Source organism: Astatotilapia calliptera, chromosome 10, assembly GCF_964374335.1.
Source record: "Astatotilapia calliptera chromosome 10, fAstCal68.1, whole genome shotgun sequence".
NCBI classification, from domain to species: domain Eukaryota; kingdom Metazoa; phylum Chordata; class Actinopteri; order Cichliformes; family Cichlidae; genus Astatotilapia; species Astatotilapia calliptera.
In genome coordinates, this window is record NC_137431.1 from 16259647 (window position 1) to 16400230 (window position 140584).

The 140584-nt window shown below is 41.0% G+C and overlaps 10 protein-coding genes and 2 pseudogenes across 25 annotated transcripts in view; 1 reads left to right on the top strand and 11 right to left on the bottom strand.

Annotated features, from left to right (window-relative positions):
- heatr6 (HEAT repeat containing 6) overlaps positions 1-2775 on the bottom strand; it is a 7836-nt gene extending 5061 nt beyond the window's left edge. Inside the window, exons 1-8 of one of the 2 annotated variants that reach the window (XM_026182611.2) lie at positions 2456-2775; positions 2105-2212; positions 1228-1368; positions 1040-1155; positions 727-841; positions 542-643; positions 287-451; positions 1-197 (exon numbers count right to left, since the gene is read on the bottom strand). The exon at positions 1-197 is cut by the window's left edge and continues 21 nt beyond it. In XM_026182611.2, the coding sequence (XP_026038396.1) occupies positions 1-197; positions 287-451; positions 542-643; positions 727-841; positions 1040-1155; positions 1228-1368; positions 2105-2212; positions 2456-2749 (1238 nt within the window). In that variant the 5' untranslated portion in view covers positions 2750-2775. The remainder of the gene's footprint in view (positions 198-286; positions 452-541; positions 644-726; positions 842-1039; positions 1156-1227; positions 1369-2104; positions 2213-2455) is intronic. The other variant, XM_080307548.1, reaches the window with a different exon arrangement.
- Positions 2776-3545: 770 nt separating this feature from the next.
- dynll2b (dynein, light chain, LC8-type 2b) lies at positions 3546-5214 on the bottom strand. 2 transcript variants are annotated; one of them, XM_026181677.2, is made up of 3 exons: positions 5059-5214; positions 4361-4505; positions 3546-4267 (listed from the first exon to the last, which is right to left on the bottom strand). In XM_026181677.2, the coding sequence occupies exons 2-3, from the start codon at positions 4490-4492 to the stop codon at positions 4130-4132; spliced, it is 270 nt and encodes an 89-aa protein (XP_026037462.1). In that variant the 5' UTR covers positions 4493-4505; positions 5059-5214; the 3' UTR covers positions 3546-4129. The 2 variants fall into 2 exon arrangements, with proteins under 2 accessions (XP_026037462.1, XP_026037463.1); XM_026181678.2 differs by having other exon boundaries at positions 4361-4501; positions 5059-5198.
- Positions 5215-8023: 2809 nt separating this feature from the next.
- On the bottom strand, positions 8024-14696 carry LOC113030936 (serine/arginine-rich splicing factor 1-like; annotated as a pseudogene). The gene is made up of 5 exons (XR_013911938.1): positions 14646-14696; positions 12745-12839; positions 9002-9177; positions 8739-8911; positions 8024-8454 (listed from the first exon to the last, which is right to left on the bottom strand). The product of XR_013911938.1 is annotated as a serine/arginine-rich splicing factor 1-like (transcript).
- Positions 14396-18767, bottom strand: srsf1b (serine and arginine rich splicing factor 1b). 4 transcript variants are annotated; one of them, XR_013911915.1, is made up of 6 exons: positions 18340-18767; positions 17668-17873; positions 17392-17564; positions 15756-16071; positions 15354-15442; positions 14396-15011 (listed from the first exon to the last, which is right to left on the bottom strand). XR_013911915.1 is itself a non-coding variant. In XM_080307550.1 (4 exons), the coding sequence occupies exons 1-4, from the start codon at positions 18528-18530 to the stop codon at positions 15859-15861; spliced, it is 783 nt and encodes a 260-aa protein (XP_080163676.1). In that variant the 5' UTR covers positions 18531-18767; the 3' UTR covers positions 14396-15858. The 4 variants fall into 4 exon arrangements, 1 of the variants encoding a protein (XP_080163676.1); XR_013911914.1 differs by having other exon boundaries at positions 15354-16071; XR_013911916.1 differs by lacking the exon at positions 14396-15011 and having other exon boundaries at positions 15289-15442.
- Positions 18768-19089: 322 nt separating this feature from the next.
- On the bottom strand, positions 19090-25027 carry pigs (phosphatidylinositol glycan anchor biosynthesis, class S). The gene is made up of 12 exons (XM_026181674.2): positions 24871-25027; positions 23514-23653; positions 23306-23417; positions 23132-23221; positions 22932-23023; positions 22481-22721; positions 22261-22403; positions 22062-22176; positions 21813-21958; positions 21620-21720; positions 21330-21540; positions 19090-19608 (listed from the first exon to the last, which is right to left on the bottom strand). The coding sequence occupies exons 1-12, from the start codon at positions 24887-24889 to the stop codon at positions 19330-19332; spliced, it is 1689 nt and encodes a 562-aa protein (XP_026037459.1). The 5' UTR covers positions 24890-25027; the 3' UTR covers positions 19090-19329.
- Positions 25028-27753: 2726 nt separating this feature from the next.
- Positions 27754-37677, bottom strand: aldocb (aldolase C, fructose-bisphosphate, b). 3 transcript variants are annotated; one of them, XM_026182425.2, is made up of 9 exons: positions 37524-37677; positions 31404-31520; positions 30883-31094; positions 30375-30429; positions 30116-30276; positions 29908-29991; positions 29638-29812; positions 29033-29232; positions 27754-28922 (listed from the first exon to the last, which is right to left on the bottom strand). In XM_026182425.2, the coding sequence occupies exons 2-9, from the start codon at positions 31513-31515 to the stop codon at positions 28830-28832; spliced, it is 1092 nt and encodes a 363-aa protein (XP_026038210.1). In that variant the 5' UTR covers positions 31516-31520; positions 37524-37677; the 3' UTR covers positions 27754-28829. The 3 variants fall into 3 exon arrangements, with proteins under 3 accessions (XP_026038210.1, XP_080163677.1, XP_026038212.1); XM_080307551.1 differs by lacking the exon at positions 37524-37677 and adding an exon at positions 36118-36230; XM_026182427.2 differs by lacking the exon at positions 37524-37677 and adding an exon at positions 35761-36102.
- Positions 37678-38686: 1009 nt separating this feature from the next.
- rskrb (ribosomal protein S6 kinase related b) lies at positions 38687-47036 on the bottom strand. Of its 2 annotated transcripts, XM_026182981.2 has the most exons (14): positions 46740-47036; positions 44752-45042; positions 44527-44610; positions 44296-44364; positions 43864-43933; positions 42900-43007; positions 42586-42626; positions 41401-41451; positions 41299-41326; positions 40984-41073; positions 40738-40826; positions 40467-40577; positions 40275-40388; positions 38687-40182 (listed from the first exon to the last, which is right to left on the bottom strand). In XM_026182981.2, the coding sequence occupies exons 1-14, from the start codon at positions 46767-46769 to the stop codon at positions 39946-39948; spliced, it is 1413 nt and encodes a 470-aa protein (XP_026038766.1). In that variant the 5' UTR covers positions 46770-47036; the 3' UTR covers positions 38687-39945. The 2 variants fall into 2 exon arrangements, with proteins under 2 accessions (XP_026038766.1, XP_026038767.1); XM_026182982.2 differs by lacking the exon at positions 41401-41451 and having other exon boundaries at positions 46740-47033.
- A 1006-nt stretch (positions 47037-48042) lies between these two features.
- cct8 (chaperonin containing TCP1, subunit 8 (theta)) lies at positions 48043-54464 on the bottom strand. Of its 2 annotated transcripts, XM_026182585.2 has the most exons (16): positions 54286-54460; positions 53691-53781; positions 53524-53603; positions 53280-53429; positions 53000-53180; positions 52841-52902; positions 52626-52763; positions 52359-52537; positions 51935-52001; positions 51763-51850; positions 51567-51682; positions 51112-51183; positions 50838-51002; positions 49671-49790; positions 49108-49248; positions 48043-48324 (listed from the first exon to the last, which is right to left on the bottom strand). In XM_026182585.2, the coding sequence occupies exons 1-15, from the start codon at positions 54343-54345 to the stop codon at positions 49141-49143; spliced, it is 1677 nt and encodes a 558-aa protein (XP_026038370.1). In that variant the 5' UTR covers positions 54346-54460; the 3' UTR covers positions 48043-48324; positions 49108-49140. The 2 variants fall into 2 exon arrangements, with proteins under 2 accessions (XP_026038370.1, XP_026038372.1); XM_026182587.2 differs by lacking the exon at positions 49108-49248 and having other exon boundaries at positions 54286-54464.
- Positions 54465-55871: 1407 nt separating this feature from the next.
- On the bottom strand, positions 55872-60027 carry pimreg (PICALM interacting mitotic regulator). 4 transcript variants are annotated; one of them, XM_026181996.2, is made up of 6 exons: positions 59891-60027; positions 58879-59196; positions 58440-58741; positions 58110-58205; positions 57401-57439; positions 55872-56950 (listed from the first exon to the last, which is right to left on the bottom strand). In XM_026181996.2, the coding sequence occupies exons 2-5, from the start codon at positions 59170-59172 to the stop codon at positions 57409-57411; spliced, it is 723 nt and encodes a 240-aa protein (XP_026037781.1). In that variant the 5' UTR covers positions 59173-59196; positions 59891-60027; the 3' UTR covers positions 55872-56950; positions 57401-57408. The 4 variants fall into 4 exon arrangements, with proteins under 4 accessions (XP_026037781.1, XP_026037780.1, XP_080163679.1 ...); XM_026181995.2 differs by lacking the exon at positions 57401-57439; XM_080307553.1 differs by lacking the exon at positions 57401-57439 and having other exon boundaries at positions 58879-59213; positions 59891-59965.
- A 3977-nt stretch (positions 60028-64004) lies between these two features.
- tmigd1 (transmembrane and immunoglobulin domain containing 1) lies at positions 64005-82629 on the bottom strand. 2 transcript variants are annotated; one of them, XM_080307554.1, is made up of 7 exons: positions 82485-82629; positions 81482-81616; positions 71760-71844; positions 71352-71630; positions 64602-64889; positions 64366-64469; positions 64005-64281 (listed from the first exon to the last, which is right to left on the bottom strand). In XM_080307554.1, the coding sequence occupies exons 3-7, from the start codon at positions 71821-71823 to the stop codon at positions 64270-64272; spliced, it is 747 nt and encodes a 248-aa protein (XP_080163680.1). In that variant the 5' UTR covers positions 71824-71844; positions 81482-81616; positions 82485-82629; the 3' UTR covers positions 64005-64269. The 2 variants fall into 2 exon arrangements, with proteins under 2 accessions (XP_080163680.1, XP_026037541.1); XM_026181756.2 differs by lacking the exons at positions 81482-81616; positions 82485-82629 and having other exon boundaries at positions 71760-71940.
- Positions 71723-96101, top strand: slc47a1 (solute carrier family 47 member 1). The gene is made up of 18 exons (XM_026181750.2): positions 71723-71880; positions 75217-75420; positions 75776-75877; positions 85385-85453; positions 85571-85719; positions 86078-86120; positions 86370-86414; positions 88366-88463; positions 89025-89122; positions 89212-89325; positions 90309-90376; positions 90477-90585; positions 90680-90755; positions 90840-90909; positions 91039-91171; positions 93502-93596; positions 94931-95035; positions 95129-96101. Exons 1-18 carry the CDS (start codon positions 71791-71793, stop codon positions 95492-95494), a joined length of 2034 nt encoding a protein of 677 aa, XP_026037535.2. The 5' UTR covers positions 71723-71790; the 3' UTR covers positions 95495-96101.
- A 4476-nt stretch (positions 96102-100577) lies between these two features.
- LOC113030357 (multidrug and toxin extrusion protein 1-like) lies at positions 100578-115856 on the bottom strand (annotated as a pseudogene). Its single transcript, XR_013911918.1, has 15 exons — positions 114025-115856; positions 109232-109333; positions 108990-109058; positions 108712-108860; positions 108549-108591; positions 108395-108439; positions 108119-108216; positions 107854-107951; positions 106557-106738; positions 105934-106042; positions 105669-105744; positions 104490-104559; positions 104257-104389; positions 104066-104160; positions 100578-102904 (listed from the first exon to the last, which is right to left on the bottom strand). The product of XR_013911918.1 is annotated as a multidrug and toxin extrusion protein 1-like (transcript).
- Positions 115857-140584: the final 24728 nt, after the last annotated feature.

Below are 140584 nucleotides of genomic sequence, written 5' to 3' on the forward strand. Positions count from 1 at the left end.
CCCTCTAGGTCGGAAAATTCAGAATCAGAACTGTTTAGTTTCCAGGACGGGTAGAGAAATGAGGCAGGCTGTTTTTCCTCCGCCCTGCCTTTCAGAAGTGCAGGCACAGTCTCTGCATCTCCTTCCTCTCGTTCATCCCCTCTGCTCTCCTCAGTTTTCGTCTTCTTTCCCTTACCTTTAGATTTCCTCTTTTTACTCTTTGGAGAGAGAAATACATTCAATTAAAAATCAGAGTTTCCTCAGTGTTTTTAAATATGGCCATTGCTGGTATCAACACTCTTCTTACCCCTGAAGCTTTTCCTGGCACAGCGACATCCTTTGGTGGCTCTAATGATTTTGGTGATTCTGCAGTTTTTGCTGCGGAGAGACTCTCGTACTGCGGTAAAGGTGCTGGATAAAGTACAGCCGGCCACTCCACAATCACACCTGGAGCCCCCTGGAACATGAGTCGCTGCAGAATACATGAGCAGGACTCCATATTAATACTCAACAAAAATTAATCAATTAATAATAACTGTGCACATGTGGTGAGATTTTACACCTTAAGTGCAGCCAGTACAGACCCGAGCTCCTCCCCTCCACCAAATTTCCACTTCCCACCTGAGAGACAACACTGAAGTCCCTTTAGAGCTGCTTGGATCACCTGCGCAGATTACACAATTTTATATAAGCAGGATTGAATTAATCTGTTTCTCGTTTAAATGTTTGTTGTTGAGTATCCAGTACCATGCAGTAGAAGAGCTCATCAGTGTCGGGAGGTTTGGTTGACTGCAGCGTTTTCAGGAAGGCTTGGAAGCACACACTTCTGTACTGATCATCCAAAGGCGGCTGACCAGGTATCCTGCAGGGACAGATGCAGACGATTAGAGCGACAAATACAAGCTTAAAGATGGAGAAACTGGCACTGCGTCTCATTCGAGTTCCAGATTCGAAGCAGCTCTTCAGAAATCAGATTATAGACACTACATCCAGGCTTTCATATAGCCTGCAGTTTACACAGATAAAAATGGCTACTGGCTCAAGCATGTTGTAGCAGTACCTGAGACAGATGTTGGCCATGCAGGTAAGAGCAACGCGGCGCAACTCCATGTTTGACTGAGATGGAGAACTATACTGCAGGAGGAATCCCTCTTCACCCAGTAAGTCGCTGAGGTGCTACAAATATATATACAAAAAAAATAGTCAACAGTTAGGGCACACTTTTCGGAAAGTGCACTAAATATCTACCTGGTGGCACTGAGGTCCATTCCCATAGACTACAGTGGAGAGTGCCAGGAGGACGTCTGTGTGGGTCCACGTACTGCATACTTTCAGTGCACCTGCAGTATAGTTCACCAGTACATCCAGCGTGTGCTCATACATTATTACCTTAAAAATAAAAGACAAATGTGGCTGTAAGTGCAGTATATCCCAACAACTACACAAGCTTTTATGACATCCCATTCTGTTAGTATGGAGTTGGTTGTCGTGATATAAGAGTTTCCACTAAGAGAATCCTCTACAGGCTTGTAAATTTCGTCCTCTCATCCAGAAGAGCATTTATGAAGCCTGATGCTGATGCTGGAATCTCTGTTCTAGTTCATCCCAAAAGGTGTTTGACGGTTGGATCAGTTTGGCATATTCTTCCGCATCAAACTAATCCTAGCACATCTTTAAGGAGCTTGCTTTGTGCACTGGGGCAGACCCAAGTTGGCACAGTTTCCCTAAAGCATTAAGATATGCCTTTACTGGAACCATCAACCCAGACCAAACAAACTTTATAGATGGCCCACTGCTGTCCGATATTTGGTGATGCAAAGCTGCTTGGCCATAGAAACCATGCCACGAAGCTCTCTATATATGGTTTTAATGCCTATTGAGGTCTGGATGTCTGTGGTTATTGATTTATTGCTTCCACTTCGCAATAATACCACTTAGTTGGCATCGGTCATCCTGTTATAGTACCACACTCGACTTCACCGATTTTGTTCATCTGTGGCAACGAGACTGAACGAAACACCTCAGTTCAGTGACAACTCAGTACTTTTGTCCATATAGTGTAAATGCGACAAAAGCAGTCCTAACAATACATAAGTGTACATGTGGCACAAGCATGACCTGTTACCTTCAGCTGGTTGAGCAGATGATGGACAACCTGGCAGAGTTTGATGACTAGATGCTCCTGAGTCAGGGGCACAAGACAGCTGGCATGTTTCAGCAGAGAACACACGTCCTGAAATGGAAATAATACACCAATACAGAAAAGAAACAAAATGCTGATGTCACAGTTGTTGGTTTAGTTTAGAGCTAGTCTCTTATTGGTTATATGGTTATCCTCGGGGCTCTGAAGTGCGTGGGTTTATGGCTATTTCAGTGTTTATTCATCCCAGCTCTGCTTCTAAATACAGAGGCGGCAGACTTTTATAGAGTTTGTGTCGCTGAAAACAGACTACAGGTCCAAAGCGAGTGTCCGTACCTCTGGACGAATGTTGACAGCGGGCTCGAAGGTCCTGTTGTAGTTTTCGGACAAGAGTTGGTCAAAGAGCAGGTTGAGCTCCTCTTTGAGTTGGACCGAGTCTGCTCGCAGGGCTCTCAGCTTTATGGCGCAGTTGGAAAACAGTTTCTCGGCCTCCGACTGTGAGCCGGGCCCCCAACCGGACGGCTCCATGGGAGTGAACGGAGCGGCCTCAGCAGACAGAGGCACCGGGGGGAAAACAGACACACCACCGCGGACAAGAGCCGGGTGTGACAACCCGCTCTGAGCCGCCATTACTTCTACTATCTCCTCGGTGGTTATTGGGCTTTCTTTAAAGCATCATATCCAAGAGTTCAGCTCATTACCGCCCCCCTGCGGTGAAAACCAGAAAAACAAAACTATCCATTTTACAGCGTTTACCGCTGTTGTGCCAAAAAGTGATTGTCTGCCAAAAACTGTTTTCCAATGTTTCTGTGTGTTTTTTATGTGTAATATCTTTACGTATGTATGGAGGCTTGTTTCTTCCACTGAAAAAATACAATAAAATAATTAATTTTTTATTTTTTCTGCTATCCAAAAGCAGAAAATTTCACATTAGGCAACTCAAAATTTTGAATTAGTTAAAGTAAACTTTTGCCTGCATGCGTAGTCAACTTTATTTCACTGGCAGACATTAGCTTCCACGTAGTTTGATTTGCCATTTATTTTTTCTAAAACTGTGCTTAACTTTACTGTAATTTTTTTTCACAGGAAAGCAAACGGTGAGAAAAGGCTGCAGTACACCACATTACACAAGAACTTAAGTGTTGAATAAAGGTGTTCATACCAAATACTAGCGTTTAAGATCATTTGAAACTGTACAAATTCGGTTTTTGCCTTACACACCGCATTGTAAATGCACAAAAAAAATTTCTGCATTTCCAAACAAGAGGTACTCTATATCTGCCTATTTGCAGTTATGTCAGAGCACCTAAAGTTTAGATGCATCACAATGCTTCAGAATACACGGGAGATAAAGTGCTCGACAGCCCAACAGGGTGCCAAGCCATTAATAGCTCATGGAAGTGAAATGAATTTAAAGCACACAAAGCATTTTGAACCAATTTACTGTCGTCAAAGTTTTTTCTGGTCAATATGATGAAAATATCACAATGACTACTCACTGAATTACATTCCCAAAGATCTACAACAACACTACAAGTGTCAACAGGAATGTTTAGGCATGTACAAAACCCTTAAAATCTCAGTATTTTGCATCCTTTATTTCATGTAAGCAACAGTCTCAGCATGGTTTGTCAGTGAAAATCAAAAGGATAACAAAAAAGGCTGTTGCTCATTTTAATTCAATGAAAATAAATTATACAGTCATGTGAACTAACATACAAAGTCTGTGCCACCACAACACAGCAAATTACTGGGAAGTCATGAGCCACAATGAGTCTGTTAGAAGTGCAGAGGCTGACTGAGTGCTGTCACCATAAGTCATTTTATATTGGCATTTTCTATGAATGACACATCACCAAGTCCAGGCATTACACAAGCTCAAAGCACCAGCTACTGTTGGTAGTGTTTCAGGAGACAAAAATAATAACAGGCTGAAGACGGCAAGAAATTAGGAGGTAGTCATGTAGCAAATGGGAGAAGAAATGCTGAAATAGTTTAGGAGCCCACGTCTCAGCCAGACTTGAACAGCAGAATAGCCACTTGACCCAGGTAGAAGTAGATGAAATGTTTCGTCTCATGTGTCACATAGCTGCCAAAGTTCCTCCCAACAATGCAGTGCCATGTGGGGTTGTACTTCTTGTCAAACTCCTGCAGGGGAAGACACAAGTTAGCATCTTCTTGGCAAAAATGCATGCAACAAGTTTACGCTACTCATTTTACTTTGAAGCAACAGCAAAATACCTTTTTGACATAGGCGGCGATATCCTTCTCAATGTTATACTTCTCCATGGCCTGCATGGCACAGTCCACTGCATCCTGCTGCATTTCATCAGACATGTCTGCGTTCTTGATCACAGCCTTCTTGTCACCCATGTTGGCTTTCTGACTGCAGGAGACAAAGCAATCTTTACCGTGTCCGCTCAGCTCTTACCTTCTCATGACATCACTGCTATCACACAATGTGCCTAAGGAAGCGGTCACTGGCTGCAGGGGTGCCTTTTATTTACTTTCATTTTGAATAGATGATTTACATGATTTGCAAGTGAGAGCTAAATGAAACCAGGACACTATCCAAAACAGCTGATGGAGATAGGCGTCCCTTTTATTGAGGTCCCTCGTGTAATTTAAGACATTAACATAAAGGGCCCTTTATGTTAGGATCACAAGAAATAGAAGCCATGCGTCGCTGGCATCATTATTTGGTAAATGTTGCTCGAATAGCCCAGTTTAACCATTGCAACACGCAGTATCGCTAATTTAACCCAACAACGGTGTAAGTGCTCCGATTACCAGGTTTGCAAATAATGTGCAGCAAGTAAGGTAAGAGCCTGAGAGCGTGGATGAGCACGCGGGGTACAGAAACCTCACCCCTCGCGCTGACCTGCTCACTGTGACAATTCGCAGCAAAGGTTAGAACCAAACGTGCATTTTACTCTTACCGTCTTTCAAGAAAGTCTTAACGTGCAACGGAGTGCGATGAAGGGACCGCGCAGGTTTTTCCTTTATTTATGCAAGGAAGTGTGCCCCCGTGCGTTCCGCCCTCCACTTCACATTCACCACGTGATTGGCTCGAGCGAAGCCTCCACCCTGCCAATGGCGTGGTTTTACTTGCGGACAGCACCCCGCATCTTATTTCCACCCAGAATGCAACGTTTCACCCGTTCCCTCCCCCAACTTGCCCCATTGATCCAGGTGATTGATGTGCAACCCCCCTCGGGCCCAAAATATGCACATTCATAACTAATAAAATAGTTATGAACAAGATTTTAGTTTTTTTCAAATCATATAACAAACACAGGTTCAAATTGTCCTGGTTTGCTTTTTCTCTTTTTTCTCCCTTTTCCACAGTCCTCAGTACCTCACAGTAACATTAAATTATACCCGTTATGATCATTTTCAACTTCATATGTTTTATTCTTGGGCTCCCATTGCATGACTCATAATCATCCTTATTTATTCATGCTGGTATGACTGTAATTTTATTTGGTGTCCATTTCTACCCTCTTTCAGAAAGGTAGTGTAGATAACCAAGACCCTAAACTGAGGCATTGCAAATGTGCCCAGAAGTTTACTTTCACTTATCACAAGCATAAACATCACAGTCCTTTTGTGTGTTAATGATTTCTTTGAACTGTTCTTTTTCCACAGTGTAGTGATTTTACAGCATACATCTTTAATGATTTTAAAGAAACAAGTTGGAATTATTTTGGATTCTCTATAATCCACAGAGAGTCAATTTTGTGCACACACTCACTTAAATCATTTAAGTTGTGCTGAAAGTTCTACAGTGTTTTTTTAACTTGATAAGACCTATTAACTTCTCATTGATTGTCACAATTGACTATAAATGGTAGTTTCTTTGCCAACACATAAAGTATTTATTTGACAGCAGTTGGTGGATTGACCAATGGGGAAGTCCAATGGGAAAGTCCAAGGAACTCTTCGGTGAAGATCTAAGGAAGAGGATTGTAGATCTACACAAGTTGAGAAGGTCTCTTGGAGTGATTTCTAAACAACTGCAGGCTCCAAGATCATGAGTTCAAAGTACATAAGTACAAGTCATTCAGATGTGTCACCACTTTCCCAGTGTCTGGAAGAAGACCCAAACTGTCACTGAAATTGGTTAGTACGTTCAAGGGAACCTCCAAGGCTCAAGCAGGCCATTAACTGGAACTGCTGGAACACCATGGTGACCCTGCAGGGTCACTGTCCACTGTCACCATTAACTGAGATGTCAAGCTTGACTGAAATTTCCAGCCATGAACAAACCAAATGCCTGGAGATCCTTCATACCCCGTGAACATACCCCACGGTATGACACGGTATGGCCAACCATAGTGATGGTAGCATCATGTTCTGGGGTTGTTTAGCTGCCACTGGTACTGGTACACTGCACAAAGTGGATGGAATCATAACGAAAGAGGGCTACCTCCAGATTCTTTAACTTCACCTCAAATTAAGAGCTAGATGTTTGGAACTTGGACCCAACTGGATGCTTCAACAAAAAAATGAACGCAAATACACGTGAAAACAGGCTAACATTAATTTTCTGGAATAGCCTTCCAAAGTCATGACCTCAACCTCAGTGAAAATTTGTGGGATATGCTTAAAAGCTGAGTCCATGCCAGAAACCAACCAACAGAAGAGCAGTCAAATATCAGGCCAGAAATATGTCAGAAACTTGTAGACGTACTGTGTAATCTGATAAATCTGCAGAAATTGTACAAAAAAGAAAAACAGGAAAACAGGAAACTGTAAACTGATTTTTTATTGAAGCTTTTCAATGTACTGGAGATTATATTTATCCTAATGAATATGCATCTTCTGCAGAAAAGCGCTGACCTAAGAGAAATGTGACATACATAAAGTCACATTCTCCTGTAACCTCCCAGTCTCCCCACCCTCCGTAAGTGTGTTCATGTTTAGCTTTACCACTCTCCTTATGTGCGTGGATCCATCCTGCACCTCCCAGCCCTCCTCCTGGATTACACCAAGCTTTGATCATGTTAATTTAAAAAAGAAAAATAATTCTCATCAGGAAGCCTTCCCGTGTGGAAAGAAATTTTCTTTCTGCTGTTTGAAGGCCAATTTAAAGTTTGAATATTTCTACAAAATGTTTCCACTTTGATGGGGTTATGTGGACAGGGTCAGGGGTGGGGATCCTCTCCCGGTAAATTGCTCCCATGCTCCTGCTCCATGTATCCATCCTGAAGCCTAATCCTAATCCGGCTCCGGAATGGGGAGACAATGAGCCCAGTCCAGACCTTCAGAATACCAGCAGAACCAAAGAGAAGGAGGCAAGTTAGAATCACACCTTCAGGAAAATGCTTAAAGAAATGTCAACAAATACAGCTACCAGGGACAGAACCATCACAGGACTTTATAATGTTTTAGAAAAATCTGCAGGGACTACTGAGAAGAATCACTGGACTTTAGGGGCTTGTCTAACCTTGCCGGTATGAACTTTAGAATGTGAGCATGCAACAAACAAAACCTTTACTACAACCACAAACATCTCATTACAGTAATCAGCTATGTTCAAGCATATATTTATGGCTAAAATGGACTAAAGCCTTATCTTATGCAGATTTCAGATATAGAGACCACAGCCATTGGTGCCATATCTGACTCCTCCTCCTCCTGCTTATCCTAATATGAACAGTCTCCTCTGTTCCCATCCTATCCTGCTCCTCTGAACTCTGAACAGAGAAACACGGGAAAGGGTCAAAATACAATTTTATAAGCAATGCTGGTAACAAATATATGTATATTAATATATATACATCCATAACAACCCCAGTATAAAAACCAAAACACAAAGCATACAATCCACACACAGGTTGGAACTGGAAGAGGAGGAGTACACACATAGGAAGGGACAAGTTTGCAGGAAAAAGGTTTAGATCATTGTGCGTGAAAAGGGTGAGAAAAGGATATAAGTAAAGGGGACATACATAAACCAGGAAAATTCAGCTGGTCTAAAGCAAAATAAATCCCGCAACAGAAATCTGGGGGAAAAGAAACACACAAGAGATGCAGGAAACAGTTAACACAGCAAATGGTCCATGGAGATCTGTTCTGTGAAGTCTGTCGTCTCCACTCTGAGACGAGCTGGTGGGATGAGCTGGTGGTTTATGTCATAGGAGGGGCGTCTAGGTGCGAGAGCGAGAGCGGGAGCGTCGGGGAGAGTAGTGAGGAGATCCTCTGCTGCGATGTGGGGAGTAGCTGCGTGACCCGCTGTTGCTCCGGCTTCGACTATGGCTACGAGAACGTGAGCAACCGTAGCTGGGGCTGCGAGGGCCGTCCATCTTTATGCGAATGTAGGGCGTCTCACCCTGAACATACAAACAGAAGAGCGGGAATGGCAAAAGAGCTGCTTGATTACATTAATTGTGGTTAAAAACATTTGGAAAAGATTGCTGCCCTCTTACAAAGAATCTCCACGAAAGAAATTAAAAATGGTCTTAACATTGTACACCATCTGATTAGTGTCATTAATGTAGAATTTCACCATTTTCCTCACTCTCCCTGCTCGAAATTTTGTATCAGGACTTACCTTGGAAAATTTAAATCCTAAAATTTACTCCCAGAGCTATTCATTGCAGCGACCCTAACCTACCTCATGGGAGCAAAACTTGGTGTTATCCAATTTACGGATGGCGTAGGTCATGTCTTCCTTGCGTACAAACTCCACCACGTCAGTGCCATCACGGTACACGTCAGCATAACATACATCACCTGCCTCCCGCATGTGATCCTTCAGGTCCTGCCAACTCCCGCTGGGGGGAAGGCCTGACGTGAAGAATAGGGATGTTATAGGAAATGTAACACATTAAGGTGGGGAGGTAATAAGATGCGAGGTGACAAGATGCACGCGCCTACCTGAGACTATAACCCTGTACTCGGAGCACCGTGACAGGGGACCATACCGTCCCCTTGGGGCTCCTAAAGCTCTGCCACCACCTCCCCTTCCACCTCCACTTCAAGGGAATTCAACACGCAGACGGTAGCCATCATAGTCGTAACCATCACGTCCATAAACAGCATCCTCTGCATCCCTGAAGAGTGATACTGACACTCACGCACTCCTCGGAACATGACAGAGGGTACCGACTTTTGACTTTTGGACTACTGAAGACTCAACATATCACTTTAATGTGTTAACGTAAAACTGAGCCAATCTAACAACAAGCATACAACTTTTTCTTAAGATTCAGAGAGGCAATTTGATGGTCTGTTTTCATTATCTCATTTGTAGTGCAGACGAATTAGAGTAGTCTTGTTGTCCAGTTTACCCTCAATGATAAAAAAAATGGTAAGGACAAAACAGTATGCAACCACAGACAGTATAAAATGTGTTGCCACCTACTGGCTTCTGAAGTCTGGGTTAAAAAGCTTGGAGGTGGGGATTTTTGCGCAGTCAAGCTGGTGCTTTGAAATAGGATGTGAGGAAAGAAGCTTCTCTTTGTGAAACCACATGCTTAAGTGGTTAGCCAATGAGCATTACCTTTGTGAAACTTAGTATGAGAAAGATTTAAAACCGTGACTCAATTTTTTAAATTCGGTATTACCCCAAATGAGTGACTGAACCCATAAACTCAGCAAAAAATTGCTTAGAAAGGTTAAGTAAGAAAGCCAGTTTCCCGTAGATTTACATAGGAACCCAAGTATTTTGAAACTGCAGTTATTGCCCCCTAGTTGGCAATCAAATAGAATGCAGATTTAATTGCTTTCACTTTTCAGACTTGCAAAGCACATCTGTGTTTTATATTAAACCCATAAATAACCGAAGGCATTAAAAATATTGCTTCACCCAAAATAAAATTGCAACATTGGTCTTAATTTACTTTTACAACATTATCTAAAATTGGCATAATTTTCTGAGGACACTTCTTACATGGAGAGACCAATACAGCTGTGTAAATAAATCACAGTGCACATTAATTAGACATGGGAAGTGTTTTTAGAGAAACGTCATTTCTTTATTAAAACACTCAGACCCCATCAGTCCCAGTGTCACTCTCCATGGTGCTGAAACAGCAAACTATGTTCTGTCTGTTCAATCATTTTTTAATTGAAACACACACTTTTACAGAAAAGCTGGAAATAGAGCTGACCGCCTACTTCCAGTGGTATGAAGGATTTCATTAAATACAAATGGGAAATATCAGGGGGACTTACAGGGACGTTTTCAATGAGGTTTCAAGATATCTTGCTCATCTTACTTCATAATTGCTTTATTTTACTTTTAATATAGTGTTTACTTAATTAAAAAAAATTATTTAACTGTTTTAGCTAAATTCTAGTTACAGATGTTTATTTTTCTACTGATAAGTTCAAAGAACAACTCTCCTGTAAATCATTTTGAAGATAAATAGTTTAATTTGGTCAAACTTTGTGAAGCAAGTGCCAGGGATACTACTTTAAAAGGCTTTGCAAGGTTTACTGTTCAAATTAATCTGTTTATTATAATCTATATAATAGGGTCTTTGTGCAGACCTTTGAAAACATCTCTGGATAATACAGGTGGGAGTAGACCTGTGTACCTGAGATGACCATATTACAAATATCTGGTCACTATGGCATAATACAGAGCCAATAAAATGAAAACATTTGAAACCCAGCAGTCTGTATCTGGAACCTGTGAAACTAGTTGGTTAAAATCTATGGAAACTCATTTCTGCCACTTTCTAACTCATATTTTGGAGAAATAATACCAGAAACTGAAAAAGAATAAGGACATTTTGAGGTATTAAGTTGGAGTTTTGACTTATGAATGGCATATGTCAAAACTCTTTGTTTCTTCCTCCTTAGTGGTAGAAATAAGATTTCATAAAAAACTGAGCTTATAATTTAAAACCAATATTATCTTATTAACACCAGGGGCAAATCTACAGGAGGGGGGGAGGGTTCAAATGTCCCCCTGGTGTAGAGCATTGCCCCTCAGCTTTTATATCCTTAAAATACTTGTAAAAACTAATTGCTTATTTATTTATTTATTGGGAGGGGGTTTTGTTGTCTCATTTATATCTAAAACTGTCTGTTTTCTTAGAAGAGATAATGATACAATATATAGTTTTAAAGTGTTTTTTGTGGATATTTTGTTGACTCCATACACATACATTGCCCCAAAAGTAATAAATACAAATAAAAAACAAAACATTTTTAAGCACAATTACCTACAATTGTCACCCAAATTAACAATGACAACCATTTCAATATACATGCTTATTCTGAAGTACAATTCTAAAGTGTGGGCATTAACATGAATCTCTTTGGCTTTAACCCTCTGATGCATGAATTATGAAAGCCTTGGTCAAGATTTTTTTCTTAAGTGCTTTTATTCTTCTCAGGACATGAAAAAAAATGTTCAACTCTTTTTTCCCCAAAAATATGTTTTTTTATAAAGTTATAAACTTGTCCACTCCAGTGGACTACATGCGCCTGAGCACTTAGCATGAAATACTGTGAATTTACTATAAAAATTAATTACCTTGTGTTCTATTGTAAATATACAAACACTTGTTTGCTTGTATCCTTTGAAAAACATCTCAGCAATTTTTTTGGAACTTTCAACTCATAAGGCCCCAATGTTTAGACGTAAATAACAAAACCAATCAACAGTCCTAGCTGTGAATCCTACACCTGAATATGGCAAACTATCTCCAACAAGAGCAACATTTTTGAGTCTACACAGTTCTATAACGATGCAGGACAGTATTACCAAGCCCTTAGTAGCATGCTGGAAGAAAACACAAACTGACATCTTAGTCTCTGCATCTCCAAACACTTCTGTGTTCATCACACCTAGGCTGTCCGTAGTTCCTATGTCTCTGTTCTGCTCTGGCAGCCACTCTCATCATCACTGGACTTATCACTGAACTCATCATCACTGCACTCATCAATGAAATCATCATCACTGGAGCTGGATGGAATTTCCTGGACTATTCTGTACGCTGCCTTATTCTTTGCTGCATTTGAAGTCTACAAAATATGATAAAATAATTATTATAGTAACTCAAACTACAGCTGATCTGCACAGAAATATACATTTTAAATGAGTAGCTTATAAATGTAACAATTATATGCTTACTTATAACCAAAACAGTCCCAAAAAACAGTGAGACAATTTATGACTTATGTTAAAAAAATATAGTGGGTAATGCATGATGTCCACTACAGTGGACACATGGTTAATCGTAGTTTTCTACATATTAGACATAACAATTTCTTATTCCAAACAGATAATATCCTTCCCTAGATGTTACTGCATATCATCATATTTTTTTTACCTGTTGGGCTCTTTTAGCATAGAAGGATTGACAGGATATGCCAGCAGTGGTCGGCAGGGGTGACAGTTTGCCTGCCATCTTTGATTCAGAGGAAATTTACTTGCAGTTGCACTAACTGAACACTGAATTGACCTCAATGGAGCATGGCAGCAGAGAGCACTCTAGAGGCTAATATGCAGTTCCACCATAGAAACCAATGCATTAAAGAGATATGTACGTTTTAGTAGCTGTCCACTCCAGTGACCACTATGCATCAGAGGGTTAAAATCACCTTTAAAGTCTGTCCTAATATTTCGGTGTAAACATGAGTTAAAATGTGGCACTGCAGCCCACCTCGGGTCCTCAAATTCTACGAAGGCAAACGGCGGACCTCCTCTCCGGTTTTTCAGGTCAATATCGCGAATGATTCCGTATTTATAAAACACGTCCTAGCGTGCTAGCGCTAGCAGCGAGCTAGGGTGACAGTTAAACGTCTGCGGCCCGAACAAGCAGTTAGGGGGGAAATAGATAAAGACACAGCTTTTATCTGTAAAAACAAAATATGTGCTCACAGTTTGACTGGACTGGTGACATGAGTGCCAATACTGAGGAAGACCATCATGACACTACTGAATGGAGACCAGGGACAGCGTACGTCACACGCACACGTAATAAAGCGGCAGACCGCTTCTACAAGTGCGAGACAAAACGTGATCTTAGATAAGAGAGCGAGAGACAAAATAGTTCTAGTATTTATACAAGTCGTGTTTCAGCACCCACTAGATTTTCAGCCATCACAGTTTAAACGTGCTGGCACAGACACAATCAAATACTTGCATTTTTTTTCTTTTAAAGAAATGCCTTTATTTAAATAGGTATGTGATGATGAGACAAGAAAGCAGGAAAGACTGAAGCTGAATACGAACCCAGTTGCTATAAATGACCCTGAGGCTCAACTACTTAAGTAAACCAACACCTGAGGAAGTTATTGAATAATAATGAATATCGTTAACCCCACTCTCAGACCTGGACAAACGGGAAGAGTTCTGTCAGGAAAGCCATTTGGCATAAAATCTGTCCAAGACCAGATTGCCAACAACTGCCTCCAGAGCTGTTGCACAATAATGTGCCTGAAGATGACAGAAGAGTGGGGGAAGATGTTAATCTTTTCTTCTCTCACTGCTTCCTAACACTAACAAGAGACAGCACAAGCAAAGAAGACAGAAGGCAAAGATGGAGGTGGCAAAGTTGAAGTTAAGAATGTCATTGAAAATTACCAGAATGGACAAAATTAGAAAGTAGTAGATCAGAGGGACAGCTTAATTTGAAGACAAAGTTAGGGAGACAAGGCAGAGATGGTTTGGACATGTGCAGAGGATGCATAGTGGGACGATTGTAGTTCAGGGGGTTGAGAAGCTTATCTGTAACCGGAAGGTTGCCAGTTCGATCCCCAGCTCTCTGTCCTGGTTGTTGTATCCTTGGGCAAGACACTTTACCCTACCACCTACTGGTATTGGCCAGAGGGGCCGAGGGCACGATATGGCAACCTCGCCATTCAGTGACTGAATTGTGAAGCGCTTTGGGTGCCTAGAAAAGCGCTATATAAATGCAATCCATTATTATACTAGACAAATGAAGATGGAGTTGCCAGGCAGGAGTAAAAGAAGACCTCAGAGAAGATTCATGGATGTAGTGTAGGATATACAGAGGACTGATGTCATAGAGGACAGGGTGAGATGGAGGCAGATGATCCATTGTGGAGACGTCAAAGTGGACCAGGCAAGAGGAAGAAGAATGAGGCAAATCTGGCTTCATCATAAGAGACAAAGAAGTGTAGAGTGCGGGACTGAAAGATCTGAAAGAGGTAGCACCTTGGCAAACAGTGCTCCTGCTAAGCTATGAGATTTTTAAGACAATGAAATTAACAGCAGCCACCTAGAGGAATATGTTCAAATATTCTGTACACACCATTTTTAATGCAGTGAAAGAAAAAAGTCAGTTCATCTAATGTTGTAGAACGTTTTATTAAAAGAGAATAAAGCTTTGAGATAATCGAGATCATGTGTAAGAAAACCAGAAGTCAGCCACCGCTAGAAAAAAAAAAAAAACTGGACCAAAAAGAAAAACAAAAGAAAAGAAAAAAAAGATACAAACCACATTAAAGTTACGATCCCTTGTCTCCTCCCAGACTTCCCTCTTCACCCCTCCCTCCCTCCTCCACTGGTAACGGTTTTCCACTATTTACCACTCCTTACGCGTGTGGATCCATCCTGCACCTCCCAGCCCTCCTCCTGGATTTGATCCATGCTTTTCTCTTCTTTTTAATTATTTAAAAAATAAAAATAAACGGTGCGGCACTGTGTAGCCAGTAAGTCTGTCTGTGAGGTCCCACACAAAAAGGGAAATTTTGGAAAATTCGAAAGCCAATTTTCTCTGAATATCGCACTACAATGGTTCCGGTTTGATGGGTTTATGTGGACAGGGCCAGGGGGTCGGGATCTTCTCCCGGTAAAAACGCTCCTATGATCCTGCTCCATGTATCCATCCTGAAGCCTAATCCTAAACTGATCCTGAATCCTGATCCAGCTCCGGAATGGTGAGACAATGAGCCCAGTCCAAACCTTCAGAATACCAGCAGAACCAAAGAGAAGGAGGCGAGTTAGAATCACACCTTCAGGAAAATGCTTGAAGTAATGTAAATAAATGCAGCTACCAGGGAGTTTACTTTGAGAAAAAGGAGAAAACCATCTATAATCAAGCCCAAAATACAAAGATTTACTTTGTATGATAAAGGATGATAAAAAGCACCAAACCCCCCCCCCAAAAAAAAACCAACAAAAAAAAAAAAAACTTAACTACTGAAAACATTCAAACTGGGCCCTATTGTCAGATTTATGCTTTTTGAAAAAAGAAAAAATGAACAGCCTTATAATTTCACAGTTGACAAGGCACAGCCATCATACCATTGGTGCCACATTTGACTCCTCCTCCTCCTGTTTATCCTAATATGAACTGTTTCCTCTGTTCCCATCCTATCCTGTTCCTCTGAACTCTGAACAGAGAAACACAAGAAGGTCAAAAAGACAGCAGTATTTCGCCTGAAGGAAGTAAAAAAAAAAAAAAAAAAAAAAAAGAATCTTTGCAAATGAAGCAAAAAACATTCAACACTCAACCAGGACAATCAGGAGAAGAGAGGTACAGAGATGAATTAGAGATGACACAGCAGAAGCAGAACACGTTTTGAGAGAAGAGAAGAAATAATGGAGCAAAACTCGGTCATGTGCACGCTCAACTGGTCTGCAAAAATTAGAATGGAAAATAAAACTGCAGGTGGGTTGGTGTCGGTTAGGGAAGGAAGCACACACCATGACAGCATACATAGGTGACACACGAGATGATCCTTGATGAATACACAGGATTCGTTGAGTAATGTGAAGATTTCCACTCTGGCTCTTAGGTCAGGCTTGCCTAGGTGCGAGAGCGGGAGCGAGAGCGGGAATGGGACCGGGAGCGGGAGCGAGAGCGGCGGGGAGAATATCGGGGAGATCCTCTGTTGCGGCGTGGGGAGTAGCTGCGTGATCCACTCTTGCTCCTGCTTCGACTGCGGCTACGAGAGCGAGAGCGACCGTAGCTGGGGCTCCGAGGGCCGTCCATCTTCACACGGATATAAGCCGTCTCACCCTGAACACAAACATGAGCACACATCACCGACCATTCCTTTTCCTGTTATATGAAACCCACATACAGAAATAGCTAACCACATTTTTTCCTGGTTGATGTATTAGTCATAAATAAACAGACATACTGCTGCACAACAACCCCAATCCACACATCAGAATTTTAAATTGCATTCATAATCAGCCAATTCATCATTCAGTAAGATCGTTTCTGTTAATATAAAACAGATAAGCCAATTATTGATTCTTATCACCAGGAAATCTTTACAGTTGAGCATTTTGCTTTACTTACTGCAAATTAACTGTCACATTCCTTACAATGTTTAAGTAAGCTTTTCAATGTCTGTGTTGGCACTCAGTCATCTGGGTAATGGTAGTCTTAACAGCTTTAAGAGATTGGAGATAAAGGAGGAAGAAAAAAAAAAGGCATCAAGACTTCTTTAGGTTTGCAAAGACGTTTCACTTTGCAGCCAACAGGCTCCTTCAGTTCTAAGTGATCCTGAAGGTCTCCTACCCATCTGTGGTAGCAATAAGGAGCAAGAAAAAGCATCAGTGCCAACTGATTCACAAGGTTGGAACGATGATTGGCCAGAATTTGGAGGACGCTCAAATTGCTCTCCATCTTGGACAATCCATCTCACCCACTCCACAATTCTGAGGTAAAAGAGTTAGTTCTCCCTCAGGCCGACATTCCTGACATTTTCTGTGAAACTGTAACTAACTGTCTTTCTGTAACAGGCTAATTTTTATTCTTTATCCTGCCGCTGTAACAAAACAATTTCCCTTGTGAGATCAATAAATGATATAAAACAAATGGTGGAGAGTCCCGGGTAATTAAAGTGTAGCAGCATTTGTTCCCTTTGGCAGCGGCTCCAAGTATCATTGACCCATTACTGATCATGTGAGTCAGCACATGAGCCAAGGTGGGTTAATGCTACATTTTGTTGTCAAGGTATGCTGCCTATGAATTATTTAGTTCCTGGGTCTGGTCTGACTTTACAAGTGGCACATCCAAGTTCAGGGGGTGTTCCAGATTAAATTTCTGACTGGAAAACAGAAATTCTGACTTATTCAGGAACACACCATAAATATCTGTAACTATTTGTTTTCCGTTTGATTAAAAAGGTGAAACCTCTTTGCAAGCCTAAAGAAGTCCAGTTGTCACCTTTTTTTCGTCTTCTTAAGACTAAGCTTTTCAAGTTAGTCCTTATTAACTCATTCACTGCCAATTAAACCCATTGACTCATTCACTGCCATTGACGGCTATAGACGTCAATGGCAGTGAATGAGTTAAGAGAGTCTGACAATGTGAGGATTTACATACCTCATGGGAGCGAAACTTTGTGTTGTCCAGTTTACGGACGGCGTAGGTCATGTCTTCTTTGCGTACAAACTCCACCACACCAGTGCCATCACGGAACACATCAGCATAACATACATCACCTGCTTCCCGCATGTGATCCTTCAGGTCCTGCCAGCTCCCGCTGGGGGGAAGGCCTAACAAGTAAATAACAACAAAAGTTTTGTAAGCTTTACACATACAACTACACACTTTTAAACTAGAGACCACAACCTTCAGATAGAAAAATACACCACTCACCTGAGACAACCACCCTGTTCTCCGAGCGTCGGGATGGGGGACCATACCTTCCCCTTGGGGGTCCCATTCCCCCTCCTCCTCCTCCCCCTCCTCCAGCACCACCACCACCACCACCACCTCCTCTTCCACTTCTAGGGAACTCCACACGCAGACGGTAGCCATCGTAGTCATATCCATCACGCCCATAAACAGCATCTTCAGCATCCCTGTGAAATCGAACAGTGAAATGAATAATCTAATACCAATAATGCAAACAAACATGCAGTTTTACTCGCATCTCAGTCTTTGTCATAGACCATTTAAAAATGGGGAGGAAATTAGCCTCTTATAGTGGACTTATAGATGATAGATAGTTTGTTAAATCGTTTAATTGGTATCTTGATCATTACCCATCAGCTAAAAAGTGGTTTGGTAGTAGCCCATTTGCAAGCACATTCACAGGTACTTAACGGGGTAAACCGCCAATTAACGTGGCCTCCTGCAGGCCTCAACAACACACATTTCACGACAATCCAAAAAGAGCTCCAATTACTCGACTCAAACCTTCTCCTAAACCAAATTCTTGCTACAGGTTATATCCCGTCAACTCGCACGTTGTGTCCCCTTATTTGGGTGTAGCTGGCTAACTGTGGAGATAACAGGCAGACGTGGCGGCGGGACAATGCGGCTCACCTCGGGTCGTCGAACTGCACGAAAGCAAACGGTGGTCCTCCTCTTCGGTTCTTCAGATCTATATCACGAATACTTCCGTACTTGTAAAATAAGTCTTCCACGTCTTTTGAACGTATGTCGGGAGGGAGATTTCCCACATATATCCGACAGTCGTTACTCCCCGCGGGTCCTCGAATAAGACCGCCAGACATGATGGCGCAACGCGAGGGAAGTTAGCAAGCCGGCTAATAGATCAACTTTTGGTAAAAAAATGACTAGAGTGGCGCCTAGATAGTAAGCGGCATGTACGAACTACGCGTTAGAGATTCGGTTTAAGCTACACCTTAATAAAAATTGAAACACTTCGAAGCGGAATTCAAACAGCGAGATAAGCAAGGGCTAAAAGTTGCAAGCAGAAGCTACCGATAACGGATTCTTCTTCACAGGGTACGTCTAGCTTTAAAAGGCGTATACCGCCACCTATCGGAGAGTGGGGTTACAGTTTAAAGCGTAACCCGTAACCTGAGCAGCCACAGCTGTTCAGATGGTAGGGTTATCTACCAGTCTGAAGCTCAGTGGATTGATCTATAAATCCTCGAGGAAGATCCTAAACCCAATTGATTAGAGTGTGAGTGAACGTGTTAATGTTAGAAGGCGTTTAGGTATAAATACCGAGTGTATGAACAACTGTATAATTGGTAAATGTGCTCTGATTGCTCAGGCGCCCAGCCCATTGTACCAGCCCATTAGGTATTGTGCAACAACAAAAGATGGAACTTTAGTTTTTATTTCTTAATAACATGAGAAATAAAATAAATAAACTGAAGCTTTCAGCCATGCAGTGTCAAACAGTCGCTGCAATCACTCAGTACATCAGGCATAAATCCTTGTACAAAACAATAGGAGTTGTAAACCCCAAACCACAATGGTTCACATGAGCCTTTTCAGGCCACTAACGAAATGGTTTGTTCATACAGTTTCTTTGTTCTTCTTCTCCTGCTTGAGTGCCTCTTATTCCTTTTTGGCTTGCTTTTCTCTGCGTCTCTGCCTGGCCTCCGACACTATTTTCAGCATTGAGAGCAGAATAGGCACGCACATGGGCAAGAAGAGTGGTATGTAGATAGCAAACTTCTGATCGTCTGGAAAGTAGAGCAGGTGAAGGAGCGAAGGGTCGAAGAATGCTTTCTCCGAAGCCAAGATGGCCTCTTTGCTGTACTGCAGAGCAAAGCCGAGGTTTCCGACCTCCAGCTCAGCCATGGCCAGCTGCAGGGACGTGACAGCACTGGACACCTGCATATTAGCAAATTAGATCACAGGTTATGTATTATTATTGTTATTATTATGAAATTAGAGGAGACTACCTAATTGTTAGCCGTAAGATACCACTCTGATACCGAGACTGAAATGGCCTTTTGTTTTATTTGGGTTCATTCGGTTTGTCTTTGTGTTCATATATGCAGTCTTCGTGTGATATGAAAGTGTTATTTTTTGGTTTTCCATAGGGCGATTTTTTTGTGTATCTTTTCTTTAAAAAAAAAAAGAGGCATTGACAAAATTTAGAGTCAGAATTTCTAGGTGTGCACCCAAGTGGCAAAAAGCTTCTAATTTTGTGGCTTCAGGTCCTCATCTTTGGTTTTTGCATATGATGTGGTTCATCAGGTGGTCGCCTCCAGTTCACTTTGGAGCAGTTCACAGCTGCATGTGATGCAGCAAGAATGAGAACTAGCACTTCTATGTCTGAGACCACAGATCTATGCCAGGTGGAGTGCCCAGTCAGGGTTAAGCTCAAGTTGCTGCCCCAAATGGGGGATTTTTCAGTATATCGGGCTCTTGTTGAGTGAGATGCAGACAGAGGCAGACAGAGGGACAGGTCTGCAACTTTGTCCACTAGCTTCTCGGTACTAACTCAAAAGAATGAGAGCATGGATATAAGCAATATAAATGAGCTTTCTCCGAATGTTGGCTGACCTCTCCCTAGAGACAGGCAAGGGTTTCAGTCATCTAGGAGGGGCTCAGAGTAGAGGAGCTGCTCCTCCACATTGCAAAGAGCCAGCCAAGGTGGCTCAGCCATCTGACTAGGATCCCTCCTGGGCATGTCCTGTTCCTGGCCTGTCCTTCTGGGAGGATGCACCAGGGCAAACCCAAGACATGCTGTAGAGATTACATTTCTTGGATGGCCGAGAGACCGAGGGTATGCCTCTGTGTTCCCCGGGCTGCTGCAATGGCGATCTGGACACGGATAAGTGGCAGAAGATGCATGAATGGGTTTTATTATTCTATTAGTTTAGGGAGAGAGGTTCTGGGTCCCACAGCCTCCTGTGTGGCTGGCCTGGACTCCTTCCATGTTTATCTTACCGTCTTCCAGGCCTCCAGACCTTCATTCTGTTTAAATAAAATAAGTATTGCTGACAAATTCAAACTCTGGTGTGGCATCCTCTTTATATGTTGCAGTCACTGAGATTAATTGAGCTTTTTGGGGTTTTTTTTACTTTTTGAGCTGGCTGTGACAACAGAAATAGTTTCTGATTTTGTTTTTTATGTTTCTAATTTCAGCTTATGTAGTGAGATTGCTGATGTTGTTCCTGACTTCCCCCAGCTAGGATCTGATTGTACTACATTAAACAGATGCTCTTCTGGCCAATCTTTGTTACCTGCCAGTGCAAATGAACCAGAAGCCCCTCAGAGTAGAAGCTTACTAACTAACTTTAGTTTGCGTCCTCACTACTATGTCGCTAGTACAATAATACAATTATTAAAAGAAGGATGAATTTTGGATTTTTGTCTTCAGGTGATGAGCAGGAAGTAGCTTGTTTATTGTTGATTAACTGACAATAACAAAGTATTTAACAACAAAATAAAGTCACATATGACAGTTTTAAATTTAAACTGAGAAACCAAAACAATGACATAAATCTCCAGAATCAAAGTTAAGATGTGTTAAGAAATCTACACACATGCACAATTTTGCTACATGGAGCAAACGCATAACTACTAAAACACCTTCACCTTACCTGCTGTGCAATGTTGTCATTGATAACAATGTTGCCTATCTGGTCCAGCAACTGCGCCAGAGAGGTGATGGTGGTGGTTGCTGTTGCAATGTTTTCCACACTACGACTCCACATGAGGCGATCCAGCTCCCAGTCAGCTAGTCCTGTGCTACCACACGGTGCCACGAGGAAGCCAGGTGGGGGGCTTAATGACTGCACGCCCAGCAACAACCTGACAGGACACGGCACATGAAGGTTACTTTGTGTCGAGAGGAAAGAAAACGACTGCCGCACTGCGGGTTAACACTTACCGAAGCTGGGCGAGGAAGACTCCCATCACTTTAGCCATGTTAATGTTGACGTGAACAGGGAACTCCGTCTCCGACCCATAGAAACCATTCACGTTATAAACCTGCAAAAACATGGATAAATATAGGTTACAATACCCAACATAACAAAATAAACATGCAGCTCTCCCTCAGCGTTGCTCTTCGTTCTTCTTACCATGATTCCACCCCACCGTGGAGAGTGAAACGCATTGGAAGGGACTTCCTGTTTCCTGTGATCGTGGATGTAAAGGGGTGAATGACGAATATCCGGGACATACAGCAGAAAATTTAACACAGGGTTAGAAGATGCCGCATTAGAGCCTGGAAGTCAAACGCAAAAAAAAAAAAAAAGAATTAAAACATATTGTATTTAAATACAGCAGAAAAAGCTAAACCATGATCATTTAAAAAAGCAGACTTTTACCAAGTCTAGCCTCCACCGGGTTGATGACATGTGCAAGGCTGTCAGCATTGAGCGTGTAAGCCTCGAAGCTGCTGTCAAAGCGTGGGGTCACTCCGAGCATGGTGTAGTACAAGGTCTATAAAAAAGGAAAGGTAAACCTTAACTTCCAATAATTGAGCATCTTTTCTTTGTCATAATAGGGACTGTGCATTAACAGCACCTGAGAGTCCATGCTAAAGTTAGCCAGAGGGGACAGTTTTGTAAGCAAAGGCTGGATGTATGTCTGCACGGCACCCTCAATGTCCCAGTGCAGCTGGTGTGACTTTGGATCAGGGTTTAGCAGACTGAATGTGATCTCATAACCTGACAGGAAGATAAGAACAATCAAAGAAAAGACACAAACGTGTTCTCAGAGTTAAACCTGGAGCCAAATTACCAACCTGGGCTAGATTTGAAGGCTCTCATGCTGTCAGCAATGCTCTCTTTGTTGCCAGGTCTAAAACGGACTCTGTCGCTGAGTGCAACAGTGATGTCAGTGTGGCTAAAAGACATCACTTGGAGCACCTGCTTGATCTGGGGCTCCAACTGAGCCAGCAATTGCTCTAGTGTCTTGCCCACTCTCATCTGGGCGCTGATACGCACCAGGGCTGTCCTTCGCTGACCGATATACACATTCACATCCTGAAAGGCATGAAGGTGCAATGCATACTTTATTATCTTTGTCTTACCTGGAATATAACAAATAATTAATTGTGTTTCAAGCTCTGCAGAAGGTACTCTATTTACAATCTGTGACAGTAAATTATATTTTCTTCATTATCCTTTTTTCTAATAGTAATTAGCATGGAGTGATCACACTCATGAAATACAATAAAAAAGCTTCAGTTTTACCTCAGGCAGCAAAGAAGAGGACTCCGGGATCACATACACAACTAAAGAACCGCACGGACTCTCACTGAGCATGTGCAGAGACAGATCTGCTTCTAAAGCAGAAAAATTATCGTGATTATCAGCTGTGCTTTCTTTGAGAAAAAATGTCAAATGTCAACATCTGAAGTACCACAAGTTGGATTTGACAGGCTGCTGCTCACCTGCAGCAGTCGGCTTTTTCAGGGCATCTTCCTCCATGATTGTAGCTGTGCGGTACTTTGTTTCATACCTGTACCTCAATGTTGTGTCCTCTGGAAAGAAAGTTTGAGAGTCAAACGACCTTGCAGGCTTCATATTCTGTGACCGCAGAATCATAAACTGCATGAGCAAATCACCATCCACTGTATGTTCCTCATCCTGCGTCTGTGTCAACGGGACCTTTTTCTGCTGTTCTGGCGTGACGGTGCCGCGTGCAAACACAACCTCGACATCAGCGCTCAAGTGCAGCTGCAAAATAAGAAATAACGTAGAGATAAGAATGTATTACACAAGGAAGATCAATCAACTACAAGGCATGAGAGATAAATGGAAACACTAAAAAACCTGCAGTTTAGCCAGATCTTTGATCTGACTGACAGGTAACCAGGCACGGTATGTCTCAGTTGTTCGCCACCACAAAGGGACTCCCACAATGATGACAACGGCTGCTATGGATAGAGCAGCAAGCTGACCTCGTCGACGCTCTGGGAGACAAACACACAGTATTGTTGTTTGAAAGATTTTCACTGATGATAAATCTGCTAATTATCTATCAATTAAAAATGGAGTACAGTAGAAATTAAAGTATACATTTGAAATACACCCATTTTAAATTAAATAACAGCTTAGTTAAAATAAACACTGTTTCACATTAAAATGACTAACTGTAACAATCGATCTATTACCAAAATAACTGCAGTAAAACTTCATTTAAACAGATAACTGACCAATTATTTCAGCTCTAAATGCCGACATTCAAACCTAACTTGGGATTCAGGCTAAAACAAAATCAGATCATTTATATAAGCACCAGCAAACATAATCAGAGTTTACCATGGTGTTTAAACTAAAAATACTCAATTGTTAAAAAATGAAATAGTTTTGGGGTTGTTTTTTTTTTTTGCTTCTGGAAATCATTGAACAATATGTTAAATATAATATTTTAAAATAGGTTACACGCACTCACTGGCCACTTTTTTAGTCACAATTTGACATCAACAGCATAAAGGTAGGGATCCACCTTGTCTTGTATCAACAGTACAGGCATCTGGTGGTGTAACTGGTGTGGGGGATATGCTCTTGGCCCCTTAGCACCAACTGAGCCTCGTTTAAATACCATACTTGAGTTTTCTTGCTGACCATGTCCACTCCTTTGTGACTACAGTGTGGGATCGAACTCAGTAGTCTCACGGTGTGCCTACTAAAATATCCGGTGACTGTATATTATGACAGAGGATTTTATCCCAATCCTTGACCCCTACGTACCCTCGATATGTCCAGACTGGTGACCACTGACTGAGTAAGACATTTGTGTCTATCATGCTGCATCAACTACAGTGTCTTACATGGTTGTAAACGAGGCTCAGTGTAAACATTAGGCATATTACTGCCCTTTGTGGAAGCTTTACTATCGTAAGTATTCCTTTAATTAAAAATATATATTTAAAAACACAAAACAAAAACAAATCATGTAGTAAACAGCAGGTGTTCTTGCAATGGTAGGGCATCACCCCTGCAACTGGGGCTAGCTAGCCATTAGCTTCAAAGGGTCATAACATGGAGAAAACGGCTCCTGTTAGTCCGCTATGGTTGCACTCTGTACAAAGGTTCATGTTTAATAAATCTAACGTAAACCAATGAAAATGAAACACTTAATAAGAATTAAATCATTTACACTCATTTCAGTTACGAATCTACTCACCCACTTCCGTGATAGCCATTTCTTCCAATGAACTGGGAGGGAGCACTCGTGGATGCCAAGCAGCCAGCAGCACCGATCACATGACCAATTTTTAAACGTATCTAAGCGGTTCTTCGCGTGAGGACGAAAACAGAACCGTGGTTCATACAGATAGCTTACATTAAATTAAATAGGATCAAATATTTGCATAGACATCTGTCTGCCCGTATAGTTCTAAAAAGGTGTTAGGGCTGTACGTTGTTGTGCAAAGGATTGCAGGAGTGAAAATGACCGTCGGCGCAACCTGTAAAAGAATTAAACGCACAAACACACTGTGATAAATGTGGGTATTCAGCGCCATCTGTGGTAGCTTTAATTACGACAGGCTCAATTCATCTTTGTGAATGCATAAATTCCTTGAGCAACCAACAAAAGTGAGTATGCTTAGTGTTATTTACACAATTAACACATATGATCCTTAGTCTGCTGCCCCAGCAGCATGCCCGCAACATGTGGAAAAACAAGTCCACCACAGCCCTGTACTCTATCTCATCACTCTCGCTATTGCATCCAACCACCACAGACTCATTATAAAACTGATGAAGATACCAGGTCTCTGTGCAGTGGCTGAAGTCCGTGGTGTAGAGGGTGAATAGAAAAAGGGAGAGGACAGTTCCTTGTGGTGCCCTGGTGTTGATGACCACTTGTCAGACACCGAAGATGCACATATTGTGGTCGTTCTGTCAGGTAAGGACACTAGAGGGACATCCACCTGCATCACTGCCATCTTCCTCAAGCTGTCCAGTAAAACCCAAATCTGATCTGATAACCCTGGGATGATATATGGAAGTTAGCCAGGGTGCTCAAGGACACCCAGAATAGGCAATACGGGAGGAAACAGCTGCTCTCTCAGTTATGTATTTACCCTGCTCTGATTTGTCCAGCTGGTCCTGGTGTTAAACAGGTGACCTCATTACTTTTAGGTCAGCTTTGTTAAATTTGGGTGATTTGTGTGGTGACCCTTGGACTCTACTGGACACCACAGATACCCTTTCATAAAGTGCATATTTCATCTAAATAATTTTAAGAAACTGGTAGCATCAGTAATGCTAGTGAAAATGGTGATACACAGCTTGGACCCAACATAAGGTACACTTTAGACCTCATGTTAGCACACGACTGAATGCTCTGTCCTGCCTCTCCATGACGGCCTTATTGACATCAGGAGATGGATGGTGATAAATCACTTGAATTTTAATGAGAACAAGATAGAAGTCACGTTGTTTAGATTCAGCGGCACCAGCAGCAGCCCCTGTATTGACCTTTCCTCATTGGCCCCAAATGAGAAATCCATTATCACTAATTTAGGAGTGAAAATGGATCCTTCTCTAAAGCTCAAAGCTTATGTGAACACTGTAGCAAAAGCCTGCTTTTTCCAGTTGAGATGACTGCCAAAGGTCAAGCCACTCTAGTCCAACCTTGAAACATTAATACTTCTGTTTTAAAACCTCTTGTGTCAATTACTGCAATGCACTTTTCATTGGAATTGGCCAGGCCAGTTGGTCACCTACAGCGCCGCTCGATTTTTTTCTGGTGCAAGGATGCAAGAGCACATCACTCCAATTTTAGCTTCCAGTTAGTTTACGAATCCATTTTAAAAATCCTTTTATTTGTCTTTAAGTCTCTTAATGATTCTACATAATTTTATCTGTCTGAGCTATTGCACTCTTATGTCCCACCTCGTTCTCAGGTCAGCAGACCAGAGACTTTTGCTGGTTCCAAAGACACAACATAAACTCAGAGGTGACGGGGCTTTCGAAGTTGCAGCTGCAAAATTGTGGAGCGATTTTCTATATTTTTTACCTTTTGGCCCAAGGTTGTCTTTTACATTTGGTGAAGGAGACCCCGTAGTTGTTTTTAAAAAGGCTTTATAAATTCACACAGACTCACTGTCCACTGAAAGAAATTTTAGCTGGTGTGGTCTTCTGCTGCGGTAGCACATCTCCTTTAAGCCACATGATGTGTAGTGCATTCATAGATGCTCTTCTGCATATCTTAGTCAATGGTGCAATAGACCTCAATACTTGAAATGTGCAATTCACTTGTATTTTTATTTTTATTCCTATTTATTCTATTTATCCCCTTCGTATATTTTATTTATATTTGTCTCTGTATTTATATGTGTGTGTGTGTGTGTGTATATATATATATATATATATATATATATATATAATATTCTGTAACTGTAACTTCTGTCGGTGCTGTGCTTTTGGAAACCGAATTTCCCAGAGGAACCCACCCGAGGGATTAATAAAGTTTTATCTTATCTTAGCTATTGAGTGGTTATTTGAGTTACTGCTGCCTCTCTATCAGCTCAAAGCAGTCTGGCCAGTCACCTCTGCCATCAAAGCATTATCATCCAGAGAAATACTGCTCACTGGATATTTTTTCCCTTTTTTTGGACCAGTTTCCGTAAACCCTGACCAAAGTAATATCCTACGTGTTACATTCTGATCTTTAGCTTTAACTTCAGCAGGTCATGCCTACACACCCTGAGCTGCTTCCATGCGACTGTCTATCCAATCTGCAAGATTGAGCGCAAAACACATGACTTTGACTCAGAAAGGGGGTGCATGTAGGCATATATACACCTCCAGGAAACTGAAAATAAAGTTTAAATATGCAGATTAGTGTTGGCCATTTAATTTCAAATCACAATAAGCTGATTGTGTAAAGGTAATGATATCAGCCAACTAAATATAATTAAATACTCAACATTGATTTCTAAAATGTAGAGGCAGTAAAGATTCTAAATAATAAAGTAGCAATATTTGACTAACATGCATAACTCTGTCATCGCCAGTATCAGGACAGGTGTAGAAAATTCCATCACACAAAAGCATCTGATGTTTTAAGGTTTTAGTTTATTTTTCTCCACTATTTGACACACCAAGTGCTTAAAGAACAATATTAACACCACAAACGGCACAGTACTCCAACACAGCAGCGACCGTTTCCCCGCTGCTGACCCCACGCCATTGGTCCATTGGATGTGAATGTCGATAGAAACTAGTCTGGTCGTTCGGTAGGGCAGGCAGGGGGGAAATCAGGTGGGAGGATGACACACTAGCATCACATAATATTGACACCTTCACACAACTGAATACATTGATTACTGCATGTAATGTTAAGCTAATGAACAGACACACAAGATGGTTGTTTGTTTTAAAATTCAATAATGGTGATAAGGAGCACAAGAACAAAAAAAAAAAAAAAAAAAAAAAAAAAAAAAAAGGAAGAATCCTGGTGTGTAGTGGCTTATTACAGTATAATGTGCCTGCTAACATCTACTAGATATACATCTGTCTGAAAGCACAACAGAGCACTCCACACTTTTGTTCAAAAGATCAACTCGGCTCAACATTTTCACCTCGTCTGCCATCTTGCTCCTTAACGCATGTTCTGATGCCACTAATAAGCAGTTGGTCCCACTTGGTGTCAGTGCGGATGTTAGTAGAGCGTTTCAACAATGAACAAATGCCGTTCTGACAGAAGCGAAACACTGACACAAACATGCTGATCTGGCCTGCTTGGGAGTGATTTGATATTTTGTGTGAAGTGGGCAGAGACAGCTGCGTGAAAGAAGGAATGTGGAATGAATACTGACTAAACATTTTTGATTATCCTCCAACCGTTTAACTTCAAATTGTCTCAAAACTAACCATTTGTTGAAACTGGGGGGAATTTAAAAAAAAAAAAAAAGAAAAAAAAAAAAAAAGACAGATGACCCATGTCTGTTTCCTTTTGTACTGTGATGTCACATGATGGTTTCAAATACACATATCTAATAATGTAAATTTAAGAACTCTAAAGTAAAGCAGACAGCACAGGCCTGTGATTGATGGAGGAGTGAAGAGGGGAGACAGCAGAGCAGATAGAAGACTATAACTATGCCACAGCTCAACGTGGTAGTTTGCTGTTTAATAGGCGTGATTAGCCACGTAGAGGGACTGGGCTGCGGCGGTGCCACTTCCGGAAGACTCGTACTTGCCGAGTGCAGCCAGACCGTTAGCCTGGAGAAGAAAAAAAACAAAACAGACATAAGCAAAAGAGCAAAGAAAGTTTTGCTTTTTTAAATTAGCAGTACAAAGGACACATCTGATGTCCCTTCCTGTGGTCTGACCTCGGCGCGCTTGACGAACTCCTCGGTGGCGGCCTTCTCGTTGTTCAGCTGTCCTTTCCAGGCGTTAAGAGCTGAGGCCTGCAGGGCACGGCCGTAGGAGAAAGTCAGGGCCCAGGGCTTGGGGAGTGGGCAGTTGTTAATGGCATTAAGGTTCACGCTGGCCTCTTCCTCAGACTGGCCACCAGACAAGAATGTCACCCCTGTTTATACAAAAGAAACACGAGTTACCGATCTGCTCATACCTGATGTCGAGGAAGATTTTAAAGGTTTTCGAAAGCATCTTTTCCTGCATGTTTGCACTCTGCAGGTAGATATAAACGAGTGAAAGAATCTAGAGATTTAAGTATTACTATTAGGAAATCAAAGCAATCTGAAAAATGCCAAGACTGCCAATTTACTAGTCAACTCATCCAAATTCCAAGGGATGATCTAACTGATTTTATACATTCACAAAAGCATGTTTCAGCTAGCAGTTTATCCATGATAACATATAATGGTTTAACTTTTAAATATGCTGCTCTATTAAGTCACTTGGAGCCCTGCTGTTGCACACAGATACTGTCCCACTCCCTGAATTTTTCCTATTATATACACAAGTATCTTGCCTGGGACAGCAGGAGGCACTGTGCGGCGCAGAGCAGTAACAGTAGCCATGGCGATTTCTTCACTGCTGTACTTAGTTGGGCAGGAGTGTCCAGCTGTGACCATGTTGGGCTTCAGCAGTGTCCCCTCGAGGTACACGTGGTGGTCCGACAGAGCCTTGTACACTGCAGCAAGGACCTAACAGCAGGAGACAAACGATAGCACGCAAGTCCAAACTTGAACTCTCCAGAACAGATAAAGGTGGCAGAGTTCCACATTCTGCAACATGTTACCTTTTCGGTGACGTACTGGCAACGCTTCAGGTCATGATCTCCATCGGGAAGGATCTCAGGCTCCACAATTGGAACGATACCATTCTGAAAGAGATTACAGAGTGTAAATTTAACACCAGTATTTTAGAAATATACAATACTACCATTTGATGATCACTAGTGTCCTTTCCAAAAAAAGGAAAGGAATCCTCTATAGTACCACACTAACCTGTTGGCAGATGCTAGCATATCGTGCCAGCACGTTGGCGTTCTCAAAGATGGCCAGCTCAGACGGCGTGGTTTCGCTGATCTTCAGCACACAACGCCACTTGGCGAAATCTGCGCCGTCCTTCTTATACTGCGCGCATCGCTCGGACAGCCCATCCAGACCTGCACTCAAACAACGCACAGAACCAGCCATGAGAAACACACAGGGCTTCCGTGAAGTTCATTTCAGTTCTCAAACTTGTGCGTCTACTGTCTCCTACCCTGAGTGGTGGTCTCTCCATTTGTTCCAGCGAGGGGTACAACACCCTTGTCAACCTGTAAAGACAAACAGAAAATGTTCTGAATTTGACCTGAAATAACTTTAGCCCAGTTGGTCCTAACAACATGATCTGCTGTTATGTGTGGGTCTGAGTGTATGTAAACACACTGAAAGCGTGTTTTTTTTTGGTTTAAGAAAAAAAAGGAACACCTTTCAGGTTTTACCTGCTAAACGATGAGGGTTTACACTGCCTGCTAAGCTGAGTCACTTGACTGCATTATATCAACAGCGAAGTGATGATGACATTCAAAACAAAAGGAGGTTGAGATTTTCAGCACTCAGGCTCTTGTGTTTTAAGGTAGACTCTGAGCACAACAAACTATGTAAACTAACACGTAATGGCACAAACCAGGCAATGCAGCAGAAGCATAATGAAACTGAGCTAAAACTAATTTTCAAGAATGCACCAGGGTAAACTGATTACCCAGCAACGGCAATCCCCTGCCTACCTTGATGCCAACGACAATGCCGCGGTCTTTGATGAGCTTGGCGAAGTTGACGCCATCGTCAGTGTTCTGGTAGAGGGTTTCATGGAAGAAGATCACACCTCCGATACAGCTGTCGATGCGCTGGTCGGCTGTGAAGAGCAACTGGCGGTAGCGGCGCCTGTTCTCCTCAGTGTTCTCGACCCCAATGGGGTTCAAACGCTTTGCCATGCTGCCTAAAGAGCAAAAAACAAGGACATGGATTTAATAAAATACACACAGACGACACAAATGCCATTTATTTAGCATCATTTACAGTATAAAATGGCCTACAGCAGAAGACTAAAACTGCTTGTTTGCAGTAATCTTATAGAAACAATAACATGCATCTTTATTTTATGATCTCTTTAAATAAACGCACAGCAATTCTAATTTCACATGCAACTCACTGCATGTTCAGTGTACTGTATGTTGGTATTCAACCATGTTTAATGTTGCGTTTCAATCAGCCACCTTTGCTGAAACACCGACACACCAACACATACCGGTGGACTCATCAGCTGCGAGGATGCCTTTGCCTGGAGCTACTATCCTGTGAGCAATGTCCTGCAGCTCCTTCTTCTGCTCAGGGGTCAGTGCGGGATACTGGTGAGTCATGGTGGCTGAAAGAGAGCGAAACACACATACTGCTTCACTATGTGCAAACCTGGATGACTGCCCAGGGCTGGCCTCATTTAATGTCTCCATTGTCTGCAGCTCAACTATACTGTTATACCAATGAGCTTTTCTAAGTTAAGTGCAGCCAGATTGGTGAAAATGGGCAAACTCCTACACGATGGCACTTAATCACACCATACAAGAACATGACATGTGTGCAAGATGCGAGCAGTACATTTCCTGTTTCCTGAGAGTTGAAGGGGGGGGGGGGGGGAGAAAAAAGAAAAGGAAATAGAAAAAAAGTAATTCAGTAAAATCACTTATTGTGACTAGAAGCAAACACCCCATCTTGTTGACATTCATTTTCATGCATCATCTGGTGTCAGTCATTAAAAACAGAAAGCTTGGTGGCAGTGACCAAACTCCATAAACAGCCTTCAAACCAGATTATTTAATTCCCCTTTCCCTTCCTCACTCTTCCATAAATTAGCAGTTACGTAACCCCTCACCTCCCCCATGTGAACCACACCAGACGGATGGAGGGAGGGGGAAGGGGTTGTGTAATAACGCTCCTATAGACTCTGCTGCCAGTCCTCATTATAGCTGCAGGCCTGGATGCAACACGGCTCGTTTCCCCCTCCTCAGCAACACTCTTTGTTTTCCTCTGTCATTATACACCTCTCTGCCAGTTACACCTTTAGTTCTTCGCCTGGAGTGACACGTCACGCATCCATTTAAGCGCTGCTGTTCTCAGACTACAAATTATTTCTACTGGAGCCATGCGATATGAGTGCATCAAGGATTTGTAAATTTCCGTTCTCACTCCAGCTAATGCACTGTGTGCCTGAGAACAAGCTGTGACTTGTCTGTTTGGCTATATTGGTATCCGAGGCGCTCCCGCTGAACACAAGGCTGTAGCTTTGTGCACAACGCTGCCGGGTGTGGGCCACAATAGCAGGTCATCCATTGGAGAATTCGATAGACTATTCATTTATTCTACTAAATGTTCCTCCACAGCAAGCAGTGTCAACTAAAAGCTGGAATTGTCAGTATATTGTAAAGGCACACATTCATAGGAGGCTGTAATACAGCTTAATGATAAAGTCAGGGAGGCTGGTTTATTGTGAGAGCACACCGTCTGATATACTCCCTGTACCCTCTGTGTTAATCCTCAGCTTAAAGCTATGAGATAACCTTTACAGTACACACAGGCCTCTCAATGAAATCAGTGTGCAACTCTTATCACACACACTCACACGGCCAGGCCTGCAGGGCATATCGTGTCCCCGAGGAGAATAGCTTCAGCAGGGGTACAAGCTGCATACTTCACATCTCCAGTGAATAAAAGGAAGTATTTACACGTGATAAAAGCCAACCTAAGGGCAAAGGCATGTGTGCCCTCAGCTCTGCTCCACTGTCTGTACCAGCCAAAAACCATGCTCAGCAAATACCTGCCCTCCTTTGTGAAGCAGTACAACTCCACCGTGGTGGAGTTTCGCTAAGGAAACATTGCACAACAAGCTAACTCAATAGGAAATCTACAGTTTATGCAACAACTGGACAAAAAAAAAAAAAATAACGGAAAATTACTAAAGATGACAACTTTACATTGACTGGAGGCTTACGCTGAAATCACGGCTCAGCCCCAGCAGCCTATGGAGGCCTGCTTACCCACAGAGAGCGTCGGTGGAGGGAGTGTACCAGTATACTACACAACTATGTAGTATAACTGGTCTGCGGGCTACTCCTGGTTATTCTGTTATTGGTCCATCAGCTCAGGACAGAGTAGAGGGAAGTTACAACATGAAAAGAGCTGAAGTGAAACAAAGTGTCAAACACATTGAGAAGTGACCACCACAGTCACTGCCTGTGCTTCTCCCAGTCCCTGTGAATGTCGCCACGTGTCAACCAATCGGCATTAAACTGACACATAGGTCATCCGCAACCAGGGACATGCATCCGGGATTTTGGACGAGTGCACAGGAGCACGTTTGCAATGGGTGAAACCATGTCTTTTTACACCGTCCATAGGGAATTGCATACACAAATTAATACAACCCCCTTAAAAGAACAATATGAGGCAGGACTCTAGCACATTATCAGCTGGGGCAAGTTTGGTAGTAGTGCACTAGAGTTTATGCTTGGAGGGTTATTAGCTTTAAAAAAAAAAAAAAAAAAAAAGATATTGGCTAAATGTGCAAGTATAAAGTTTTAGAATCACTACTATGCATCAATGCAACAACCACAGAGAGAGAGTGTGTGGTGTCAAGGACATTTCTCTCTTTGGTAAAGTAACCTGGGAAAATATTTGTCACATAGGATTATCCTTCGGTCTCTCTTAATCTACGATGGCTCCCAAATCAAAAAATGGGAGATTGTCAGAAGGCTGTGGCTGAACTGCTTTAGACATAATCAGGTGATGACAACTCAGCTTATGTTACTCACAGCCAAAGGAGGTACTAATCTTATGTTTTCCATTTTTGGGTTTGCTTCTTGAACGTCTCCAGGAAACAGTCCCAGAGGAGGCCATTAGAACAAAGACAACTACCTCACTCTGTGCCACACAAGCACCACTGCAGGGCCTTGCACCACAGATGTGACACACTTAAAACAAACAAGCCCAAAAGGTTAAAAAGACAAAAAAAAAAAAAAAAAAAAAAAAAAGTCCATTATTCAGAGCATAGGATGTTAGGGAAATGGCCTGATCAAGAGAATTAAAAGGAAGGCTTTTCATTGGTGTTTGAGTTTAAATATTTCTGCTTTGCATATTCCTTTAGCTTCATGATCTATTCATGAAGTCAAGTGATTATTTGAAACCATTTTGTTTTGTTTTTTGAGTTAATATTAAAATACAGAAATTTTTTTGAGTTCGGTAGAAGCCTCAACTACCCAACTGTAGCAGATTTAAAGAAACTATAGCACATCCTATAAAAACTGCAGGACATTACAATTGGGTGAACCTGCGTCTTCATTTGTATTGACTACCCTGAGCTACAGTATTAGGCTAAGAACTCTTTAAGCCTGGAGAACCCATGGAGTCAGATCCGTCCCCATTGGTTTACTAGGGAAACCATAGGGTCAAATTTGACCCCATGGGTTCTCCAGGGTTAAAAAGATCTTCCTGTGTTTCCAAAAAAAAAATAAAAATAGGAAGCTAAAACTAGAGCAGCGTAAGCGCTATCAGAATCAAGTAGAGACCTTCCAGTAGCGTTATCATCAACACTGGTGATAACCGTTATCTTCCAGACAGTCACATACACATAAAGTTACCAATAACATACACTGTTCAGTGATCATGTTGCCCCAGTGGCCAAGGACATTTATCTAATGCGGCTTTCAAATATTTTATAAATTATGTGCACAAGGTTCTAAGGCTGTTTGTGTGTGTTCGTGTTCCTGTTTAGCCATCTTTGTGAGGACCGAAAGCTGCATTCTACTATACTTGTAAGAACCAACAGTCACTTGTGAGGACACACACACACTGGTCCTCACAAGTTTGAAGGCCTTTTTGAGGCTCAAAATGTGGTTTTAGTGTCAGGGTTACAATTAGGTTATGGTTAGGTTTAGGATAAGGGTTCGGTTGAGGCATTCATTTTTAACGGTTAGGGAAACCATTATGTCAATGAAGGTCCTCAATAAGATAGTTGAACGGGCGTGTGTGTAGTAAATTCGAGTGCATCCTATTGATTGTCATTCGTGAGATTTATTGATTTGGTAACTGCAATTAGAAATTCTGCTTGGAGGTCAGATTCTTCATCGATTCCTGATCAATTTCCTGTGTGGCTAAAGCAGCTCAAAAGAATAAAAAACAAAAAATAAACAAAAAAAACCCAAAACAAAACCATACCATCACTAAAAACTGATAAGCCTGAAGTGATATGACTGAACAGTTTAAAGCTGGTTCACTGTTGTGAGTAGACTGCATATGCAGGCTTTCATGACACGTAGCCCAGCTCTCTATATTTTCTGATCTTTGATCCAGCCTGTTGAAGTGGTCTGCTTCAACAACACTTCTGCAATGCGACATGAAGATCAACTCCCTGCTGAGTCACAGAGAACCACTTGAAAAAACAAGAAGACCGGACTCACACACACACACGCTCTTTAGTTGTTGTTAGATGGAAAATGACACATCTAGATTTGTACCAGGCTGATTTAACTGTGATGCTGTCTGATTTCGATTGAATTTCAGGTTAACAGAAGAAAAAACAAAAACAAACAGAGGGGCCATCCAATGCTTCTCACCTTAAAACAGGAGCAGCCCGGCATGCAGTGAGAAATCACAAATACAAGAAAAACATCAGAGTCCACATTTACAGCCATCACGCTGCAGCTGGTCTTCTTTTAAGCATTGCTGCAAGCATTCAACTACAAGGTCTTGAGCTTGCATGCTAGATTTACTGCCTATGTTCATAAGCATGTAGGGGGAGGATGAGGATTTTTTTGCCGTTTTGTCTAGATCATCAGAACCCTCTGGAGGGTGCCACTTTTTTTTTTTTTTTTTTAAATTCTATTTTCAAGTTGCATGAGCTTTGCGATGAAATTGCTCCTGCAGGACAGCACTAAAATAAAAAGCCTGCTTTCAGTGCTGTGCTTTGTTACCAGACGGGCCTCTGGCCTTGGCGTCGCATCTATCTTCAGGCCTTGATGCTGCAGCGGTAGCAGGAGCACTGTTACCCATGCAGCTCAATGGGAGCCTATTACAGACCTCGAGGCTGCGAGGGTGTTGCAGTTCAAAGAAAGGTGGACATTGATGAAAATGTGCAGGTTAGACTTCAGAAACATGTCCATAACAAACGTCAGTAAGGAAACCACTCATAATTAAGAACACCTGGTGTATGATTGTAAAAATACTTTCTGGACTGGAAACTATTAGTTTATCAATGGAGAATTATTTAGCAACAGCAGTTATTGATTAAGGGTTTCGATTTGTTCATTGATCCATTGCCTCATTTGTTTTTTTTTAAATTCATTTTACACGTGAAGTAGTAGCGTACAAATCAACAATGAAAACACTTATTTAAGAATTACACTCGTTAATAATGCAAGAGAATAGTAAAAAATATAATTACTAAGTGGAAACTGCCGTTTGTTTTGTTTTTTCAATTATAAACACTTCTGCAATCCAACCCTCATCAATTACATCCCCACGTGATAAGGGCTAAAACATATTTGTTATATATTATCATGATTATTGTTGATATTAGTATTTATTTTACATTCTGAACTAATTTGCTTAATTTTACGCCACTTTTCTACAAAACTAGCGCATATATATATATATATATATATATATATATATATATATATATATATATATATATATATATATATATATATATATATATATATATATATATATATATATATATATATATATATATATATATATATATATATATATGCATGCCTTGCTTCCAAAATTCAGGCCGCTATATGACTTCATTAACACGTGTAGCTTTTTCACGTACTCTGCGGCTCCGCCTCTCGATGTCTACGTGCTTCGGGACAGCTACACCCTGACGGGAAACAACCTCGTCACAGCCCTCACCCATCACCGCTGCCACCCACGTTTGTACCCGACAAATCACGCATAATCAAGCACATGTAAAAACTGATAGCTTCGATCTGAAGCGAAGGAAGGCGCAACAGGCTCGTCTCCTCCACTTCCATCCTTGAAGGTCATCACTTCTGCGCCCTTCCTGTTGCGTACTTCGATGATGGGGCCGAAATGCGCAACTCTAAAACGACTGTTTTTGAGAAGGTGATAGACTTTTAGGAGTTGTCTGTCAAATTGAGATGACATAGCATCAGTGATACAGCTAATGACGCTGTTTGTTCATTTATGGCTAACAGGCTAGCTTTTGGAAGATACAGCTAGCTGTAGGTTCAGTCAACAGCATCACATCCGCATCACCATCAGAATGACAGCCATCATGGCTGACGCGCTCAGTAACACACAATAAACGTTTAAAATTTAAACAATTTTTGGATGAGGTGACTCTTACCTGCTGATAGAGATCAAGTGAGGTGTGCGCAGAGGATGCGGAACGGTCTCCTGTTTCACTGCTGCAGCGCGACGTGACCTTTTAGAAAGCCTGGGCGGAGCTTAAACCAGGCGTCACGGCACGAAGCGACGGGGCGCATGCGCCGCAGAGCTCCAGAGTGATTGTGCATCTTTTTTTCTTCTTTGTGGAGACAGTTTGTCCTCTGTTTTCTAAAAGTACCAAGGTATTTATAGATGATGATGGTAAAATTGACAAAGCGATTGTGAACAAAGGCGGAACTTCGCCTCCTACAGTGCAAACTGTTCAATAAGATAAAAATAATTTACTTTAATTAAATATACTCTGTATTTGGTAAGTCTTTTTTCGTCCTAGTGCTAAATAACCTCTGAAAATGATTAATACTCATGTTTTGCGGCCTAGTTATAGACAAAGCTGAGTGAACTTTTATGACTTTCACATATGTTAGATTTCAATTCATATTATTGTTTATGGTATGTTCTGATACTTCGGTAATGTAATTTGTTGAGAGGTTTCTGTAAGGCATTTGAATTGAGCATTAACAATAATATGACCTTAAAAGGAATTTGTTTTCATAAGTTTTTCTGAGATGCTGAGCTCCCCCTGGTCAAATGCAGATCTGCACTTGGTGATTTGCCCGCATACCTCTATTTTAGTTGTGGCCTAATATACATGCTCCATTTATAGTGCATTTTGTACATGTGTGTTGTTTCTTTCTTCTCACTTTGTGTAAAGATGACACTGTTGGTGCTAATGCCAACTTTCTATTTTGTGGTCATAGAGGGATGGACACTGTCAGAGTCAATGCTCAGCTAGGCTGGGCTGTTTAAATGATGCTCAGTTGGTACTAATTTTTCTTTTGCTAGCACATGGTGTGTCTTCTGCCCATCCGCTTCAAGGTTCAGTGTGTTGTGCGTTCAGAAATGCTCTTCTGCATACTTTGGTTGTAATGAGTGGTTATTTGAGTTGCCAATGCCATCCCGTCAGGTCTGATGTCAACACTGCATTTTTACCCCAGAGAAGTGCCGCTCATTGGATATTTTCTCATTTTTCTGTAAAACATAGAGATGGCTGTGTGGAAAAGTCCCAGCAGATCAGCAGTTTCCAAATTACTCAGACCAGCACGTCTAGCACCACCAACCACACCACGTTCAAAGTCACTTTAATAACTTTCTTCCTCATTTTGATGCTTGGTTTGAACTTCAACAGGTTCCACCCTGACAGAACAAACCAGCAGAACTTTGTACAGTCAGAGTTTAATATTCCATCTGTGCTACATGGCAATTACAAAAATACATCATAACATAACATATCAAACATCAAAGAGTATTAAAAAAAAGTCATATAAACTTTATAAACAGGAATATATACACATCAGCATTCGGTGACCAGAAATAAAGAAAGGTCAAGGATCACACACGAGGCATTCTGGGCACACATTAGGGCATACTTTACAAAAATAAATAAATAAATAAATTACACTATAATCAGATGAGCAGGTAAGTGCATAAAGGTGAGATCACTGGCAAGGGCTTACCACATCCACAGACCGTAGAAAAAGCCCTGTATCGATCAAAATGTTAAGTGGAGGTAAACGGTACTGCTGTTCCAGTCCCAGCTCTGATCTGCACACTTTTGTACAGCTCTTGGAGTCAAAAATCAAGGCTGAATGGGAAAACCACCAAGCGCTCCCCTGAGACGTAGGTTATAAATGATGAAGCTAAATAAGGTGTTGAAGGCATACACATTTGAACCTGATACTGTGTCACTTGCTCGAGGAGATGATGTAGCCAAGGTCAGGTTTGGGAAAGGTCAGATCGTGGCATGAGCAAAGGTACAGACTATGTTTCAAAGTAAAAGTTGCACAGATTGAGGCAACGAGTCTTCCATCCGCTTCTGCTAAAATAACTGCAACATCTTGCAACATGAAAATAACAGCAGAGATTTTGAAATCAACTAACCTAGCTGAAAGGATAACTATGGTTTGCACACTTAAAACAAAAAAGAAAAAAATATTATGATCTATAATATTATGATCAACAAGCATGACATTTCCACAAGGGGTAAATTTCACAGCATTTGTCCACTATGTATTAACACGGCAGCCATGATGGTTTACTGGAAAGTGGATGCACAATAGTGCAATCTTTCTTGCACAACTGTTGGGCAAACAAGTGTGCAAGAAACTGTGCAGCGGAGAAAGGCAAACACATAAAGGAAGAATAACTTGTATTAAGCACGTCACAAAACATAAAAGACATTGAAATATGCGTGTAGAAAAAAAAAAAAAGGTGATTTCCATTAAGTCAGTAATTTTAAAGTTTAGAAAAATTTTAAAGGCGCACCAATTCAAGGGTGAACAAATGTGCACAAGTGTGCCTTTACACTGTAAACTCAGTGTCTGTCAAACAAACACTTCTCTGCGTGGACCTTTTTCCTGAGCAGGATGCAGTGGGAGTGCTGGGCCAGGCAGCGGTACAGCTGTGTGAGTGTTTGCGCTGGGATCCTGCTGCGAGTGTGGCGTGGCGGGTGGGCTGAGGAGCGAGTCGTAGTCGAAGCCTTTGAGAGGCTGTAGGGACAAAGTGAGGCCTCGTCGAGCTTTGGCCACTCGGTCCGGTCTCTCCCGCAGCTCCAGAATCACCTGACAGCAACAGAGAGGAGAAGTCAAGACTCATGCTTCAGCTTACAGAGGAAACAACCAAACCGAGGACATTCAGACGTCTCGTCTGTTACCTCCATGGGCTGACGCTGCAGTAGGTCGAGGTCAAAGGTTGATCCGCGGAAGAAGGTTTGCCGCTGGAAACGATCAAGCGTCCTCAAGCGACGCGAGGGAGTCTTGCATAAAAGCTGGACAGGAAAATGTGCAGATGATGATCTGACCGTTCAACTGGCTCGCTGCTTAGCAGATATACAATAAATGATTACCTCTGTTATTAGCAAGGCCAGTGGGGAGCTGAGGCTGAGGGGCATCTCATAGGGGAAGCTCCTCACTTTCCTCAACATGCTGCAGTGGTCTGGTTCAGGAGCCACGGGGAACTGACAGAGGGAAAATTCAGGGGATGATTCATCTTTTGCTACTTTGATAGATTAATTCTTCAGCATGCCAGAACATTAAATGAACACAGTCTTTCATGCTCATGTGTCACTGAGAGATTAATCGAACTGCTGACAGTGCAAACAGGCAACAATAGCTAACCTTCCCAGTAGCCAGTGAGAAAAGCAGAATTCCCAGTGACCACCAATCAGCTGCATGGTTGTAGGGCCCACCACTCAGCACCTCAGGAGCTGCAGAGGACAGAGAACCCTCACAATGTTTTTCCATTCATAAATTCACCTCCCAGTAAAACATAATTAGATACGCTCTAAATGCTTCCAAATCCCAGCATCTGCAGCTGTGGTGGGATGAGCTGCAGGGGAGGTTAAGAGTGGATGTTTTCCTCACCCATATATTGGATGGTTCCACAGATGGTAAAGGCTCTTCCCCCTCTCTCCAGGCGACGAGACAAACCAAAGTCAGCTAGCCGGATGTGTCCTAGAAAAGATCATTTTCTCTATGTTATGATGAGTATGAAATCCCAGGCTATTTTTTTTTTAACTGACACAGGCTGGATTTTTATTTGTATCATAATGCTCCCTCATAGTTTGCAGTGATAGGTATTGATTGATAGACGTGCACAGCTCTGTTTTCTAGAAGCTTCTGTGCTTTTCCCTCATACCAAAGCTATGCTGCTCTCTGCTGGGGACAAGATTTACTTACCATTGTCTGTCAGCAGGATATTTTCCATCTGCAACAACAGAGCAAAATAAATAAATAGGTGGATGAGATTACACTCTTGCACTGAATTCTTATGCCACACACCGTGTCTGCCATCGGATTACTGCGAAACACTGATGAAAGGAAACCTGTAGCCTGTAACAAAATATTAAAACAAAACAAAACTCTAAATACGGTATCTGATAAAAACACAAAGTATCAAACAAATTCTACTTCAATAAAATATTTTGTGGCAATTTAAACATTTTTAATTGTTGTGTTCATGCATTGACTAAAAAACAGGAATGAGCAGTTTAGAAACTTTTTAGTAAGTATTCAGTATTCAGCCTTACAAAACCAAAAACAGCCTTTGTACGTGTGCATGATGGAAAAGGAAGCTGAGCTTGCTGTTCTTATATGAGACGCAAAAGTAGGACATCCAGCTGGAAAGGTTTCAGAGTTAAGACAAAAACTCTTCATGATAAATGTTAGGCTTGCAGCATTTGATATCCTTTATTCTAGCCTATGGTATTCCTATGGATACCTTACTCCATCCATGGGAATGAAGCAGCTAAGTAACAGCCTGATAATCAAGTGCACTTGATTAGCTGATATGCAATGCTCGGAGAATTTCCCAAAAACCCATTTCAGACTCTACAGGCCTCAGTTAGTATGTTAAATGTTAAAGTTAATGACAGCACACTTAGAAAATAACTGAACAAGTATTTGGAAGGATTGCTAGGAAAAGCTTCTTCTCTAAAATAAAGAAGCATTGCTTAGTTTTGCAAAATTCCATCAAAACAACGCTTTCTCAGCTTTCAAGATTTCTCAAACAATGCCTGGAGTGACCGAAGTGGAATATCAGCTGTAAAATATCAACTGTCAAACACTGCGGTGACAGAGGGCTGATTTGGGCTTGTTTTGTAGTTATTGAATCAATAATGAATTCATCTGTATACCAAAGTATTCTAGACACAAATGTGAGACCACATGTCTTACAGCAAATCTACAGCAGAATGGCTGATAAAAAAGAACCAATGAGCAATGTCAATGTCCAAGGTGGTGGGACCTTAAGAGAGCTGCTGTGAACAACTTCCCACAAACATCATTAAACTCAAACAAAGTTGTAAAGAACAGTGGGACAAATTTCCTTTCACAATGATGTAAAAGACTGAGGACTGCAGAGAGTCCTGTGAAAAACCTTGATATGAATATGTGTTGCCTGAAATGATCTAGATGCCTGTGCTTAACATAGGTTTTGTGTCATTGTACAATTTTTTTGGTTTTTACCTTCACATCTCTGTGGATCACCCCAAAATCGTGCAGAAAGCCTGTAAAAAAACAACAACTAGTAAGCAAACAGGTTTCAAATCCATGTCTTCGTACTGGCAAACTGAACCATTCTGACTTTGCTGTGTTGCTGGTGGAGATCCTTAGAGAGCTCATCTGTTTTTAATAAGACCACCTCTGATAATTACTTCCATTAAATAACTATGGAAACGACGCTTTGAGCTAATTAAGATTTCTGAAGGGAAAAGTTAGGCTTACAGTACGGATGAGGGTTCACATCTTTCATTTAATTAGTAATGTAATAGCATACACACCAAGCGCACATCCCAACTCTGCAGCAAACACTCGCACCGTGTCCTCTGGGAACTGACCAATCATCTGCCAGTAGGTGTAGAGGTCTCCTGTGCTGCAGTAGTCGCACACTGTTGGAGAAGAAACAGGATCAAAGCATGCCTCTGTGCAGCGGTGCGAGATGTGACTGGGAAGTGAAGGTCAGCGGGAGGTGGAACACAACACTGCTCAAGTTAGGGAAGAGACAAGAGTGAAAACTGTCTTTCTCTAGGAAGCAAGCAAGGTGGAATTTTAAGGCTGGCTGCCTTAATGGAGCATGACTTTAAACTGCATGTGTGTGCGTTTGTAATAATGAATCACCACACTGTAACTGAGGATAGCCATATTTATTTAACACTGTTACATAAGGCAACATAACAATTAAGCAACTGTTTAACCTTAATTGCTTTAAAATATCTGCAGAGATCTTCATCGGTTTGTTGTGGTGACTTCCATGTACTCTACATTTCAGGCTCAAAAAATATGTGACTCAGTGATGATTCACAGTATGTTCAGCATCTGGTTTTCGGGGGCTAACTCGTTCTCTTTTTGCAGGGGGTGGAGAGGCAAACAAAGTGGGTCACACTTTCTGAGTCAGTGGCTAATTTGGAAAAAGAGGGTAAATGCTCAGGAGGAAAGAGGAAAGAAGTCGAAGAAGCTACACGATGCAGAGGGAGTGGTAGACTGGGGTTGCAGGGCTGGAGGGTGTTTGATAAAGGTGCGATTAAACGTGGGGTACAAGCTCAAAAGACCCTGATTTTTAAAGTCTCGACGGGAACCTCTTTGCCTTTTTTTTTTTTTGTTCATCGTGTTGTAGGAGCTGGGTTTGGGTGGGGCTGTGGGTAGATCTTGGACCTAGCTGCCAGTTTTGAGGTGAGAAAAGGTGAGGTGAAGTAAAGGGAGAGTGGATCTGGGTTGGATTGGGTCACCGGTCTCTGTCTGACTCACTAATGTAGACGTGGCGCTGTGTCTGCCAGCAGTCCTGGAGGTCATGGACAAATGGGTGGCGCACCTGACGCTGCAGGCAAAGGTCAAAGGTCAGCCTGGAAAAGCTCAACCGACCATTGTTTCTGAGAGATCATGTCACTCAGAATCGCATTAACTTCAGACTTTACAGGCACACGCCATTTTTGTGAGAAGGCAAATAAACATAAATGGTTCATCACCATCACAGCAGATTTTTTCTACCTTCTATCAACATTTCTAAAGTTAAGAAATCAAAGAATAGCACAATATTTACATGAGATCTTATCACTTATTAACTGTTAGCAGTAATTATCACTCACTGACTATTATGTGTACTTTAGAAAGCCTTGGTTTGTTGAGTGCTAACTGTATGAAATGCAAATATAGTGCCTTCGAAGTTAACACAAAACCCACCTGGACTACAACTTCTTCCTTTGACTGCTCCAAAACCCCGAGTCTTAAAATCTCTGCTTTAGGTATGACCTGTGGGCAGACACAAGATGAAATCAGGCCACTGTAATTATAAATGAACCATGAACACAATTATCTCACAGCTTCAGTTTCCTGCAACAGCCTGATTGGTATTTATGTTAGAATTTAAACGCAGAAAACCTATATGTTAAAACCCAGATAATCAACACTCACTTTAACAGCATATGTCTTCTGTTTGACCTTGTCCTTCACTTTCAGGATGGGTCCAAATGAACCTTTGGCGATGTAGCCCAACACCTAGTGAGGCGAGAACAATGCAGACACAGATACAATGGGATGGTGTCTAGTTTTAAAAAAAAAAGTAAAAGCAGAACATGAGAAAGCTTTGTTCAATCATAAGACGCATGATGTGGCGCTGGCGTTCAAAATGACCCTCACCTGAAAGTGTTCGTGGCCAGGCACAGTTCTGTGGGGGAATTCGGGGAGGAACATGGTAATAAACCCCGGCAGGCTCCACTCCGCTCTCAGCTTGTGGGGGCCAACTCCTGCCAGCCTCAAGACGTGGTCAGGGATCTCGGGGGCTTTGCCCTGGAGCATTCGACGCTGGCCCAGATGAAGGGCAGACGGGGCAAGGCGACACAGGCCTGCTGGGACAGACAGGCCAATGTTTGAGAGGAAGCCACGCCATCCAGAAGATAAGTGCTCATTCTCCTGCCCTTCGGAAGGCCTCTGTTGGGGAAACAAAAGATAAAGACACAGTTTTGTAGATGCTACAGAAGAAACAGGATAAAAAAAAACATTTAGATTGTCTGTTTTTATTACACAAACTCCTGGAGAACAAAAATGAATAGACTGTTCATTCAGAGAGTGTTTTACGCAAGGTTAAGTACCAACACTTATCAAGGCAGGCGTGCACTGCTGAAAGCGCCCTTCTGCTTTCACTTGACCTTTTGGAAACTAGAACACACAAAGAAAGTTGGCACAGGACAACCTGTACTGAAAAATGCTTTGTAAAAATACAGAAGAGAATTGCCTAAATGCTGCTCTAAATTTACAGACTAAGTCCAAACACAACTTACTGTAGCAATAACTTGAATTAGTCGTATTCTGTATGACTTTATCAGTCTCACACGTTGCTGTGGAGGAATTTTTGCGACTTTTTCTTTGTATCGTTGCTTCAGTTCATTGAGATTTGCAGGCATTCATTTATGAACAGCACTTTTAAGGTCCCACCAAAGCATTTCAATCAGGTTAAAGTCTGGATTTTGACTGGGTATTGACACCTTGACCTCAAATTAGACTGTAATAAACTTGGGTATAAGAGGACTTTGTGGTCAACTCAGCGACTGCAAAACAAGCTCAAATCATCACCCCTCCACCGACGTGTTTGGCAGTCAGTATGACGTGTTTGTGATGTTACGCTGGGTTTGGTTTTCATCTGTCTAAAGGACATTGTTCTAGAAGTCTTGTGGTTTACTGAGATTCAGCTTTGCGAGCCTTAGCCATACTTGCAAAAATGTTTTTTGTAGAGAAGTTTTTTTTTCTTAGTAACCCTCGCAACAACTTCGTTCAGTCTTTTTTTCTAACTTTTCCTCCTTTATTTGTACTCTTTGTTTAACATCTACAGCTCTTTTGTGATTCTGTATCTTTTATAGTCTCTCTCTCTCTCTCTCTCTCTCAAACACACACACACACAGCACTTGTGAATTTTATCTTAGTGTTTGTTAAAAAAAAAAAAAAAACAATGACACATGTATCTGGGGTTGTATTTAAATAATTTTACAACCTGCCATAGATTTGAAAGACAGTACACAGTATATACTTGATTTAATTTATAAAAGGTTGCTTTCCTAACGATTGTGGCTTACTGTACAAGACATCAGACTTTGCTATAATACAGCCCCATCTTCATCCCTCAAATGCCTAAGTGGAGCCGAGTGGTACAGCATTTTCATGTAACCATTCCTGCTCTCATATATAAAAACACTCCCTGGTCTGCATCCAAAGTGCAGTCACCGGGTCAACAAGCCCCCTCCCCGTGGGGCTCCTGCTGCACATCTCTGCAGCTATGTAATGCAAGATGCGCTTAATCAGCCATGCAGAGTGTCATTATCATCCGAGCAAAATAAAGGGGCACATCTACTCCGCTGTCACTCTGCTAAACAGCTTCGACCAGTGACCGCAATCTGGGGAGTGTCAGACTTTTGTTTGAAAAGTGACGAATTTGCATTCAAAGTGAATGGTCTCACCCCATATATCGTAACGTGGGAATAACACATTGTAATACTAATTGGCGACTTTTCACCGTTACGCAACTTCAGCACACTTTTCAGGTCCCAAGAGATTGCGGAACCCCGTCACACAGGGAACCCCCACCCCCACCAAAGCACGTGCCTTACACCTTAGCAACCAGATATCCAACTCACCTTCCTGTTCTTACTGCCGTCGGCCCCCATCTGTGTGACAGGACATCAGCGCAGTGTCCTCATACCGACGTCTGCTCTTCATTTAGCCATCCGCGCTGTTCCGCAACCTCTCCACGAACAACGGTGTCGGGCTGCACGAACACAACGCTTACCTTTCGCTAACAATCTGCAGCTGATCGGGCTACGCGGTGTAAAATGTGACAGATATGGCGATATAAAGAAAACAAGTTAATCCCGTGTATGGGCAACGTCAGCGTAAATCCGCCCCCATCACTACCGTCCAATGAGAGGCACGCTTCAGATCCCTGTGCTGCTGCTTGCGGTAGTCAGAGCCGCACACATCAATTATACACGTCGGTGACAGTTTCTGTTAGGTTTGCATCATTTGCATTGGCGTGACTTGTGTGCACAAAAGCAAACGTGTAACAGAAAAGCCTCCTGTATCTCCCGATACATTTTTCAACCCCCCATTCACTTGTTCTAAAAATAAACCCATGCATGCATAATATGTGCTGTCTTAGCATGTTTGGAGGAAATGTGAATGCTGAATGCAATTCATTTAATTAAAAATGCTACAGCGGGAGCACTGATACAGAAAAGGAGTGCATCTTTCTCCCATACTGGCTTCTCTTCACTGATTCCCTGTTAAATCCAGAATCAAATGTAAAAGCTGTATCCTCACAAACTAGAACCTCACAGTAAGATCTCACAGTATCTTATCACCCCAATTTCTTCCAGTGTGTTTTTTGCCGTGTTCCTCTCCTACCCTGCAACCCATTACAGCAGATGGCGACCACTTCCTCAGCCTGGTTCTGATGGAGGGTTTTTCTTTCCCACTGTCACCAAGTGCTTGCTCTTTGGGGATCCTTTATTTCTGTTCATATTTTGAGTTTGTTTTTAGGAATTTTGTAATGTTCTTTAAACACTTGGAAGCATCTGGTAGGTTAATTAATTGTGCATATGTCCTATATTAGATTAGATGCTGATCTGACTACAACACATGGGGTTTTCTCTCTATTATTATATCTTTAGTGTAGAATATGAAGCCCTTGAGGAGACTGTTGTGATTTGGCACTATATAAGTAAAACTGAATTTAATGCATGTTTGTATCATATCAAGAAGCAATGTACAATGTTGGCCATTAAATATCATGGGAAACACACAGCAATTTGAAGCGTGGTAACAGTACATTTTCTCGTTCTTTTTGAGTCTCAATATGTGATGAAACAAAGTTAGTGATCATATGAAGTACCAAAGAAGTTTATAAAGCAACGCTGGGCAAAAAGTAAAAAACAAACCAAATAGTGACAGCACAGGTGCCTTTTATTTGGGACTGAGAACATAAAAAGCAAAACAGAGCCATTGGTATGATTTTTTTTTTTAAACTTCTGTTACCAATGTATGGTCATTTCTACAAAATAAACCAATAAACAGGTAAGCTTTAAATAAGTAGAAAAGTTTGGGAATCCATGTCAGAGCGTTCAGGGTTAAAAGGAGCATCTGCTGGACATTTTAGTCGTCCTCATCAAAGTCTTTCTTTCCCTGGGGAGGTTTGGGTCCTCCTGCTGGTTTGGCCATGATGATCTATAAAGGAAGAAAACAATCATTTCATCATAAGATCCATGCAGCTGAGTGAGTGGGCTTTATGGCAGAGTGGAAGCACATCACCTCTGACCTTCATAAAATAATTGATAGACAAACATTAACCACAGCATCCAAAATGTGTTCAATCTTAAACTGCTGTGCTTATTTATAAATGAGGGGACTATATTTTCAAAGTAAAAAAAAGACCATTTAAATCCCTACAGATATTCCAGAAGTCCATTTATAGTGATTAAACATTCATGAGCACACGTGGGAGTACCGTATGTTGTGCTTTAAGAGAAATTCTCTACACAGGAAAATGTACTTGTGCACAAAACGTGAACACTTAAAATCAAATAAATAATTAAAGAAAAAAAATGAGCTGAAGAAATAATAATTAAACTCTGGGTCAGTTACTTAAGGCACTTCATGTTTCACAAAACATCTTCAACTACGTCTAAACTGAATTAATCTTCTCTTAAAATAGATTAAAAAACAAAACAGTGTTTGATTTGGTACTTGCACTCACAAACTGCTTGCGCATGCAGCATGCTATCACACCACACACACTATCTGCTCTGTGCAGGTTTAGGCAGTGGCACATCTGGGTTTGTGTAAAACACCTGCGATGTGGTTGAATCCAGTCAGTAACGCAACATTTCTCCAGTGTTAGTAGTGACAGGTAACACATACATATTTCAACCTCCTGTGAGTGACTGAGCACACCGATGCAGATTTTTGTTTTGTTTTTAGTTAAAAGCGCACACACATTCCAAAACCTACTGACTGAGCGACTGAGGGTTTTGTGTGTGCCCTCTAATGGTGAGTTTCAAAATTATCAGGCTCTTCATCCCAACCGTCCTTGTCCCAATGGCCTCTCTGCTTGGGAGCCTTGGGTCCCCCTGCAGCCTTAGCCATGATGATCTGGATCGTACATATATGCACACTTAATTTATCCACCAGTTGCTTTAAAGAACATAAAAAAAAATCCTAAAAAGAATAATACAAAACTCAAAATATAAACAGAAAGCAAACATCTGTGAGATGTGATTTGATGCGGTCTGTCAGATCTCTGGAGTGTGGCATTACGTTTGTTGATTTGCCTCAAAGCCTAAATTATTCAGTTAAAAACCAAACCGATACATTAAAAGCCGTTTAATAGATGAAGTTTTGTAAACAGGTGAAAAATAGTCCTAAAGGCTCTTACTGTCTGACTGATTGAAGCAGTTTTCTGTCTCAATCAAAAACAAAAAACACAATTTCAAAAGTTCATAAAATATTCTGTATGAGGCTGGCTTTCATTACATGTAGAGTTTGTGTGTTAAGAATGTTTTGTTTGTACCCACCTGGTCCACCCTCAGCACTGTGATAGCGGAATTGGTAGCCAGTTTTATGCCCCAGTATTTGACCAGGTAGGGATCCAGAATGCCGGCTTCGAGCATGTCCTTCACAGCAGGACCATCACTCTGCAAACAACATGACAACCGCACCGTCAGTCAAGAATATGAGACGCTTCAATAGAAACGGGTATTAAAAAAAATAATTTCAAATTTTGGATTTAAGGGGGAAAAAAGGATGCCACAACACAAATTTTAAGATGTCTTTTATAGACCTAGTCTGCTCAACTTAACTCGACTGTTTCTAGGGTTTCCCATACTCAGAAAACGAGACGTCAACAGACTGCATGTCACCGATTGGCTAGTCAGTGGCGTTTCTCAATTAGTCATGAGGGCGTCTCCTTCACGAAAATCAAAAGCATAATTTTTGAAACCCGGAAATTAGGGACCTGGCTATGCAAAAAAAAAAAAAAAAAAAAAAAAAAAAAAAAGGAGGCAGCAGGTATATCATCACCTCAACCTCCTCCATCGTCGTGGTGTTTGAGTCGCCATTACTTCGTACTCGACTGTAAAAGAAACCGTCCGAAACCGAGTTGAGCCAAGATGAGTAGGTACAGGTGGGAAAAAGGACTGTTAGTGTTAAGCTGTGTACCCTAATCTAAAAAGTGGTGTGCATCTACCCAAGTTAACTGGAAGCCCAAAAAAAAAAAAAAAAAAAAAAATCTAAACTGTGATTCGCCTGCTTGGTAATTACATACGATGTGAACATCATATTATTTAGCTTAAAGATCATGTGGAACAGGCTGTATCTGTCTCCATAGCGCAGACAACACAAATGGACTCGGTGGGAGCTCAAGTCCTTCCAGCATTTCAGTCAAGGTAACTGTTTTTCTCTCAAAGGCCAACACATGAGCCAAGTTTCTCTTGTGATGACAGAATGATGTAGTGCATGTTTTTAGTGCAAACAGCAGTGTTAGCTCCTCCGGCATTCACTGTCACGTTTTGGACACCACTGGTAATGCGTTAAGGACCAGTGTGTAAGGTTTAGGTGCCTCTTGCAGTGCCGTTGTAGATTGTAACCAAGGAAAACACAGGCTGAATATTTTAAACGATTCACATCTGAAATCAAACTATATCAAAGCCATCCACACATTCTTCTCATGCATCCATACATACCTCAATGTCAAAGCCCATGTTTTTGTTTCCCTCATGATGCGCAGAATACAGCTTTGAAATAAGCTCGCTCCCCTTCACGCCGGAGTTCTCAGCGAGGGCACGTGGCAACGCCTCGAAAGCTTCGGCAAACTTTTTAATGGCATACTGCTCGAGACCAGGGCAGGACTGCAGAAAGGCAGGAAAATGGTGTATCAGTCAAAATAGGACAAAACGAAGACGAGAGATAAGTGTGTGGACTTGGAATATGTTAATTAATTCACTTGAATGTGCATACCTCTCCATATGAGGTGATCTGTTTGGCCAGCTCAATCTCAGTGGCTCCTCCTCCAGGTAGCAGCCTGTTGTCCTAAAGATAATGAATGACAGAGAGACTGTAGCTGTTGTGCAAACTAAGTAGTACATAAAAAGAAAACCCCTTGAAATTTGTGAACTGTAAGATTCTCAATAACAATGTTTAAAGGGAAAGTTTTGCTCATAGTGAACACTGATAGCATAGTTTTAGTTTTTCAGTTCCTAATTCTATTTTAATATTATTATTATTAAGTAAACAGGTGCTCAACACCGATGAGAAAAAAGATAAACATCAGCCTGAGTTGCTTTACAATAAAGACAATAATAATCTTTAAAATATAATTTGTGCATCCATTTGTTAAAACTTGTGATTCATCTAAAAGTAAGAAAAAAATCCCAACAACAAAATAACCCCAGTGACTTATAATGTCTACTTACCCTGACCAGAACTTTAAAGGTGTTGACTCCATCATCTACAGCCCTCTCAATATCATCCATCAGGTTGTCAGTGGAGCCTCTGATCACCACGGTTGAGATGGCACCATCCTCTTTATCTGTGTCAACACCAACCAACATGTTAACTCAGAAAGGTTTAAAATTAAGATTCACAAGCCTGAAGAATGGAGTCATTTACCATGTTTGAAGACCACCACCTGAGTGTCTCCCACCTCAGTCAGATATACATCATCACAGTGACCCATCTCATCCGGAGTCGGAGCCATCTAAGGATGACAAAAATGTATTTATAGTTAAAAATGGACGGCTCTTTCGAATACCTGATCTGATAAAAACAAGTGTACACTCACCATCTTGGGCAGAGCTACAGCTCCCACAGTCTTGCATAATCTCCTGAGGTCCCACTTGGAGTTAAGCCTGACGAGAAGGAAAAAAAGAACGTTTACGGCTGGGAAGCACACAATGCCAAAGATATACTATTATATATCATGTAATATTTAACATACGGCCATCATATATTTATTTAAATGTCCCAAAAAATGCAGACACAGTTACATCTTGCACCTTCAAAATAAAAGTTTTAGTCCTAGGCCATGAAAGGACCATCTGTATTAGCAAAAAGATCAATCTTTACTTGGGAGAAATGTGATCTCTTAAGCGAGTTACATGAAACAGTAAGCTCAACTAGAAGAAACTCAGGCTGAATTTGCCGTAAATGTCTAGCTCTTTGTATATGATACGTTCCCTGCTCACTTAAGGTTTTGTAGTTCTTACCTGACCACCATGAGTTTGTACTTGTTGGCGTAGTGCAGCGCCATGTCAGCCACTTTCCCCCCAGTTACCACCACAGTGGCACCAGCCTCCTTGATAGCCTTCACGTTAGCTTCCATCAAATCCTCCTCTCCTTTACTGAAGTCCATGAGCTCCTGTGCATTATTTATCAACACTGTGCCCTGTGGAACAGACGGGACTATTGTCAGCACCGAGAGCAATGTCAGCATCATCTTCATTAAACTTAATATATCGGTCACCTCCACTTACCTTAGTCTCTGTCACCATGCAGTCGAAGGGGCAGGAGAAAACGGCGATCTTGGCGTCTTTCACTGATGAGATGTCTCCCTCTGCCTCCTTCTTAAAAACCATGCCATGAAGCATAGAGGATGCCGTCACCCCACAACCCTAAAATGACCACAAATGTTAATAGAGGCCAAACTGCATACGCACACAAAATAAAACCAACAGAAGATGCTGCTTACCAAAATCTTGCATACTCTGACGTTATCAACATTGAAATTGCCGGTCTCTGGGAAGATCGATACTGCACGAAGAGGGGAGAAAAAGGAAGTCAGAAAAATACCAAGGCAATGCTAAAATCGAGACAATCAACTCTGAGATAGTGTGCACTTCTGACTCACCACAGGCCTCTGCAATGAGGTTCGCAAGGAAGTCTTCATTGCCGTACTGTTTACTCATGACTGCTGTACGGATGAGCGACTTGGCTTCATTAATGTCATGGAGGTTCTTGGCTGAGGAGCAAACGCAGTCTGACAGGATCTCCAGAGTCTTCTTACAAGCCTTCTCGTAGCCTTCAATCACCTGTGGCAAAGAAGAAAAAGCAGGCACTGAGAAAATGCACCAATCATAGCACATGTTTGACATCAAGCCATGCTACTTTACCAATATTATCTTGTTTACCTCTGAAACAGACAAGCCCATTCTAAGGAGCTCTTCAGCCAGCTCCAGCAGAGCTCCAGCAAAGACCAGGACAAAGTTGGTACCATCGCCGACTTCCTGTTCTTGCATGTGGGACGCCATTACAATCATTTTGGCTGCGGGATGCTGCACCTATAAAACAAACAATTTACATAAATAGTTAAATTCATACATTTATTATGCACTCAGCTGAATTTCAGTGAGGTGCACAACAACATCTCCTCACCTCAAGCTCTCTGAGAATTGTTGCAGCGTCATTGGTGACAAACAGCTTCTCTAAATGGTTGATGACCATTTTGTTCATGCCTAAAAGAAAACACTTCATTTAACGGGTGCTGCTTTGATATCTTTACAGAGCACAACCCTAATAGGCTGTAGGCAGACCAAACTTACCGTTGGGCCCATAGGCAGTGCGGGTGGTTTGAGAAAGTTCCTTACAAGCTCTGATATTACGGAAGACAGCCTCTTCAAGACCTGAAAAGTGCTGTAACAGACAAGAAATCAACTTTTCAAGACAGGTGCATTACCGTTCATTTCCATGTCAGACTAATATATTTAGCTTACTACCTAACAATGAATATGTTAAAAGCAAATAACTGGATATAATATGGATAGTCTGAGAATGTAAACATTTCATTAAGCATCAGCATCACTTTAAGCTGACAGTACTGACAGTTAGCTGAATGCTAGCTGGGTGTGACTGCAGTATGGCATCCCGTTATAACAGCAGCTCAACTTCTGCTGCTGCTATATTTAGCACGGTTTAGACTGAAGGGAGACAGTGAAATATCAAGAATAAGCATTTCATCTTCCCTAACAGACCTTCGTCCAGCAGCCGGCTGGGCGGCCTGGCTGCTGCTTTCTAGAACTATCCCTCATGACTCTGAATGAACATGCTAACTTAGCGGCTAACGTTAGCTAGCACGCTTCTTCACAACTACTCAGTCAAAGCTCATCTACGAGCCCAATATTCCTAATTTAACCCCACCTTGGCGCCATCCTTTAACATCTGGGCGAAGCCCGGAGCTTTTGGGACGTGGAGGGCCATTTTCAAATTTTTAGCAGCCCCGGTATCCTAGAGAAGGTAGCCGCGGCGTGGGTTCAGCTCTGGGTACAAAGCCGGAGAGGCAGAGGTGGAGCGACTTCAACGAGGCAGCGAGCTACAGACGGGTGACAACAAAGGACAAACAGAGCAATTGTCGTTTCACCGCGCAGTGATCGTAAAACACCACGCGGGGGCAGTCTTACCGTCGTGTTACTATAACGAAATCCAAGTCTATACTAAGTGACTGACTTTTCAGTGAATTCCAAATAATTTAAGCTACCTCACCAAAGAAACACAAGTAAAGTACGACAGATGGCATTTCTGATTTCCTGTTGTTTACTTGCTTTGTCAAATTTCTATCATTAGTCATGAAATATTACAAATATAATGAATTATTGTCTTAAATGTGTAGTTGTTTTAAATTAAAAATGTATTGCCTTTACCAGTTAGTTTTCTATAGACTGTGCCTTGCATATTATACAAATATAATATATACAAATATAACCATGCTATCCCAAATGATTTACCCACTAAAAGAATTACACAAATTTTCTACATACAAATTAAAGTAGTACTAATCTCATATAAAGTACTTAATCACAAATGTGTAACATAATTTAATTTTAGGTCAGCGGTTTGGCAACCTATCCAGGGTGTGCCCTCCACTTGCCCTATGTTAGCTGGGATAGCCCCCCCACCCCATAACAATAAGCAGAAGAGTACGGATGTATGAATATTACAATTATTCTAAGTTAAAACACAAATTATAGTACCAGAAGAAGTTCAAACTGAGCATCAGAAAGAGGAAGAAAGGAGATTTAAATTACTTTGAACATGACATGGTGGTTGATGTGAATATTTCAGAAACTGCTGATCTACTAAAATTTTCCCACATAACCATCACTGTGATCTGAAAGAGGCATGAGTTGCAGTGTCGCACAGATAAAATTGGGCTGGAAAAATGTTGCCTGGTTTTTATTAATCTCAATTTCTGCTGCAACATTCAAGTGATAGGGTCAAAATTTAATGCAAACAGCATCAAAGCATGGATCAATCCTTCCTTGGACTGATCACTGGTTCAGGTTTGACGGTGTTCATTTAATGGCGTGGGAGTGTTTTATTGCCATAAATTGGGCCTCTTATTACAAACTGAGTGCCTTCCAGCACCATGGTGGATCTGTGCCATTAGGCAAGCATTAAGGCAGTACTAGCAAGGTATACCTAATGAAGTGGGAAGTTAGTATACTGGCATATATAGATTTCAATACCTGAAAATGATCTGAACAGAAAGAAAAAAACAAAAAACCCAAAATAGTGATATAAACACATTTTTCCACTCCGTTTCTAAAATCTTCAGTTAGTTTAATGAACAAATGTGCTGTAAAACTGACACCAAATGATAACCACCATCATCAACATCATGATGTTGAGGAAAATATTATTTTAACCCCCCCCCCCCCCAAAAAAAATGAAGAAAAGAAAAAGAAAACACCCAACAAAAATGATGTGAAGAGAAAACATGAAACGGATATATATATATGCATAAAAAGGGCAAAGTTTTATTTTTTCACATTTGGACAGTTGTTCTCCTTTAAAAAAAATAATAATGCAGAAAAAGAAAGTATCAAAAACAGAAAAACAAAACAACAACAACACACCCACAGAAGAGCTTTGCTTAATTTGAGGCTGGTAACTTGAGAGTCACTAATAAGACTCGGGATATCTCTTTATAACATCATCATTATAGCCATCAACTGGTAATGAGCCACTAAATCTTTTTCCCCATCACATTATCAGATGATTTGTGTGTACAATATCGATGCATGAATCATCCACAGGCCATTAGAAGTGCCAACCTCTGCCTCAAGGAATGTTCACATTTAAATACTGTTTTAGAAAATACACTTGATAATTTGGTATAATCAAATGATATTTAAAAATAGTGTAACAAGTGTTAGAAACATTATTGCATACATATAAAAATAGTGGAAAAAAAAAAAAAGATTTCCCCTCTGTCAGAAAATTTAGTGTTCGTTCAGCAGATAACTGCAGCTCTTGTTCGCGATCCCTTTAGAGTACATTTCATTAACTTTCTATGCAGAGAATGAGAACACAAAGTACAATATTAGTATTTTGAAAATGTAACTAAATGTAACATTTTGGTTGGAGCAGCTACGACAGATGCAAAGAAAATTCCTCTGGAAGCTACAGTGAGGATATTTTACCCACAACAAGCTAACCTGAGACATGTAAACACACAAGAGTCACACAGATGCTCACAAAGATGCAGAGCACACATAAAAAAAGACAAGCTGTAGCATAATAGTCTCCCAGTATCATAACGCCACTGTGAATATGTAACAGTGACACCACAATAATAATGAGTATAATAAGTGTAAAACATGGCTACAATAGGTCCTGCATTATACACACAGACATGCATGTAGTTCAGTTGGGTTTGCGAATAGTGTTCACAGCTGTGTGGGCCCAACTGCCCAGCGTGTCTGAGACGCGTGTGGCTCTGCGTGTGACATTTGAGCGGCTGAGTTTACCGCTGGGATCCAGCTTTCTCATCATCGCTCCCCCAGAACGTTCCTTTGGGCCAGATCTGCAGAGACAGAGAGACACTACTCAGTACAAAAAGAGACTGCCATTAAAACCCATATAGGTTTACAACTGTAACATCAGTTAGTTATTTAAAAAGAAAAAGGCAAGTGTTAACCATCAGGCAACAAATGAAAATTTTCAGTAACTCATTTCCTGATCTACAATTTGAATTTTATTACTTATCATTTTAATGTGTAAATGGCCTTGTAGACATTCAGGTAATATCAGAAAAGGTATTTGGGAAAGTTTGGTGTCAAGGAAAATTTAAAGCAGGAGCTGTAAAGTCAGCAAGAAAAAGTGTGAGCAACATTTGTTCAGACAGCGAGTTATTAATCTGTTTTTCTTCCAGATTGCATGCATCCGAGAAGCTCTGCCATGCACCTTTGTGTTTACACTGAAAGCTATGTTCTCAAAACTCAACTAGTTTTACTCTTTGGAAAGGGGATTTTACCTTCTGTATTACTCCACAATTTGGGAATAGTTGAACTGCCTGTTGCAAGTAAAAAACAAAACAACAAACTGATCTCAATTAAATAAGAAGACGTCTATACTCAGTGAGGAAAGCCTCTGGGAGCATGTAATGTGCGCAAATAACAGGCAAGATCACCATTACCGAGTGCTCGCTTTCCGCACTGAATATCATCGTTTACAGGACACAAATATTTTAAATGACAACACAGGAAGTGACGCAAATTTTCAAATGCATTCTGTCATGTCATCTGGCTCCAATTCCCACATCCACCTCCTTTCCCCCTTACTCCCTCCTTATCTGAATACCAGAAACACAGGCCCTGTTTCAAACTGAGGCGGGAGGAATGTCTGGAGGGAGGGGGAGGAAGTCTGGGGACCCACAAGCTGGGATTCTTTGGGTGAGAGGGCAAGGAGGACAGAGACTCCCTTCCTCAATACAGAATATGCATGAATACAAGGAAATGGACTAATGGCTTCTTCAGTTACACAAAACTTTAATTTACCAACAAAACACTTCTTTAGTTGTGATTATAGAAAAAGGTAACAAAACATGTCCTTTTTCTGTTAATTACCCAATCTGGGAGAAACTAATAACACACATAATGCAAACACTTTTTACAATTTTAGAATTTACCACCCAGTCAATGATCAAGATATCAAAAGAATTCACTAAAATAAAAAAATGTTACCTGCTGTCTCTCCCAATGATGTCATCAAAAGCCTTCGACAGATGTTTGAGCCTCCTGAGTCCACTGGAAACTGACTCCAAATCTTGGTCAAATTTCCTATTATAGATCATAAAAACAAAATATTTGGCAGAAAAAGATAACCACCAAAATTCAAGTGAGCTACTCTCCGCTGCTCCACATACTTGGTTGAGTTTTTTTTTTTTTTTAAATAAATAAATGGTGTATGATCGTCCTGACACATCCTCAGAGGGATCCAATGAAATAAAAGCACTCAAACTTATAAACAAAGTCCTAAAAAGCAAAGTTGCATAAAGAGTGAATCAAACTCACTTCCTCTGGTTTTGCGTATTTGGAGAGGCAAAGGGACTTCGTACAGCAGCCATGCGGACCAGTTGCCTCCTGCCACCTCCTGTTTTCACTCCTCTTACGGATGCTTCAGGAGTCCTGCGTCCTCTGGAGCCTGGAGTACGCCCAGGTGTACCTGTTGCTCTGAGTGTGCGTCTGGGTGTTGCAGCCCGATGAGGTGTACGTCCTGGGGTGCAAGAATTCAATGCTCCAGCATTTTCTCCATCACGACCCGGGGTCGCTACCAAACACTCTTCACGGGAAAATTCTCTGGTCCTCTGCAACCTCTGAGAGAGAGAGAGAGAGAGAGAGAGAGAGAGAGAGAGAGAAAGAAAATAACAACTCTAGAATAACTGACTGGTGGCTTTTGTTGAGACTGATAATAATAAAAAATAGGCAATTTCACACATAACAATTAATCTACCTGATACACTCCGGTGATAGAGTTACGAGCACTACGAGTAAGTTTGTGGACTGTGCTGGTCTTTGGTTGCTCCTTCATGGTTTCCCAGGTCGGATTCTCAGGGAGGGAGTTGGTCTGGACAGATCGCAGTGGGAGTCGCTTCCTCAGTGACATTCTCAGAGAGTTGAGTGAAGATGAGGACCGAAGTTTGCGGAAACGGTCCGGGGCTTCTGGGGAGCTCTCTGCTCCATCAGACTCATCCAGGACTGTGTGTGCCCGCCAGACTCCAACCACAGCTTTACCAACACCATCCATGACTAAACAGGCTATATGACCGAGCTGAGAAAAAAAGTGATCTGTATGAATAAGTTTTATGAAAATAACATTTTTAATACTACAGTTTCAAAATCTCACAATATAAAAAAAAACTATATTCTAATCTGGCTCAGCATGCTATGAAATTTGAATATTTCTTTGGACTGATAGACCAAAATAAGAAAAAGTTACAAGTTAAGACAAATCTTTCTTTTTTTAATCCTCGAATTTGAGGAAATTATTTCAGAGTCCCTTTGTCACTGTCAAAAAATTTGAAAAATGTCAATGAACAAAGGACGGAAAAAGTGAAAAATGAGCCGTAACAACCATACAATCAAGCAGCAGTAATCGTGTTAGTAAAAGCTCCGTGGCTTTTGTTAGATAGGGACAATGCTCCTGGTCAAGTGTCCAACTTAACCCAGGAATGGCTTGCCCTGAGGAGGGAATAACAGCCTTAAGCAACAAATGAGAATTAAAGTTTACCTTTCACTTGCCGTTATATAAAAACGCTGTCAAATTGTGCCATTGTTGTCAAATGCTGCCTTTTCCCATAAAATTCAGTGAATATCATTAACAAAACAAAAGAGGGCTGTGCCCCCGAAGCCACGGTTAGCTAGGAAAAAAAATTACTATTTACACGACAAAACATCTACTCAAATAAGTATAAAAACTTAAAAGAAGAACGTCTGCTGGGACACCTGCTGTACAGAGAGCTTACCTAAAAGTATCAGTTGTAAAAGTAGCCGATTCTCTGTGGCTTTTAGGCGGCTGTAGCTCCCGTTTCTTCTTTCGCTGTTTGAATTTGGCGGCGGACCACAGAATCCACAAAGGCACGCGTCACCACGCCCTACGCAGTGTTACGTGACGTAAAACGATGCGTCACTACGTACAGTTTTACGTTAATGGGATTCACGTTGAAATGTGACCAGGATTATCGTGTCCGAATAAGATTCCAAGATGTTTCTTCTTGAAATATATATTTTAAAATGATCTGTTAAGGTCTGTATTTTCAAAATAGTTGTAAAAAAAACTTAGGATCACAAGTTTGTAATACTAGATTCCTCTATGGCTTGTTGATGCCTACCAAAAGTCGTGTTGTGACTTGCAAAGGGACATTTAGCTAAGTATTATTGGGGGTCTATGTTTATATTTGAGCCTGTATGTGTAATTGTGATCCTGTGTGGATTAGGGAAAATCCAAAATAAATTTAACATGTGCACCTAATTCTTTTTTTAAAAAGTCATTAAAGATTTATGTTGCACAATCATTTCACCCTGGAAAAATAACAGCTTAAAGAAATCATCAAAAGCCCCAAATTACCATGGCATTTATGCCCATGATGAGTGTTTGTAAACTGTCTCTCAAACACCGTCACATTTTCTAGTAAAGAAAAATTACGAAATGTTTAGCAATAAACCTTATCTTTCCCAGGTAATATGTCCAGTTTTTATTGACTTGGCATGAGATTGGTGTTGAAGCAACTAACAGGGGTGTTAGTAACGCTCTTCTATTGCAATACTGTTTTACCACCCAATTTACAGATAAAGGAATACATACAAATACACGTAAGAAACACTTTACAAAGCTAAGTATAACAGTGCCTTTGGACTTGGTGATGTATATCAAATATATTTAGCTGCTGGGAAATGCTAGATAGTTTGCACAGTTTTTTCCACCAACAGCACAATTATAACAGGTCACTAAATACTGTTGCTCATTTATCAAACACCATAAGGTTTTTCTTTGCTTTTGGTTGCACGTGTACACAAAAATCCACCATTGTGGCTACAAAGGGCTTGGTGACCAGCAGATGTCACTGCACACCTGCACATGAAATGCTTTCAGTATTTTGAAATCTTTGTCTTGTCCACCTCTGTAGTGATTTAGTAAAGGCATTAACAAGGCTGTAGAATAATTTATCTTTAACTTTGAATCCATTTGTCCTTCACTGATATCACTCTGTTTTATGTGTTTTAAAGTGTTTCTTTCTTTATTGGAAAGAACATAAAGAGGAGACCTTGACCCTAACAACCTAGCAGCCACTGTCCTTTTGTCTCATTAAAAGTAAATGTATAACATCATTTTAATGAGCTATGGCTGTATAGTTGAGTCAGGAGGTAAAGTTCAGAGCAAATGCAAGAATTAGATTCTGAAGCATTTATAAACATTTCACAGACATGTTTATTTCTCTGGTTTGACAGCAGTATGATAGTTTTACACTGGGTATTATCAAAGCATCAGCTTCAGCATTGAGTTACTCTCTTTTAAGCAGCTTTTTGGTTTTTAACACAATTAGTCTGACAATTATCTGTCTCTTTATTGTTTTAAAAAGCACACTGATTAATATGCAGAAGCCAGCATGAGCTATATATCAGAGTAAGTGCATGCATTTCTCATACAATAGCAGTTAAATGTGACAGTGTGAATGGTGGTTTCTGTCTGTGTCTGGTAATATATATACAGTGGGGCAAAAAAGTATTTAGTCAGCCACCGATTGTGCAAGTTCCCCCACCTAAAATGATGACAGAGGTCAGTAATTTGCACCAGAGGTACACTTCAACTGTGAGAGACAGAATATGAAAAAAAAAATCCATGAATTCACATGGTAGGATTTGTAAAGAATTTATTCGTAAATTAGGGTGGAAAATAACTATTTGGTCACCTCAAACATGGAAAATCTCTGGCTCTCACAGACCTGTAACGTCTTCTGTAAGAAGCTTTTCTGTCCCCCACTCGTTACCTGTATGAATGGCACCTGTTTGAACTCATCATCTGTATAAAAGACACCTGTCCACAGCCTCAAACAGTCAGACTCCAAACTCCGCCATGGCCAAGACCAAAGAGCTTTCGAAGGACACCAGGAAAAGTATTGTAGACCTGCACCAGACTGGGAAGAGTGAATCTACAATAGGCAAGCAGCTTGGTGTGAAAAAATCAACTGTGGGAGCAATCATCAGAAAATGGAAGACATACAAGACCACTGATAATCTCCCTCGATCTGGGGCTCCACGCAAGATCTCATCCCGTGGGGTCAAAATGATCATGAGAACGGTGAGCAAAGCTCCCAGAACCACACGGGGGGACCTGGTGAATGACCTGCAGAGAGCTGGGACCAAAGTAACAAAGGTCACCATCAGTAACACACTACAACGGCAGGGAATCAAATCCCGCAGTGCCAGACGTGTTCCGCTGCATGTCCAGGCCCGTCTGAAGTTTGCCAGAGAGCACATGGATGATACAGCAGAGGATTGGGAGAATGTCATGTGGTCAGATGAAACCAAAGTAGAACTTTTTGGTATAAACTCAACTCGTCGTGTTTGGAAGAAGAAGAATACTGAGTTGCATCCCAAGAACACCATACCTACTGTGAAGCATGGGGGTGGAAACATCATGCTATGGGGCTGTTTTTCTGCCAAGGGGACAGGACGACTGATCCGTGTTAAGGACAGAATGAATGGGGCCATGTATCGTGAGATTTTAAGCCAAAACCTCCTTCCATCAGTGAGAACTTTGAAGATGAAACGAGGCTGGGTCTTCCAACATGACAATGATCCAAAACACACCGCCCGGGCAACAAAGGAGTGGCTCCGTAAGAAGCATTTGAAAGTCCTGGAGTGGCCTAGCCAGTCTCCAGACCTCAACCCCATAGAAAATCTGTGGCGGGAGTTGAAAGTCCGTGTTGCTCGGCGACAGCCCCAAAACATCACTGCTCTCGAGAAGATCTGCATGGAGGAATGGGCCAAAATACCAGCTACTGTGTGTGCAAACCTGGTAAAGACCTATAGTAAACGTTTGACCTCTGTTATTGCCAACAAAGGTTATGTTACAAAGTATTGAGTTGTATTGTTGTTATTGACCAAATAGTTATTTTCCACCCTGATTTACGAATAAATTCTTTACAAATCCTACCATGTGAATTCATGGATTTTTTTTTCACATTCTGTCTCTCACAGTTGAAGTGTACCTCTGGTGCAAATTACTGACCTCTGTCATCATTTTAAGTGGGGGAACTTGCACAATCGGTGGCTGACTAAATACTTTTTTGCCCCACTGTATCTATATTTTATAATAACCAATAAAAATGATCTTACACACAAAGACAGTTTATATTGCATTGATTACATTGGAAAGATGAGCTTTACTAGCTGCATCATTATTGTTATTAATGTTTCTGAACATATGCAGCTACCATTACCAGACAGTTAGCACAGTGTAAGACAGGAAACATGGGAAACACACTAGTCTGGTTTTAACCAAAGGTAACAGGACATTTAACTGATAAGTTATACCCTGATTGTATAACACATAGAAAAACTAACATACTGTGAGTTTTATGAGTTGATTACAGTTAGACTAACACTACCTAAGTGTTTCACTGAAGTTTCACTCTAAGCTAAACTAGCTAGCTGTTTACATAACAGAAATACACTATATGGACAAAAGCTTTAGGCCACACCTATTAATCTTTAAATTCAGGTGTTTTCAGCCCTGCTGTCACAGGTGTATAACATCAAGCACCTAGCCATGCTGTCTCCCATTACAAATATTTGGGAATGAACATGTTGTGCTAAAGAGCTGAATGTGAGTTTGATAGGATATTTCTATTACAGGAAGTCACTTCCTGAAGTTGTTCTCCATCTAGATAGTACACAGTCAGCTGTAGTATTATTGTACAGTGGAAGTGTTCAGGAGTCACACAATGTAGCAGATCATATGAAGTTACAGTGTAGTGCATGAAAGTCGGCAGTGCTCTGCTCGCTCAGTAACTGCAGAGGTCCAAATGTCCTCTGGCATTAACATCAGCACAAGCTGGGAGCTACATAACGTGAGTTTCCATGGCTGTGCAGCTCCTGTAGGTGTAATGTATATGTAGCCCTGCACTTTTGTCCATATAGTATATATGTATATATATTCATTGTTTATACATTGGGAAGAAAACTTAAATGTAGAATAGATGTATCTCTCATCACATCACAAAATTAAATAGAAGGACACAATAATGGATAATCAGAGTCTTTTACACACAGAGTAGTGGCGTTATCTTCATGGCTTGTCTCGTTTGGTGATGTAGAGAAGACTGGTTATTTTGAGCACAACTTACTTGCAGCACTGTTAAAAGAGATTTAAAATATTAGAAGGTCTGGGTTGTAATCAGTCAGTCTCTGTACTCCACACGTGTATTCTGTGCGTTACCTTTACGATTTTCCTCCACCTTGAAACAACAGCAAGAAGAGCAGTGAGGCCCACAACCACCAGCCCAGCTATCATGGGCCCCAGTGGGAACTTCAGGGTTTTGTCTGTAAAAATGAAGATTAAAACATTAATAACCAAGCCATAATATCATGCACTGATTTTTATAATCCACTTAACAACTTAATGTGGAGATGTGGCTTGGGTAGCATTGCAGAGTGCTGATCTAGTGAGCTCACCTGTTATTGTGACTTGGAAATGCCTGCTGCTACTTCCATACATAGGAGAGTCCACTGTGCATGTGTACATGCCTCCATGCAAGGTTTTCTTCACTTTGCTGGATGTCAGCTGACTTGTTAAGCCATTATTGATCACAGAGAGGCCATCTGCTAGTAGATCCACCAGGCTTCCATTTAGTGACCATGTCACAGAGGAGACAAGTGGATTGGCCCTTGTGTCACACTCCAAGACAAGGTCATCCTCTTCTTCAACTGTAACTTCCACTGTTTCAGAGATATTTGGGGCGACTGAAAAATGATCAGTGCAAATATTAATGCTTGTGAGATTATTGAAGTAATTTTTTCCAGATAGATGCACATCAACGTAACCAACCTAGCAGCTACACTGATTCAAACCGAAATATTCCATGACCAGCCTGCCATTAAAATTTGCACAGGTATGTTGGGTGTGTTTGTATGATTCCATCCCTCCCTCCTCTTAAAATGGAAATTCCCTGTTAAAGTGCTGTTGTCATGCAGGAATGTGACCACAGAACAACTAGTTCAAATCTTTTCAAAAACCCAGATGTCAGTTTACTATAAAAACCCAAACGTTGTACTCATGATCACTGATAATCGTGGACAAATCAGGGCTAGAATAAAGATGGGATCGTGGTCAGTTCCTTCCAGTCATGCTTCCTGCAAGTCCACTTGAATGGTCCATGCGTAGTTTGGTGTTCTCCATGGTCGAGACTAGTCACTCCACTCCGAGTGGGCAGGAGGACTACTAGTATAATATGTTAAAGATCTACATATTGTGGTGCTGTACTTTTTCCCTGAGATCAGTGAAAAATATATGAACTAACAGGTAACGAACCCTACTTTGGTTGGTCCTTTAGTTTAAAACCTGTTAAATGCTAATGACCCCAGTACTGGGGGCAAGATGGAAAACATCAGGTTTCACGAGATGTGCCGCCACATTTGTTTTTTAAAATATAAACATCTGTGGCATCCACAGAAAAATCAAAATGTTTTGTGAGCTCAAGGCTCAAAAACATTTTCTACGATCACCAAACACAGCTAAAACAACATATAATTAAAGAGCAAGTAGACATGTAGCAAAACTGCATGTTTCATCACGCTCCAACCAAAGTTCTCTGAACCAGCAGCAAAACAAGACCAAAATTATGCATCCCACTTGAAAAACATGATGAATTTTGTCCTACCTTTGCTTTCTTTCTTTCAAAACAAATCCACATAAAAATGCATTTCCTGAATACTTCCATCTTTCAATGTGCTTTGTGTTCTGTCTTATTTGCTTGTTTACACACAGATAAATTACAGCCTATGGCAGCATATTTTCTTCTATATTCTGTTTTATAGAATATAACCCCTCCGTGTCCAGGATGTGCACATCAGCATCACTGACAGGGTGGCTGCTGGCCTGTAGGTCTAAACAGACTGCAGAGTCCTGGCCTGATGAGGTAGCTTTTCTGTGTTGTGTCATCAGCTTAGAGGTTGTTTGATTTCACTGATGTATAATTTTACAAAAATGCTCCTTGTACTTAAACACATAGACTAGATCCTTGGGGTGGAGCAATTTTCTGACGTAGCATGTTTTTTGGTTTGAAAGCCACAGAGACGCATTGTTTAGAGAAAATGTGTCTCAGGATCACCAAAAGGTTTTCGTTTAGGCATGGGTTGTAATTCTCTCCTCAAGTATTCTTTAGGTGGCTTCCTGGCTGGTCAAATGTCCAACTGGGAATGTCACATCTACCCAGGGCCATTTTGATATGATGTTCTTCTGCTGCCCTACCCGGCATGTTTGCGAGGATGTCGTTCGCTCTGTGTTGTAGTGTCCTGATGACAACCTGTTTATGCTCCAGAGTATGATGACAATCCAACCTTGAATACTGATACATATTAAAGATAGTGGTGCAACGGATCCAAAATCTCACGGTTCGGATCGGATCACAGTTTTAAGTCATGGATCGGATAAATTTTCGGATCAGCAAAAAAAGACAAAAAGACAAAACTTTAACTCGCCATTTACTTATTTAAGTATTTTTTGGCTATTAAAAAACATTCAACTCAAGACTCATTCCACGCAATTATATAAAAACAAATTAAGGTGCAATATAGGGCAGTACAGGGCTTTGTATTTACCACTCCACTGTGATATAATGAGCAGTCACGGTCATGAAGCTTTCTGTTGCCCTGGAGGTCCACCCATTTGTAGTTAGGGCAACAGAAGATGCCTGGAACAGTTCAGGCATAACTTTAGACTTTTCCTGCTCATACATGCTTGGAACGATCTTGTCACTGAAGTGGACGCGCAACGGGATATCATAGCGTGGCTCAAGCATGTTCATCATAGTTTAAACCCCCTTTTTTGCACAACAGAATACGGCCTTATAATAGTTTTAGCCCGGTCGGACTGGGCAGCAAAGGGCTGCTTAAATGCTGGAAACTCCTCTGCTCCTCCACTTGGACTGCTAGCGCTGGCCATAACTATGGCTTGACAGACTGACCACGCACACCATACACATACAGTGATCCGTTGCCCCACTATTTAAAGATCATAAAACTGAACTCAGTCAGTCAGTGTGATAGTTTTGGTCATTATGCAGTTATATTGTTTCTGATTCCTAACTTGGCTAAATAATTTCAAATTCATCTAAAAGTGATTCAGTATTGGCTGGGAGTATTAATATATAAATACAATAAACAGATCAGATCAGAATTCTTTTTTTTTTTTTTGTGTCCCGTTTGGATCTTTAGCCATCAGAATTGTTGTCTTAATGCCAAGAAAGATGCCAAGCGGATTTATTTTGCCAAGTGGATCATCATGACCTTGCCATATTGGTCCATTTGATTGACCTTTATTATAATTATGAATTTATTTTATTTTCGGATGCTACAAACAGGACAGACATGACTGGGGGATAGGACAGGGAGAAAGAATGAAAGAAAGAGAGGGAGAGAAACAAAAAAAGAGGGGAGAAGAGAGGGTGAGAAGGGGGGGAAGAAAGAAAGAAAAACAAACAAAACACCTGGATCACCTGTATGGAGAAAAAAAAACAGAAGAGAAAGCAAACAAAAAAAAGAGCAACATCACCATCACAATAAACTAGCTAGCAGTAGATAACAGTAGATACTGAATATTAAACGCTATTGTGCAGCACGCAAGAAAGGCAGCGCACAATGTGCTTTGAGGCAGCAGCCAAGAAGGGTGTAGTCCGCGTCTGTGAACACCCGTGTGTACACCTGTGTGCACACCTGTGTGGATCAGCATGCTTGTATTACAAAGGTTTCTCCATGTAACAATCTGCTAGGGAGTGTGGGGAGCCATAGCCCCGTCCCCCAGGGTATGAAGCAGGTATGGAGGAGATCCAGGCCCCAGATATCCAGAGGCCCCAGAGTACAAGGACCCGAGGAGGACCACCAAAAGGGGGGGAACCGTGCCACCGTCCTGGGAAGAGCTGAGTAGAGCCCCAAACGAGAGGTCACCCAGCAGCTACGGAGCAGAGGCCAGAGGGGGTTGCAGTGGCGTGCCCGCGGGCTCTGCCGGCAGCCAGCTGTGCCAAAGAGGACCGAGCTTCAGGCCCAGAGGCCAGAGGCCTGAGGGCACCCCACACCCCGGAAGGGGCTCAGCCCAGCCCCAGTTGACAAGAACCACCAACACACCAACGTCTGAGGGCATCAGCCACCGGCAGGGAGTGTGGTGAGGGGAGATAGGCCTCCGTACTTAGGAGGGCCTGAGATGTACCCAGAGAGGTTGAGTCTAAGACCCAACCTGACATATAGACACAGACGAACAGGCGCACGCGGACACAAACGTGCATTCCCAGCCCCATATACACAACCAAATACTCGGCACTCACCCACGTGTAGACAGACACAAATAGACACTGCACAGATAGTCACACTCCCCAAACATACTCTATATCCCAGGTCCAGGTACCCCCGCCCCCAGAGGGGCAAGCCGCACCTAGACCCAGGAGATGTTACCCTTCTCTCTGGGGTGGAGGCAAGTGGACCACCTCCTTATCTGCAGTAGCTGGGAGGCCCCGCATCCCAGACCCCAGTCTGACGGCCAGCACCTCCTCCCAGCCCCCCAGCCCTGACGGCTAACAGAACCGGGCTGAGTGAAGACCCCAAACCTCCCTACGCCCGCTCATATGTAGTGTTGCTGTGTGCTGTTCTAAAGTGCATTTAAAACATCAGAGAGCAGCACGGCTCCTCCCGAAAACCTTTAGTGTCTATATGCATTTAAAATTGAGGGTAGGGCACCAGCGCCAGAGGTGGGTTGGAGTACACCGACCATCCTCTGGATGCAGTAAAACGTGCCCACCCCCAAGGCCCTATATGTATGTGTTATGTGAGAGTGTGAGTAATGTGGATGTCTAGGTTGCAGAATAAAAATTGAGGCACAGGCGGCCAGAAGGGGACAGAGGGGGAATGCCTCCCCTGCACCCTGGTGACATACCTGCACCCCAAGCCCTACGTGTGTGGGTGGGTGTGGTAGAGCGGGAATAGGGAGGCAGCTGAGGATGGGGAGGGAAGAAAGGGAGGGGCAAGCGGCCCCTCCCTGGGGCCAGCTCCCCTGCTGACCCCAGTAGGCACCCCCACACTCTGGAACCCACCAGGGCAAGGGGGCCCAGGCCCATCCGGACTGGGGCCCGCAGCAGCAGCACCGCCCAGCCCCAAGACAATAGACACCCAGGCTGAGTTCATTCTCTACCTCTCCTATATCTCTCCCCCACCTGCAGTGAGGTGGGGTGCAGTGAGCTCCTGTAGAGAGGAGACCACCTGCAAAGATATAACAACCTCCCCACCAGTTAGAGAGCCCCCTAGTTGGGCTGATGCACCAGAGGTCCCCTGCACTGGGGCTGAGCCCCCCTGCACCCACCCGCCCACAGCTCCGGCAACACAACAGCCAGGACTCAAGCCCCCAAGGCCCAGCCAGCACCCCAGACCGGGGGCGGAGCACCCCCAGACCCCCAAGCCTCCGCGCCCGTCCCGGACCTACCCAGGGGCAGCCAGGCTACCAGGCCAGTAACCAACGTCCGCCAGCACAGACCCTCCCCCGTCTCCGCTGTACGCAGCCACAAGGAAAACACCATCTAAGAGCCATCAGGGCCCCTACCCAGGTCATGGCCACATCCCCCGGGTTAGGCCCTCCAGGGAAAACGTCCCTAGGGGCTCCCCAGACGCCGTAAGGCCGTCCCTACCACCATATCAACCACAATAGTGAAGGCAGGACCAAACCATGACCCCCCACCCCAACTAGGTGATTAAGTCGATCAAATGAGCCCAAAGGGATTGATCAAATGTGATGGCAGAGGCTGTATCAAGATTAATGTGATCTATTAGATGGTTTTTATATTGGTTAGAATTAAGATTATTTTTATTTTTCCAGTTAATGAGGACCATTTTCTTGGTAATGCATAGGGCCGTAAAAACAACGTGGGCTGTGTTTATTTCTGCAGTGACCTCATCCAAGTTGCCCAGCAAGCATACTAAAGGGGAGGCTGGAATGTTACATTTCAGACACTTTGATAAGTCTTCACATATCTCACGCCAAAACTTCTGAACTGGTGGACAGAACCAAAGAGCGTGGATGTAATTGTCCGGTGTGTTTGCTGTGCAGTGTGAGCAGTTGTTGGAAGGCGTATTCATAATTTACCGTGTTCATAATTTTGCAGGCGAAGTCTTTGTACTGAGAATGTATTCTTTTTATTAATAATTTCATTTAATTCTAGTTTTGTCTTGCATATTTTGTTTAATATTTCTTGATCTTGTTGTGACACATAGGCTTTTTCTAAGAATTTGATGTTTTTTTCTAGTTCCTGAATATTTTTGTTTTCTTCTTTCTTCTTATGTGATGAGAAAGAGATTATTTTACTTCTCATCACGGCTTTCCCTGCTTCCCAGAGGACAGATGCTGATGTTCCTGGAATGTCATTAAAGCCTAAGTATAGAGTCCATTCTTTTTTAAAGTATTTGATAAACTCTTCGTCTTTGGGCAGTGATGTATTAAATCTCCAGTTTTTACTTGGTGTAGTATTATTCTTCTGTATTAGTGTTAAAGATACAGGAGCATGATCACTGACAGCTATAGGATGAATCTCAGTGTCTGAAATGTTACTTAGCAGTGAGCTGCTGACCAGAAAACAATCCAGACGAGAGTAGGAGTGATGGACATGTGAGAAGAAAGAATATTCCTTACTGTTGGGGTGAAGGGAGCGCCATGCATCGCAAAGACCAAAGTCGCTCATATACTGTTTGATTATATTTGTGGACTGCCAATTACGCTGAGTTCCTGCTGTATTGAGCCTATACATTTCTTCATTTAGTCCCAGGTTGAGGTGTCCCCCAAGAACAATTGTGCAGTCTAGGTGTTCGGAGAGTGTACTAAAAAAACCATGGAAGAATGAGGGGTCATCAACATTTGGACCATATATACTTACAATACATAGCTTTTGGTTAAGTATAGATAGTTTGACGATTAGGAATCTGCCCTCTGGATCTATAACTGTATCGAGTACTGTGAAATTAATATTTTTATGTATTAGAATTGCTACTCCTCTTTGTCTAGAATTATAACAGGCTGAGAACACATTAGGAAACTCAGGTGTTTTAAGTTTATTCAAACCTGTGACAGGCATGTGGATCTCTTGTAATAAAACAACATCTGCCTGTAATTTTTTAAGAATTCTGATCTGTATAAAAAAAAATTACAGATTAGAATTCTTTAAGGGGACTTACATGTGACATTCAGGGTGACAGAGACTTGATCTGTGGAATTGCCTTTTTGGTGGCAAGTGAACTTGGCACCATTATCTTCATAGGTTGGTGTGACACACAGACTGCTGCGATTCTTGTTGTTCCCTTCCTTCAGAAGAACTGCTGCATCATTCCTCAGCCAGACCAGCTCTTCTTCAGCTTTAGTAACACCAAGCGTACAAACCAGCGATACAGGGTCATTGAGCTTTACCTGTATAACACCCTCATCGTTGAATGCAGGTTTAGACTGGATATTAATGCCTTTAGGATGGGGAAGAAAAGGAAGTTGAGTAAGATCGGGGGAGTAAATCTTGACAATATAAATAGTGACAAGAAAACTGATTGAGATACATTCCCTGTGACCAGGTCTTTCTAAAACAACAAACTTACCTAAAACGTGCACTGCATAGAGGACGAGGAAATGGAAAACTGCGGCTCTGAGGATAAACTTCATTTTGCTTTGCCTTCAATGAACCTGGAGGAAAGGAAGAGATCATTAGAAAAAGCACTGGTATGCAATTCATTTACAATTTTAAGCTAAAGCATTACAAGTTTTTTCAGATGTGGCATACCACCAGACACCGCATTCTGTTGTGTTCTTCATCGAGAGCTAGTAAGACCTCTAACCATTTACTTAACAGGACAAACAACAGACCAAAAATACGTTAAACATTAGTCTCTCGGAATTTTAGCCTCAGATTAAATTTACATTCCAGACAAAAGTGCAAACATTTTCTCCTCTGCACTTCTAAAAAAAGAGAAAGCCATTAAAAAACATTCAACTTATTTATCCTTCTGTAACCTTAAAAAAAAATAACTACCTGATCTGAATGACCTGAAAATGTCTGTGTTACACAGGTTTTAAGCAGATGAGCTGCTGTGTTAAACTGTTGACTGGCTGTACATTTACAAACCTGGTTTAAAAATCAGCTAGCATCAAAATATCTCAAAATCCGTCTACAGAAAAAAAAAGGGATTTTTCTGATTTAAGTTTAAATCAGACTATTTCCAACTCTGGCAACCAGAACTTTATGACTCAGAAAGGAAACACATTTGTTTAAAAATACTTTTTTTTCAGCATTTGTTAGATATTAAGGACAGCATTAAAAATCCTAAAAAAACCTCTCCGGATTTAAAACTATAAGAAAGATTTTAGGAATTATACTATATATATATATATATATATATATATATATATATATATATATATATATATATATATATATATATAAATGTTTCGCATTCTGAGATGAGTTAGACGAATTTACCTGATGAAGCTCGTATCTTGTCTGTGTTACATGAGGGTATGAATGACTGTTTTAACCTGGATCAGCTCCTAGTCCGTACTTCGCAGGTCCCTTTTTATAACTACCGTCTCGTTCAAAATGCCTTTCTTATAATAGTATTTGCCTTCATGTCAACACCCTTTAAATCCTCCCACCCATGACTTTTTTCCATCTTTTATTGTGGACACTTTTAACACAAGGAAAACCTTTATTGGCTGTAGCCATTACAATGGCACTAAAAGTAAACTGGGTGTGTGTGCCAAGTTAAAAAACACCCTTTTTAATAGTTAAATTTTTATTTTATCACAAACCCTTAAAATCAATGGTTGGAGGGATTCAAAATTAAATTAAAATTCTTTAAAATCAGTGTACTTCTACACATTTATTTATGAAGCAAGTTACAATGGAAGCCCATTAATTATTTCTAATACTATAAAATAATACAAAATATATAAATTACTTATACATTAAATTTGTGTGTGTCCTTGAAAAGGAGCGGAAGGCATTGTTATTTTGCTGTGGGAAAAGGGATAAATGTAACTATAGTGTTTGTGGATTTACTTCCTTGTCAATTTTCCTGCCTTTCCTGTTAATGTCAGATGAGTGACGGTAAACGCAGATCAGTGCAATGGAAGTTTGTGAGTATATAAAAACATGTAAGAATTTTTTTTTTTCGAAAAACCTAACAAATGTTAATGAGACGTGACGTGAAATTTGAACTGTAACAGAAATTTCAAAGACATGGGTTTACTGCTCTGTAACATGCTAATAATTCAGGGTTGCCCTAAGTTTTTTTTTTTAAATCAGCATTTCTGAACCAACTGCTGGACCGACAACAACAAAAATGTGCTAATTTAATGAGCATTTGTGAGGAATGCAAATAATGTTACTACCCTTACTGATAGCTTGTGAAATATGCTTGGCTAAACTTTGCTTCAAAATTTTCCACTGTTTGCTGAGGCATAGATTCTGATGCTTCAGCAATTAAATTTGTTAAGTCACAGTGCTGTGCATGCAATGTTTGACTCCAGGTGGAGTAGACGTCTAAAAGTAGCTTTAAAGCAAGACCTGCAGCGGACACACTACGCCTAGTTATTACTTTACATCAGAAATAAATCAGAAATCAAATTTGAAGCAGGAAAAAGGCCAGCTTCCTCTCCCTTTTATTCTTGCGACTTAGCACATATGCTAAAGTGCAAGTTGTAATAATAACCATCGCCTTCACGGTTGGACCGTCTTCATTCATCTATTTCACCACTGCCAATGCTGTACTTTTTAATCTATGACAGATTTCTGCGCTCGCTCTTTAAGAAAGCCTTATGTGATCACACAAAGATCAAAGGTTAGCTGCAATTGCAACACAAACAGAGGTGTAAAAAGACACTCTTTATGATGCTGTTGCACAATTGACTGGATCGCACACTATGGACAGGAAACTCTTTCTATCCATGTGCAGGCACACACACACACACACACACACACACACACACACACACACACACACACACACACACACACACACACACACACACACTTTTCAGCTCTACTGTGTAAACTAATTCTTTAACTTCTGACTGAGCCCATGGCCAGGTTAAAATCAGTTTGATCAAGTGGACATGATATGTATTAGGTGTTCATTTCCACACTGTGCCTTTTTGGAGTTTCAGTGATTAAATCACCATCAGTCGTCAGGCAATTCATTAACATATAAATGTACGGTAAGTTCATAGGATTTACAGGTCCCCATGTGTTGTGAGAGGTGGTCTATTCTCAATAGTCAGTCGACTATAAAGACTATAAAGTCAAGTTATCTGTAAATGCTTGTGAGTAAATGTTTGAGTTGTAGAGCGGTCGGGTTTTTGTGCTCATGTGACTTTGTTGATTTATGTGACACGAGGAAGGACAACTCCAAAAATCATTAGTCAAAGTCCATTCAGAGGGAGCTACAATCAATGGCTAATACCAGCACACACAAACACAAACAGCATGACTGCCCTGCACCAATTACTCAAAGCCTGCAGATCAGATGCCATCAAAATTCCTTGTATACACTGAAAAACAAGGCATTCCTCATCAGATTACCACTGAGCCCTGCAAGACCACTCAAACGCGCAAGTAAACCCACACGACAAAATATGCCATGTAACATATTCACAAAGCACGCAGTCGTACACTGCACACAGAGCAAATACTCAAACACGTTGCATTCCCTCCCCCAACTTCAAGACACGTTTGTCAGCCCTGTTTTGATCCTTGTATCAGAAAGGTCTTCTGTTCTTTTCCAAAACCTCTCCAGCCGTCACCTCCCATGTTTATTTTCTCTATTTTGTTTAATCTGTTGTTTCCACCACCACATCCCAAAACCACATAATTTAATCAATAACTTCTAAGAAGTGCATGTGTCGCACTTCTAAACCCAGATAGGCCAATTGCCCCTCTTACCCTTGCACTCTCTTACCCCACTCCCTCCCTGCCACTCTCGCTCCCTCCCACCAGTGCTTTCTAACTTTTCTCTCTCCTCTCTCCCGTCTGTATTCTCTTTCTGTGTTTGAATGGAGAAGCTGGATTCACCGGAACCAGCACACCCCTTGCCCGGTGCAGGGCCCGTTGCTGAGGTTTCTGTTGCTAAGACGGCAGGGGCTGTGGAAGACGAGGGTGCATCATGGGTGAGATCCAAACTCTTTGAGTGTAGTTGCATGAAACGCTTGTTGCCGCAGGCTTACAGAGAAGAACTCTACCAAGTGTTACGACTCACAGGCCCACTGGTAAGTAGCAGAAAGTGGTCTTCTTTTTCTTCTTTTCCTTTTTAGTTGGGGGATCCCATGATTATAATACGCACAGTCAGCACACTCCTGCAGTGCAGAATTACTGTTTTTAGTGCAGGTTTACATAATGTAGTGAAACTAGTCACTATTTCTCAAATAAAACTGAATATACTGCATGCCTAAGAAAAAATGTTGTCTATACTGACTGAATATTAATGCAGACAAGTCTGTGCCTTGTGATTTCACAACACTGCTTTGCCAAGTACTGACAAGTCCCCTGGACACAGTTAATGGCAATAAATCACTGTGCTTTCACCGTACCAGCAAATTATTAAAGTCCTGCTTGTTTCTACAGCTGCTGTCGCGGATTCTGAACTTCCTCCTGTCATTTGTTATCACCATATTCTGTGGTCACATTAGCAATGCAGCACTGGCTGGATATGCACTGGCCTCAGCGGTACGTACTGTACTCCTTTTCAGAACAGTTTATTTTAGCACCACTGCTTTGTCTGCTTCTTGTGGGTTGTTATGGTAGCGCAATAAGACCACTTTCTCTCTAAATTGTTTGTCTTTTTGCATACTGGAGGTCCTGTTACAGGTATGAGTTGGGTCCAGTTGTCACCTCAGAGGGAAGGGACACTGCAAATTAATTTAAAAACAAACAACAAAAAACAAACAAACTGGCGGTTGCCAAGGCTACCCCTCAGCCTCCTAGTAGATGTGACAAGTGGTCTAAATGGTATAAATCTGAAAATCCTAGGAAAGGACCTATAACCTTGAGGTCGAGGTCACCAGGATTCAAAATCATCCAAGATTTTTCGTAGATACGTCTAAGATATGAATTTGAAACTCCTGGTCACCTCATTCTCGAGTTATTGTATTTACAAACTTGGGTGTTGACGCTGCCTTCCCACCTGCCCAGCGAGTGGATAAAAATATCTCATCAGCCTTTTACAGCTGAGGGGTAAAAAATACTGAGTTACTGGGTTTAGCCTGTTAAGCAACATTTCTAGCCTGTTCCTACGTACACAAGGCATGAAGGGTTGATGAATGGTTCCTTAAGGCAAAACTTTAATTTGTGATAGGCTTTAATTGTACTTATTCATAATGTTAATGAACAGCCTACTTACAGTTCTGACTGCACTTAGAGGGCAAACACTTCACTTTAAGCTTTTTGGGGTTCACTTTTTTTTTTTTTTTTGCCTGTCCTGTTTGGCTCTTTTGCCATCAGAATTATTGTCTAAAGGTGAAGAAAGATGCCCAATGGATTTACTTTACCAAATAGACCATCCCAGCCTTGCCGTAATGGTCTATTTGATTCACCTTTTATTATTTATTTTATTTTATTTTCACTTGCTAAATACAGGACAGACTTGACTGGGGAAAAGAAAGGGGAGAAAGAAAGAGGGAAAGAAAAACAGTGGAGAAGAGGGACGGGGATAAAGTGCAAAAAACAAAAACCAACAAAATAAGCAGACAAAAAATACATATATCAATCACCTGGATCACCTGTTGAGAAAGAAAAAAGAGAAAACAAGCAGAAGAAAAAAAAAGAGCAACACAATAAACAACATCACGATGATCTATGGGAATATAACAGTAAATACTAAATATTAAACACTACTGTGTAGCACGTAAGATCGACAGCGCACAGTGTGCTTAGAGGTAGGAGCCAAAAAGGGTGTAGTTTGTGTGGGTGAGCACCTGTGTGTACACCTGTGAGCATGAGCGCGCTTGTATTTAAAAGGTTCCTACATGTAATGATCTGTTAGAGCAGCGGTCCCCAACCCCTGGGCCTCGGGCCGCGAGAGTTGAGGCTCAGGTGTGAAATGTATGGTTTTCAGGGTTTTTATCGGTTTTCAGCGTTATTTTGTTATCGTTTTTATCGTTTACTCGGTTTTCCTGGGTCTTTTCACGTGTGTTATGAATAAATCTTCTTTTTTTCAGTACCGGTACTAGTTTTGTTTTGTTGTATTTATCTGCGACACCTGAAAATATTGTTGGTCATAAACCGGTCCGTGGCGCAAAAAAGGTTGGGGACCGCTGTGTTAGAGGGTGTGGGGAGCCACAGCCCCGTCCTCCAGGGCATGAAGCAGGTATGGAGGAGATCAAAACTCCAGACATCCAGAGGCCCTCAGAACACAAGAGACCAAGGAAGACCAACAGAGGGGCAGCCGCGCCACTATCCCAGAAAGAGCTGAGGAGAGCCCCAGATGAGGGCTCACTCAGCAGCCGCGGAGCAGAAGCCAGGGGGGGGTTGCAGTGACATGCCCGTGAGCTCTGTCGGCAGCCAGCTGTGCCAGAGTGACCGAGCCCCAGGCTGAGAGGCTGAGGGCACCCCACCCCGGAAGTGGCCGAGTGAGCCCCAGGCTCCAGGCCCCGACAAGCAGCCACCCGGAGTGAGCCAGTGTGTACCTGGACGCCCATCCTTGGACACAAACAACCACCAATGCACCGATGTCTGAGGGAGTCCGCCACTGGCAGGGGAAGGGGTGGGGGGAGATAGGCCTCCATACCTTGGAGGTCCTGAGATGTCCCCAGAGAGGTTTCATCTGATACCCAACCTGACATATAGACACAGACATACAGGCACACACAGATACAAACATCCATTCCCACCCTCATGCTCTCATATGCAATTACTCAACACTCACCCAACGTGGAGACAGACATAAAGAGACGCTGTACACACGATCACACTCCCCAAGCGTACTCTATACCCCAGGTCAAGGTACCCTTGCCCCTGGAGGGCGAAACTGCACCCAGACCCAGGTAGTGTTACCCTTTTCCCTGGGGTGGAGAGAAGCAGACTGCCCCGACTCGGCAGCAGCAGGGAGGCCCCACATTCCAGACCCCAATTGGATGACCAGCTCCTCCTCCTAGCCCCCCCGCTCCAGCAGGCTGCAGAGAACGGGGGTGTGTGAAGACTCCAAACCTCCCTCCACCCGCTCATATGTAGTGTTGATGCATGTGTGTTCTAAGGTGCATTTAAAACGCAGGAGGACATGGAGCTACCTGCTAGAGAGCAGCAGGTAAGCACATAGCCCCTCCTGCTAGCCCTCAATGTCTACATGTATTTAAAATTGAGAGGTGGGCAACGACGCCAGGGGTGAGGTGTACACCCTGATGGTAATTTGGAGTCCGTGTAGCGTGCCCACCCCTAAGATCCTATATGTATGTGTAATGAGAGTGTGAGTAATGTGAATGTCTAAGTTGTTGGATAAAACTGAGGCACAGGCAGCCAGAAGGGGACAGATGGGGGGGGGGGGGGGGGGGGGGGGTGCCTCCCCTGCACCCTGGTGACACACCTTTACCCCAAGGCCCTGCATGTGTGGGTGATTGTGGTGGAGCGGGAAGAGGGAGGCAGCTGGAGATGGGGAGGGAAGGAAGGGAGGGGTAAGTGACCCCTCCCTGGGGCCAGCTCCCCCGCTGACCCCAGTAGGCACCCCCATTGTCTGCAACCTGCCAGGGAAAGGGGGCCCAGGCCCATCCGGACCGGGGCCCAGTTCAGCAGCACCGCCTGGCCCCACAGAGCCCGGGACAGCCCACCCGACCCCACCACAGAGAAAACTGCACCCACCCCGTCATCCACTCATCTTCCAGACTACACAAGACAATAGACGCCCAGGCTGAGAGCTTCCTCACCTCTCCTATATCTCCCCCTCCTGCAGAGTGAGTTCCTGAAGAGAGGAGACCTCCTGCAAGATGTAACAGCCTCCCCCACCAGTTGAAGAGCCCCCCAGATGGCTTGATGCACTGGCGGCACCCTGCGCCAGGGCTGGGCCCCCATACACCCACCCGCCCACAACCCCGGCAACACACCAACCAGGACCCAAGCCCCCAAGGCCCAGCCAGGGCCCCAGCCCAGAGACGGGGTTCACTTTAACATGTTAACCATTTTGTAATTTAGAGCACTACCCTGGGCTAAAAGTTGATGTTGGGTTGTTTTGGCTGTCGTGTGCACAATCTTTCTGACTGTAATTGAAACCTTTTCAGTTTGAGATGGCGAGGCACTAGTTGGATATTGAGTTTCTGAATGTGGCTTGTTGCACATTTAACCCTTGTGTGGTGTTCATATTTTTGTTACTCAGCCAGTGTTCATGGGTCTGGTGGACCCGCTAGAGTTTTGGCTTTCCAAATTAACACTATCAAACAATTTTATGTTAAATTACTGAACAGATGTTTACTTCATCCCAATTACAAGACATGTGAACAGCAAACATGGTTAATTTTTTCCCTTTACCTTTGTTAGATCACATTTATGAATTAATGTGCTCCTCGTTTTTTTTTAGTTTTTTTTTTTTAATAAAATGTTATAAAAAAAATAAATCAGTTATAATCAAGTGGAGTGAGTGGTAAGACACAACACATTTACACGTGAAGCAATATGTTCCACAACTAAATGGGATCAGCTGCTCATCAATGGTGACATTAGGCCCAGGGTTGTAAAACAGGGGGAGGTGGTGCACACACTTATCCCACACTGTCCTGATGGCAGCTAGCTTGTCTCTTTGCCGTCGAGCTGGTCTGTCATCTCGGTTATCAAAACGGATAATCCTGGAGATTTTGTGGAAGTTTTCCAGAGACATTGATGCACGGAAAGGTTCTTGCTGGTTTCTGCATCCCACAGGGATTCTGTCGATTCCCCTTTGGACCTGAAAACTCCTGCAAGGATAAGAACCCCAAAGTAGGCCTTTGGGGTTCTTAGATGAATTTGGTCCATCTCCTTCGACCTCTCTCCAAAAAAACACCTTCCTTCTAGATTACTGCAATCCAGAATAATTTTCTGGATGGAATCTGGGATGAAAAGCTCAAATGAAGACTTGATGTCCTGCACATGAGTAACTGTCAGCCGTGTTGGCCCTGGCTTATCCCAGTAACAGCTCTGCAGGGTGGCTCATTTCTTGGGCAAGAAGACCATTCAATTTCACCAGTTATTGACATCCATGTTTCTTCACTTGCTGTCTGGTGGGCTTGTTCTGGTCCTGGAGCTGGCTGCAGATGGGGTACTCGTCTTCGTTTTGTTACTAAATGGTGCTCAACCTCATCCTCTTCTTCAAAGTCACTGTCAGACTCTGAATTTTCAGAAATGTGAAATATTCTGAAACCTCTTTGTCAACATCATCATCCGAAGCCCCTCTCTCTTCCAAAATCAATTGGATGGCCCTCGCAGCAGATAATCTTTTGCCATCTTGATCAGTTGGGATAAAGAACCACACTGGCAAAGTCTTATTTATAGTATTATGCCCCTAATTTGCAGGTGGGACAGGGTATGAGAAAATAAAATTTGGATCCCTCAAGAAAGAGGGTAAAATGTGCGGGAATGTCAGAGCAGACGGTGTTGATAGTTGAATTTTCAACAATGTTGCAACTTTGTGCAGGAGGGGAAGAAAACACTATCAGCAGCACCAGAAAGGAGGAAGACAGAGTGTGGGAACACAGGACCTACACTTTCAACACTTTTATTAGACCTGGGTCCAGTGGACCCAAACACCTTGTATGTAATGTAAATGCGTGGGGGGAGGTACAGTATGAGGTCATTGAAAATTAGTTTGGATTTATGTTCTTCACAGAAAATAAGCCAAAGCCAATGAATTTCAGGTTGAAAAAATAATTAATTGTTTAATTTTTCTTTTGAAAAAAACTGAAACCAGACCAGAACACCATACAAGGGTTAAAACACAACTGAATGAAATATTTAGAAAATTCAAACTTCTACTAAGCACTGGTTAATATCAACTAATGAATCATGTACATTCTCTTAGGAGGGGCTGTCGCCTGTACTCTAACTGAAAAACAACGTTGTTAAGGAAACAAGCACAATAGCATACCAAATCTAGTTATTATCAAAAACAAAATCTCATGCGTTTATGAATTTTAAGAATGCACATAAAAGTGATACTGTAAAATATTAGATTGATCTTATTAAAAAAGTGTTTTAAAGTCGACTAACTGCGCTACAAAAACAAAACCCCAGTAGGTCATGTCACTGTCCGAGGTGCTGAAGCGGCAAGGAGATGGGCAAAGAGTAACCAGCCAAGAAAAATATCTACTTACTCACCTGTCCTTGCAGAAGAAGGACTTTGCCTTATCCTTCATTGTAGCTCCAGCTCTCGTGTAACAGAGGATGCCTTTATCAAGTGGACAGGAGACAGGTGTTTCCTTTCTAGCTTTTCGTGCAGGAACAAGTTGTTATCTGGTCCAAAGCAGAAGCAAAACTCAATCATCCACCTCAGTGATAGTGCTGTCCTTTCAGCTCAAATGCTAAAGCTTGTTGAACTTGCTTCGATGAATTAATGAATACTTCCTTGTATTCTCAGGGATGTCAAACTCATTTTACATCATAGGCCAAATACACCACACTTTGATTTTAAGTAGGTCAAACCAGTGATGCTGCACTTTCTTTCAGTGTAAAGACATTTAACTATACATTTAATCCCTGAGATATCCTAATGTAAGAAAAAGAAGTGCAATTTCAACAGTATGTGTCAGTTTTCCTACATAACAGAGAAATGCTGGTGTAGTAAATGAAAGCACAAATTTTTGGATTGAAATTGAAAAAAACAAATGTGTAAAGTTACAGAGAAAGTTCAGGCAGCTTATTGCCCAGGCTGTCCTATAATTATAAAACAGAAATTTCATAGAAAATATTTAAATGTAGAACCACTGTAAAAACTACAGTATACTCTTAAAAAACAGAATCTTTTCTGTCATTTATTTGCTTATCTTCTACTGAATTACTTTGGTGTAGCATGAATGGCAGTAGAGGAGGTCTTTCTCAGTAAGAAATTTTTAAATATTATGTAAAGATAGTTAAAAGTACAAAATCTATAACCTCTAGCTGTCCAGTGGGCCGGATTGGAGCCTGTAATTATGTTTGAGACTTGTGGTTTAGTGTTTAAAAGTGAATGAACTGTAGTTGCTCCATCATATCTTTGATATGGTGTTAGCCACTTTAACAGCTCTGAAATGACCCTACACATTTCTCAATATGCCAGGAATGTAGTCGTTAATGCTAAGTGTTCTGTTAGCATTATTTTTAACTTGGTAAAAGTTTACACTACCTGCATAGTAGTCCACCTCCTGCACGGCATGCCTGCTTCTGGCCTGCTATCCCTCTCCTTCACTCGATTATACTGTACCTTGCTGATTGCAACTTGATCCATCCTTGATCCTGCAACATTTCAGTCGGAGCTCCTGTTTATAAATGACTTCCAGACTCCAGACTGGGTGTGCAAGCATCCAGGTAGCTGCCTGACCGGTACAACAAGAGGCAAGTCCGGTTTAGCTTAGTGCTTGAAAGTTTCCATCTAAAAATGACAGAGCTTCTCCTTTACCTTTGCCTGTGAGTGCGGTCCAGTCTCAGGATTTGGTTTTGGTTGAGTTTCAGTTCAAAAGCAATATTTTAAAACTTAAATTTTATACAAACTCTATCCCCTCTGCTAACCTGCTAACTTCCCGCTACTGGCGTGAGGTTAGGTTAGGCTAGCTCCATAGCCTTACTGCAGTGGGGCTTGATTGGTTATAAAGCAGTTTAATCTTTTCTTTTCTTTTCTTTTTTGTTCGTTAACATTAAGCCTAAAAAGTAAACAAGCAAACAAAAACAACAACAACAAAAAAAACTGGTTGAATGATCTATTGCTGCTTGCTTACTAGGTTGTAAGCCTTAGAGCTGTTAAGAAACACCCAAAAGGATCATTTCACTGACTATCAGACAGATCAGAGGAGATCAGCTAAGCACTAGTACAGTGCACTGTGTGAATTGTTTTTTGTCCCTTGCCGCCAGCAAAATCAACTCAAAATGTCAAAGGAACAATTAGCAAGGGGACTGCAAAACTCAGTAAGAATTAATATATTGTGTTTTCTGTTAATGGGAGATTAGGTTTCCTTTCCTTTCCAGTAAGAAAAAATCAAACTATATTTTATTGTTTAAAAAAAAATCAAGATTATTATTATTATTATTATTATTATTGTTTAACTGAAATGCAACCAGAGGCTGTAGTTACTAGGATCTGCTCCTTTTAGGGGTTGTCTGAGCATATCATCTGCCACTATATTACCTGGTCACTAGCATCCTCTTCTGCACACCAACCCTCTGCATGGCCTCCTTCATTGCATCCATGAATCCTATTTGTGATATTTCTCTTTTCCTCATGCTTTGTCCAGTAGAGTCAATTTTCAATTTTTTAACTATGTCTCTAAACGACTCAGTCTCAGCTCTCCCTCTGATAGATTAATTTCTAATCTTGTCCTGGCCACTCCCTGTGAAAATCGTAGCATCTTCTTTGTCTTTTCTTTTCTGTTGGTATCCCTTTCATTTTTGATAACTAAGTACTGACTTCCTGTTAAATTTAGAGTCGAATTTAAGATCCTGGTCTTGACCTACAGAGCTGTGCACGGACTGGCTCCTGCCTACAACTTTGATCTGTTACAGCCCTATGTCCCTAGCAGGTCTTTGAGGTCATCTGATCAGGGCTTACTTGCTATAAAAAATACTAAGAGGCGGACTAAGGGTGACAGAGCTTTTGCCACTGTGGCCCCTAGACTGTGGAACTCTCTCCCCCAAGCATTAAGAACTGTGGACTCAGTAGCTGTTTTTAAAAAACAACTCAAAACTTACCTTTTTAAAACTGCTTTTGGTTAATTTTTTGCCTGTTTTATTTTCTCTTTTTAAATCTTTTATGACTTGTAATCTTATGTGCAGCACTTTGTGATTCTGTCTTGAAAGGTGCTATATAAATAAAAATTTATTTATTTATTATTTATTTATTTATTTATTACTCTGCATGATCTTTTATGTTTGGATTGCTGAACAAATTCAAAGAAATTTCATTCTCCAGGGACAATTTTTTTTTAGCACGATTTTAGTACACCTCGTCTGATTCATTTAAAACAATTTGGAAGTAAACAGAACTTTATCTATCAACGCTTTAACGACCTTTGTTTTCATCTGAAAATCACTCCACTGACACGAGGTTGCTCACTGTTGTTTCTGGCCTGTAACTTGAAATTAGGATCATTGAAGTGCAATGTATCAGAGATGAAAACAGCTCTTATTTTCTCTATGTATGGCAGAAAATCTACAAACATTTTTGCTTTTTCATTTGATCAGTAAGAAAGTTTTTAAGCTCTGAGCATATACTCCGAAAACGGTCCAGTGCTCATTCACTCTCACACACTGGTGGAGGCAAGCTACAGTTGTAGCCACAGCTGCCCTGGGGCAAACTGACAGAGGCGAGGCTGCCATATTGCACCACCGGGCCCTGTGGCCATCACCAGTAGGCGGCAGGTGAAGTGTCTTGCCCAAAGACACAACGACCGAGACTGTCCGAGCCGGGGCTCGAACCGGCAACCTTCCGGTTACAAGACGAACTGCCAACTCTTTGAGCCACGATTCGCCCCTATTGTTTTTATATTGTGAGTCTGTCTCTCTCTCTTTCTGTGTTCGTATGTGTCACCATTTTAAAATAGTGGGAACAGCTCTTGGGTGCTTTTCAGTACCTTTCCAGGTGTTTTCTGTCTGTGGACCAATTTGTCCACTCAGTAGCTTCACAATCATTTAAGACTACTGTATAATGTAAGTAAGCTCAAAGTGAAGTCTGTGTTTGAAGACGGGTGTTGCCAGAATGGATGGTGTGACTCCATCTCAAGATCTGGTCTCATTTTATATTTTATGCTGCTTTGTGGCATAAAATATACAAAGGAATGGAGTACATGACACATTTCAGTTTGATGCAACATTAACCCAACTTTCATCTTGGTGTGCAAAACTGCCTCTCTTTGACTTGATACGTATTTTGATTGTCAAAGGTTGAAGTGTAATACATTTTTAATTTAAGAATAATTTGAAGGTGACAGCAACCCATGATCTTAAATTTATTTATAATACAACTTCAAGTTTTGGACATAATGAATGTATGAACTGTTTACTAAAGTGTGGCTTTTTTTATTCTTCACCTCTCAGACCGTTAATTCGACCACAGTTGCAACAGGCCATGGCCTTGCCTTGGCTTGTGATACACTCATCTCTCAGGTGAGCAAACCACACTGTGCGTGTGTATTATTGTTGCAGCGGTTTTATCCACGGGAAGGTTATAATTTCACTATGGAGTCAAATCCAGTTCCCATTAGCATTGTTTGTGTTTTGCAGACTTTTGGCAGTAAAAACATGAAACGTGTTGGAGTGATTCTTCAAAGGAGTTCACTGATCCTGCTGGCGTTTTGCCTGCCATGTTGGGCTATTATCATGAACTCTTACAGCCTACTGATCCTCATGCACCAAGAGGAAGAGGTGGCGAGGTAAAATCATGGTTTTTAAAGCTGATGTAGCATCTTTGAATATATAACTGGAAAAAAAGGAATACAAATCTATATTTTTAGTTCTGTTGTTGGCATTTTTATCAGCAGTACTAATACTATTCTGTGCTTAGAAAACTTCAGCTTTATATGTGTTTTCAGAGTTTCTGAGTAAATTTGTATGAGATTAAATTAAATTTGATTTCAAGGGACTACGATTGAAAACTGATGTAATGTGAAGACAGTGCTGATGCACTTTCCCACAATGAATGAATTTACAGATGCACTTTTTGCAAACTTGAATGATTGTCTTTATGTTTGCTTCACTAAATGAATATCATTTTGTTTGCTTCCCTTTCAGAATTGCCCAGATATATGTGATGGCATTTCTACCAGCTGTTCCAGTGAGTTTAATGAACTGAGACTGAGACTTAGTTCACTTACTTCCTAACCTTGACTGAGATTATTAGTTATTGTGTACTTATCAGCTGCAGTGTTTCAACATCTGCATTTAGTAACACACATGCAGCAGTTTAGTAAGCGCACTAGTATTGAGTTGTTTAACCCTCATGTTTGAGAATTATTACTGCCAATTTAATTTAGTAAAAAACAAACAAACAACTAAATTCATGTTGTCTTTCTTTCTGCTACAGGCTATGTTTCTGTACCAGCTGCAGGTTGCCTACCTGCAAAACCAGGTAGGTTCATGAGATGAAACAAGTATGCTTCTGGTGTGTAGGAGTCAGACACCTTCCAGGGGAAACTAAAACAGAAAGGTCATGTTGTTATGTTGTTAAGTGTGGTATCTACGAAGGAGATATCCTCCTTCTCCTTTTACTAAGAAGTACAGCAAGCACTTGAAGAGGTATACCAGGAGAATAAACCAGAGGTTGCAGACCACAGCAACCTCTCTGAACAGGGGCCAATAACCATCATAGTGCAAACATCCAAGAATGAATCTCCAGTCTGAATAACTGGCAGCACAAATAAATCAGCTGCGAATGAACAAGAGACACCCGTAATGGCTAACTGAAGGCCAGACAGTCCTGATTCCCAAGGATCCCCAAAAGGGACCAATCCCATCCAACTACCGGCCAATAATCTGCCTCAGTACCAAATGGAAGCTCCTGTCAGCCATCATAGCCACGAAGATGAACAGGCATCTTCGTGTTAGAAAAAAAAGGTAGGATTATTATTATTGCACATTTACCAAGATATTGCGCAGGAAATTGTCAATAGCAAAAACAGAATGACTGTATGGGAGAGGTCTGCTTGCACGTGCATACCCACGTCCACACACACCCACCCTCCCATGCACACGTACACACACTCAAGGTTACCATAAGTAAACAAAGGGGAAGACTGCAGAAGTGTGTCAGTGTGGTGTCAGTGTTCTGGTGCATTGAGACTTCTGTCAGCCCACGGGAAGAAGCTGATCTTTAGTCTGTTGGTGTTGCATCTGATGGATCTGAACCTTTCTCCAGAGGGCATGATGTTAAATAGGTGGTGGTTAGGATGGAAGTGGTCTTTTAAAATTGCCCAGGCCCTGGAGCGACATCCAGAGCTGGCAATGCACTCCAGGGAGGGGAGTGGACAACCGATTACCTTCTCTGCAATTCTGGTGACATTTTGGAGTCTCTTCTTATCAGCTGTTGTTCAACCAGCGTACCACATGGCGATGGCGTGCACCAGCACACTCTCAATTGTGGCTCAGTAGGACACTAGTAGGTCAGTCTGCAGCCGGTTCCATCTCAGAATCCTCAAGAAATGGAGGTGCTGCTGGGCTTTCCACCATGATGTACAGCAACAAGATCGGAGTGTCATTCGGACTGGAGAAGTGTAGTCGGATGGAAACAAAGAGAGGGAAAGTAGTTAGAACTGAGGGGTTGGAACTACCAGAAGGGAACACCACATCTTCCTGAGAAGAACTTGAGACAATGTGGATCGTGAAAGTTTCCGTGGTCCCAGTGATTGCCGGAGCACTCGGTGCAGGGACTCAAGCTAGGCAAGTGGCTCCAGCAGTTCCCAGTAACAACATCTGAGATTGGTGTGTAGAAGAGTGCAGTCCTAAGAACAGCAAATATACTGTGCAGGAACTTCCAGCTCCCAGGCCTCTGCTAGAGGACCCGAGCTTGAAAAATAAAGACTGCCCACAGGAGCAAGAGGGGAATAATATATAAATATTCAGATATTTATATGTATATTTGTATATATATGCATATATAGACACTGTGCCATGTTGTGCCATTCCAGCTGTTTACCCACACTATCAGCTAATGTTAGCACAATATTATATATAACATCGTAAAGCGCCCTTTTAAGGTTCAGACTTGTGATTTTCTGTGACAGAAATGTAATCATGCACATACTATGAAATTTTTTTGAAATCCTATATTGTCCCCCTTTTGTCTAGTTCAACTGTCAGGTCTATTTTTTTTTTTTTTTAGCACCAAATACATCATAAGCAGCTAATGTGCAGTTTCAGTGAGATAATGTCTTATTCTAGTTTCCACCAGTGTGCTACACTTACCTGAATTTGTCTTTGGGAAAATAGTAAAGTAATTTAAGTAAATAAATACTCTTGCCGAAGGAATGGTGGCTCTGCATACTGGATTGCTAATCATGTCTTTTAAAAAAAAAATCTTTCAGGGGATCATATTGCCACAGATGTACACAGCGGGAATAGCGAATGTTTTAAACTTGGGCTTCAACTACGTCTTGATCTTCACCCTCAATTTGGGCATCATGTAAGTGTGTCACACTGCCTCATTTTCCCTTTTCATTTTTATGTACTTTTTGATGGTGGAATAACAGATACAATCTATGAATAAAACAGAAAAAAGCCCTCTGTCACTGCCATGTTCACTACACTGTTGTCCAAAGAGGGGACTGAGAGGAGAAGAAAATTTGTTTTCTGTTAAATGTGAGTCAGCAGTGCACTGATGTTTATTATTTTTGAAATTTATTTAAGTGAGGGGGGCAGTGTAGGGCAAAGGAAGAAGAAAGTTCTCTGACAGGAGTTATTCCAGCTGGAAAAACATTTGATTCATCAGGCAGATGACTCAACCCAGGCCTCAGTCTGGGCCCTGTTTCTCCTATCCCTCACATTTACCAAGCACTCACTCCTACTAATTGTGAAAAGTCTTTCCTCAGCTCATGAGAAACCTAGTGTGCCAAACCACAGTCTTTCTGTTAGTTTTTTGGTCCATGCCTCCTCAGCGTATTCCTGTGTTTGTTAATGTTGTTTGTTAGTGGTCATTCCTCTGGCAACCACAGGTATAAATACGTTTTATCATCTGTGTTTTCAGTGGATCAGCAATCGCTAACAGCCTCGCTCAGATCACCCTCTGCCTGCTGCTGTACGGCTACATCAGAATAAGGAAGCTCCATCAGAAGACATGGGGAGGTGAGTGCTACACATGAATAACACAAAGTGAATGATACAGCTTTTCAGACATTAGTTTTACTGAATTGAGTTTTCTGTAAACCTTACAGGTTGGTCCACTGAATGTCTGCAGGAATGGGGCTCTTACATGAAGCTGGCTGTTCCAAGTTTACTTATGGTCTACTTTGAATGGTGGCTCTGGGAGATTGGCAGTTTTCTCGCTGGTCAGTGTTATTTGCCAGACAAACAAACATGCACGTAAACGGCCGATTACACACACTCATTTTACACTTATTTTCTCAAGAAGAAAACAAAAATCAAGCTATTTTTTTCCTTTTAACCTAGCAGTTATCACTATGACAGAACATCTCTGCTGTGCACAAGTCACAAAAATACAGTGATCATGTCTCAAAAACCCAGATTCAAACTTCCAGGGTTTCATATGGAACAAATCTAAAGAAAGAGTGCATAATCTTGCTGGTTTAGGCTAAGTTGTTATAACTGGTTTCTAGGAAAAAGATTTATCTATCATTAGCAGCATATCATTAACTGTGTGATAACTTGACCTTGATATTACTGTTGGTGCTTCTGGTTGTTTTTGTTCTTCTATTAATCCAATATTACACTATGCAGCATAGATTAGAATTAGGGTGACTGAACAGAGATGAGCATGCTCATGCTGGAGGTGAGCAGAGTTGGGGAGGAGTGCATATGCAATACTGATAGATCTACATGTAAAGGAAGCAAAGGGTTAAATATGATAAAATAGTAAATTCTGATGAAGGGGTTATGTTTCAGTGATTTAATAATAACGATTAAATCTTAAACCTTTCTCAAAAATGCACTAAAATGTTTACCAGGGTTGTCTTATCTTTCTGTAAACAAAAATCTATACTCTAATCAGTGGCCTGATATTTCCGGTTAGAATCTGTTCAGTATCAGCGATATTGTAAATTATTACAGTCGAAATGCTGTTAAAATATATTTACTACTTTGCAATTCTCCCATCTTCTTTGAGGTTATCTCCCCAGATAATGTCCTGGTTTTCACTTTTTTTTTTTTGCAAAAAAATCATCATGGAAAATGGAAAAGTTTAATTCACAAGATCTTACCTCACTGTAAAATCTTTGTCTCAAAAGTTTGTGTAAAAATGTCGCATTCGTGCACAGCAGCAAAACCTTTCATGAATCTCTCTAAATCATGTCAGGTTTACTTGGTGAGGTGGATCTTGCTGCTCAGCATGTGCTGAATGAAATAGGAACCATTGCATACATGGTACGGATCAGCCATTTACTTAGTTGAACACAGTCATCTTATTATTTAACAGCACTTCTGCAATTTGGGAAAAATGCTTACTCTGGTCTGGACCTTGTAGATTCCTTTAGGTATCCATGCAGCTGCTTGTGTGCGTGTTGGGAATGCTCTGGGGGCCGGGGACACCACCAGAGCTTTGCTCACCTGCAAAGTGACCCTATTTCTGTCGGGTATTAGGATATTTAAACATTTCTTTGAAAATTCAAACATATGTAATACATGATAAAATAAGGACACATGGACTTATATGCATTTTCTCTATAGGAACGCTTGCTGTTTGCCAGGGTATTGGTTTTGCAAGCTGTAAGTCAGTTGTTGCCTTCATATTTACCTCTGATGTGTGAGTATTACAGCAACACACACATTCAAGCCTGTAAAATATTATCATAACACTGTTTTAATGCTCTTTTTCTGCTCTCTGCAGTGAAATTGTGGCGACCGTGTCTGAAAACCTCACAGTGCACATTTTTGTACAGTTCTTTGATTCACTTCTGGTATGCCTTTACACAACAAAAAACTATGTTCTCATCTCACTTTACAAAGACTAGTTCCGAGAGCTGGTTGTCTGCTTGATCAAATCAAACCCTCAACTTTGTTTCCTTTTATTCTGTGTTCCATTTCAGTGTGTCTGCTCAGGAATTCTTGTAGGATCTGGGATGCAGAAAATTGCTGCCATCTCCAACCTGTTGGGTTACTACCTCATCGGCCTGCCAGTAGGAATAGCTTTGATGTTTTATGCCAACCTGAGGATATTAGGTAATACTTTTATTCTATTGTAGGCATCTTTCTACAGACAAGCTATAAGTTGCTGTAGTGGTGCACACGTTTTCACTTTTGCCTCACAGCAAGAAGGTTTGGTATTCATAGCTCTTTTTTTAAAATTTTTTTTTTTACAAGTTTGCATGTTCCCTCTTTGCCTGTGAGGGCTTTCGGCTGCCACAGCCTAAAATCTTTCATGTTAGGTCAAGGGTGTAGGTGTGGATGTGACTGTTAGCCCTGTGTTAGCCAGGGTGTACTCAAGCCCCTTTAACAAAGTCACCTGGGATAAGGTGCAGACTCCTGGTGACTGTAGTTGGATAAATGATTAAGAAAATAGATGGGTGGACTGATAAGTCAAAATCAAAGGACTCAACGGCATAACATGAAAAAAAGTTTTGAAATAGGCTTCAAAGCCCCGAGATGCAGTCTTTACTTCAGGCAAGAGACAGTCAGGTGCACTCAGGAAGTTGATCAGAACAGGCAAACCAAGTCTGACAGGGAAGAGCAAGGACAAAAACCAGGATACCAGGTAGGTTCAGACTCACAGATAGAGCTTCATGGAGAAGAAAAGGCAGGAATTCTCAATGCAAAGATAATTTGGCACAGAGACAAGGAACACAAAATACACAATGGAGAATGCACAATTTGACAGAGGTCATATGACATTAGAGTGAGACAAGTAATAAAACAGCCGATAACAATGTCTGATACCAAGATTTTTCACCAGTGGCACTTAAGCCGGCACATAAGAGCCTGTAGGCAGCAACACTGGGTTTCTAAATGTAACTACATGTAACTGGATTTCAATTATTTACGATTAGTTTTGCAGTCTGATCATTTTTAATACTAAGATATCCCATTACCCACAATGCACTTCAGCTGCTGTTGATTTAGGATTTAGTTGTATAACCCAGCCTTTAGTATCAGTCTGATAAAGAGCCAGCTATAGGTCACACTCTTCACCTCAACAGCTGTTTTGTAACATTTTCCACAAGAGCTGAAAAACCTTGATGTGTAAAACTGGATGGATATAGATATGATTAACTTTCAAAAAAATATTATTAATTATTTATGTTTCTTTTTTTTAATCCAAGCTGATTAAATTAAATTCTCATTCACTTAAAAACAGTTGCACACAACACACAATTAAATATTATACAGTATTGTGCAAATTTCTCATTTCTTAATTTTTGCTTTCAAGGAGTGAGACTTGTAATTTTTAAAGTGTTCTTAAACATATCTGATCAAAATTAATGGAATTATGAACGCAAAAAAATGCCATCAGATTATGATTCACAGTGCAGTGCCATCTTGCCAGCAGCTTAATTTTTCAACACGACAATGATCCCAAACACTCTGACAATGCAATAAAAGGATATCTGGACAGAAAAGTACACAGTGAAGCACTATCAGCCCGCAATATTATTAAAGCAGTGTGGGACTCATGACTTTTGCACAGTATTGTAAATAAATCTGATTATCCTAATGTACATCAGGGATGTGAACTTTTAATCAAGTGTGTCTGTTTGTGTACACTAACACTTTTTCACTTTTTTGTGCAGTCTGTAGGATTTTTAAAATTTTTGAAGGAGACTTTTTTTGACCCCAAAAAGTTGATTCTGTTCATCTGGACATAGTGTTTTCAGTGGGAGAAACATTTTGTCACTCAACCAAGTGACTTCTTCAGTCTCAGCTGACTGCAGGTTTCCCCAACCTTATAAACAGTATCTTTGCATACTGACTGAAACTAGCACCACTGAGTGAACAATGAGCTGTGAGGTCAGTTCCTGGATCCTTAATGTGCAAATTGTCATGACCATTAATCAAAGACACTCTTGACACTCCTGCAATGATGAGGATGTACGCATCCTGGACAGGGAGGAACGCTGGTTTGAGCGCAGAGTCAAGGAGGCCATTTACGTGAAAAGGGAAAGACCATCTCTGAATCGAGGAGGGGGCCTAAGGGTACATCGTTCACCATCTTACAATGCTGTGATTGCAGCCATTCCCCAACTCTCTGTGAATGGTACTCATGGCTTTCATAGTGGTTGTCACAAAAATAAAATAAAACAATTCAAGTACCATGGGATTGCAAAGATAGTTGGAAATTCTGTACACAGGCACAGCATCCGAACATGGAAGCACAGTCTAGGTGTGCTGTCTCTACTTTATACGAGCATATGGACTCATAGTCTACAGCTGTGAATAAGCAGAGTCGACTGTCAGCTTGGCTGTGTCTTTAAAGACCATTGGTATAAGCAGTTTGATAGCTTGATAGCTAGACTATTTCTTGATGTGTTTGTTTGAATTTCTGTTCCTCCTTTCAGGTTTGTGGCTGGGCCTACTTGTATGCCTTTCCCTCGAGACAGTGTTATTTCTGGTTCTGATCTTTAAAATTAACTGGAAAAAAGTCACTCAGAAGGTAAGACGCTCATATCTTTCTCTAAAAGCATAGATATTATTTCAATCTTCCAAAAAAAAAGTATGAATGTAACAGGTGACATTTCTGAGTTAAATCTTTGGAGGTCTGTCAGTAAGTTTTTTTATCTGTATATCGTTATTTTAATTTTATTCTTAGAACTTTTTCTTTTTTTTGTTTAGCTTTAATTTTTTCTTACTTTCAAAAAAATAGATAAGACATAAAAGACAATATGTACTCTCACATATCCCACATACTAATACATTTAATTATTTGTGTATAAGCTTGCCACAGTGGACTGAGCGGATTCAAGCGCAGACAGGGAGAAAGGTGCAAAAGGTTTATTTACAACAAACCGGGTGGCTATATACAAGTACTGAGGGGAGGAAAGGGGAAGGGCAGCCACAGGGAATGGTGAGGGAAATTCCACACACGCTCCTCTTCTGCCACGCCACTCAACACACTCCTCTTCACTTCTCTCCATGCTTGTAATTAACACTCACACTCAGGTAGTCCAGGGACGCGAAATAAGGATGGAACCAGGGAATCTAGGTACGGAGACAGATGAGAGAATCAACACCAGGAAAGATAAGCAGGAAACACTGGAGATCATTTTACAGCTGGGCAACGCTAACGATAGTCGTTTAACGTTCCAGCGACAAGAAACTCCGAGCCACCATCTTGAACGGTGGCTGGGAGAGGCAGGAATAATGAGACACAGGTGAGCAGTCGCTTGCAGGTGTTTTGGCTCACCACACATTGAGCTCCGCCCAGGCGAGCGAGACAGAAGAGAGAGCGAGCTAGGGAGAAAACAACAAACAACAACAAATACCTGTAGCCTGTTTGAGCCGGCTAGGGAGACAAACCTGCCACATCCGGCTGCTTTAGCGAGCAGAGTAAAGATCTTAATGCCCGGTTGTGCCAAACACATTTGTTTGTCAAGAGTAGCTCTATAAACTCTATATAATCTCCTTGTTTTTGTCAGTTTCTTTTTATTTACATTTTTTGTTTTTTTTATTATTATTTTGTTACTTATAACATGTATGTAACTTTGTAATTTTAACATGTTGTCGCCTCTTGGCCAGGACTCCCTTGAAAAAGAGGTTTTTAATCTCAATGAGACTTTTCCTGGTAAAATAAAGGTTAATAATAATTATTATTCATATTATTGTATAACGATGCCAGAGCTGACAGGTGAGTAGTAATGTGTTTGAAAACAGCAGGAAGAAAGCAGAGGACTATATCTGTTTTTAGATTGTGGTTTACTTTTGTGGATTTATACCCAAGAGTTACCAGATTTTTATTTGCTTCTTGAACCTCGCTCTGACATGTTTTAGGCTCAACTGCGAGCTGGGAAGAAGTTATTGGTAGGACCTGGACACCTTCCTGGTACAGGGCTCAATGAAGCGATGCTGCTGGATGGTCCTGTCTGCCCAGACTCAGTAAGTCTTTCAACACAGCGTGTTTTTTTGTATCTTGTCATATCATAATGGAGCCACTCACACATCCATTAACTGCATCTTTGCACTGTGAAGGCCCAGTCGGATGGTGGAGAAGCTCCAAAAACAGATGGCTACAGTCCTGTCAACACCCTGGATCAGGAGATGAAAGCTGCTCAAGAGCCAGGCATCATCAATACTAATGCAACACCATCTGAGAGGGACACTGAACATAACGAAACCACCAAACCCAAAGTGGTGCTTTCTACAACACAGCTGATTTTCCGTCGGGGAACCGCCTTACTGGTTTCGCTTCTTATTTTGATTATAGGTGTTGCTTGTCATATTGCTTTCCCTGTACCAGAGGAGAGTGCACAGAGCAAGGCCAACTTTACTCTGAACTGGGCCAATGACTCCACTCCCACACCACTGGCTCCTCTGAACTTTACACCACACTTCTGAGATATTTTTAACTTCCAAATATTGACTTGTCATGGCTGCATATAGTAAGTGTTAAATTCCTTCCTAGTTGCACATCTTCTCATAAACCAGGGGTCTTATTTTCTAAAACTGGTGCTACCTTGTGTAGAGAGAAAAAAAACCCCGTCTCAGTGCTGCACTGCTGAGCAAATCCACAGAAAGCTGGAAGCAATATCAAATGAGAGGGAATCTGGCAGGATTAACAAAGGTCTTGTTACAAAGATCGTGTTTTAACCAGCTCAGAGCTGAGATTTCTTAACTGGAGCAACAAGGTAGGTTACAAATCCTCACAGGAAAATCATGTGGGCATCAAGCAACAGATGTTTTCCCACAGATAGCTTTTTGTTTTTCAACCTGTTCTTGACTTAATTTACATGTTGCACTGTGAGGTGTATATCGCAGCTTACTGACCTCAAATCATTCTCTCATTTTTTTAACTTGAAGATTGACTGTAAATATGTGATGCTAAATTTGACATGTCTGTAAGTGAAATATCATCGTCACATAGTCTTTTACTGTTGCTCTGGCTCTGTTTATTTTCAGGACAGAAGTGAATAATAAATAATAAGCTATGTGTCACTGGAATACATCACAGCCTCTAGTCTGAACTCTGTTTTTTCTTTACAAACAAAACACGAAGACTCATATACTAATATACAAAAGAACCATAGTTCCTTCTGTTATAGATGCTCTACTAATACCTGCAAAGTGACTATCATCACATGAAAAACAGTGTGGAAATAAATCCTTTAAATAATACACTATATTGCCAAAAGTATTTACTCACCCATTCAAATGATTGAATTCTTGTGTTACAATCACTTTCATGGCCACAGGTGTATAACATCAAGCACCTAGGCATGCAGACTGCTTCTACAAACATTTGTGAAAGAACGGGTCACTCTCAGGAGTTCAATGAATTCCAGCACGATACCATTATAGGATGCCACTTGTGCAACATGTCCAGTTGTAAAAATATTCAGTCACCAACAGCTGACTGTTGGTTATAATATCACCAACAGCTGATATTATATGGTGATATTATAACAAAGGGTCAATGATTGGGAACAGCAACTCAGTCATGTAAAATCACAGACCCGGGCCAGTGGATACTGAAGCGCAGAGGTCTTTCTGCAGAGTCAATCCAAACTTCCTGTGGCCTTCAGGGTAGCTCAAAAACAGTGTGTAGAAAGCTTAATGGAATGGGTTTCCATGGCCGAGCAGCTGCATCCAAGCCCTACATCACCAAGTGTAATGCAAAACGTCAGATGGACTTATATAAAGCACACTGCTACTGGACTGGAGTGATGAAATACACTTCTCTTTCTGGCATTTCAATGAGTCTGGGTATGGCAGTTTGCCAGGAGGACAGTACTTTTTTGACTGCATTGTGCCAAGTGTGAATTTTGGTGGAGGGAGGATTATAGTGTCGGGTTGTTTTTCAAGAGTTGGGCTCTGCCCTTCATTTCCAGAGAGAGGAATTCTGAATGAAAAACAGTTTTTACCACCAAGCCATATGACACTTCAACCACAACACTTAAACACACACAACACACAGGACGCACTCAGAAGCTACCTTGCAGCTTCACAAGTACTCTGTTTAATCTGCACTGGTCACTTTATTGTTATTGATATTTATATTTAAAAAGTGCAATACTGTAATTTTCTGCTGCTCATTCCTGTGCAATATCCCATCTGCCCCCCCCCCCCCATCATATTTCTTTTCAAGATTTTCTTATTTAATCACTAGTGTACATATATTTATATTTATAGATACATATATATTTAGTTATCTTTTCTCTTTTACCACGTCTCTCTAATATTTTGCTCTTTACTAATTTTCTATTTTTTTTTATTATTTTATTTTATTCTATTATATTTTCTTCTACTGTACCATGCTGCTGAGTGACTGCTGCTCGTCAAACACATTTCATTGCAATGTTGACCCTGTGCTAACTTGCATATGACAGATAAAACTGAATGCTTAATCACACCAAGACATATTGCACAATTTAAATGCTCCCAACTTTGGTGGAACAGTTTGGAGATGGCTTGTTCCTGTTCCAACACGACTGCGCACCAGTGCACAAAGAAAGATCCATAAAGATGTGGAGGAGCGAATTTGGTGTGGAGGAACTTGACTGATGCAGGTAAGACTGAAACAAAGCTCACACCCCAATCAATAACCGCTAATGTCTATTACATATTAAAAAGAAGCTACAATTGTTTCTGGGCCTAACATACCCATTCAACCTCTTAGCACACAGATACTGCACAAGCAGCACAAATGAAGTATTCAAAAGAGTGGCAGTATCGAATAGAGCTTATATGATATGCACTCTACACAAAATAAGACTAGAAAATTGTGTAATCATGGGGACAAATCGCACAGGTAATCAGGTTAATTAGTGACAGGACTGGGTATGAAAAGAGAATCCCAGAGAAAAAGCCTAGAAATAACACAGCAAAAAAAAAAAAAAGTCATTGTCACTGATTATGGTTTGTTTGGAAATAAAAGAAAATAAGAAAAAAGAAAATAGAAGAGTATCAATATCCAGGAGGGCATCGGGGTGAATGAATGCTCATAACTGCAGTACTGTGCAAAAGTCCTGAGACACTCATTTCATTAAATTTTGTTAGGAATATTGGAAACAGGTGCAGAGATTTACTGACATATCCAAACACACATTGAAAGACAGTATATAAAAACCGAGTTTATACAAGTCAATGTGGTAATCCGGTTGTTCAGTGATGACGCGACGAATCCTACTTCCGGGTCTAAAGTAGTCTGCGTTTAATATGGCTTTTGTGTTGTTAACATGTTTAATGCTATGTATTTTCTTCTATTTGATCTCAAAAAGCTCCTAAAACAGTCAGTGATCCCTGTTGACCTCCCTCGGCTTTTATTACCGCTAATCATTTATTTAAGCTCAGTTTTTAAAACCTTAGGATGTAACTACAGCCCATGCAGCAGTATATGAATGACTAACTTTGTATTGTGGATGGATTATCTCAGTTGTTCTCCTGGCTGAAGTTTGGTCCTTTTACAGCATCCTGCCATGCGATTACATTTGTTTCTGACCACCGAGAAAACTCACGTTAACTTTTATCGAGTGGAAAAAAAGTTAGCTTGTTTATATTATGCTAACATAGCTGTGTCGCCAGCGGTCACGTAACACATCATTATATACCAGCTAGCCAAACTTCAGTAACCCTACAAACGTCACTGCTGTTTAGTTTTCTGTCTTCATTTATGCTGGAAGTGATAAGAAAGCTGTATGTTTTAATTTGTTTCCAAAACCCCGCAGTCAGGACATGCTTTATTGTATTTAGATAGAAGCTAGCGAGCTAACTCCCTGCTAACTTCTAACTCTGTTAAATGTCATAAATTCCGTTTTCATGGATGCCTGGATGTTAAACTCAATTGTTACACCTGGTAGAGCAGAACGCTGATCATTTTATTAAAGATGAAAGACTTTAGACAGTTTTTCAACTCTCAGTAATGCCACAGTGATCGTTTGATATATGGACCTGCAACGGAGTTTAGACCCAGACACGGCTAGTGACGTCAGACTGAACAACCGGATATTTGGTATGACTACCTGTATTCTTCAAGATAGCCTGAACTCTCTTAGCAAAACTTTCTTGTAATTTCTTTAAGTAGTATTCAGGAATACTTCCAGGTTTCTTGAAGGACATTCAAAGTTCTTCGTTGGTTGTTGGCTGCCTTTTATTTCATTCTCTGCCACGATGACACCACACTGCTTCAATAACATTGAGTTTCAGGCTCTGGGGAGGCCAATCCATGACTCTTCCAGTGTGTAGTTCAATGCAGTATGCTTTTACTGCATTTGGGATCATTGTCATACTGAAAAATTAAGCTGCTGCCAATCAGATGCTTTCCAGATTCTTGTATCCTGACTTCATAAGCATTTGAAATTTCAAATTTGGATTTATCACTCCATCAAACCTGTTTCTCCTGATTTTCAGTCAAGTTCTTATGAAATTTGGCATATCAGAGGACATGACTATCAGGTGCTGTTCATCTGCTGTGATAGTTTTTCTATATTGGCCACTACTTATTTTTTCCTCCACTTTTTCACATTACTCAAATATTTTAAGTACAACAAACCGTGCTTTTTACCTCTTTGAGAATCACCTTGTTAGTGCACATAAAATACTTACTGTTATCTTTGTGTTATCCTTGGCATTTGTCATACCGTTGTTCGAACATACAAGAACAAATTATGTGTTTTTTTTGAGAGGCTGCTTGTAACAAAGTGCCAATTTAAATGGTTCTCTTTGCTAAGTTGTCCAATGTACCAGTTTGTCCCTTGATATATGCCTTTCTTGTTAGTTTTTGTGCTTGAATGATTCATAGTGTTAAGTGCCTTAAGAAAAACAAACAAAACCTCTGAAAATGGTGAACATAAGGTCTGGAATGAAAATGAATGAAAAGCAGACAATATCCAAAGAAAAATAGTAAAAGACTTTCATAAAGCCTGGGAAACGATTTATATTTAAACACCACAAATTAGGAGAACGTTTGGTTCCTTGAAAACAAAATATAAAGTAATGAGAGGTGCTTCAAGACTTATGCACAACACTGTACTGTTTTTGCAGGTTTTGGAACAGCACTTGTTGTCCTGCAGATGATGTCTTTTTTTAAGAAAGCCTTGCTTGTGTCTGTGAGATAGTGCCAGACAACATTATGCAGGTAGACCAAGGAGACCACTATGGCAAACTAGTGCAGGTGATAAATGGCCCTGCCTGCAGTCCAAAGCTGTCTCCCCTTGAAACATTTTGTACATTATGAAATGAAAAATACAACAAAGGAGTCCCCGAATTGCTGTGGAGATGAAATTCCAAGCAACAACACAAAATCATTTTGCTTTCAAAGCTACAGCTGCTGGCTTCCTCAGTTATCAAAAGTGTAGTTTAAAAGTACATGTATAGCCACATAATGGGATACATGCCCCCATCCCAACTATTTTAAAGCATGCGAACTGGCATCGCGTTTAAAACGAGAATGTATTTCTTAAAAAACAAAAAACAAGCAAGAAAATGTGTTCGTTTCAACATTTATTACTATTTCTATTTATTTCCATTTAAATTTGAACATTTAAACTCAGTCCCGGCTTTATATTGTTGCATTAATTGGAGTCATAATTTAACTGAGGTTCAAGAATATTATTGTGCTTTGTGGTTACAACACCTGAAAAGTTATTATGAGACTCGTAAAGAGACTAAGTTGCAGTCTAAAGATACTAACAGCAAATCTTTAGACAGTCACTTTTCACTTGTTAATGACGCCGCAGCGTGTTACTGATTGCAGTCTCTGGAGGTGAGCAGACCAAGATTATGGTCTCTGTGAGGAGCCTGTGGCAATACCTCCACTGATGAGCAAGACTGAAGCTCAGATGACGATGTAACCTTGTATGAATCAAACCTGATTTACATGTTGAATAACGATAAATTAATATGCAAGTTTTTTTTTAACCGTACTGTTGCAAACATCAAGCTGTAGCAAGTGCAGGGCCTTGTGTGACCATCCATTAGCTGCTTAACATCAAGGTTTAGCATTAGCACAAGTAAAATAAAAGTAATGTAGTAGGGGAATACGCTTGATGAGAAAAAGCAAAAATAAAGCTAGAGCAACCAAAACCTGTTCCCCTGTTTTCTATTTACTTAACATGTTATGAGCGTAATTTGGGAACTTCTCATGCTGGTTGAGTTCAGATTAAAATCAAATAAAAATCAGATTTCTTATTTACTTGTTCTTGACTTGCTCCAAAAAAAGAATTAATTGAAATCTGGCCCAAACACAATAGCATGTCTTTGCTTTAGGACAGACTGTACAAGGAGGAGCCAGGCTCTGGTATAGTCACTGGTCACAATTGAGTAGATAGTGAGCTTTAGAGGTATTTAAATGCAGATTGTTAGGGGTTGTTATCTTTGAGCAGTGATTCCTCTTTCTAGCCTTTGCGCTAACTGATTCCAGGCTAACCTTAGATATTACAGACAAACAGTCAATTTATTTAATTAATAGCTGTGTACAAACACCACATATTCATGCCAAAATCCCACATGGTTGACTGTTCATTGTTAAGCAGGTTGAATCCTTTATTTATGAGCAGGCTTCAGCTGTGAGCTGGTTATCTGCTCGGGCAGAGGGAACAGGTGGTTGATTTGCTCAGGGTGACATGTCTTTATCCAGCCAGCATGTTACAGTGAGCACATACAGGCCTTTCATTATCATCAAATTTGGCAACACAGATCAAAGGAACGCAAGATAAACCAAGCAAGAGAGTAGCATTTCTGCCTTTTGATGATGAAAGCACCCTTCCACAGATGTGCTGTAGCCTAAATATAACCTTTAATCATGTTAGGTTCTAATTGCGGCACCAATTCAGGCTATGAATTGTAGGATGGGAAATTTTATTTATTTCACAGTCTCGATTGGTGCTCAGCTTACACAGCATGTTCCTATAAAAAAGAACGTCTTGTCTATACAGTAACTATTTTCAGTTTGGCTTTTCATTTACTATATTTTTCCGACTATGGATTAAATTAGATCTAGAAAGAGCTAGAAAACTGACCTCAAATACTACTACTGAAATGGCAAGCAGATAATATTCTGTGGCTTTAAAGACATTTTGATTGTGCAGTAATGTCAGGAAATGAAGCTATAATTCAGCCCCAAGAAGCGTGTTTGACTTTTAGAAAGCTCAGTAATTACTGCTCATTCTAATGCTGCTATTTGCCATCTCATGCACTAAGTGCAGAAAACAAAATGGCCTAAAATTGTGTAAAAGTTGGACTGAATATTTTAAATGATGAATTAGTTGAGATGGGGCAATTCACAGTCTTCACAGTCATCCTAATTACTTCATATTATGGGTGCAGACAGAACTTCACAGCATCCTGTGATAAATATTAAGCTGGTTTATAAGATATGCTTTACTATGATACATGTCACATATACTCCTAAAGGCAGACTTGTTTGTTTGTTTTGTACTGCACACATTATTCAATCACTTTTCAAGGCGTCTGATGAGAATCTCGCTGATGATAACTCCAGCAGCAAGGATGACGAACATTAGCAGCACAGTGGCACCACGTCGTAACACCAGCTGCCTGGTGGATAAGGCCATGGCGCCCAAGGCCCTCTCATCTGAATTGAGTGGCTCTGGCCTTTCTTCTACTGGAATCACAGAACTGGATCAGCTGGTCGTTATGCATTTTTCCCTTGGGTCCAGGGTGCTCAGGGAAACTTTAAAATCACGGTAATCTTATTTCCCAGAAAAATGACCAAAAGCTACTGAAGGAAATTTTTTTTTGCTTACCATTAGTATTCCTCTCTGTAATTTGGACTCCTGCTCTTACAAGTGCCTATTCAGAGATATTAAAAAACAAGAAAAAAAATAAGTATTTTAAAAATAACACAGATCCCAGATTTTACATAGATCGTGTTAACATTACATTAACTACATTTCTTACATTCACACGAAAGAGAAAATGCCCAAAACGCATAAGCTAGGTCTCTGACTACACAGGCCTCAGAACACTGAGAAAAACGCTGAACAAACATGGCTTCTTTGGAAAGGTTCTCAGAAGAATCTCTGTAATAACAACATAGCAGCACAGCTTAGGTTTGTAAAGCTGTATCTGAACAAAGCACAAAAACGTCTCTCTTTTGGAGAAAAATGCTCTTATCTCATCTTGAAAGCAGAGGAACATCATATCAGAAAGGCCCTGAGTGAAAGTGGTTATTCCAGCTGGACATGTTGTGAAAGCTGGGAAGTCCCCTAAAGAATGCTCCACACATTCCAGAAGAGAAGAAGGACAACCGCTGCCTAAGCAAAGAACTTTGGTCATCCTTTGTGTCAGGCTATTTCAGAATCTTACAATGCTGTTTTTCTAGTCATTCCCTAATTCTCTGTGAATGGCCATTAAGCAATGGTCTTGACAATTTGCATGTTAATGATTAGGAAACTGTGCTCATGGCCCAGTGTTGGTCAGTGGTGTTAGTTGGGGAAACCTGCAGCCACGTGAGGTTGAAGGGGTCATTTGGATGACTAACAAAATGGCTTCTCCCACTTAAAACACTACATCCAGATGAAAAGGATCAACTTTCTGGGACCTCATACCAACTGTCACGCACTTGTCACTGTCACTTGATCCCAAGCACAGCAGCAGATCTACAACAGAAAGGGTAAAAAACAACAACAAAAAACTAAATCCGAATCAAGGTGTTGGAGTGACCCAGTCAAAGTCCAGACCTCAGACTGATTGAAAATGAAATTTGGTGAGACCCTAAGAGAACTGTGCATAAACAAATACCAGCAAGTCTCAAGAAACTGGAGTGCTGTTGTAAAAAAAATCCTCCACAACAACATGAGAGACTGAAACTCCTTCTGATAAAGTCACATTGAAATATATTACTTCTAGTTCTTGCTACTAAAAGTGGCTCTGGAAGCTTTTTTCACAGGACTTAACATGTTCTTTTTTACATGACTGTATCTTCCTCTTCCTCACCCAGGACTTACTCACCTCCTCAGTGGCTTTCGTCCAGTTTAGTTTACACAGGAAAGTTATAAAAAACATGGACTGTAAAGAAGTACTAACTAAAAACCCAGTCCAAAGCCCTGCAACAGAGATAGAAAGTCATCAGTTAGTTGTTAGTGTAAATATAATTGAACTATCTTTTGTATATGCTGCAAAAATATATTGTTGACATTAACCAAAAATTCCCATTTTCACAGGGAACATTAAAGATACTCCAATCGGGAACCCAATGAGGTAGTATCCCACCAAGCTGCACAGCGCACCAATCTTCTGCTTCCCTGCCCCCCTGACAATGCTTCCTGACACACCCTGTGAAGGTAAAAAAGCAAATAAAAGTTTTCTGTCGACACATCAGGCTGGTTTTGCTCAGCAGAGGGAAAAAGTGTTTTTGAACTGGGAAGGATCTCACCGCAATAGTCTCAGCAACATGGATGAAACTGTATATCTTCATGATATTAGCCACCCTCTGTATAATGTCTCTGAAATAGAGGAGTAAGTAGGAGTAAGCCAATTTAATTAGATTCAGTTTCATTTATATAGTGCCAATTCACAACAACAGTCTCCTCAAGGTATTTCATATTGGAACGTAAATATCCCACAACAGTAGAAAAAAACTCCAACCCCAATCACGTGACCCATTATGAGCAAGCAAGTGGCTGAAGCTGGGAAGGGAACAAACTCCCATTTAACAGGAAGAAACCTCCAGCAGAACTGTCTGCTGTGACTGGTCGAGGGTGAAGAGAATGAGAAGACAGCAGAGAGAATCAGGACAAGACACGCATCTAAAAAAAGCCAGAGTTCCATAATTATTATTGATTGAATGCAGAGTGGTATATAAGCACAAAGCACATGGTCAGTGCATCACGGGAACCCCCCAGTAGCCTAGTCGTATTGCAGTGTAATTAATGGATAGCTCAGGGTCATCTGATCCAAACTGGGAGCTGGTTCCACAGAACAGGACTCTGAAAGCAGAAGGCTCTGCCTCCCATTTTACCTTATTTTACCTTCAGCCACAAGTAACCCAATAAAGAGAAGCTAATATGGGAGAAATATTGTCCCCCTTTCTAGTATCAGTTAGTATTCTTGCTGGAACATTTTTTACCAACTGAAGGTTATTCAGGGAGCTTTTAAAGCAAGCTGATAATAATGAATTAAAATAGTCCAGCCTAGAAGTAATACATTCATGAAGTAGCTTTTCAGTATCATTGAGGTAAGCCAAAGAAACGCCTTCTAAAATAAATATCAGGTTATAACCTTAGTTATGTCTGAATTTAGAAGTATGAAATGAGAGGTCACCCAGGCCTTTATGCCATTAAGCTGGATGTCAGCTGCATAGCAATGAAAATGTTATTCAGTGTCAAATAATATAATTCAAATAATATTATATAAGGGGAACATGTATAATGTAAAGTATTGGTTACCACTACAGACCCCTGTGGAACTCCATGACTTACTTTTGTGTATTAAGAAGCACAGATGGATTAGTACTGAAGTTAATACATGATGAATTACTCATGACTGACATATACTCATAGTTTCTGCACCAAGGATAAACACACAAGTTTATTCACCTCTCTGTATTACTCACCTCTCTGTGGTAAATATGTAACCAATCACATCCTTGGCTATACCAATACCGGCTCCAAGGAAACATGAGAAAATCACTGGATTGGATATAAGAAAGGCGTTTTTTAAAATGCGAGCAATAAATTAACTAGGCATATAATTATTTTCTTGCTCTCATTTTTGAGATATTTTTCATTTGACAACAGCATACTAAAACAGGAAATTCTGATTTTGGTGTGACATCCCAATATAATATAATGTAATGTGCATGTAATATAATTTCATACATGCACAGAGAAGGGAGACCTTGCTGGACAGCTTAGCTTGTTCTGTGTTCCCACCACCAAGAGCCTTTCCAACCCTAACACTGGCAGCAGCAGAAAAGCCTACAGGAAACTGTGGAAGAGCAAATGTTAGCAATTACTTCACAGTAACAGAGTAACATTTTGCTCATGAAAATCATTTAGTTACTTTAGAATTTATCAATAACTTTATGTAATGTGTGTAAAATAAACTCAATATACAGGCTCGCCAATGTGGCAAAAGATCTTTTTTTTCACAATTATTCACCACATGAATAAACATGAATCAATAATTTTAAGTAAAATGAAACTGAAATATATAAAAATATTTAAATAATTAATCATTAAGCAAAAAAAGAAGAAGCTTAAATTGAATTTATACCAATCAAGTACATTTCATTTGACACTGCAATAATGTAACAAAACTATGTGGAGAATTTACATGTAATCAAATAACTTATATCAGCATTTTGGGCATAAATATATTTTGAGTGTGTGTGGATTAGTGACACAGTGTTACAGTTATTATCAATAAGCTACTCAGTTATGAGCCCTCTTGCACATACCTTTAAAAAATGTTTAAATAACTATATCAAAAAACGAGTTACCATGAAAACGACAGTAGACACTTCATAAGCTACAGACTGAGCCGCCAACTCTGTTTCACTGATGACACCAGCCAGGAACCCTGCAATCTCATACAACCACCACTGCAGACAGTACATCAGCATACTGGGGAGGGCCAAGTGGAGGAAGGAACCCCATTCTTGCAGGCAATCTCTAGACCAGCCTGAAAGATAACAGAAGGTATGAAAGGTTTAGCTAAATGCTCACATTTGCCTTCTTTACACTGTGCTGCCATTTAAATTACACTTCTTTCAGTATCTACTATGCTACAAGGCGTTTCTAGCAGTGTGTTAGCATGCTAGCATTCCTTAATTTTTAGGAACTTTATGTATCACACTTGCTTTGAAGGACAAAAATATGCCTAAATTATTTAAAATTGTAATTCTTCTACCTCAGCTATGTTGCTCTTTAGCTAGCTTAAGCACGTTAGCTAAACACTGAAACCCAAATGTCAAAAAATTTGACTTTTACATATATAGACAAGTTTTCAACTCAGCACATATTAAGGAATAAAAACTAAATAAAGTAATGATTTAAAAAACAAACAGCTTGTACATGTTCACCGACAGCAAAGCTGATGTAATTTAATGTAACGATCATGCCACAAATTAATAACAAATCTATAATTAAGGTGTAAATGTGCTTTTTAAAAAAAATAGGTTTTTCAAAAGTATTTGCTGGCTTGTCTTTTAGTATTTTTCGTGTACACTCTGAGGACAATTTAAAAATATAATAGCATCACAAACTAAATCCTCCATAATGTGGCGATCGTGGCTCAAGAGTTGGGAGTTCGCCTTGTAATCGGAAGGTTGCCGGTTCGAGCCCCGGCTTGGACAGTCTTGGTCGTTGTGTCCTTGGGCAAGACACTTCACCCGTTGCCTACTGGTGGTGGTCAGAGGGCCCGGTGGCGCCAGTGTCCGGCAGCCTCGCCTCTGTCAGTGTGCCCCAGGGTGGCTGTGGCTACAATGTAGCTTGCCATCACCAGTGTGTGAATGTGTGTGTGAATGGGTGGGTGACTGATATGTAAAGCGCTTTGGGGTCCTTAGGGACTAGTAAAGCGCTATATAAATACAGGCCATTTACCATTTACCATAATGATTGTAATGTGGAGTCCAGTCAGTTTAAATAGCAACACCCTTAAAGAGTTTATGCACAACTGATTACTATAATTGTAATGAGGAGCAAAGTATTAGTTCCAAGAGAGTGGCTTTGCCCTTTCTCTGATATCCTGTCACTTAATTTGAAAATTTGAAGAAAAAGTATATCTAGTAAACTTGCCATCCCATGTAGGTATGTGCAGCCCTTTGATGTAGATGCATAAAAACAGGAACACAGCCAGGGAGTACTGTGAGATGGCATTGGCAGCTGCGGATCCGCTTGAATGTTAAGCAATAGAAAAGTAGAAAAGGAAAGTTGCACATACAAAGACGTTCCCAGATTAAGCATTCAGCTGACTATCAGTAATCAACATTATATTGCTTTCCAAAGCTGATTAGTGTAAAATATTAACTAAGGGGAGCAGGGAGTGATGGTGTGTACTTACGCAATCCCCAGATCCAGAACACTGAGGAGGATGTAATTGATAACAGCATTTAAAACATTTCCTATGGCTCCGGATAACACCTGGGGCCACATGATGCCCTGTGAGCCAAAGCAAACTGTATGAAAAACACAGGGTTTTGGTGCACCTGCTGTTATTTTTGCTATTTTTCCCCAAAAAATGTCTCTCTAGCAACACACAAAACAATGTCATTGCATACTCCAAGACATCTCATTAATATTTTGTTTCACACCAGTGTTTTGCAGTCATCAAATGCACCTGATTCTGAAGATACCTCCCCTGCAGATAGTACATGAAGGCAGCCTGCCGAACCCAACGTGTTGAATGGGGGTTAATTAGACTGATAATGCAACACATTATGGAAGGAGATACAAAAGACATTTGGGAAAAGCATGGTGGCAGCTGAACTCACTGGCAGAGCCGGCATAAAGATCTTCACATACAGCTGTGACAGTCTTTATGGCAGAGAGAAAAGGGGAGATTGTAAGTAAGTGCAGAACCCATACTGAATAACTTTGTGAGTAATAAGTGTATATGTGCCATTGATGTCAGTTTGATTTGTGTAAGAAGGTCACCTTGCAACCTGCGTGCTCTGCTTGACAGCCAGTAAAATGGACTGAGTGTTAATAAGGAGAGCCCAGCAGGGGAAACAGGCTAAGAGGAGGATCAAAACTCCTCTTTGGAGTATCACTCCTACACGCTTCAGGTTACCACTTCCATAAGTCTGAAAGCAAAATGGTAAAAAGGAAAATCTCATAGTATTTGCTGAGGTGCAAGAAAAAGGTAACCACAAGTCTGAAAAAGCAGACTGTGTTTAAGACTGACCCGATTAGATGAATAAAGTGAATTGTACCTGGGTTATGAGAGTATCAAATGTTGATATCAAACCATAGCCGATGGAAATACTTGTGATATTTATGACCTGCATTGAAATTAAACTTTATTACATTACAGAAGAACCTCAGGCTCACAAATGAAAAGCTGAATGCGTGAGTATAATACTTATTTAAAGGCAAAAAAGGCTATTGAAGCGATTTTCAACATTTCACAATAGCAAAAAAGGTAGAAACAAAAAAACGCATCGAGATAGCTTACTGCCATTGCTAACATCATCCCTGCCAGCTCCGTCTTTCCCAGGTGACCGCAGAACACCGCGCTGACGAAGCCGATCAGGAAGCTCATCAACTGTGAAATGAACTGAAAAACAAAATCAAGTGCTTTCGTTTTTATAACAATAAAAAGATAAATGAACGTCGCCAAAAATGAATGAAATGTTACACTTAATATTCAACACATAAAGTTGCTGGCTGGGTTCTTATTCATAAAAGAAACATTAATTCAAGAGGCCCTGAGATAAGAAAAAAAAAGTTCTTATTTGCTCTGGCAGCTGACATGTGTCATGCTTTGATTTTGCTGCAGTTCCTTTGTATTTCTAAATGTCTTTTACTACTTCTCCTTTCTTTAGAAAGTAGTTCTTATGATTGCTGGTGTAGGTTTTTGACAGGTTTTTGGCATCAAAAGGTTTGCACAAAGGAAACTAAATGCCCTCATCTATCAAGTTCTGGCTTTGTGCAATGAACAGCACTCAGTGAAAAGTGGATACATGTTGGGCTGCAAAACTATTTTCCTGCTCACAGTTATAATTTTCTGTTGAGGGGGCACTTGTAAATGTGCCTTATTTTCTGTGGAGACTATTGTTTGAAAAATATCTGTGATTCCACATTTGCTATCGTATTGCATTGAATTTGATGGTAGATGCATTGCAAGGTGTTCAGGGTAGTGTTTTAATTTAGATTCATTTACATTTTGTGCATGACCTGGAACTTCTAGAACATTTTTATATACCCGGCCAATGCATCCAAGAAATGTTGCTGTGTTTGTTTTCTACTACAGTGCTAAAAATAAATAAAGGGAACACTTTAGCAGACAAAATCAGTTAGACTTTAGGGATATCAGCAGTGTTGGGACTAACGCGTTATTAAGTAACGCGTTACAGTAACTACGTTATTATTGTGGTAACGAGCACGGTAACTAGTTATTATGCCAAAATCAGGAATGCGTTACTCGTTACTGGGATTTAGATAGGCTCGTTATTCGTGGCTTCCACAGATTCAGTAACATTAGCAAGTGGTGGAGGCCAGCAGGTGGAGGAGAGAAAGGGGAGGCAAGAGGAGAGACCCGAAGCGGCCGCCGGCCCGAGTGTCAGGTGAACTGAACTTCAGGTAAGAAGTTATGACCTGCAGTCTATCTGGGTCAGATATAAACCAAGTTTAGTTGGAATTTATTTTCGTTGTGCTGACTTTTTCGTACTGCGTGCTAGCTAGCATGACGGGGTTTCTATACAGCTGGGTGGTGCTATGTTACTGATGTTGAACTTCATTTTGTTCATACGGTTAATTATTAGAGTTGCCAACCGTTCCCTAAAAAACGGGATCGTCTCATATTCAGAGAAATTATTATGCGATTTGTATTGAGGTGAAAAGGAACAGTTTGTCCCGGACTTCAGCTACAATGAAAAAGACACAAAGCTGGAGTTATTCTGTCTTTGCTGCACAGCTGCCTCTTCTTCTCTCATTCTCTCCCCTCCCTCTCCTGTTGCTACTTCAATCATGAAACTGTTCAATGATCAGCTGATCGGCTTTTCCCTCTTGTTTATTTATCGTCCACTTTGCGCCAGAAAGAGGAAACCACCGGATGTTGCGTTAAACAACAGCAGCACGTTTGATCAGCTGTTGTTAGAATTTATTTAATATTAATTTCTAGTATCAGCTGATGTTTGCTGGAGCCACAGCTGTAAAGCTGCTGGTCATGATATTGGTTTGTATATCTGGTGAGTGGGAAACATGAAGATGAAACCAGGAGATGTCCTTACTGAATCATCAGAGCTGAACAGGTGATGGAAAAACAGGTTCACCTTTTAGGTGACATGAATGAGTTGAAGGGAAGTTATGAACTGTTTCTGAGAGACAAATAACACCAGGATCCTTTTCTAAGTAGCTGACAGCTGGTAACTGTGCAGGGGCGGATCTAGCAAAGTGTTGCCAGGGGGCCAGGTAGGGCATTAACAGAGAAAGGGGGGCACAAAGAAATATTTTCTTATTCTCATTTCAAATGTCTAGCTTTTAATAAATAATTATCTGAGTCTTACAACAAATGATTGAAAGATTGATACATATATACCATCAAGACAGTGTACATCACTGTCACAACAGTGTTTGTTTTCATTCAAAGGCTTTATGATTTTTGCTATAATGGCGGGCCAGTCTCTAGTCAAAATGCCCGGGCTGATTTTTTGTCCCAGTCCAGCCCTGTATGCAGCTCATCTGCAGTCTGGTGTTGCCTACATCTTCCTATTCAGAAGGCAGAATTTCTGAGTACAATCAAAAGCACCACGACTGCAGTTTTTGTGTTGGATGTAAAAAGCGCACATGACGCTGTAACGTAGGCTAGAATCATGGCGGCGGTCAACGACGGTCCAGGCGTGGGATTTCTCTCGTGGAAATATGCACATAATTTTTTCCTTTGGTAGGTGGCACAGTGCACTTGTGGCAAGTAAGCAAGCTAGAAGACTGGCAATCTTGCTGGGTATCCAGTTAGCAACACATTAACAAGAGAAGTCTGAGTAAAACCAAAGTTACTTTCCCTAGTAACTAGTTACTTTGAAAGTAACGAGTATCTTGAAGTAACTGGGTTACTTTTGATGGAAGTAACTAGTAATGTAACTAAGTTACTAATTTAAAGTAACTTACCCAACACTGGATATCAGTTATCAGATTAGGAAGCACAAACCAATGTGAAGGAGTTTCACCTGTTTTGATGCAAATTAAAATGCAGATGCACTACAGAGGTAACAATAAGACCTCTGAATCGTTTCAAGAAACCATTCCTCTCTCCTTATTCAATTTGTCTCCAGTGTTGCTTTTTTTAGTGTCCTTGTGACTACTGCTAGCAGGGGACAGTAGCTGCAGCTCATTCAGGTTGCACAAGTAGTCCAGCTCCTCCAGGATGACTCATCCATATGTCAAAAACAGGTTTGCTGTGTCTCCCAGGACAGTTTCTATTGTGTGAACGAGATATCAGGAAAGGCCATAGAAAGGCGTCAACCCTGCAATAAGACTGGTTTCTGCTCCTTTGTGTGAAGGGGAACAGCAGGAGCACTGCCAGTGCCCTACAACATCACCATCACAGGGCTATTCATGTGCATTCTTTCTGACTAAACTGTCAGAAAATGAACCATGAGCATGGCACAAGATCCTGATATCCTTTAGTGGGGCAAGCACCATGCAGATTGATTGGCATGTACCACAGATCCACAGAACTGGCAGGTCCACCAGTGGTACCCATTTTCTTCATCGATGGGAGCAAGCTCACACAAGAGTCAATGCTTTGGCAAGCATTATGATGCATGCATCTTGGAAGAGAACAGGGCGCCAGAGGTGAACCCTCTGTGGCTGCTAATTGAGCTACTTGATTGTGAATGTGTCCCACTAAAAAACATCAAGTCCTCACGACAGTCTAATGGAGGCTATTTCTGACAGTTTTATCAGAAAGATGTACATGAGTAACCTACTGGAGGTTATTTTAGGGCTTTAATAGTGCTACCCTTTCTCCTTCTTGCCCAGAGGAGCAGATACTTGTCCTGCTGGTTCCTTCTGTCCAGCTCTTCTGGTGTAACAACCCAACTCCAGATATCTCTTCCACACTCTTGAGACAGTGTTGAGACATAGCCAGCCTTCTTGTGATGCCACATTAGATGTGCTATCTGGAGGAGCTGGACTACTTGTCCAGCCTGAATGGGGTCCGGTTAGCGTGTTATGCTGTATTGAAAAAGATCCTAACAGAAAGTGAATGTAGAGAGAAATCAGTCAGCAGGGATAAGGAGACAGCACCTGCTTTTTGAGGGTTGTCTTGTTGTTGCCTCTCTGGTGCACCTGCTTTTTGAGCAGCCTATTTATCTGTCTTGTGTTTAAAGTGATCAGTGTAAGACTGCACAAGTTTGAAATAAAACATTTAAATAAAATAAAAAATACATTACTGTGCTGTATATTGCTGCAAGGAGCTTGGAAAGAAAAGCGTTTGGACTTCTTTAAGTTCCCTGAAGCACCAGTTGCTCTTAGAACTGAAGAATCAATCAGATGAGGGTTGAAAGATCTTCAAGAAACTTAAAGAAGTCCAGAAGCTTTTCTTTCCAAGCTCTTTAGACTACGATGACCTGGATGACTGACAAACTTCACAGACATATACAGCATAGCTTCTTTCTAATACCACACAATTTCCATTAGTCATCAACAATAAGAAAAGATCAGTTTAGTAAAATAAAGGTCAACATAATAACAGGAAGGTATTTTTTGGTTTATTTTCCCTAAATAATTCATATTAATTCAACTTAGTTTAACTCCATATTTTATCCCAAGTCTTCTACATCCACCCTGCAGTGATTGTATCCTCCACCAGGGGGCCCACCACACAGCCTGAGAGCCACTTCTCTAAAGCATACAGTATACTATATCTTAGGTCAGTAAAAGGGTGAAATTAGTTTTAGTTAAAGTGCTATCATGATCATACTTTTATCACCATTGGATAATTATTTATCAGTGAGCCTCAGTGGTTTGAAGCAATTAACCTGTTCATTACTGTTTTAATAAAACAGGTGTCACATTAAAAATAATTACTGGTCTAAAACGAACCCCAAGTTAAAGTAACAAACTTCATTCATGACAACTTGTGATCTACACTGCAAACTGCTCAGTATACACTAATAATAACTAGAGAGCTGTTCCAGCATTTACAAAGATTCACATTCAAATTGGAGTACCTTAGTACCGTTAGATTCAGTCATACAGACAGGGTAAAACTTTGTCAGCTGCTTCAGCTAAACACAGTCTTACCACAGGACCTGCAAGTTTTAAAAGCTGAACCATTTCATGCTTGTAGTCCAAAGGCACCCAGCGCTTGATGCTTTTCAGGCAGGATCCGCAGGATGAGTCAACACTGAGAGCAGCAGAAGGAGGCAATTCGTCTGTTCTGGACTGACCAATTACCCCTCTACATCTACTTTCAGATACTAAATCTTCCATCCTGAAATGAGATTTGGCAGAAAACAAAACTCAGTCCCAAACTAAATGATGTTCGCACAGTGCATTCCCTTCAGACAATGTGAAGGAGGCTGAAAGCAATCAATAACCAATTACCAGAGTATTAATCAATAACCAAGGCTCTTCTTGCCCACGTTGCTCCTTGTCTCTGAAAGTGGACATGCACTGTAAATGGCAGCAGGGATCTCACCACCTCTGTCCCACCAAAAAAGCCAGGACACTGCAAGCTGCATCACAAATAAGGTTGATCATTGAAGAATCACTGGTCTTCACCGCATCAACAAAGCAGTCAAAGTGCAAGTTCACAGTTCTATGGTTAAACACTAACAGGTCAAAACAGTGTTCATCCTGTTTCTCCCTGTGCCTTATTGGTTATTACAGGGGTGGATTTCACAACTTGCTATATAGAAGAAGAAGTTAAATCTCCAAGGTGTTACGATTTAGTCTAAAAATAAATGCAGATCAAATAAAGAGAGAGCTTTATTAAAATCTCATAAAGTCTAACAGTTTCAACATAAAAATACAAGAAATGAAAAAAACAAAAACACCCCCCCCCCAAAAAAAACCCCAGACATAACAAAACAGAGGACCTAGGAATCCTGATAACTCACACTAGGGCACACTAGGGAAAGGAAATAACAGGGAGGATTGGACTATTTATACACATGGGATTGATAAGGGAAGTGGAAACAGGTGGGGAAAGTAGACACAAATGCAATCAAGACAGCCGTAGACAAAGAGGTAAAACTCAAAACAAGATACAAGAAACAATTAGCAACAACCATAATTTAAACATATATGAAGTAATACATTGGGTAACATCGGAAGAGGAGAAAGAGTGAGTAGTAGAAAAGGAACTCAAAATATGAACTGAAGCCTAGTAGGAAAAAAACAAGGATTCAAAACCTACACTGGAACAGTAAATCATATTAACACGATTTCGATTCTGTAAACACTAAACAATAACAAGACAACAATGGGAACTAATGCATAAAGTGAAATCAAAACCTTAGCCTGACTATAATCAAAAACCAAAAGCACAAGAACAACGAAGAAAGCCAACAAAAACACAATAATCCAAAAATGCAATAGAAACTGAATCAGGACAAAGGGAGCATTTTGAACACCATCAAAGAAGAATTAAACAGTGCAGGTAAATGACACATTATCCTTGGTGCTAGATATGTATTGAGGGATTAAAAAGACACTGTCACTGGTTCCAAAGATTTAGCCTGCTCTGGATTTGGTCTCTTTTTCTTTTAGGATCCAATGCTGCCATTTGATATAAGCTTTTCTTTTTCTGTTTTCTGTTTTGGCATTGATAAAGCCAATAATAATAATAATAATAATAATGGATTGGATTTATATAGCGCTTTTCAAGGCACCCAAAGCGCTTTACAATGCCACTATTCATTCACTCTCGCATTCACACACTGGTGGAGGCAAGCTACAGTTGTAGCCACAGCTGCCCTGGGGCAAACTGACAGAAGCGAGGCTGCCATATTGCGCCATCGGCCCCTCTGGCCAACACCAGTAGGCAGTAGGGTAAAGTGTCTTGCCCAAGGACACAACGACCAGGACAGAGAGCCCAGGGATCGAACCGGCGACCTTCCGGTTACAGATGCGCTTCCCAACTCCCCGAGCCAAAACAACTAACGGCAAAATACTATTATATTAAGATGCTGATTTTACCATAAAGCTGGGTGATAATATACAGTCACGTGAAAATGAAAGTTATCACATGTGTGAGCAATTTTATAAAAAATGAAGTTTGGGTAGTTTGCAGGACTGGAGCATTCAAGTGTGTTAACATGACACTACAGTCTTCCTAGGAATGGAAATCGTACCACATTCACAAGATCACACTGTCGGATGCTCAGAAAAAATGCAAACATGCAAATATTTCAGTTAGCATATTAAATGTTATATGTATCAGCACAAATACCTCATACCAACTGTCAAGCGCGATGGCGGAGGGGTGATGATTTGGGCTTGTTTTCCACAGTACTTGGGCATCTTACAGTTGTTGATTAAACTTGAAGTTTATATACCAAAGTATTCTAGAGTCAAATGTGAGGCCATCTGCCTGACAGCTAAAGGCTGGCCAAAACTGGATCACGCAAAATGACAATGACAATGACAGCATGAAATCTACACCAGAGAGGAGGCTGATAAAGAGAATCCAGGTGATCCAGTCAAAGTCCAAACCCTTATCTGTTTGAAATTTTGTGGCGGACTTTATTCCTGCCAGAGAATTTGCCCACAAAGCTCAATGAAGCAACATTATAGAGTAACATTTCCTCCACAGTGATATGAAAAACCGATAAAGTTACACTGCATAGTGTCCTGTGAAAATGTTTTTTATACATAACATCTGAGAGATTAAAAACCAATCTCGCCTAGCAATATACCACATTATCTCAATATGTGTGTTTACCAATGTAGCTAAAAGTTTAAAATCAAGACTTTGCTATATTTTTGTGTCTGATGCAATCATGAGACCAATGGTCTTTGAGTGGAAGTTGCTGGACAACAGTGTAAGGTTGCATTGACAACCATGCTGACATTTGCCAATTTGTTCATGAATCTGACCTGAATTACAGTTTTTAAACCTTCTCACTATAGGCTCAACATCTGTGAATCACCATGTTCACTATCAGCTAAGGGCAATAATTGAAAAATCAGCTCACCGATAAAAACTGCACTGTAAAAACTATGTGCCTTTTAGTCAAAGGAGAGACATAAAAAGAACTGGGTCTGTGCTTTTCAGAGACAGACTACATTTTGTTTCCCCCCTCACTGAAGTAAATCACTGAGTCACTGCTGCTGTAAAGCGTCGTGCATGCTTGTATCCTGTCAATTTTGCAGCTCATTGCGTAGTATGTTCATGTTCTTTTCTGCCCTAGTAACACCTCTCAGTGAGGCGTTCCTCTCTCCAGCTGTGGCTATGAAAACCTCCCATTGGGTGGTGCTGTTTTGCTCTTGTGAAAATTCAAATGCACAAAATTTCTGGCACCAGCACCAGACTGCTTAACTGAACTTTGAATGGATTTCTTACCATATAATAAATGTAAAAAAACGCCCATTTGTTTATTCTTCAGCTGCTTTAAATAACTGAATACAGTTAAAGAACCCTGTAACATACTGTCGAACATACCGTCAAACACTTGGATAGTTTTTGCAGTTTTAACTGTTTTTCTTCACCTTGGGGGCCAAAAGGAGATGTGAATTAGAGGAAAAAGGAATGAAAATTAGCGGAGACCAATGAGAGAGGAAGGGGTGACATCTAATGTAGGTTCTCATTCATTTTCCTGGTTCAGTGATGCAGCAAGGCCCAACGGGTCCACCCACTCACCAAATTGTATTCCTCTGTCTCCCCCATCCCATCCACATGCACAGAATCACACACACGTAAATATTCTCCACCAACCAGCGGGGCCGGCGTCCGCCATGACGTCACACTGCAGTTCTTCTCGGGCTCCACTGGATGACAGTGGCAATTCGCCGCTTACACGCGATGAGCCGTCATTCTTAATGGCGACCGCTCAGAGTGTGTGTGCGTGAGTCCATTCGTGTATGTGTTTGTGTGCAGTTTGGGTGGGGTTTGTATCGGATGGGTAGCGATGGGGTATTGAGGAGGTGGAGAGGGTTTATTGGAAGGGGGTAGGTGGGTTGATGAAGGTGTAGGAGGCGGGGGGCGGGCCGTAAAAATCGCAAATGAGAGGAAATTGTTTTGAGTCAGAGCAGATTTGGTGGAGGGAGATAAGGGCTGATGACGGTGGCGGTGGTGTGATTAGGATTAGGGTGGGGGGTAGGGGTTTGAAAAGAGTAGAAGGTTGTGGAGGTGGTCGTGGTGGTGTGGGAGGAGGAGGAGGGGGAAGAGGAGGACGGTGGGGTTGGTGGGTGAGAGCATTTGCACGCACGCCCTACGACTGTGTGTGTCTATCTACGTCTAGGTTGTGAAATTTTTCCTCCTGAGCGTCAGCGAGTAGAATTGGGGGGAAAGATGAGGAGATGGGTGGTTTAGATAATGGCCGCCACGGAGAACGGACGAGGGCAGAGGGTGTCACGCTGAAAGATAGAGTGTGATGGAACAAGAAAGCGTGGACGAGACAAACGTGAACATTCGATAATAGAGAGGTGAAAACCCCCCAATAAACAAAAAACAAAAAACAATAAACACAGAAAGATAGAGTGGAGAGGGTGTATGAGAAGTAGGGTGGTGGTGGTGGGGGGCTTGGAGGCCTGGATGAGAGGAGAGACATTGAAAGAGTGCCAGAGTGATTTTTGTCATGTTCTCCACCCTCCCTCCCTCCCTCCCTCCCTTCCATTTGTTGGCTATGTTGTGGGTAGCTTTGGCGGCAAGAGCTTTAGGGGCTTTGGAGTGAACAATGACGTAGAGGGACCCGCTGCGTCTGCTCCAGCTGATAATGATGATGCCTAAAAACGATAACGATAATAAGTAGCTTCTTGTGGAACCCTAAAACCGCCGGCACGTGACGCTATACGTCACAGGCTATCACACGCGACGCGCCGGACACGCAGACATGACTATCTCATGTTGGCAGAGTGTGTGAGGGTGGTCAGAGGGAGCGAGGGAGACACAAAGAGAGACAGAGGTGGAAACAGAGAGAGAGAGGGAGAAAAAAAGGGGCACGAGGAGGGAAAGAGATTAGAGCCTGTCACCTGCATATACTTGACATTCGCGTATGGGACGAACGTGTAGGAGCTGAAATGAAAAAACAAAATGAAAGCATTTATAGCTCCCTCTATTGTATGTGGGCAATCTTGTGTAATTTTGCTTTTATCAGTACAGAGAGAGAAAGAGAAAAAAAACACTCAAAGGCAGCCACTCAGAGAAAGCTGAACCCTACTGGGAAGCATTATTTTGAAACATGGTAAAAGCTGAATGAGATGGTGGGAGGTGTCGGGTGGGTCCGAGGGAGGTGGGGTGTCGGGAGGTGGTAGTGGTGGTAGAGGGGGTTGTCTGACATCACTTTGACCACATTTTCAGTTTAAATCTACACGATGTCAAGCACGTCATTTGAATTTTGGACTTTGCTAAAAATAAAAAAAAGGGAACCCATAATTGAAGCGTGGACTCATCTGACTGAAAAATGACGATACAGATGAAAAGTAATTCAGCCATGACTAAAGCAGAAAAGAAATTTTGCTGTCTGCCTTTTGATGATGTACGAGCCATTGAGTTTCTTTGGTGAGTCATATAGAAATTACTTGAAACAGTCACAGCAATCAAACTGTAAAGTAGGCGCTATAAATACGCTCGGATGTTTTGGGAATTTAAACTCCCGTCAGCTCGGTGAGGACGGACGGCAGAGGATGGCGGAGGATGGCGGTGGTATTCTTCAAAAACAAATTACACTCATGACATGTAACTGCGGAGCCTCTCAGGTAATTAGATTAGACTATGCCTTAATCAATTCCATGTCTGACCCGCTGCAACAGGCATCAAAAGACCACATTATAATTCCGCTCTTGATTTAGCAGTGCTGTCTTAACGCAACGGACGAGCCTTCTCAAAATGCCACCAACCCTGATTTTTCTTCCATGACTCATCCAGCCTCTGAAACAATGCGACACCATGCCACACGCTCCCTCATGACACACTGTCCTTTCCGTAGCACCCCTGATGAAGCTGCAAGGTTTGTCCGCAGGGATAAACGCAAACCGACAGCTCCAAAGGGTATCTCAGGGACTTCTCACATGGGGATGGTCAAGAGCAGGAAAACAACCCAAACCTCCCCCAAAACAAAAAGAAAACACAGGAAGTGATAAGAGGTAAACATGTTTTTGCGGACATCTTGCATTAGTCAGTCAAAAACCTCTCACTGAGCCCACATGTGACTATGTGCATGACAGGGTCGGCATTATTGATGACACATTTATAATAGGAAGTGATTCGGTGCTTTGTGGACTCACAGTCTGAAGAGGCTCATTGACTGTGGCAGCTGGTTGACCTTGGTGAGAAAGCAACCTGTTTCTCTCACTTTCAGTTTGAACCTCTGGAGCTTTCTTGTGCGTGCCTTGTCTGAAGGAGGGAAACAGAAGATATTCGTTCTGACGTGAGAGTCGGAGGTGAGAGGCACCTGGCCTCACCCTACGGTGCATTATATCTAATGCACAGAAGTGATGCCTTACTGATGATCTCAAAGTCTTTCAGCTCTTTAGACTCATGGTAAAGTATGAAGTATGTTTTGTTGAAGAGGGGGGCATTGTCCTTATACTGGCATGGTCCTGATTACCCAGAAAGATAGTCTTTGATTCGGGCTGAATCATAGCACATGTGCAACCTTTAAGCTTGAAACCTTCACTTGTACACTCACATCACACCTGTGAAACAAAGAGTAGGGAGGGCAAACACACTCCACTTTTTGCTTGAGTTTTCGACATTATATCCTGTAACATTTGTTTGCTGCAAAAAACAAAAAACAAAAACAAAAAACAGACAGTGGTACATCTTGAAGTTTCCTGAATGTTACATTTGAAATGCGTCACTAGAATTAAGCAGATGGCAAACAAAATGTGCTCCATAAAAAATAATAATAATATGGAAACTGAAAACGTAATGTGGCCATGCAACATGAAGAGCTCAAAGAAAGGAGATCAGTGACTTGAAAGACGAGCTTTATAGCTCCAACATCATCCATTTCACCCAATAGCTTAAACTTACGTCATAAAAATACATTTCAATTAAACTTAATTGAAACACTAAGTGTCCAGTGCCTTTTTTTAAACATTCCCTGCCTTCTAAGACTATCTACGGTGCAACTACCATCTGTAGGTTACAATTATTTGAGGAAAAGGCGGCTTATAGAACATAATTTATGACAGCATTATCATTACTGTTATTGTTTAGCAAGTTAAACCAAGAACTTTCTAAAAATATCGCCTCGCCTTCGTCTTCATATTCAGACAAAGTTACTCATATAGGAAGCGTGGACACAAACAAACATACTGTGCAGTTCATTGAAGAGGGTGAATCAGAGTCTTCCTTTCTTCCTTTTTTGTGCTTTCATCTTGATCATCTTCATTCTCAGTGACTTTATGTAACACGTTTTTGCATATGACACAAAATTTCAAATCTAAGATGCAGAGGTGTGGACTCGAGTCACATGACTTGGACTCGAGTCAGACTCGAGTCATTAATTTTATGACTTTAGACTTGACTTGAAAAAATGTTCTAAGACTTGTGACTTGACTTGGACTTTTACACCAATGACTTGGGACTTGAATTGGACTTGAACCGGTTTACTTGAAAAGACTTGATATTTTACCCCAAATATAAAATTTAACATGCATATTATATAGAGATTGAAAATGTGACGTCATTCACGGGTAGAACTGCAAAGGATTCTGGGAACTCGTGGCAAGCGGTCAAGCGGTACTAGCGCACGCAGGCTTTCAATTAAAATCAGTTATACAGCGATAAAAAGAAACACAAAAATGTCAAGAAGCCGTTGTATTATTAACTGCAATAGCCGGTCGCATGACAGCTACGGGAAGCCGACGGGTAAAGAGATCGGTTGTTATCGGATTACGTCGTTGAAGAGAAATTGTTCGAGCCATGTTTCCGAAGTAACAAAGAGGCGACTGGATTGCAGCCATTCAAAGACCAATTATAACGTCCCGGAACACTCCAGCTCACAGGTTAGTCTGCTCCAAGCATTTCCACAAAGGTCAGTCTGCTGTTGTAGTTAATGCGTCATTTTTCTTAACATAATTGGTGATATAGGTTACAAGCAAGTCTGGCGCTGAACAGAAATTGTCGCGCTATGCTCCTTTATTTATTGTGCATAAATAGTGAATTGTCCTGACACAATATTGCGTTTCGCTTCTGTTATTATGGTACATTGACAAAAACATATACTTTTATTCACAGGATAAAACAGGTTTTTGTATCACTAATTGCCCAGTACGATTACAGCATACAATATTATTGTCACTGCTACATTTCTGTGATGCTACCAGAAATTATTTCCACTGCTAATTAATTACCATTGAGCTCAAAGGTCCTATTAATAAACGGTTAACGAATGTGTATTTATGACGACGATTTGTGAGACTGGTAAACTTATGATACTTACGATGGTCTTTACTTTCTACACGGTGCATTTCAAGGTCCTGCACCCATCCGGCGGTAAACTGTACCTGGGCTTGTTGCAGTGACCTGAAGTTACTAAACTTCATGAGTGTATGCACTCACTCCAAGAACCGTATGATTATAAATATGCATATAAATATGCTACGATGAGATAGCTGACTTCATCTAACTAGCAAATGTTGTCCAGGCTACGTTGGTGATACAGTTTTTTTAATGTGTATGATATTTTTGTCATGCGATTTTAAAGCCGGTCCTACAACCGCATCCAAGAATAACATGCAGCTTATCTCAGAACTGTCGGTGAAAATTATTCTTGGAGCTAGGTTTAATTGAGCTGCATTTTAAAGAGGTGCAATTTCACAATTTGTGTATATTTTCTAAGTTCACTATTTTGTCATGTGTTGAGAAAAACACAGATTTAAAAATTACATGGTCTAATATTTACATTTAGCATATAACTGCAACATTATTTTTTCATATTTTTTTTTTAATTAAAGACTCGAAAGGACTTGAAATTCAAAGTTTCAGACTTGTGACTTGACTCGGACTTTTACACCAGTGACTTGAGACTCGACTCTGACTTGCCTGACATTACTTGAGACTTGACTTGAGACTTGAGGATAAAGACTTGAGACTTACTTGAGACTTGCAAAACAATGACTTGGTCCCACCTCTGCTAAGATGTAATCACATCAATTTTTATTTATTTATTAATCCTTTATTTATCCAGGTAAAAAATCTAATTGAGATTAAAAATCTCATTTCCAAGAGAGACCTGGCAATTACAAATGATGCGCTAAGAAACCAGAGAATAATTCACGTCATTTTAAACCTCTTTTTGTTTCCACACAATTACATTAGAGCGAAGACTAAGAGTTGACATTCAGCAAGTTAAGTATTTCAGTTTTTCAGCGATTTGTCTCTTTTTAGACTTGACTGATTAGGTTTTGGACTAAATCTGTGTGATGAATCTGCTCTCCGGCTTGGGTGTATCTCAGATTTGGTCCAGTGTGGATGTTTGTCCATGTACGCATTGTGTTTGAACAGGGTTCAGCCAAATATGTGGTCAGACTCTAGAGTTAAAGGTCACCACAGACTATAAATAAGAGCCTGCTGCACACAGGTGCAGGACCCGGTGTGTCTTAAGTTTGAAGAGATAGCAAAATAGTAATAATCAATATGTTCGTCTTTGACATTGTATGGTACTGAAAAAGCTAAATCACTGCACTAATGATTACTGTTGTCTTTCTCATCTGAATGTCTCCTGTCTCCTGGAAGCTGCAGAAAGCATGTAACTAAAACATTTCAGAAATGGAAGATGCATTTTTACAAGAGGATAAATTGTGCAAACTGGAGCACAGGCTTTTAGCTGCATGCATGTTTATATATCAGAGTGAGACCACAGCACTGAGGTAATGCTGTGTGAGCGTACAGCAGACAAGGAGCATGAATTTATAATTTTTTTTCCACTGCTGTTAGGGAACCTAAAGGAGCATAAACAGCTCCTGCTAATACAAATGGTCTGAATTAGTCTCATTCTTGTTCTGGAACATGAGTGTGGATGGAGGAAATTGGGGAGGGGAGGGAGGTGGCAGGGCGGAGCGGGGGAAGTGCTGCGTGTTGGTGATGAGGCTTGAAAAGAGATGAAGCCGTGCGGGGGGAGGACTAGAGAGTGAGAGTTAAACGCAAAGAGAATTGGAATGAATGATGACAAGATCTACTCCTTTTTCCCCCACATCTGTTTTGTCCTCATTGTCGGAATTCGATGGGCATCGCCTCACGACCCAAACTTTGCAGCAGTCAGACGTTTCACATTCAAATAACAAGGAAATTTTAACATCTGATGATGGATTGGCAGTTTGGAAATTAGCTAATGTTGCTGGTGAAAGCTCACCTGATTTTCTGTCAGGCAGCAGTATGAATGAATAATGAGCCAGCTCAACATACAGAGTCGTTTAGAACGGAAGGAGACACAGTTCAGAAGATGAAGCGAATATTTGTGATAATCAAACCAAAGCAAATCCAGTGTTGGGCTCCACAAGATTTGATAAAACTGTAGCAGGAGTTTAATCAAATCTACAGTGAAAGTCAAATGTTTTTCCCCCCTCTGTTGTTGTCATTTTTTATGAGGATTTTTCCTTTTTGATTATTTGCCATGAAATGTGCTTTCCAGTTTGCCCCGATTTGCTATCACACAGGAGGGCTGAGATATTCTATTAACCCTTTTAAAAGTGTCAAAGTGAGGTTGTCTTTAATTTTAGCAGTGCAGATGGTTACTGTATCATTCTAAAAATAATAACAATAACACTAAATTAATTCTTTTAGTTGATTTTTAAAAAAAAAAGCTAATATCTCCAGATCCTTTAAACAAGATAATCAAATGCTTTTTAAAGCCTTCCATTATCTATTTTTGAGTTTTAGGCATTTTCTAGGGTCACCTTGTGTCGTAGGATGTTGCGTTGGTTTTATAGTTTATTATAGACCAAATGATTCATTGAGAAAATAATGGAAAGATTAGTCATTAATGAAAACCATAATTAGCTGCAGCTTTAGTGCATATGTGGTGTGTCTGTAGGTTTGATTATGAGTGAAAAAAAAAAGAATGGATTAATCACACTGATGACAGCATATTTGATGCAGTTTTTTGTTTCACGCCCTACTCACAAGAAGAGGAGCAGAAGGGGTGCAGAAGGAAATATGTATACAAGATGCAGATGGCTGATTTAATCCACAGATTTGTATTTTAACTAATTACAAGAGCAACAACATCGTTGCTGCAAGTAAACCATGTCTTTTTTTGCTGCCTTTCATTAACATTTTGTTCGGCGGTTGACGTTAATTATCGGGGCGAGATCTCGAATTCGCCAGCAAGGCTGTAAAAGGTCGAATCATTTTGCAGTTTGATTCCATCGTTTCACTTTGGTTCTCACTCTCAGCAGAAGATTGCATTCCAGATTTGACAATGCAAAGCTCTCAGTAGATGCAGCTCATGAAACAATATGGCATTATAAGTACAGAGATGTGGGCTGTGATTGCAAAGCCTGTCTCTTTTGGGTTAGTGCGCATTTGTGTGTGTGTGTATGTGTGTGTGCGTGTTGCCTACAGGTGACTCATCGCACTGCAGATGACCACAATGTTTTTCTGCTGCTTGAGTGTTCGTGGCTCTCTTTCTACCTTTGCCTCTCCTATGATTCTTAGTCCCTTTCTTTACTCTATTTTTGTAGCTTCAGACCTCTTGCTATCTCCTTCCCTTTGGTGCTTTTGAGCAGCTTACAAGCCTCCAGATTACACAATGCGGGATCCCATACAGTTCTGTGTGTGGATACTACAGACATGAAATGCAAATAAAAGAGATAAATAAAAGAAACATTTACATGTTGAGCTAAAGATCTTTGTTTTTTTTTGTGTGTGTCTCTGAGAAGGCTGGCCACTTGCAGCAGACGGTGCAGCCCAGGTATAATGAGCCATAATGTCACGTTACGATCTGATTGGCATGGTGAGCGTCACAGAGAGGGGTGGGACAAGGGGACTGTTGACAGAGCTCGAAAAAAAGGAGCGAGGGAAATAATTATGATGGTGATGATGATGATGAGGGTAATGATGAGGGGCGATGAGCCGAAACAAAGGCAGAGTGAAAAAAAAGAGGTGTATATCTCTTTCTCTCTCTCTGTCTAACCCTCCTAGTGTCAAACTCGCATCAATCATACATTCATTTACCCCGTTCCTCTCTCTGCCTCTCAATAATACTCTCCCCTCCATTTTTTGGTCACCCAATATCACAGATTTCAAGCGCTGAAAATAATTTAAAATGTCTATTCTCTCTTGCAGTCTAAACTGTTATGCCTCTGTGATGCCAAATCTGAATGCTTACTGAGCAGAAAAGTAGCTGAGCCTCATTTGGACGGTAAAAAGGCCATCAGAAAGCCAGCAGGTGCCCGTATTGACGTTTCCAAACATGACATGTAGCCATTGCTAAACTTTATTGGAAACTTATACTTTGGTAAAAGAGGAATTATCTAAAAAATCTTCTTAAAACCTTTCAAAACAAACCAAATATAGCAGCAGGATTCAAATATACAGTGTACATCTGATATGTTTAAGAAAAGAAATGCACAGAAAGTGAAACTGTCCACACACATGCATGTAAAAAGGTTCAAATAAGTGGCTTTCCCCCCCTTTTTATAAAAAGTGTGATTTTTACCATCAAAATCAAAATGTACAACTATAGATTAGCCTAATCTTGAAAATACAGGCAGGAGGCCCCTCCTTACACACACACTCGCACACACACACCCAAAAGGAGCATTTACATTGTAATTACCCCTGAGCCTCTCTCCAGGTCCCTGTGGGACCTCAGGCTGAAGACGGTCTCAGAAGAGTCCCAGTTGTCCCATTGAGGAGATCATTAGCCTGGTTAGAGTAATCCACAACAGCCTGTGTGTGTGTGTGTGTGTGTGTCACATGTGTGCCCATGCGTTAAGTGGTTGTTAAATGGACTCCATAGCCTTTAATGTCCGTGGACATTAGCTTTATTGGTGTGATCTGAAAAGTTATTTAGTGACAGCTGGGATTTCCCTCCCTCGGGATGTAGCTGCTGACAACTCATGATAGGAGACATGAATGAAAGGGGAAATAGGCGTTAAATTGAAAGACCTGGAAAACTGCCGGGAAGAAAAACACCCTGAATTAATTAAAAACAAAACAAAACCCAAAAAACACACACACAGTAACAGTAAAAAATATTTTTTACAAAAGTTATTTGTGTCAGAGTGCTTTTCTTCCTTTACTTTAAAATTCTGCAGAACAATAAAAATAGTCTGGTTTACCTAAAAATGTGATGATTTTATTATTGTTAATAAAAAATAACATTTTAATAAATGTTTGCTAGATTTGAGCAATTGCAAACCCACATTTTTTCAGACATTGCAGACAAAAGACAGAAATGAAACGCTGGAGAAATACACGTGCATATTTACTAGTATGCAAATGTAAGCTGTTATCTTCTTCCGGTTCTTTGTCCTGGGATCATTTTAGTAGATGTGATTGTAGCTGTGTCTTTGTATATTTTAGGCTTTATAGACTCTGTGTCAGGGGTTATAGAGCAGCTGTGCATTTGCCTGTCTTGGCTTAGGACAGCAAACATCTGTATGCGTCGTTGTATTGTCAGATGTGCCTCTAGACTCTTTGAACCAACGTGACCTGGCCGATCAGCAGTCCCTCTCTCTGCCTTTATCTCTTTCTACCTCTCCTTTCTCTTCCCTCTGCCATTCTACTCTCACCGCAGTTGTTTGGAAAAAATTATCCTCCCTTTGCACTCGTTGCTGGAAAAGAGAGTGAGTAAAGGGGCACAGAGGGGGAGAGGGAGTGAGGGCAACTGATTGCTCCTATTGTTTAAGAGTGAGGCTTGCTGCCTCTTAGGGGATAATTGGCACACAAGGAGGGTAATGTGTTTGGACAGGAAAGAGGAGTCAAAAAAAAAAAGGAAAAAAAGAGTGGGGAAATTAAAAGGAACGTGGCCCTTATGCCACAATGAGAGGATGCAGTGGATCAGTTAAATCTGAAACATTTGAAATTAAATTTGAACCAGTGAAAGCAGCATATTCTGAAATCGGTATTTCATTTATTCTTTTTTTGCCCTGGAGCTCTTTTCTCTTTCACATGTTTTTTTCTTTAATTTCTTTTTTTTTTACTGCCACATCAAAGTACAAAGAGGCCTTGGAATCAAATTTCCCCACAGTTTCCTGTTGGATGAAATATAACAGAGAAGGAAAATAGTATATTTAATATGTTTAAACCCATGACAAACACAGGAAACCTGGAAATGATAGCTGATAGCAGGATGTTGAAATACAAAAATAACTTCTGCTGCTTTGAGTTGCCTTTGTATTTCTGTGCAAGTCATGGCAATTTTGAAACATTATTTGTTTTTATCTGTAGACACAGAAACTGAAATCATCAGCAGCCTAGTTCTTATTAGCCTAGTTGTTGAACATATAAAAATCACTACTATTTACATTAATTACAATTTTTAATGTTTTTTTTTACCTGCTTTAAGTCTGTAATAGAGAATCCCTGTAAATCCCTGTAAATCTACTGTATTAATGCTTTATTTACATTTAGCTTCCTCTCTTCTGATGCTTCAACAACACAAAACAAATATTACCAGAAATACATGCAGTGAACGCTGCACGAAGCAGCTGTTGCATTTTCTTCTGTTGCCAACAGCACGCTCTGCACCCATTTCCTAATATTCATGATGTTCTTGTTCTGTGTCTTGCTTCCATTTCTATCTACATGTGTCCTTTGTTTCTCAAAGTGGCTGATGGAAAGCAGGTGTTAAAACTTGACTCGACTATGCAGCAGGGAACTGTGCAAACAGCTCCTTCGATGTAAAGAATGTGATATTTGGAGGGGTTTTTTTCCTCCACAGTTTTATCCTTTTAAAAAATCTCTCAGGTGTGGCATTTAAAAATAACAAGCTCTCCATGTCTTTGTCAAAACCACACAACCATGTATAATACAATGAATAAATAACAGATGATGCAGAAATCCTGCTCTTACGGGGCTGACCTTTAACCAGCAGGACAACTTGTATATCACGCTGCAGCGGCTGTGTGGTGAAAACTCTCAAGCGTGCAGGATTTTTCTGAGAGAAGAGTTTGCTTTACTGCGTCATCAAAGCCAGTCCTGCACGTCCCTCTGTATGTCTCTGTCTCTATTTCATATTCCAGTCACAGGCTGTGTGGTGCAACTGCTCAAAGGGTACGATTTTGTATTTTGGAATTCTTTATTTTTTTGGTGGTGGTGGTGGGGGTGGGATTGATAAGTTTTGTGCCTCAAGGTCTGTCTGGGATGGGGTGGCTGCACACAGTGAACGTGCATGCTCAACACGCCCATGACTGTAATCGTTTTAGCTCGATACCGCTGACAACAAAAAAGGGAATGCAGAAAAAAAAAGGGAAGGGATGTAAACATTTTTACATCCAGCTTGCAAGTAAAACCCAACGATGTCATGTTTGAGGCGCTCACAGTGCGCCCTCCATCCACGTATTCCTACGTGTTTGTGTGTCACCAATTAGGGTACTTGCAAGACTATTATTTGTGATATTATTTTGTGCAAGTGTGTGTGTGTGTGCGTGTGTGTACAGTGTGTCTAAATTGGAAGGCTGTAATTAAATGCGTAGACCTCTCCACTATCTCCTCCTCCAGCCAGCGCCAGTGACGCACAAACCGCAGCACAGCCATGAGTCATCAGGCCCCCAGGATCACCACCCCTCCTTCTATCTCTCTATCCCTGCCTCCATCCACCTCTACACAGCTCTCTATAACCCTCTCTGCCTCTCACTACACATTCCTATGTCCCACTCTTTCTAAATTACCCACCACCCTCTACTCCCTCCGGCACATGCACGAAACCAGCCGCTTTTTTCCATGAGCACTCCTTGAGATTCGTGCTCAAAATCCACCTTGATCCGACACGCTCCCGTTTATCTCTCCACATCGGGCCATCGATCTCCCTACTGCACCCCCACCACCGTCCCCTCTTCACTCGATCTGTCTTTGCCCTCTTTATCTCCCCTGTTAACCTCTCCACGCCCACCCCTGAACCGATGGGTTATTAAGTTTGCCACAGTTGCAGGCGGTGAGGGGACAGAAGGCGACATTGGGAGGAACAAGAGCGAGAGGGACTTAAACGGGGGTAGACAAAAGAGATGGGCTCAAATTTTGAGGAGAAAGGAGTGGGAATTGGTGAGCAGAAAAGAGCAGCAGCGACAGTTCGTGAGGCGCAGAGAGCAGGGACGGCAAGTGAACAAGTAAAAGGAAACGAGGGAGCGAAAAGGGGGAGAGCGTGATTTGAGGCATTTGCCACCTGGCGTCCTGAATCATTATCTGACTCATGCTAATCTCTTATCTTCTCAGCCAAACACACGCACACAGACACACACAGACGCGCAGATTATTTAAAAAAAAAAAAAATAGTGCAAGGAGAGTCAAAGCAGCACTTTTGTGTGTCAGACAGCGAAGAAGAGAAGAGTCAGGGGGCACCGGCGCGTACGGACGAGAAACACTCAAAGGACAGAGAGGAGAGGATCTCTCTCAGCTGTCTGACGAAGTCTCCCGACGCGGGTAAAGAGGAAAAAAAGGGGATGTTTCATTTCCATCCCTCTGAGTGTTTATGATATGGGTAGGAAGGGAGAGCATATTAAATGTATGACTCATAAATGTGCGCGCCTCTGTGCCCCACCAACGCCCTGCAGAGAGGGTTTGCATCCACTGCTGCACGAGGGATAAAAAAAAGGCAATTTCGTGCTTTAGTTGGTGTGGTTATCCAATTAGTTACACAAAACATGTGGCTAAGCGGATGTATGCCAACATGCTTCTGTTCCTGATAGATGTTTTATCCCCAAGAGAAACCTTCACGAATACGTAGCAAAGCTGTCTGATGAAATATTACATTTTGAGTGCAATAGTTTTGTATTCGGCATTAGTTGTTTCAGTTTGACAGAGGGGATCCTGCACTGTTATCCTCTGAGCTGGTTATTCCGCACACGGATGCCGTAAGCTGTGTGTTCATTAACAAAGCCAAGCGGCTTGACTGTATAAGGGTTTCCCACAGACCAGTGTTATTTATTATCTTGCTCCAGCATGTGCACATTAATCTTCTGCACATCCTGGACACTCCTGATAAAGACACCGTCTTTTTTTCACCGTGTGAATGAACCACAAAAATGATGTGTGGAAATCTTCATTTAGAATAGACCTTATCTGCCAAACATGCTCTAATATGGAATAATCCAGGAGTATTTCCTTTAAGAGACAAAAATAACTTGTATGCCACAAAAATCTTCCTGTCAGTTTTCAAAGTTTGGGGATAATACTAGTTGCATATATGTATATATACATGCAGGCAACACTCTCTCCTCAGCATTTATTATTCAGAATCCAAGAGCCAATGACTCAGTGTTATGGCACTACATACTACTCCATCAGAGCATCCCACATTTATTTCAAACATTTGAAATATTTATGACTTGAATTGGAAGTTGCTGAAAGCGTATTTTGAACAATGCAGACTTTTAATAGCCTATGACTGTGGAGATGACAAAAAAAAAAAAGAAAAGAAAAAGGAAAAGCTTAGCAAATACTGTGGTGTAGTGATACGATCACTGTGAGTAGGATTTAAAAGATTGCCTCTAGTCTAATTTCTGGCTATATCCCACTGCCAAAGCTACACAAACAAAATGATATACTTGATATAAAGAAAACTATTAAGATTTGCAGGAGCTAAAATAAAATTTTTATACTGAGAAATTCACCATTTCACTCCTGCTAAAGGTTGTTTTGAGGCACAAAGGAACAACATAAATCTGAGTTAGTTTAACTTTAACTGCTTTATACTAGAGTAGATCCAAGATTCTTATTACTACTACTCATCTACTCTATGTAATACTATGATATAGCAGCTCTGAACAAGACCAAGAAGGAATGCAATGTAATTTAACCTCTTCTGTTCTAGTTATATATGATATATAACATTTCTACAATGTTCCTAATGCCAACAAGCTAGAAATATGACCTCACTAAAATGAAAACTGTAACATCAAAGCACAATTCTAAATACCACGTTCAAGACACTAAAGGTGTTGAGATGTGCAAATGTTTTAGACATTTAAAACAGGAATAGGATACCCTGTTATAGGTGCCTATGTCTTAATTGTAAACCAATGACAGCATAAAAGATGGACGCTACCCTGACGTCCTGATTTGAAGCCTTGAGATGAGCATAAACTTGGGCAAAGAAAATACAATGAATCATAATTTTATGATTGAAAACTTAGAACAGAGCATAGCCCAAAATTGTAAAGACTTGATTTTTAAAGATTTCCTTTTATTTGTTTAATATGACCCAAAACGAATGACTGAATCCAGCAAAGTTGGAAAGTGTTTACAGAGGTGATGTCAGAAACATGCTATATTATAAACTTCCATAGGACTCGAAGTCTTTTTTTGCAACCACAGCTATCACCTGATGTATACGCCCATGTTGTATACTGTCTTTGATGGAAACATGATGTGGTGTCACTCATTGGTTTGTGGAACGCTTTTTAAAGACATAAGTTTTCAGCTAACGCTAACAAATTTGGAAAGGAAATGTAATGACTAAACTGGTGCCCAGACTTCGTGATTGACCTGTTTTTACAATTAATCACACATTGTGTCTCTTCATTTCTCAGGTAATAGCCTTAAAATGACAAAGTATCCAGTTTGTCACTCAAAATGGCCAAACCTGCATAACTTAAAGCCTTAAAACCTTAATGCAACCTAAGCAGGGTTTGCGAGTATTTTGGAGTTATTACTACATTATTGCATGAGTATTTAGTCCACATTTGTCAGATAAGCCGACAAAATCTATCCACAGACTAACAAACATACAAAGAGCGGCTACAATACTTAAAATGATGGTTCCTGCAGCAGTGGGTGTCTCTAGCACCATTTCTTTGCCATGATAACACACATACACACAAACACAAAGGTTTTTGTTAGCTTGCTGATAAAGACACGTGTCATAAAACAGCAATATCTGCAGTTTGAATCCAGTTCGAGAACTTTGCTGCAAGTCATTCACATCACTCTTCTAATGTTTCTTTATTCCTCTCTGCTGTCAATAAACTCTCAGATGCTTTCAAATTTGCATAAGAAAGTATAAAAAAGGCCATTTGATTCATGTGAAAATAAAGCACTAAAACCGAAGTGTTGCATCACCGTTTTTGCTTTTTTTTAAAAAAAATCAGCTTTTATTTATAATAATAGATGTGGAACACATGAAAAAGTGGTTATTATTGTGATAGCTGGGTTTCACTAAGTGTGTACAACAACTGCTTTGCAAATTCTTAACCAACAATACATAATGAGCCACATTATGTCCATCTTGTCCTCCTGCTGTTTCCCAATTTGTGCTGTTTAGCAGATCCTATTCTACTCCACATGTTGCTGAGCATCCTTGGATCCCATGATGATAGCTACTTATCTACCTGCAGTCAAAATGAAAGCTGCAGGTTTCCCAACTGGTTGTTATTGTCTTTTTAATAGCTGCATGTTTTCCAAGTAGTCTCCAAGGTAGACTCAACTTGTCAAATGTGCCAAATGTTTTGGAAATCATTCCTAAAGCCTCAAAGCTAAACCGTTCCTATTTAACCTAATGCTCCATTTTTCTCCACAATACATGTTCATCTGAGAGTTTTTGCCCAATATCATAATTCGTGTCCTATCAGGACATTATACCAGATCATGGAGGCAGGTGGGCATTTGTACCCTTTGTGTCAGGCGGTTGCTGAAGCATTGTGAATTCTGATGTTCCAGCAGTCTTTACAATAGTCTACCGCCTTAAAAACAAGCGTGCATCACCGTTTGCTGGTTTTAGTGTCTAAATGCAGGCTAAAACAACCCTCTGATTGTGTATTAAGTGTGTTTGCCAGTTACAGATTATGGCATCTCTCATTAGAGTGGTGACTTGAATTCACGACCCTGACTGACAAACACCCTGTCCTTGTCGGTCAGGGCAAAGCAGTGTGTTCCTGTCATGACCCAGGGTGTCGGTCATGTGCCGTTGCTTGTTGTTTTCCTGTCCGGAGCTCTAGCCTCACCTCCGGGTGGAGTTCAGGGTTTCCACTTCCACCTGTCTCCACCTGCAGCTCATCATCAGCAATCAGCATGGCAGTCTTAAGGACCGGTTCAGGCCTTAATTCTTCCCCAGATCGTCAGCTAAACCATAGCTGTAAATTGGACTCCATGCTTTGTCTGTTCAAGTTTTTCTTCGTGTAAACTCATGGTCTCATTTCTCCGGTTGCTTGCACCCCTGGTTCATTCTCCACTTACTGCTGTAACTACCTGGATTTCCCCTGACACTGTTCCTTCGCTCCAGTTTACTTCCACCCCAATTCTTCCTCCCAGCTGCCTCCACACCTCCTGTGGAAAATCAGGAAACTCACTGGCCTGCCCTCTTGCTCATTGCAACCATCCACAACTTCTAGTGCCTGGGCATTCTCATTTCACTCCCTGCTAACTTTGCCATCACCCCCAGTGAACCACCCTACCCTCAATAGCTTCTTTCCTCTACCTGCCAAGTAAGCACTCTTCTTTTATCCACCTCATCATTAAACTCTCCTGTAGTCCACTGCACTGGAAATAATGCCTCTCTCCTCCCGTTGCAGTGGATCCAGCCCCTGTGAAGTTTCCTCTGAGCCCTGCTCTGCCTTTGATAATCCCTGTGTTAAATAAAATCTGTTTAAGTTTGAATTCTTCGTGTATTGAGTCTGCTTTTGGGGCCACCTTCATACCAGCCTCTTAGCCTTTTGACAGTGCATTTTCATGCCAGAAAATGCCAGACTGACGGAACTACCATTGCAGAGGTTTTTTTCAGGAATTCAACAAGTGATTAACAAAAGTGATAGGATTCTTCTGCCTCTTTTCTGTGGTTACAACTGAATATAACTGCAATGAACTCCTCCAACAACAGAAAGATTAGACAAACCTGCTATTCAGCCGTGTTGTTTACTTTTAAAGAGACTTGTTCTGTCAGTAAGCAGTCCGTCCAGATCAGGACAGGCACAGGATATAATGTTTCAATTACAGATAACACTCTCTGTACGAACATAACATTAAATACATCCCTGAAGTAGCTCGGCTCTCTAAGTCTTTGACCAAGACAGCTGAGCAAAGGTCTTTTAATGCCAAGTCACAAAAATATTTATCAGCCTTGTGCATACCAAGTGCAGTGCATTTTGTCTTTTAAGAAACAACACGCGTAGCAGAAAGAAAATATAAAATATTTACGGCTCTTTGATTTATTTATAACAGGTGGAGATTATTACATATTGTGTTAATTGACATGTAAACTTTCAAGTCTGAAATTAAGAGTATGATAAGTATAATAATATGAATTTTAGAATGTTAAAAGTAATGAGATTTAACAAATAAAGGCCAGAATTATTCCATATCTTTGTGCTTAGACCATCTTCATTTTCTGCTGCAAATGCTGCCTCATGGATGCAGGCAGGCACTCAGAACGTATAGAGAAACACTCTTGGAAAACTGAAATCATAAAAATAAAATGCATGCAGCCAGAATAGAGGAGGTGATGAGCTCAAATGATAAAGGAGAAATGAGTTTATGACAATCAGTTACATACAGAAAGCAGAGCTTTGTTTCAGGAAGATCAGTGTCTGGATTAGCAGAAGTGACAGATAAAGAAATGGAAAATTTCATTGTACACTGCTATCTGGAAAATGGATTTTGTGAATACTGAGCTAGCTGAATATAAGCTTTATTCAGTCCCTCTCTGGCTGAATCCTTTTACACTGACAAGCTCAGGTTTTACCCCTGGCTACAATGAGGCCCTTTTTTCTGTGACACGCTCTACAGCTTGTAAAATAAAGTATGTGTACAAAGTTTAACATGGACCTGCAAAACGTGTTATTTGTCTTTTTCCCAAAGTGTTCCGAGTGGGAGCCAGTGAAATAAATGCCACCTGCTCATGAGGAGGTGCGCTTTGCCAAGATTTCATAATTTACAATGACATTTCGTGTCAAGTAAATAGTCTTTCCGCCTGTGGAGAGAAGCAAACTTTTTCTATAAGACTTCTAGTAAAGGTCTGGGCTGCTCCTGAGTTTTAGAAATTGTCGAATGCCACAAATTTTCTTGAATCAGATGCACACACCACAGAAATGTAATTGTATCTATGTATTGTATGAATGAAGTAAAACAGTGCGGTGGCCACATTGGCGAAGTTGTGTTGTTTAAGGTACCAGTCCAGTTTCATTCAGTTCTCTAACCGGATCAGGCGCCATATGTCTAGAAGTTGTGAGGGCGTTAGCACACCTATAGTTTGTTTACTCTGGTCCAAATCAGTTGAGAAGTTTGAAAAACTGGAGCTTTTTCCTGTGGTTTGGTTTGTCTACATACAGAGAAATGTCCAAGTGAACTGAAAGTAAAACAAAAAGTGTCTCTACAAAGCACATGACAATGTTCACTCTGCTCATTGGCCAGATGTGTCTGGGGCGGGAGCAACAAGAGTAAATGCAGGAAGAATATCCTGAGTTCTGGGCTATTGGAGAAATAAGGAATCTACAGACTAGAGATGGCACGATACCACTTTTTTATGTCCGATACCGATACCGATATCATAAATTTGGATATCTGCCGATACCGATATGAATCCGATGTAGTGTTTTTTAATCAACAACTGTTTTTTTTAAATATCTTGCTGCATTTTTTTATATAAGTTCATACTCAAGTTTAAAACAACAACTACACTAAAGCTATTCTGTTATACCTGTATGCAAAAAAAAAAATTTCATAGTTCAGCAATACTGATCAATCTAATAAACTTAAACCTACACCATCCTCCCTATTCTGGTATTTTAAAGAGTACTTAGCATAAATATTAAGCAACCTAACTAATAGGGTTCCAACTCCCAGCAACAAAAATAAATAAATAAAAAATAGGGAACCACCCCTCACGCTCCACCTCATGATGCTTAATCGACGTAATCAACCTTAATTTGATGCAGTGTGAAAAAAAATGCACAGAAATCAATTATTTTTCAAGAAATATTAAATAGATTCAACATCTTTCTTCAACAAAATTGCAGACTGCACAGATGGTACCTTCCCAAAGGAAAAAGTACTATAGCTTACTAGGGTATATACAGTATATATATATATATATATTAGACTTAATAGTCACTATATACAGTAATTGACTTCTATTCATTTTACATCAAATTAAAACTTTGGGTGTCAGATAATTAATTATTAAAAGCTAGACATTTTAAATGAGAATAAGAAAGAAAAGTATGTCTTTGTGCCCCCTTTTCCCTGTTCATGCCCTATCGGCCCCCCTGGCTAAACTTTGCTAGATCCGCCCCTGCACAGTTACCAGCCGTCAGCTACATAGAAAAAGCTCCTCGAGTAGAAAGTAATATTAAATAAATTCTAACAACAGCTTATCAAGCTTAAACGTGCTGCTGTTGTTTATCCACTGGTTTCCTCTTTCTGGTGCAAAATGGGCCAAAAACAAACAAGAGAGACGGACTCGTGACAGAAAAGCCGATCAGCTGATCATTAACCAGTTTCATGATTGAAGTAGCAGCAAGAAGAGGCAGTCGCTTGTTAAGCTTAACGCAGGAATGCTTTACAAACATTCAGAGATGGACTTACACACTTTTTTTACTTCTCTCGGGGATAACTTTGTCGGAGATGAAATGCCGGGTTGCTAGTGAAGCTCCAAATGCTATCCAGACCACCGACAGGTCCCGCATGCCACAGCCGCTCTATCACGTGATGCATACTACTCCGACGTGCTAACGTTCTGAGGTGAGTTACGGCGTGTTGCAAGTTTTGTGAGGTGCTTTCGTGATATTTAATGGATCGGATTACATTTTTTATTTTTCTCCGATATCCGATCCAGTAATTTAGGTCAGTATCGGACCGATACCGATACGTAATATCGGATCGGTCCATCTCTACTACAGACCTTGAACATCTATAGCATAGGTGTAAAACTCTGGCCCGCGGGCCAAATTTGGCCCGCAGCCTAATTACATTTGGCCCGCAAAGCCATACCAAATTACTATTAGAGCTGGCCTACTGGTATTATACAGCTAATGTATATATTGTTTAGTATTAAGCTTTGCTTGTTCCATATTCAGTTTTTCAGCAAAACGTGTTTGAGTCCATAAGAAAAGATTCATTCTTATATCTGGAGGAATAAATATATTTCAATAAATATTAATGTTAGCCTGCGACTTTGTTACAGTTTTGAATTTTGGCCCACTGTGTATTTGAGTTTGACACCCCTGATCTATAGTAACTTCCTGCATTGAGAATACACAGCATACATAACTATGAGACATTTTTTAGTTCATACTTGTAAAGCACACCCAGTAGTTGGTTCGGATCAGGGTCGGATTATGTTCACACCATAAACGAACCACTCATTAGTTCATTTGGGACCGTACCACCACCTCCAAAGGGTCTTGGTGTGGGTGTTTTGGTCCACACTCAAATCTGATTTCTGTCTTCAATCCTGCACAAATGAGGGGAAAACGAACTGAGTTCAATTTAAACTGACTAAACATCCTAAGTGAAAGTAAACAGTTCCACTAAAGACATACACGAGGAGACACAAATATTAGCAACATCATAAAATGTTTGAAAAGCTTGATTAAGACAAGAGGACAAAATAAAAGTGCTGATATAGAGAGTTACTTGGGAACTGGACACAGGTGAAACAAATTCAACACAGGTGAAACTGAAGAAGGTGGGAAGGAGGGAAAACTGACAAAGACAGGAAGTGAAACAACCAGCTGTGGTGCACGCTGTGGGGCACACTGAGGCGTGAACAACAGACCGTGTGCAGAGGATGCCCGGCATTGTTCATAATGTCCATCAGTTTCTTTAAGGTCCTCTTCTCTGCCACTGTCACCAGAGTGTCCAGCTTCATGCCGACCACAGAGCCCGCCTTCCTGATTAGTTTCTCCAGCCTGGATGAGTCCTTCTTTGCTGTGCTGCTCCCCCATTGAAATTGAAACAACTCTTAAGCTGAAACAGGCTGTTTTACAGCTGATCAAAAGTTTAGGACCGCATGCCTTTAAAAGGCCAAATCTGTGCAAAAATGTGGATTCATTGTAATTTTCTGTCAGGTAGTCAGACTGTCATGACGTTCTGATAGCAAAGGCAAAAAGCCATCCCTTTTTGAACATGGTTGGGTTGTTGAACTGCATACGCAGGAAGCAGGGTCTCTTGCAGTGCGCCATCAGTGCTGAGGTGGGACGTGGTCAGACAGTAACTTGGAATTTCTTAAATGATCCTGAGGGTTATTGAACAAAAAAGTCAAGTGGAAGACTCAAAAGAATTGCCCAGCACTGAGCCGGATCTACTTGACTGTCCAACGGCTGCTGGCTGTGTCCAGATGTTGCAGAGAGCATTCTTTATGACTGAGGTCTCTTGTCTGTGTGGTAACGAGTGGGTTTTCTAACAGGACAACGCTATAGTACACAATGCCCGAAGGACAAGGGACTTCTTCCAGGAGAATAACATCATTCTTTTGGACCATCCTGCATGTTCCGCTGATCTAAATCCAATTAAGAACCTTTGGGGATGGATGGCAAGTAAAGTTTAAAAAAATGGACATCCGTTCCAGACAGTAGATGCCCTTCGTGTGGACATCTTCACCACTTGGAGAAATGTTACTACTCACTTCATGGAAAGGCTTGCATCAAGCACACAGCAACTAATTTCTGAAGTTATCAACAGTGACGGTGGAGCCACTCATTTCTGAGAACTTTTATTTCTGTTTTTTTTTTTTTTTGGGGGGGGGGGGGTTACATTGTTTTGGAAGTGTGGTCCTAAACCTTTGATCAGCTACAATATGGGCTGTTTCAGTTTGAACATTGTTTTAAATAAATTGCATGCTCAAAGCAATGTTTTGTCTCTCTCCCATTTCTTCATGTTCTGTGTTGAAGCTCTACTTGGAACCTTGGTTAAGATCCAACCATGCAAAATGTGATTTTACCCCATTTTTCAAGTGGTCTTAAAGTTTTGATCAGGACTGTATATCCCTCTCATCCTTGCAGCTGTTAAAACAGTTTGTAGGAGATGGTAGAACTATGAAGATAAGCTTAGCTATATTGTAAAAATATCCTTATTTTGCACTGAAATGAACAAATAAATCTTAATAGAGATACAAGAAACACCTTTCATTAATGAATTGTGATTTACAGCTTGTCCTCAACATTGTCCTTTGTGCATGAAAGGGCTCCGGCTTTCCAGCCTACCACACTTTTGGCAGTTCAAATAAATAATATGTACTTTTATTCTTTCTTCTTAAGCAAATGAAAGCAAATTTGAATTTATTACAGAAACAGTAAATTTTTTCTTAATAACTCTGATGGTAACTACTGGAAAAACCAAAGTCTGAGCTTCATCAGCTCACAGGGATTACCTATACAAACAACAGTGGTATTATCCTAAACTTTTGTCTTGTTTAATATGAGAATTCACTATGATAACCACATAAGGAAAGGAATATTGCCTCCACTTACAAAAATAAAAGGTTGCATATGTGCCTGAACATGATCGCATTACTGATGTTGCCCTATAAATCCTTATCGGAGCTTTTGAAGGTGTCCAACCCTGTGGAAGTCATTAATTTCACAGTTTAATTCAGTG

Bases quoted from the DNA above. Each gene is read 5' to 3' on its own strand.
- dynll2b (XM_026181677.2), bottom strand. From the start codon at position 4,492: ATGGGTGACAAGAAGGCTGTGATCAAGAACGCAGACATGTCTGATGAA. The intron at 4,268-4,360 runs GTATTTTGCTGT...CTTCCCCTGCAG, and splicing joins TCGCCGCCTATGTCAAAAAG to GAGTTTGACAAGAAGTACAA.
- srsf1b (XM_080307550.1), bottom strand. From the start codon at position 18,530: ATGTCTGGCGGTCTTATTCGAGGACCCGCGGGGAGTAACGACTGTCGG. The intron at 17,874-18,339 runs GTGAGCCGCATT...TCGATTTCACAG, and splicing joins GTGCAGTTCGACGACCCGAG to GGATGCTGAAGATGCTGTTT. The intron at 16,072-17,391 runs GTATGTAAATCC...GTTTGTGTTCAG, and splicing joins CAAAGTTTCGCTCCCATGAG to GGTGAGACGGCTTATATCCG.
- pigs (XM_026181674.2), bottom strand. The intron at 22,722-22,931 runs GTAAAACTGAAG...CATGCCTTTCAG, and splicing joins CCTCTTCTTTGCTGCCTGAG to GATGTGAATGTGTATATCGG. The intron at 22,404-22,480 runs GTTGGTAATTTG...TCTTCCTGTCAG, and splicing joins AGCCTTCAAATCTAGCCCAG to GTTATGAGATCACATTCAGT.
- aldocb (XM_080307551.1), bottom strand. From the start codon at position 36,196: ATGGGTAACAGTGCTCCTGCTACCGCTGCAGCATCAAGGCCTGAAGAT. The intron at 30,277-30,374 runs GTAGGAGACAGT...GTTTGAGTGCAG, and splicing joins TGGAGAGACCACCACTCAGG to GTCTGGATGGGCTGTCCGAG. The intron at 29,992-30,115 runs GTTAGTGTGGTA...AATCTCTTTCAG, and splicing joins ATGCTAGCATCTGCCAACAG to AATGGTATCGTTCCAATTGT.
- rskrb (XM_026182981.2), bottom strand. From the start codon at position 46,769: ATGGGGGCCGACGGCAGTAAGAACAGGAAG. The intron at 43,934-44,295 runs GTGGGTTTTGTG...CTTTGCCTGCAG, and splicing joins AGGAAGAAGTTGTAGTCCAG to CGTCAGGTGCGCCACCCATT. The intron at 40,827-40,983 runs GTGAGGAAAACA...TGTCCTCTGCAG, and splicing joins TGGAACCATCCAATATATGG to CTCCTGAGGTGCTGAGTGGT.
- cct8 (XM_026182585.2), bottom strand. From the start codon at position 54,345: ATGGCCCTCCACGTCCCAAAAGCTCCGGGCTTCGCCCAGATGTTAAAG. The intron at 51,184-51,566 runs GTAAGTAGACAT...CATTATCTTTAG, and splicing joins CCTTTAAAGTTCTGGTCAGG to GACAACAGGCTGCTACCTGG. The intron at 49,249-49,670 runs GTGGGTACAAAC...TGTACGATCCAG, and splicing joins CAGTGCTGAGGGTGGACCAG to ATCATCATGGCTAAGGCTGC.
- pimreg (XM_026181995.2), bottom strand. From the start codon at position 59,172: ATGGATGGTGTTGGTAAAGCTGTGGTTGGAGTCTGGCGGGCACACACA. The intron at 58,206-58,439 runs GTGAGTTTGATT...GATCTATAATAG, and splicing joins AATACGCAAAACCAGAGGAA to GAAATTTGACCAAGATTTGG. The intron at 56,951-58,109 runs GTAACATTTTTT...CTGTCTCTGCAG, and splicing joins ATCATTGGGAGAGACAGCAG to ATCTGGCCCAAAGGAACGTT.
- slc47a1 (XM_026181750.2), top strand. From the start codon at position 71,791: ATGGAAAACTGCGGCTCTGAGGATAAACTTCATTTTGCTTTGCCTTCA. The intron at 90,756-90,839 runs GTGAGTATTACA...TGCTCTCTGCAG, and splicing joins TTCATATTTACCTCTGATGT to TGAAATTGTGGCGACCGTGT. The intron at 90,910-91,038 runs GTATGCCTTTAC...GTTCCATTTCAG, and splicing joins AGTTCTTTGATTCACTTCTG to TGTGTCTGCTCAGGAATTCT.
- tmigd1 (XM_080307554.1), bottom strand. From the start codon at position 71,823: ATGAAGTTTATCCTCAGAGCCGCAGTTTTCCATTTCCTCGTCCTCTAT. The intron at 64,890-71,351 runs GTAAGTCCCCTT...ATCATTTTTCAG, and splicing joins TGTCACCCTGAATGTCACAT to TCGCCCCAAATATCTCTGAA. The intron at 64,470-64,601 runs GTGAGCTCACTA...TCATTTTTACAG, and splicing joins TTTCCAAGTCACAATAACAG to ACAAAACCCTGAAGTTCCCA.